Genomic DNA, 138573 nt, shown 5'->3' with positions numbered 1-138573 from the left:
GTGGAGGAACTGCTGGGAAGCCTGACACTTTGGGGTTTGTTTTATTTTTAATTTTATTTATTTTATGTTTATTGATGTTTTGTCATAAGTGTTGGGTCCCCTGAAACTGGAGTTAGCAGACAGTTGTGAGCTGTCATGTGGGTGCTGGGGATTGAACCCAGGTCCTCTGGAAGAGCAGTCGGTGCTCTTAACCACCGAGCCACCTCTCCGGCCCAAGGCTGGCACTTTGAAAGTATCATATTCTGAGTGGTGATTTTGCAGAGTGCCTTCCTTGCCCCTGCATCTCCTTCATGACTTTATTGGACAAGATGACAGTGGCGTTAAAGTTGGCCATTGTGCTGCCTCCTTGAGTGTGGAGGACTCGGGCTTCAACTGTAATATCCTAGGACTGTGGGAGGCGTTTAGGGTCCTGGAGAATAAAGAGAATGGGAGAAAATATAGACGAGGGGAGAGAGTGCAGCTTGGGTGTCTGTCGGGTTTCTTTGCTACGTGATAAATTATCCTAGCGCAAAACAGCCTAGAACAACATAGCGGTTTCTTACTCAGATTCTTGTCTTAGAAATGGCTTAGCTCCAAAGTTCTGGTCCAGGCACTCCCCGAGGGCTGCACTCTCTGACTGCCCACCTGCAGCTGAAGGGTCTGTTTCCGAGGACTGTCCCCGTCCCATCCCGTCCCCCCAGTGAAAGACAAGCAAGACAGAAAAAACTCGGCGTTGTTCAGAATCCAACTGTGTGAGAGAGGATAGCTCACAGATCCCACAGATCAGCTGGTGTAGAGGACACAGAGAGAGTCACAGTGGGGAGGACACAGAGTCACAGTGGAGAGGACACAGAGAGAGTCACAGTGGGGAGGACACACAGTCACAGTGGGGAGGACACAGAGTAACAGTGGGGAGGACACAGAGTCTCAGTGGAGAGGACACAGTCACAGTGGAGAGGACACAGAGAGTCACAGTGGGGAGGACACAGTCACAGTGGAGAGGACACACAGTCACAGTGGGGAGGACACACAGTCACAGTGGGGAGGACACAGAGTCACAGTGGAGAGGACACACAGAGTCACAGTGGGGAGAACACACAGTCACAGTGGGGAGGACACAGAGTCACAGTGGGGAGGACACAGAGTCACAGTGGAGAGGACACAGAGAGTCACAGTGGGGAGGACACAGAGTCACAGTGGGGAGGACACAGAGTCAGAGTCACAGTGGGGAGGACACAGAGTCACAGTGGGGAGGACACAGAGTCACAGTGGGGAGGACACAGAGTCACAGTGGGGAGGACACAGAGTCACAGTGGGGAGGACACAGAGTCACAGTGGGGAGGACACAGTCACAGTGGGGAGGACACACAGTCACAGTGGGGAGGACACAGAGTCACAGTGGGGAGGACACAGAGTCTCAGTGGAGAGGACACAGTCACAGTGGGGAGGACACAGAGAGTCACAGTGGGGAGGACACAGAGTCACAGTGGGGAGGACACAGAGTCACAGTGGAGAGGACACAGAGTCACAGTGGAGAGGACACAGTCACAGTGGGGAGGACACAGAGTCACAGTGGGGAGGACACAGTCACAGTGGGGAGGACACAGTCACAGTGGGGAGGACACAGAGTCACAGTGGGGAGGACACAGAGTCACAGTGGGGAGGACACAGAGTCACAGTGGGGAGGACACAGAGTCACAGTGGAGAGGACACAGAGTCACAGTGGAGAGGACACAGAGTCACAGTGGAGAGGACACAGTCACAGTGGGGAGGACACAGAGTCACAGTGGGGAGGACACAGTCACAGTGGGGAGGACACAGTCACAGTGGGGAGGACACAGAGTCACAGTGGGGAGGACACAGTCACAGTGGGGAGGACACAGAGTCACAGTGGGGAGGACACAGAGTCACAGTGGAGAGGACACAGTCACAGTGGGGAGGACACAGAGTCACAGTGGGGAGGACACAGAGTCACAGTGGGGAGGACACAGAGTCACAGTGGAGAGGACACAGAGTCACAGTGGGGAGGACACAGAGTCACAGTGGGGAGGACACAGAGTCACAGTGGGGAGGACACAGAGTCACAGTGGGGAGGACACAGAGTCACAGTGGAGAGGACACAGAGTCACAGTGGGGAGGACACAGTCACAGTGGAGAGGACACAGAGTCACAGTGGGGAGGACACAGAGTCACAGTGGAGAGGACACAGAGTCACAGTGGAGAGGACACAGAGTCACAGTGGGGAGGACACAGAGTCACAGTGGGGAGGACACAGAATCACAGTGGGGAGGACACAGAGTCACAGTGGGGAGGACACAGAGTCACAGTGGGGAGGACACAGAGTCACAGTGGGGAGGACACAGAGTCACAGTGGGGAGGACACAGAGTCACAGTGGGGAGGACACAGAGTCACAGTGGGGAGGACACAGAGTCACAGTGGGGAGGTCACAGAGTCACAGTGGGGAGGACACAGTCACAGTGGAGAGGACACAGAGTCACAGTGGGGAGGACACAGAGTCACAGTGGGGAGGACACAGTCACAGTGGAGAGGACACAGAGTCACAGTGGGGAGGACACAGTCACAGTGGGGAGGACATACAGTCACAGTGGAGTCACTGCACTTTTGTTTCTTTAGGTTGTTGTTGTTGTTTTTGTTTTTTTGGGACAGGGTTTCTCTGTAGCTTGGAGCCTGTCTTAGAACCAGCTCCTGTAGAACAGTCTATCCTCGAACTCACAGAGATCCGCTTGCCTTTGCCTCCAAGGTGCTAGGATTAAAGGTGTGCACTTCCACTACTCGCTGGAATCACTGTTTTTGAGACAGGGTCTCATGTAGTCCAGGCTAGCCCTAAATGCTGGGATCACAGGTGTACACCACCATGCCCAGCTCTCTGGGAACTGTCCTCAAAGTAGTTACCCTAGTGACCTTCTCTGATGACATTCTGGTGACCTGCTAAAGGCCAGGCTTTGAGAGCCTCCTGGAGATCTGGTTTGTGAATAACGCAAATGTGTTGAGCTACACAGGAAACTGTAGCAGGGACTGGGGCAGCACTTGCTCTTGCAGAGAACTCAAGTTCAGTTCCCAGCACCCATGTCGGGCCGCTCACAATCATCTATAACTCCAGCTCCAGGGGATCTGACTCTCTTTGCCTCCATGTACATAATTTTAAAAATTAAAAATAATTTGAGTTAGACCCAATAATGTCTATTCCCTCAACACTGGCGATCACAGTGGGAGCATGGATCTGTTTGGAGATATAGATGACATTTCTTCAGAGAGCGATGAAGACCAGCGGACACCTGTTCCAAGACAGCCTGTGGTGAGTATAGTCGCCAGCCACACTGATCACAGGATTGCAAGCTAAGAACAGGTATTCAGCAAAGGTTCGTCAGAGGTTCATCTCTCATGTTGAGGGGGCGTTCGTAGAGTACTAACCATGTGGTAACAGTCTTAGCTGACCTGAGTGTCTGACTGATGACCCGTCCAGCAGGCCAGGTTATTCGTGGGCCTCGAGTTCGGGATCACCTGGGTAGGAAGGGAGGGAAAGAGAAAGGGAACCAAGCGCGAATAAAGCTTGACAGAGTCAGTCTAATATGAGTCAAGGTTCCGTTTATTGCAGGCAGGGGTTTATTCTTTTTTTTTTTTTAAAGATTTATTTATTTATTATATGTGCAACATTCTGCCTCCATATATGCCCGCACGCCAGAGGAGGGCGCCAGATCTCATTACAGATGGTTGTGAACCACCATGTGGTTGCTGGGAATTGAACTCAGGACCTCTGGAAGAAGAGTCAGTGCTCTTAACCACTGAGCCATCTCTCCAGCCCCCAGGGGTTTATTCTTATAGAATGGATTTGGCAGGGAGGGGTAGGGTTAGAGGGGAATAGAAACCACTGTGCCCTAGGCCAAGGGGGAATTAATTATTTTCGTAAAATGTCTTGACCACAAGGCACCTCAAAAGACAACAGCTATATTTGTAATATCTCCTTGGGACATCCTGTGGTCAGTCTGTCCCAAGAACTATTGCTGATTGTGCAGCAAGCTGTTTTGCAGCAGGCTATTTTTGCAGAGGTGATGAGAAAGATTGGTCAGTACTTTAGGTCGGGGGGCTTCTTGGTCCCCAACAGACTGAGACTCTTGACATGACAGGTTTTGATTTAAAAGGTCTTTCTTATGCACATGTGTGCTGTATGGGCAATGTTGATATTCTTTTCTGATTTTAGTAGGTACTTAGTAATGAAGGGTTAAATTATTTGTACTTCTTTAATGTCATACAAAATAGAAAATGAGCTATGCCAACAAAATACACCTTCCTAGTAATGCAGGATAATATATCTTATTCTCCATGGAATGTTGTTTTCTTTGTGGGTGCGGTTGGGGTGAGGTTTGGGGGAGGGACTTGGAACAAGGCTTGGCTGACTATTCCTAAGGGGGTTCTGACTTAACTTCCTTTCAAATCTGTGTCTGCCACACGCAGCTGGAACACTTAGCCTGTCTCTTCCCGCTTTCCCCTTCTGTTCCCTCCTCAGGGCGGATGTGGACTGCCTCAGAACCAGCATGTGGACCTGCGTATTCCTGAAACCAGAGTAAAAGTTGAAATTCCCAGCATCAACACTGACTTAGGGAATGAATTGTATTTTGTTAAACTCCCCAGATTTCTCAGAATAGAACCCAAGTAAGAGAACTGAATAAAATGTTCAAGAGATTGAAAAACAATATAAAATGTAAATGAACTGTTATGAGTTGACCAATCCTAAAATGAAAGGTGTGTCACGTGATCGGAACGAGAGCCTGGTAAGTCACTGTAGAGAATTAGAACGCTGGCCGGCTTCCTGCCTTTGCCACTCTGCTGTAAATGGACAGATGGCATATGACAATGTCACTCGTGGAAAGCTGGAAACACAGGTGACAGCAAGAGAGACGCCAGAGAAGCCCTGGTGGCCAGTGTCAATGGCACTGAATCTAGGCCGGATGGTGATTTTGACGACAAAGTAGTGTTGGCTCTCCTTACTCACTAAGGTACAAACTCTAAGGGGTAAATTTTAATCCCTGAACTAAAGATTTTAATTTGTTGTTAATTTTTATTTATTTTTTTTAAAAAAAAATATAAAGATGTCATGCCCAGATTTGATTAATTAAGCTAAGGGACTTTTTTGATTAAACTGGTCTTGAGCTCTCCCTGCCTCTGCTTCCTGGGTGCTGGGATTAAAGGGTGTCCCACAATGCCTGGCTCAAGGGACGCTTCTGAAGCCTTTCACTGTGTTCACAGCCCTTCAAATAGTCCCGTGGCCCTGGTTTTTAAATATGGATGGGCCGGTTATTATTACCTATGCTTTATATACTATGTGTTTCCTCCAAGAGGATTTTGAATTACGAGCCCTGTTTGGATTTTATTTCAGGAAGTTTGTTTTAAAAAGCAAATGAAGGGAGTAGCCATTGGCATGCTTCCTGAGGGTTCCAGGAGGCTGTGGTCAGCTGTGATGCGTGTGTAGAGACATGGGTTATAGTGCCCATCAACCATTAATTGTGACTAATATGGCAATTTTTTAGACCTTTTGATCCTCAGCATTATGAAGATGAATGTGAAGATGAGAAAGTGCTTTATGGGGACGATAAAACTAAGTTAAAATTGAAGGTATTCTGCCATATTCTATTCCTTTTCTCTCTTTGTGCCCCTGTCACCTTCGTCTTCTAGTAGCTGTGGCCACAGGCATGCACTATCACGCCAGGCTAGCTTCTTCTTACAGTTTTTCTTTTAGATTTATTTAATTCATGGGAGTGCTTTACTGCATGTATGTGTGTGCACCATGTGTGTGCCTGGTACCTGCTGAGGTTGGAATTCATGTGTGTGAGTGTTTTGACTGCATGTATGTGTGTGCACCATGTGTGTGCTTGGCACCTGCAGAAATTGGAAGACGGCATCCAACCCTCTGGAACTGGAACTTATGAATGGTTGTGGATCACCCTGTGGATGCTGGGAATCTGTATCCTGTGATAGAGCAACAAGTGTTCTTAACCATGAGTCACCTCCCAGGCCCCTAAACTTCTCCCTTAGACGGTAAACGCAGGGGTGCTCTTGATGTTGCCTGCTCACCCAACAAACAGCTCTCGGACATGGAAAAACGGCCTTACCAGACATTTAGGGCAGTCGGCACACATCCTTTCTCTCTCCTCTAGAATTTTTCTAAGGTTTTCAGGTTTTTTTTTAATTTTTCATTTCTTTGAGACAGGGTTTCTCTGTATGGCCCCAGCTGTCCTGGAACTCACTCTATAGACCAGGCTGGCCTTGAACTCAGAGATCGCCTGCCTCTGCCTCCCGAGTGCTGGGAGTAAAGGCGTGCGCCATCCTGTCTCCGCTCCTCCCAGCCCCTTCCCTTTCCCCAGTTCTTCTACTACTCCATTTCCCTTCAAAAACAAACAACAACAACAAAACAAGCGGGCCTCCCAGGGATATCAACCAAACACAGCATAACAAGTTACAATAGGACAAGGCACAAACCCTCCTATCAAGGCTGGATGCAGCGGTCCCAAAAACAGGCAATACCGTCGGAGACTCCTCCACTCCCACTGTTAGGAGTCCCACAAGAACACCAAGCTACACAACCGTAACATATATGCAGAGGACCTAGCTCAGACGGGTTCAGGGTCCGTAACTGTCGCTTCAGTCTCTGTGAGTCACTGTGAGCCCTGCTTAGTTCATTCTGTGGGCTATGTTCCCTAAGAGACACTTTAAAAGCTCCCCGCCCCCCACCCCACCACCGGGCCTTCAAGGTTTGTGTGTGTGTGTGGGGGCGGGGAGGCTGGGAATAGAACTGGGGGATCTCACATGTGCTAGCCAAGTGCTTTATTTACCACGGTCACACTCAGCTGAGGTGTCAATTTCAGCTGTTTACCCTGGGTGGTCTAATCTCCTCTTTCCTGGGGACCTCTTACTTAGCTGTGGCTACAGGCTGCATCCGGTTTAGCCTCTCCTCCCACTGCCCTGACCTGGACCCCAGGAAAAGTAAACAGAAAGCCTGGTTAGCTTACCCAGCAAGTCCAGATGCCAGTGGTGAATGGGTGGTAGTGCCGCTGAGTCAGCCATTTTCTCCCCAGCCGTCCATTCTTAGCACACAGTCATGAATAATTCGAGGAACAAAAACCAAGTAGCTAGCTGAGTTGGTTGCCAATACCTTGTCTTTTGAACCAGGTGGAAAATACTATACGCTGGAGGATACGCCGGGATGAAGAAGGCTATAAGATTAAAGAAAGCAATGCCCGGATCGTCAAGTGGTCAGATGGAAGGTGAGTATTGGAACACCCGAGGGAGGCCTGGATAAGTTGGAAATGTCTGTGTAGGGCTTTATTGAGAAAATCTGGGCTGCTGGCATTACCTCAGAAACCTGAGAGAGAGAAGCAGCGATTAGGCCTTACAGCTGGGCTAGTCGGCGAGCGTAGAGCTGGCTCCAATGAATCTGCTCCCTCTGCTGTCTTGCCTCTCCTCTGAAACCTCAGGGTAATCTGAAATAACCTTTGCTGGCGGTGCTGGGGATCAAACCCCGTGCTCCATGTGCACATGGCACGTGCTCCACCGACTGGACTAGGACCGTACCCCCTCAGTTGAAATCATTCGAGAATCATTTCAGTTTTCTGACTAAAAGATATAGATTGAATTACAATTCTATTTCAGTCTGAAAAGTGTATTTTACCACTCTTTGCTCTGAGGTGCGTATTCGTTACTTTTCTATTGCTCTGATAAAACACCATGACCAAGGCAATATACAGAAAGAAGAAACAAGTGTATTTAGACTTACAGTTCCAAAGGGACCAGGGGCAACAGGCAGTAGGCATGGTGATACGAACAGCGGAGAGCATTCATCTGTCAAGCCAAGCAGGAAGCAGAGAGAGAGAGAGAGGAGAGCTAACTGGGTTGGGGGCTTGGAAACCTCAGGACCCACCCCCCAGTGACACACTTCCTCTAGCAAGGCCACACCTCTTAAACCCACCCAAGCAGCAACAACAGGGGATCAAGTTTTCAAACGTCTGAACGTTTTGGGAGGCATTCTTACTCAAGCCGCCACAAAGAGAGCTGATTTCATTTTTGTTTGTTAAGACAGTGTCTCAGCTGCATGGTGGCGCACGCCTTTAATTCCAGTACTTGGGAGGCAGAGGCAGATGGATCTCTATGAGTTCGAGGCCAGCCTGGTCTACAAAGTGAATTCCAGGACAGTCAGATTATATAGTACAACCCTAAAAAAATTAACAAACGACCTAAAAGACAGGGTCTCCCCTGGTATGGTAGAGCACACTTGATTCTAGCACTGGGGAGGCAGAGGAAGGCCGAGCTATGTAAATTTATGGCCAGCCTGGCTTCCATAGCAAGTTCCAGGCCAATCAAGGCTACACAGTGAGACCTTGTTTCAAACAAACAGAAGACAGGGTTTCATGGCCCATCCTGGCCGAGAACCTATGACCTTGAGCTCCCGATCCTCTTACTACACCTCTCCAGGGCCAGGGTTACAGGCAAACACTTCCATACCCAGCTTGGAAGGAGGCTATTGAGAACGTTTTTAAAAACAGATTTATTTATTTATTATGTATACAGTGTTCTACTTGCATGTGTGCCTGCACACCAAAAGAGGGCGCTAGATCTGATAGATGGTTGTGAGCCACCATGTGGGTGCTGGGAATTGAACTCAGGACTTCTGGAAGGGCAGCCAGTGCTCTTAACCACTGAGCCATCTCTCCAGCCCTCAGAGTATCTTTTTTTCTTTTTTTCCTCCCTGTGAATTCTATATGAGGACAGGATCCTGAACTGATCACTAAGCATCTTAATACAAATGTTTCCCCTCTCCAGCATGTCCCTGCATTTAGGCAGTGAAGTGTTCGATGTCTACAAAGTCCCACTACAGAACAACCACAACCAGCTGTTTATACGGGAAGACACTGGTCTCCGGGGACAAGCCATCTTTAAATCCAAGCTAACCTTTAGGTAACGTTCTCTTTTCACCAGTTGCTACTTGCTATTGAAGACCAAAGCAGAGCAGTGACGCTGAAAGCCTGACCCTTTGGACTGGTGTCACTCCATAGAGCAGCTCACAAACCACCTTGTTTGGTTCCAAGACGAGTGTTTAAAGTTAACTACAGGTTTCTCGGAGAACCAACTCATGCTAAGAAAGCTTATAAGGGACTGGTCCATGGCTTCTCAATGGCCAGGGTTCATGGAAAAGACTCGCCATTGTAGCTTGCCAGTTGGCGTGTCCTTAACCCTCGAGTGGAACTAACCCCCCAAAGCTAAAGTGCCATCAGAATGTGGTGCTGGTGTGTGTGACGAAAGCGGTGGTAGCTTGAGAGGTACCGTACCATAATTACCATGGTAGTGGACACATGGTTCCTTTGAAGCTGCTGAACTATTTTAAAATCAGATTGTAGTCATGGCTGCACAACTTTGAAAATTAAAAAAACAATTATAAACTTAAAATAAGGTCCTGTTGGGTGTATATTATTAGTAAATGTGTTGTGTAACAACCATAAGGTTTTACCAGTTTGAGGGTCTTACCAGTTTGCAGTTTCCTTAGCTATAAGATGTGTGTCACAGGGATGTCGTGTTAAATAGTACATAAACCTGGCACAGTTAGTGCTCAACCTTCCCACTTACGAATGTTTTCTAGAAGTATCCTGTTGAAGGAGCTGCGGGCTGTGTTCCGCCACCCAGCTCCTGGCCGCCTGGCTAGCTTATACCCCGAAATAACAACACACAAATTGTATTCTTTTAAACACTGCTTGGCTCATTATATCTAGCCTCTTCTCGGCTAACTCTCGCACCTGGACTAGCCCATTTATAATAATGTGTGTAGCACCCCAAGGTGCGCTTACCGGGAAGATTCTAGCCTATGTCCATCCTGGGTTGGAGCTTCATCGCGTCTGCCCGGGAGAGGGGAGCTATTGAGTCTGAGCTCACTTCCTCTTCCTCCCAGCATTCTGTTCTGTTTACTCCACCCACCTATGTTTTAACCTATGAGGCCAAGCAGTTTCTTTATTAATTAACCAATGACCTTCCTCCATCAGTATCCTGGACGGTGCGCAGCTCTTAGGTTTTGCTTTCTGCCCTTGCTCTGAGCTCTACACTGGGGTAGTATTTGACTGCTTGGCACAAATCTTTCCTTAGGTCCTTTCTTCGATCTTCAGGACCCACATACGAGCTGTCCCATGCTCAGGAAGGCACTTACTGTTTGTGACGGTATTGCTATGTAGCCCAGGCTGGCTTTGAACTCACTATCCATCTTCACCCCAATCTTGCAATCCTCCTGCCTTTGTCTGGGTGATGGAATTACAGGTTGCTTCCATGCTGAGACTCTTGTCTCATCCTGAGCCATTGTGGTTCACTCTGTTTCTGAGACAAGATCACACACTTGGCCACCTACTTTTTAAAACCGTCCTCCTACTTTTATTGGTTGGAGGTGACATCTTTCAGTTCTCAAAATGTTTCTGAAAGTGCATGTTCCACCCTTGTGGATCTGAGATTTCATGACCCTCGTCTGTGATTGTAGTTGGGCCTGTTCTTTGTGGAAAGCACTTGATGTGGCCTCCTGCCTCTTTCTCCTCGTACTCTGGGGCAGTCCACTTCACTCTCCCTTAGTGGGTGAACAAAGGGAAACCGTGGTCCTCTCGCCTCCTTGCTCTGCTCAAGGGTGAGGTCGTCATGGCTCATGGGCGGTTTGGGTGTTCTTGGTAAAAGTGAGACAGATATTTCCTGTTCATTACCCGACAGACCTCACTGTGAAGACGGTGCTGCATATAAAAAGCTGACCCTTTCGTTTAAGAACCCAAGTTCAAAGACACAGATTAGAATCCTACCAATGTCTGGTTGTGACCCTGAGTGGCCACGCACAGAGATTCAGGTATGTCTGGTGAGCTTTATGTTGGGATCTTTTGTACATCAAGAGCTCTTTCTCTGAACTTAATCAACACGTTCTTTGGGTACAGCTTAGTAGCACAATCTTTGCCTTGCCTGTGCAAGGCCTTGGGTGTGATTCGTGGGTACGTACCACAGGGAGGAAAAAGATGACAGGAAGGCCCAGAGAGCTTTTCTGACTTGATTGACCCTGGCTCAGCTCTTTTAACTCCGAAGCGTGGCATGCCTGGCAGAGTCTCCTCAGCCTGTTGTCCGAAGCCGGGTATATTAGTTGCACTGAAGGCCACGGTAGGAATGCCTGAGAAGCCTGGGAGCTTGGTGGAGCCTCAGAGGTCAGGCTTAGTGATGAGCATGGCCCGTTTCCACCGTCGTAGAGGGTCATTTGAGAAGGGGTTTCTCAGGCTGGCCACTTCTGAGCTGTGAGTGGCAGCAGTGAGGGATGTCCACAGCTCTCGGGGGCATGCTTGTGCCAGTTCTGATCAGGACGGTGCTAGGGGCCGTTCCTGCATTCTCATTCATGTGTTGCCTTTACCCCACTGAACCATCTACTCTGTGGGGTTACAGCAGTGCGGGGCAGCAGACTGCTTTAAAAGTGGGTTTGAATGGACACAAAGTAGCTCCATTTTCCCTCTCCCTCCTCCCCATTTCTTTTCTGTTGGATATGGGCTGGTCTTGGGCTCCTGGTTTAAGATGTTTTCCTGCCTCAGTTTCCACTGCAGGTGCATGATACCACATCTTGCCAAAAGTAGTTTGTTTTTTTTTTTAAGTTGAAACTTTGCATTTATATGTAGAAAAAAGAACGCCGAAGGCTGTCTAGCCGACGGAACTTGCGTTCAAAGGGGAAGGATGAGCTGTATTCTAGTCCCACCATCCAGCAGCCTGACGGTGAGGACAAGGAAGAGGAGGGAGAAGAGGACACGACGTCCAGACTAGAGACCACTGAAAACCATTACCAGGAAGCAGTTCACAGTAAGTCAGTGTCAGAGCTCATTTCAGTAGGTGGGGCTTAGTTGTGCTCTGGTGGGATCTTCATCTTGCTCAAATTATTCACTCAAGACTATAGAACACACTTCCCCTTCCGTTTTGCTTTGGTTAGGGCCACTTGCCCATAGAAAAGGTTAAGTGAAACCAAGACATCTCCAGACAGCACAACACCTGTTCTACACATGGGAATGTATATATTAGCACAGTTAAGAACTCACTATTTGGGGGCTAGAGGGATGGCTCAGCAATTTGTTGTAATTTAAAACAAAGCAGCGTGTGAGAGAAAGATGCCATGAAACAGAACTCACATGGAGGGCTTTTTATTGGGGGAAAGTGAATGGGAAAAGGGGGAAGGAATGAGGGGAGACTAGTCTCTGGGGACAGGAACAGCAGAAGAGAAGAGTAGAGAGCAGAAGAGAAGAGAAGAAGAGAAGAAAAGAGAAGAAGAGAAGAGAAGAGGAGAGAGTAGTCACTCAAGGAGCTGGTGGGGGTGGTGAGTGGGCCTAAGCCCGAAGGGTCCAAGAAAGGCACAGGCCACCCAGTGAGTCATCACACAGAAGGTGGGGGCCGAGGGCTCTGAGCCTGACAGAGCTGTGATTGGCTAGAACCAGGATTTAACAAAGCCAAAGGCAAAAACCACACTAGAAAAAGTCCTCACTGAGAAAGAGCCAGAGGTGGGGAAAAGGGAGGGGCTCACCAGTTGTGCTGGTTTTGGATGGAGGGACCCAGCATGATCCAGAGAAGCGGGAGGCTGTCGTTTGTGATCCTGGTTGAAGAGCCTGGCCAACAAGCCGAGTCTGAGGCAGGCAGGCCCATGGGGACTGCAGGAGGCAGTGTATTGCAGACACACCAGCAGGATCCTTGCACCCTGGGTGAGAGGACAGGAGCTGACAAGACAGTGCAGCCCTTCACCCAAAGCAGGAAGTACCTAATTGTAGGGAACAAATACTGAAGGTGGCATCACATTCCTTGCACAGATGGTACCAGGTCTGTCAAAAAGCTCCACAGCCATTTTAATGGTTGTGTTCATCTATAGTGTGCTGGAAAAGGGCAGAGAAGGCAGGCAAAGGTTACACAGGGGATATCATGGTGGTTATAACTTAAGATGGCCGCAGCCAGGGAAAGAAGGGTCCCTCCAAAGATAATTCCCTTTCCTAAAATAATCCCTTTCATTCAGAGGAACAAGCCCTGTCTTCCTTGGATGGCGACGATGAAGGATCTGAAGACGACAAGGTCAGAAGAGTTCTTAAAGCCAAGACACTCACGAGTGACAGGGGTAAGCTACATTTATTTAGCTCCAGGGTGACCTTGTATCCAGAGCCAGCTCACAAAACAGGAACACAGTTGCACAATCCACTGATGCCCCGTGATACAGTGCACTAATAAGAGCAGAGACTCTGCTGTCTGGCAGGGTGGGTCTTGGGAGGCTACACACACACAATCCCAGACAGGCCAGGACGAGGCATTTCAGCTACACAGCAAGTATCAGGCAGGACCAGGCAGGACTCAGGGCCCCGAGGCATCTAGGCTCCTCTAGGGCAAATGCTCTGTGTGGATAACCAGTGCCTGCCATTTGGATAGAGCAGCAATGGAGGTGTCTCCAGTCTGTACTATTTCCCACCGAGTCTTGGCTTCCCTTTTCTCTTGTAGGATCACAGACACAGGAAATCATAGTTACGTGAGGGCCCTGTGCTGTTGCTGCTGGGACATACTAAGTCAGTGTCTTCCTAGCACTTACCTTGTTCTGGGTTCCACAGGCAGGGATAAGCATTGCAGCTGCAATAATTTTTAAATAGTGGCTACTTGTTAATTCATGTCTATGTGTGTATACAGATGTAAAAATTTCTAAAGAAAACCACAAAAACATACCTAAACATTCTTCAAATTCAGTTTTTAAATTCTTTTGAGTGTACCTCACTTGCAGTGCCTCTAGAGGCCAGAAGATGGCGATGGAACCCCTCCACCCTTCAGCTAGAGTTACAGATGCTTTTGAGCTGTCATGTGGGTGCTGGGAACTGAACCTGAGTTCTCTGCAAGATCCGACTCTCCAGGCTCTAAAATCAAACGTTAAAATACTTAATTTTACAGACGTACTGAAACAAAATAATGTGTTTCAAGTAGTGTGATAGAAATACCATATTGAATGAAAAATGTACCTCCTACCCTGACAGGCACCTAGGGAAATCCAAGTCCCAGTAGCTGAGAGCCCAGAGATGGTGCTGTGTAAACACAGGTCTCTGGGGCAAATTTCTCCTGTCAGTTCAGAACTAGTTTGGACAAGGCTCCCAGAAATGCCCTATATGAGTTTTATAACCCATTTTTTATATCTCTTCAGGAGATGAACCCTCCAGAAAGAGACCAAGGGGAGAAGAGGAAGACTGAAGCATGAAGTGAAATGTGTGCTGGTGTCTATCAAAATTTCCTTAGTTTTCTGTTTGTGCTGGGATTGAATTCAGGGTTTCCTGTCTGCTGAACATGAGTCTACTGCTTAGGTCCTCCCTAAACCCCTCAAATATATTAAAGCAAGGATGATTATTTTGACTCACATAAACCAATGACATGGGCCATGCAGAAACCATTTTCCTTCCATGTATGCGTGTGTATGTATATGTGTACACACACACATATATACACACACATATACATACATACATATACATTTTTTTTTTTAAAAATTTAAGATCTCACCATGTAGCCCTGACTGTCCTGGAACTTGCTATGCAGACTAGACTGGCATGGACCACGGAACACACAAAGATCTGCCTGTCTCTGCCTCCTGAGGGCTGAGATTAAATGTATGTGCCACTATGCCTGGACCCCTTTATACTTTTATAGCTGTGTTGTGGCTGTATAGTAAAAACATTTCAGTTAGCATTAGCTCCAGAAAGAACATTTAGACTCATTGAGAATACTCAGAAGTCCTTAGCTTCAGTTCCAGGTTCAGGGAGCCTGCGGGTCATGACTTCTTTGGGGTTGAACAACTCTTTCACAGGGGTCACATAGCAGGTAACCTGCTTATCAGATATTTACATTATGATTCAGAACAACAGCAAAATTATAGTCATGAAGTAGCAATGAAAACAATTTTATGGTTGGGAATCACATGAGGAACTGTGTTAAAGGGTCACAGCATTAGGAAGGTTGAGAACCACTGTTTTAAATGGTGCTGACTAGGAGCCTCTGATATGTCCACAAACTTCTAGGCCAACTCCACACACCATGCAGGAAAGCTTAACATCTGAAGGGCAACACTGTTTGGCAATTTTGTATGGCATGTGTTTGACCACACAGACGGTTTGCTGGCCCAGCTCAGCATCTGTAGCTGGGATGCTTCAGAGAACACACATGGGCACTGTTCAGACCCAGCCTGTAGCACCTTCATCCTCTCCTACTTAGGAGAGCTCCCTGACTCACCATCCTCGGAAGGCCAAAGAGCACGGCCACTTTTACTCATAAAACGGTGATTTTGGTCAACCTCATGCCTAATTATAGCACTTGAGAGAGACTGAGGCAGGAGGACTGCTGTAAGTCTGAGGCCAGCCTTGTCTCCAACAAACAAAAAAATCACTTCATATGGTTCTGTTAAATATCAACACTCATTCTTGTCTGTCCATAAACTAAGCTGACACACACAGCAGACAGATTTTACAGTTAGGCAAAGGACACTGGGTACCAGTCACCCTCCCACCCCATCCCCGCCGTCAGTGGAACGTATTATGGCAGACACAGCTGAGACTGATGCAAAGATGGTCAACTGCTGACCATTTTGTATGGTTCTACAGGGAAACACGTGGCAGTGCAGGCTACAGAATGGTTGGCTCCCACAGGCTTCATCCCTCAAACCCCTAGCATCAAGGCTCAGGCCTCGTGAGAGCTTGTAGACAGCTAGCCCCTTCCTGCTGGTCCTCACATGGTAGTGAGTCTTCTATCTCTTCTTAAACAGCCACTAGTTCAGGATGAGAGTCCCACTTTGGGGACCTTATATACCCTTATTGTCTTCCAAAGGCCCATCTCCTAAGTCCCACCACTACTGCATGGTAGGACTTCAGTACAGGAATTTGAGGAGGATAAAAATAGAGTCTGTAACAGGCAGGAAAGAGTAGCTTGGGAATTAATAAGCTTTATATCTTAAAAGGGTTTATTAATCAGATTATCATACAAAGCAGCGGGCCTCAGTAGCATCTTTGTACGTAAAGTCCGAATACAGGATGAACTTTAATAAAGTTATTTGTTTTAGTATACTGTATGTTTTGTATAAACTGGGTGGATAATACTTGTGAAATGTCGGAAAATTCATTGCTTTTCTACTTACAAAGCATTTAGTGTTTTGGTGTGTTAGTGTTAGAAAAACCTTACTTAATGCCCCATTTCAAAGAACAGAGAAACATTTACTGCCATAAAGGCCTATTCAGGCTTCAAACAAAAACAAACCAAATGTGGTGTATCTACAAGACTGGAACAGAAATAAAGTGGGGATGTGGATTCACAAGGGCTTTGTGTGTGTGCGTGCATACTTTCTCTCCCTCTGCCTTCCAAAGGCCCATCTTCAGCATGAGGACTGGGGAGGATACAAAGATTGATACAAAGATTGAGTCCCTAACAGACAGGAATCAGTAAGCTTGCTTTTTTTTTTTTTTTAGGCTTTAGGTTAGCAGGACTCTACTACCTCAGGCTATGTGCTAGGATTCTACCCCAGCCTGGGAAACACTTTGTAGACAGCAATTTCTAGGCACAGAAATCTAAAATCTTGGGACTACTAATTAAATGTATTGCTCAGCTGCGCAAAGCCATGCATGTTTGTAGTCCCAGCTACTCAGGAGGCTGAGGCTGAGTTCATTGAGCTCCCGGTCTGGAGGCCAGCCCAGGCAGTGAGAACCTGACCTAAAAACTAAACAAAAACCAAGAGAAACCTTCACCGTCATATTCTTTTTAAGCAGAGATGAAATAAACTGTTAAGAATTGCTACACACACCAATTGAGAAACACCTAGAGGGAACTTGCTGCTTCTTGTTCTGCCACAGACATCACAGACATTCAGTTAGGAGGCCATTTGCAAACCAGATCTCAATCTGCTGGCACTCAGGCCTTGGCTTTTTAGCTTCAGAACTTGAAATTTCCACACTGCATCAAGAATAGTATTTACTAGCCACGAAAGAAGGAAAACAATGATTCTTGCTGAGGGGAAGGAGAAACCTGTCTCCTGATGCTTCAGTCTGTCTCCAAGGCAGTGCCTGGAACATTGCACCCTCAAGAGCACAAGACTGCAGTGTCCTCATGTGGCAACTGGTGAAAGGCTAAATGTACACCCCAATATCAGGCCCTTTAAAAAGGCACATTGCTGGATAACCGGGGAGGAAGGGCAGTGTCTATAGTGCCAAGCCAAACTCAGACATTCAAAGATACACAATAACGAAGGGTCCTGTTCTCGGTGACCTCAGTTTTCTGTCACCTTTAATCACTGGAGAAGACAGTCTTGAGGGCTACAGTTTTCCCCAAATCCAATCTGGAGAAACCAGGCTCTTGGCAGGTGGAGCAGCTCTGCCTTCCACCAGGATACTTCTGTTGTGTGCTGAGGACAGAAGACAGACTCTGGGCCGCAATGGACTCAACTTGACTTTGGTGGCAGGGGAGCTGTGTTCTCTGAGATGGAGATGGCTGTTTGATGATGTGGTGCTTTGAGTAGCAATGACCCCGTAAGTTCGTATATTTGAATGCTTGGCCACTAGGGAGTGGACCTTGTTAAAGGAAGTGTCATTGGGATGTGCTCTGAGGTTTCAGAAGCTCAAGGCTCAGTCTCTCTCTTCCTGCTGTCTGGCAACAGAATAGATATAGAACACTCAGCTCCTTCTCCAGCACCATGCCTGCTGGCATGCACCATGCTCCGCTCCATGATAATGAACTAAACCTCTGAACTAAGCCAGCCCCAATTAAAAGTTGTCCCTTATAAGAGTTTCTATGAAGCTGGGCGGTGCTGGCGCTCGCCTTTATTCTGAGCATTCGGGTGGCACAGACAGGCAGATCTCTGTGAGTTCGAGGCCACCCTGTTCTACAAGAGCTAGTTCCAGGACAGGCTCCCAAGCTACACAGAGAAACTCTGTCTCAAAAATCCAAAAAGAAAACAAAACCATTGTGATCTAGAAGCCCTAACTAAGACAGATGAATAGTGCAGGAAGTAAACTCAAGCACAGATCTCATTTGTGGAACACCAGCGAAGATACAGTGCGTATGGTGAGCAGATCCAGGTGAACAAATGCATGCCAGTCTGCCTCAGCAGCCATCAGTGCGGTATCAGATCTGCAGATGGAGAAGCAAACAGCAGGCACTAGAGAGTGCAGGCTGGAGGCTGAAGAGCAGGAAGTGACCGGCTCTGACTTTGGCATTGGCATTTGGGGCTGGAGATCTTCAGGACAACTCAGGCATTCTCTAAGTGCACAGAGTGGCTCAGCCTGCACAACCAGCTGCTTTGATACTACATGGCCTCAACTGTATTTTCTTAGTAACTGAAATTGAGATAGCTGAATTATTAGGAGTTGTATAAGAACTCTGCACTGGGAGTTCCTTTCATTTTGTTTATTCAGTTGAAAGCATATATAGTATAGCTACTGCAATGAAAACAAGGAGAAAGGAAGAAAACTCTTAGATACGGTGTCCTTGGTGCCCTTGTGAAAATTGTAATTGGGCTTTCTGGATTACAGGTTGTAAACATACAAACCCAGCTTTAAAAACCATGGGGCCCGCTTGTCTTTATGTGTACCACATGTGTGCAGGGGCCCACAGAGCCCAAAAGAGGGTATAATCTCTGGAACTGGAGTGACAGGAGATTGTGAGCTGCCTGATGTGGGTGCTGGGAACTGAACCTGGGACCTCTGAAAGAGCAGCCAATGCTCTTAATGACTGAGCCATCTCTCCAGCCCCTATGTTTAATCTTTATAAGGAAAGAATAATGGAATTAGATTACAGTGCAGAAAAATCAACAGGACACGAAGCCTTACTTTCTCAGTTTGGTAGCAGCTCTATGTGTGAAGAGGGAGGATGAGTTAGAAATGTAGTGATCTGTGAGAAGTGATGGAGAAGACAGGCCAGCAGACAGATGCTCAAGTCCCAGAGCTCACACCTGTGCCCGGTAGCATCAGCAGCAGTTGTCTCTCGAATGCTCACAGCTTCACTTCTCTTGGGTGCCATGTCTTCAGTTGATGCTGTTCAGGGCGGAGCAGGGCTGGAGGACACAGCCAGACACGGCTTCAGGGCGGCAGTGGCTGTGATTCAGCTGCTGGGTAACAGTGGGAAGAATGGCTCCTGACTGTACAGAAAAACTGAGACAACCCTGGGGACCACAGGTTTATGCTTAATAATGTCTTTTAGTGGCAATAAGGGTTAAACATAAGGTATATACAACTAATACTTTATTAAGGCAGTTTCTTTTATAATTTTATTATATCACCTTTAAAGAATAACACATGAAGGGATCATCAGTTGGAAACAATTCTTAAGGTTCTATTTACATCACCTCTTCAGGAGTGTGCCCCTTGTATAAGTGTGTGGCTAATGTGACCAGGGATAATGTGTAACTTAATGACCACGACATTCCACCAACATCTGCTTCTATGTTCAATACAAAATGTTTATTTGGTCTTTGAAATGACAGGCACCTTTAGAAAATGTATTTTACTTATTCTTTAAACTCCAGTAGGTTTCAGCTATAATAAGTGTATAGCACCAAAATCTACGTTCCAGGTATTAATATTAGCCAGTAACATTGAATTTAATGTATACATTTTGATGTAGACATAATGAAAATTCTAACAATACAAAAATGAATACACAGTTTTATGAAATGGGCAATTTAAAGCTTTTTAAAAGAACAATTTAAAAACATGAATGTTATTCTTAGATAACCATCTAACTTGACATAAAACTCAAGGGCTTAGAAAATCTCTGGCTTAAAATTAAAACTGTTGCAAAGTCCTAATTTATTACTATGTCATAAAAATCTCAGAGGAATTTAAAAATACTGAGTTACTAAAAAGTCAAGAGGTGCCAGACTTTTAAAGATCAAGGTAAACACTGTTTTCCATTAGAAATTTTTTTTCTTTCAAGATAGGGTTTCTTTGTGTAACAGCTCTGGCTGTCCTGGAACTCACAGAGATCCACCTACGTTTTCCTCCCGAGTGCTGGGATTAAAAGCGTGTGTCACCATGCCTGGCCTCCATTATCTTTTTTTTTTTTTTTTTTTTTTTTAATTTTCGAGACAGGGTTTCTCCGTAGCTTTTGGTTCCTGTCCTGGAACTAGCTCTTGTAGACCAGGCTGGTCTCGAACTCACAGAGATCCGCTTGCCTCTGCCTCCCGAGTGCTGGGATTAAAGGCGTGCGCCACCACCGCCCGGCTTTCCATTATAATTCTTAAGACATATCTATTTAATCAAATGAGTTCAGACTTAAGTTACTTATAAAGAAGTATTTTCTTCAGTTATATAACGTACTATAGAACAGAACTGGAATGGTATAAGCAAAGTCAACGGATTCATACTGGACCTTTTCCTCTGTTGCCCGTGGCCGTGAACGCCTCTGCTACTCCCTCTGTAGGAGCTGCTCTGGGACAGGGCATCAGTGTGCAGCCTTGCCCAACCCCAGTCTGCAGAGTGCTCTCAAGTCCTCACTCTATGCCTGGGTGATAAACATAATCTATGCTATAGGAATTTTTTTTAACCATATGGATTTTTAAAGGTACAAGATGAAAGGCAGCATCTGCTAAAGTTGGATTTCTGAAGAATGGCAGTTCTTGCGATTGGCTGGAACACTGTGCAAGTGGGGTAACTCTATGCATGCAATGCTGCAGTGCACCTATGCAATCACGTATGGAACGTTTTACCACACAGTACAGGTTTTTCTTTTCTTGACCTGGGTTCTCATATCTGTAGTCCAAGCTAACCTGGAATTTCCTATGTAGTCCAGGCTGGCTTTGAACATCTGGAACTATTCCTTTCTCAGCTTCCCGAGTGCTAGGATTATAGGAGCTCATGTCTTTGTCTTACTTTCTAACTGACAGTGCTCACCAGCTTTAATGGCCATGTTGCGAGTTTCTTGGGCTTGAACTCCCTCCTATATCTAACAGCACCTTTCTTTTTTCTTTTACTCTAAGTAACTGAGTATTGCCCAAGAGCCTTTTATGGGGAAGAAAATAACCTCTCTACTTTGATGCTCTTTAACCATTAGCTTTTCCAAAAATTTAATGCCCACAAGATGAAATACTGTAGTAATCTTAGATATAACTATACTTCTAAACAAGGCAGGCAGTGGGGCAGTATTACAGAGTATTAACAAACAGACAGACAAACAAACAAAAACCCCAGTGTAGCTGAGGCTCAGTGGACAAGACCAGAAGCCTGCAACACAGTGGCCCATTCTGTCTCCCAGAGGAAGACCGGTCTGTCTCCTGGAGGCCTGCGCTGGCTTATGGAGATAAATCAGATGCTGAGCCATCTTTTAAAATTCTGAAAATTTATTTCCCTAATAAGGAAAAAGCAAACTCTTGCCAAATTCATGGATTTTTTAAAAAGGAAACTGCCATGTGCCTTACCCTTTATGTGTAAGGAGCAACACTGAGTCAGCAATGTCCCTTTTTGATTGAAAAAGATTGGTCCTCAAGGTGTTCAAAATTATTCTTATTTACATGACTTCTAAATTTTTATCTAAAAATTATAAGCCATTCAATTAAGCTAAATTAAAATGATTTCAGTAGAAAGGCTACAAATATAATTCTACCCATCACTGATTTTACAAATCAAATATAATACCTTAAGCTAGGAAAATAATGCATATAGTTAAAAAAAAAAAAAGATTTCCAGTCTTTTCCCTTCTCCCCAGGAAGTTTTTACATCTTGCTGTCCCAACAGGAGCCTCTGGTGAGCTGCAGGCTTCCAAGGTTACCCTCAGCATTCTTACTGGTGGTCTCCTTCAATTCTCCTCTTGCGCACTGTGGGGAAAAAAAGCCTGTTATAAATCCCTGTGCATTTACAAAATGCTAACTTGCTTGCAACAAGTTTCTCCATAGCAGTTAATGTCTCATAAAGATGAATTGAGTACTTCTGATTCATATGACCATTAACAAAGAAGGCTCGGCCATCTGCCACTGTCATTTGCTTGATGAAAATCATCTAAACAAGAGCTACATGTCTTAGGATGTAGGTGCTTACATAACAGCAGGGTAGGACCTAAAACACAGTATTCAGTACAGTAGTCAGTGAGTGTTCAGCACTCAAGTTTCAAGTCATTTGATTCTAGAAAAAAAAAAAAGGATGTCTACGTTTGGAGAAATAATCTGTTAATACAGTAACATTTACAATGACATTGGCAAGCCGTGGTTAAGAAGTTATATTAGGGGCCTGGAGAAATGGCTAAATGCTTTTCCAGAGGCCTAGGTTCGATTCCCAACACCCACATGGCAGTTCACAACTGTCTGTAACTCCAGCTCCAGAGGATCTGACATCTACTTCTAGCCTCCACTAGGTACTGGGCACACACATGGTATAAAGACATACATGCAGGCAAAACACCAATACACAAAATAAAATCTAGAAATACTTTCATCATGTTTAAAAGTACTAACTGACAACTTTTTCCAAATTTCCCTTCTCTTTATAAATTTCCCTTCTGGGCACTATAGATGCTGACTTCAGAAAGTGGCTAGCTAACCAGTTCAGATGATGGAGCAAACAAGATCCATATGCCTGACAATGCTCAGTCTTCATGGACCGCTGATGTGAAATCATTCTGAGCTCACTGGTACAAGTAAGGGCTTCAGCTATCTTGTTCTTTTGACTATCAGTCACCCAGGGCATTTACTAAGAGCCACCATGTCAGTATTCGACACTATGGCTGACCACTATTCCAAAGGACAGAGTAGCAGGTTGCAGCGTTGGCAAGGGGACATCAGCACAGCTCTGCCACTCCTGTGGAGTGTGTGCTGTGGCGCCCAGCCTCTTTGAGTGTCAGCTTTCCTCTGTAACAGGAGAATAATGGTATTTCACATGACAGCCATGTGATAAGTGCTGCACAGAGCAGTGCTGAGAACATGGCAAGTGCTTAGTGCTCCTCTCCGTCTGACACTGCAAGAATACACGCTGAGACATGGTCAGCCATGCTTCTAGTGAGGAAAAGCCAACCTGCTACCATGAGGCTATGTACTCCTGCGCTACTGGTTTTGCTATTTTACACGCAGACTCTGATTATTGATTCCCACTTCCCCTCTGAAAGCCAGTCACAAGGCACTAACTCTTTTCAGTCTGAATCAGCTGCCAGAGGAGCTAGTCAAGAGGGAATAATGACTGTTCCCATGCTATTCTGACTACTGGCTGCTGGGACCAGACATTTACTGGTGTGTATAAGGACTGTCCAGTCATTGGTTGAGTAGAGTCAGAAAATCAAAGCAAAGGCTACAGCCTCCACGAGCTATACTTACCTACTCACTTTTTCCTGACTGATCTAACCTATAGTAATGAGGAACAAGCTTCAAGTATCTACTGAAAAATAAAGGGAAGAAAAAGCCAAGGAGACCATAAATAAATACAAATATATGCCAAAAAAGGAAACAACAAGCAATTCTTAGAGTAGAGTTTGGCTGGTTTTGGCAAACCATTTCAGATGTTAAAATGCATGCTAAAAAAATGTTAAAGGTGTTACAGACAGGATCTACAGGACAGAGCACAGCAAACAAAACGCCATAGAAAGCTGCTTATGCAGTTAGCTAGTGTAGAGATACCAGCTCAGTGCGGACGTGACTGCTATATGTGTACCATAGAACCTCTTCTTTTAGAGCTGGGACACTTCTTTCTTAGCTGGAGAGATGACGAGTAGGCAGAAGTATTTCAGTGGACAGCCGAGAGTAAGAAGACAACGAGAAGGTATTATAAAAACGAGGACAGAGATCGGATATAGCCCCGTCTGCAAGCTGAATGTGAGCTATCTGCCCAGTAGACTGTGTCAGGTCAGGTCGCCAGGATCCCTGTGTCGGGTAGAGAGCACAATGCACTGAGAGAAAATGAAGCAAGGAGCAGATCTGAGGATCTGCTGTGTGCACGACAAGGCAGAGGGCAAAGGACAGAGTGCTGGTTTGTCACCTGGTGTCCTTGTTATCTACCTGGTCCAATTTTTGTTAATAAGTCTTAACTAACCTCCCTCTCAGTCTCTAAAACAATGTTTTTTTTTTTAAAGTGTTGTATTAATCATATAGCTATACGAGCTCCCAAATGCCTCCAACATAAGCCGCCCCTTCCAGGAATGTCCTTATTGTCACTTTACATGTGTGACCCGTGTCTGTAACTCTAGTTTGCATCAGAACGGGACAGCATGAGGGGAGTCTAGGAAATTCCTAGCAGAAGTGTGAGCTTCTCAATTCTGCTTTGTGACAGACTGCATCTTCTTCCAAATGGCCTCTTTATCCCCACAGTACACTGCTGTGGCCAGCCACTCAGCTGTCAGCTGGAGTCCACATAAGGCAGCCAGGACACTCGTATCTGCCCACTCATCCACATGCTGACATTCTTCTTCTCTGTAGGTCTGGGCACAGCATCTGTCACAGCTGGCGTGGCAAGAACATAACTGCAGGGACCTAACGAAAAGGGACTTCCCTACGATTATGTTTATGGGCTGCAATCACACAATCCCTGTGGGTGTCATCTATCCATGACAGAGATTACTGGGGTAATATATGTTGGTGGCATTTTGGGATTTAAGGTAGTTTCAGGAGAGGAAAATGGAAGATTTGTCTGGTTTAGTTTAAGACGATACACTTACCAGAAAACTATAACTGAATAAAGATAAATTTACAGCCTTATTCCCCCCTCTTCTTTTTGGTTTTGTTAGAGACCAAACATAGGACCTTGAACATGCTAGGCAAGTCCTCTATCCCTGAGCTGTATCCCAGTCCCTAAATACTTTTTTACAAATACCAGCTATGGGTTAGACATGATTTCTGAACAAAACTCCTGCCAGCAACATGTCCCTATGGTAAAAAACTTGTAATGTTTGAAAACAGACTATTTTGTTTTGAAATGTTTATTTACTATGTTTGTGTATGATGTGTGAATGCATGTGTACATATGTGCTATTGTGTGTGTGTGTGTGGTCAGAAAACAACTGTGTGACACGGGTCTCCTTTTCCATTGTCACAAAGGTTCTAGGGATCAAACCCAGGTTGTCAAGCTTCAGAGGCAACCACTTTACCCAGTAAGCCACCTTGTCTGCCTACCACGCTGGCTCATGCCTATAATCCAAAACACTCCACAGGTGGAGGCAGCAGTAGGATCACCAGGAGTCTGAGGCCAGCCTGAGCTATAATGGCAAGACCATGCTCAGAAAAAAAAAAAAAAATCTGAAGATAGACACTTTAAATGAACTACAACTTGTTGTTGTTTATTTATTTATTTATTTTTACTCTTTGGCTCTTTTTGGGGACCCATCACCCAGCTCCCAAATAAACCATGGACATGGAGTCTTATTCTTTCTTATGAATGCCTGGCCTCACGCTGGCTTGTTTCTAGCCAGCTTTTCTTAACTTAAATCATCCCATCTACCTTTGCCTCTGGGCTTTTCCTTTTCTTCTGTACATCTTTCACTCTTACTCTGTGGCTGGCTGGCCCCTGGTGTCCTTGTTCTCTCTCGCTCCCTTTTCTCTTCCAGAGTTCTCCTATTTATACTCTCTGCCTGCCAGCCCCGCCTATCCTTTCTCCTGCCTCCTTATTGGTCATTCAGTTCTTTATTAGGATTGTCAGGTGTTTTAGACAGGCAAAGAATCACAGCTTTACAAAGTTAAACAAATGCAGCATAACAGAAGTCACACATCTTACCACAATATTCCCCAACAATTTTCAAAGTGTGACAAATGTTAAGTAGAAAATGCATATGGCACATGTATTCACATGTAAAATACATACGGCACATGTGTTCACGATATGCATTAATGCCAGACTCAGAAACCGAAATGTCTCCTGATAGCCAAACTAGGATTTCAGTGAGCATGAGCTGCCTACAGCAGGACTAGACACTTTGTGAAGGTCCCAGCGCCAAGTTTACCCTGTCCTAAATCTGACTCTTTAGGGGAGGGAAGCCAATAATCCAGGTTTTGAAAATTATCTAGCTATTAACAAAGTCAGTCCAGACTTAAAAACACTTCTCTAAGCAGCAAAGTCAAAACACTTGGAGGAGAATAAATGATGGGAACCAACACTAGGACAATTGACTGAAATCTGCATCTAGAACCAAAAGTACACAAAACACTATTTTCTCTTTTGAAAAGCAAGTGGCTAAAATATCCTGTGGGCAACTGTCACAAAGGGAATTAAACAGCACTGCTCATGTAGCTAGAGTAAAGGAAATCTGGATGAAGTTTAAAAGTAGTTGCTCAGAAATGTCCCGCTGTTGAGAGGACTTATTTTTACTTCTTGCCTATACAATGAATCTTGTAAAACAGTTTAGCGTAAATAGCATAACTGAAAAGGAAGTCACTTTCTGGCAATACAGAGAAACAAAATTACAAGCACAGTATTTATTAACTCATCCAGGACTAGAGAGTTCATTTCCATCCGAGACCACGAGACTCAGCAGGAAAAGGAGCAGAGGAGAACGGATCACTGAGGCAGGCGAGTGCAGGAGGTCACTGCACGCATCAGAGAGGCTAGGGAGTCAAACTGTACTTATCCTGTATCTCATAATATAAAACTGAATTTCTGATTCTGCTTGATAAATAGGCAAAATACTTTCTGGTGGTGCCAAACTCTTTGTTTCAAAGCAGAAGGAGCAACTGTCAACAGGAACAAAACACCTGTCATGGTAAGTTTCACTTAAAGCTATTATTACATGCTTGTCACAGAAGCGGTAACAAACATGAAGACCACTACAACCTGCACAGCTCCGACTCACCGTGTAAAGCACTGGGCAGCATTGGACAATAAGGACAGGTTATTTTTCTATGTTAATTTAGCTCTAAAAATAGCTTGGCTCAGTACTGCATACATCTTACCTAAGTCGTTGTTTTTCGTTATAGCATTGGCTGCCCTGGTTCGGGGTCCCTGCTGTGTAAACTGATACCCAAATTTAAGGATATTCGTATTTTCTTCAAGCATCTTAGCCATTTCTAATTCTACAGCTGTGCCCAACTGCTGTCTCTGGAAGGATCAAAAACAAAGAATAGCATTAATAAACCAAATAAAACATTTTTTACGTAAATAAAATTTAAGACTTAGTCCCATGCTGATTCTGATGATCTCTTAAGTTTTCATGCAATTTCTACAACATATATAAAAAAGACATCTTTAAAAATTCAACAGACACCAAAAGCTCTATAGAAATAAAAAAAGTGCGGATACTGTGCCACCTCACACCCACAAGGACGGGTATGATGAAGAAGACAGAAAGGCCGAGGAAATCGCTCAGCTGGTCCTTCTCTAGCATCCATGAAGCTCTGGTTCAATCCCCAGCACAGCATAAACTACTAGCAGCTGAATGCAGGCCTTTGAGGTCATCTTCTATCAGAGAGGTTTGAGGTTAGCCTGGGCTACGTGAGACTATCTCAACCTTGGCTCCAACAAGATCAAACTAACAAACCACCCATCAAGAAGATGAACAAACAGCAGGCATGGTAGTGTGCACCTATATCCCAGGTCCTGGGCAGGCTGAGGAGGAAGAAATGCTTGATCTTAGATCAAGAACAGTCTGGGCGACACGGGGAGACCCTTCTGTTTAAGTGGTTTTCAATAATGTAGCAAAGCGGGCTCTTGGTAATGGCTTGACATTATCTTATTAGCCAGTGGTTCTACTGTAGGTATAGGCCCAGAGAAATAAACATGTATGTTCATAAAACACTTAGATATGAATATTCATATTCATGTCTAAGGAGCATTATTTTTCTTAAATTTTTAAAAATATCACGCACATGAGTTGTGTCTTTTTCTGGATGTATGTATGTATGTGCACCATGTGCATGCCTGGTGCCATGAAGACCAGAACTGGCATCAGATTCTCTGGAACTGGAGTTTGAGATGACTGTGAGCCACCACTTGGATGCTGGGAATTGGATCCAGGTCCTCTCCAAGAGCAACAAGGGCTCTTAACTGTTGAGCCATCTCTCTAGCACTGTAGCATTATTTTAATAGCTCAAAAGTATAAACTCTAAAATGTGACAGAATATTATTTAGCCATGTACAGACTGGAGTTTTGACATGTACTGTGTCTAGGATGGACCCTCCAGGACTTTATGCTAGGTTACTGAGATATATATATATATATATATATATATATATATATATATATTTTATATATATATATAAAATATATATATATATTTTAAATATTTATTTATTATGTATACAATATTCTGTGTATATGCCTACAGGCCAGCAGAGGACACCAGATCTCATTACAGATGGTTGTGAGCCACCATGTGGTTGCTGGGAATTGAACTCAGGACCTCTGGAATAGCAGGCAATGCTCTTAACCACTGAGCCATCTCTCCAGCCCACTGAGTTATATTTTTATTAAAAATTTGAGACCATGGATTAATTTAATTTTCAGATGTAACCAAATCTCTTTTCTATCTTACAGTCTACAAAATTTATTTATTGTGAAGGACTCAGGAAATCATTTGCCAAGTATCTTTTCAAATAACGAGTTTTGTGTGTATGTGGCATTTGTGTGTATGGGCATGTGTTTGCCTGTGCATGTGTGTGGTGGCAGCCAGCAGTGGGCACTGTTTTTCTCTCTCATTCTCTACCTTATTTTTTGAGACAGGGTTTCTCACTGAGCTGGAAGCTCGCTGTTTTGGCTAGGCTGGCTGGTCAGTAAGCCTGTAGGATCTGCCTGGTTTTGCTTCTGTAAAGATGGGGTTGAAGATGTACACTGTCACACCCCGCTTCTTTGTGGGTGCTGGGGATCCAATCTCAGGTCCACAAGATGATGCAGCAGGCACCTCCCCATTGAGTCATCTCCTCAGTCCTTCTAGCTAATTTTCAAATAAAAAATTAACAGTTGCTCTGGGTGGAAATAATTCTAATATGTATATTTTCCCCGCTTACAAAGTTTGTCTGGGGGACTGGTGAGTGGTTTAGCAGCTAAGAAGACTTGCTGCTCTTCTGGAAGACCCAGGTCGGGGCCCAGCATCCACATCAGGTGGCTCACAACCATTTGTTACTCCAGCTCCAGGGAATCCAATACCTCTGGTCTCCACATGCAAACGTATGCATGTATGTGACCATAAAATATAAAAACACAAACAAAAGTATGTCTAGGAATAGGTGGCCCCACACCCATGAAGGTATTAGCATTGTATTTGTCTGATGAAGATGGCGCCTTCATAGCAACCTGGGTACTGGGACGTTTCTCTTATTGGACCTGACACTGGCTGTTTTGACTATCAAGCTCCTGTGGCCTGCTTTTCGCTGATCCTCACAGCTGGAGGTGTTCCACACAGATGTGGCCAGTTATTTTTTTTTACAACATGTGCTCAATGGGGAGGACTGAGCTCAGTTCCTCTTGAAATCATATCAAGTGCTCTTACCCACTAAGGCATCTCTTCTTTCATGTAAACAACTCTATTCATATTCTCTGTATTTGGTACCGTAACACACTATAGACACAGTGCATCTGTGACTCAAAGAACAGGGGAAGAGTGGACTAAGTCACATGTAAAAGACTTTCCAGTTCAAATCAGCCACCTAATTAATTCCTTAAATTGACTTAAAGAGACTTGCTGTGTATTCGCCTGTTAAACATTAATATTCTGGATTCCCAAATGTCGCATCACCCCCTTTCTGCCACCATCTTTCCGAGAGAGTTACAGCCCTTCTTGCAAGTCCTCCTGGCAGTGGGGGCTGCAGTTTCCTCCGAATTGCTACTGTAGAACACCAACCTGATTGTCGATCTTGAGCTCTGTCAGGGTCTCATTGTCTCTCAAAGCATCAATCAGTGCTAAAACCCCAGTGCCTGTGATGAAGTTGGACTCCATATTTAAACTCTTCAAAGTTTTGTTCACTTTCAGCATGTCTGCAAATGCCTAGAGATTAAGAGGAAATATTTGGGATTAAAATCTGATAGCATCTATTTTTCACTGCACATGCCATAAGGAAATTCATAAATTAAGTTTCTCGTTATATTTTTTAGCTTGTTACACTACCGTTCAGTCTCACATGTACTGACTTATCCCATGTACATTACCATATATAATTTTTTAAAAAGATTATTTATTTTAGCCAGGAGGTGGTGGCGCATGCCTTTAATTCCAGCTCTCGGGAAGCAGAGGCAGGCAAAGGTCTGTGAATTCGAGCCAGCCTGGTCTACAAGAGCTAGTTCCAGGAGAGGCTCAGTACAGAAAAACAAACAAAAATATTATTTATTTTATGTATGAGTGCTCTATCTTCATGTATGTTTCATGCCAAAAGAACAGGGAATCAGATCCCATTAGAGATGGTTGCGAACCACCATGTGGTTGCTGGGAATTGAACTCGGGACCTGTGGAAGAAAAGTCAGTGCTCTTAACCTCTGAGTCATCTCTCCGGCCCCACCATATACAATCTTTAGATTATTTGGTCACATGTAATTCCCTGGTGCTGACATTCCTAACTCCTATTTCAGGTTCATTCATTCTCTACTCCCCATCTCCTCTCACATGTCCTCTCAGTTTCTGTATGAACTAATTCATTAATATCTCTTATGGTTTGAGAATGGGTAAGAAAGAGGTGGCTCACGAAGACGGCAACTGCAATACTCCAGAAAAGAGAAGACCACTTGGATCAGGGCGGGAGTAACGAAATGTGAGAAATGATTGAATTCTGAGATTATTTTCCTTTCCCTCTTTTTATGACAGGCTCTCACGCATCCCAAGATGGCCACAAACTCTCTATGGAGTTGAGGATGGCCTTGAACTTTTTCTGTTTTTATGTTTTTTTTTCAGGACAGGGTTTCTCTGTGTAACTGCGTTGACTGTTCTAAAACTCTCTGTAGACCAGGCTGGCCTCAAGCTCACTGAGATCCGCCTGCCTCTGCCTCCTGAATGCTGGGATTAAAGGTGTGTGCCATCACTGCCTGGCAGCCTTGAATGTCTGATCTTTCTGGCTCTACTTCCTGAATGCTGGGATTATAGGTATGTTCTACAACATTCAGTCTGTGCAGTGTTGGTGATAAACCCAGGACTTTGTGCATGCTGAGTAAGCACTGTGCCAATCTCTAGCCCTCCTGGTCCTCCTTTGAGACAAGATAGGTTTCAAAATGTTGCATTGTCTGGCCTGGAACTCACAGAGATTGGCTTGCTTCTACCCCCAGACTGCTGGAATTAAATGTGTGCACCATGGCATCAAGATCTAGCCCATTAAACAAATAGGATTATGTCTACATGTGCGTTTACAATGTGTGTGGATGCATATGCACTATGATGTGATGCAAAGGTCAGGAGACAGCTTTGTGGGGTCAGTTTTCTCTTTCTGCCTTTACATGGTTCTGAGGATTGAACTAGAGCTGTCAGGCCTGTGTAGCATGTGACTTTACCTGCTGATCTATCTCACCAGCCCTATGTTCCCATGTTTCTCTCTCTCTCTCTCTCTCTCTCTCTCTCTCAATAACTCATCAGGTGGCCCAGAATGACCTGGAGCTTGCTATGTAAACCAGGGTGGACTGAAACTTATGGCGATCCTCCTGTCTCTTCCTTTTGAATATTAGGATTACCTGTGTGAGCCAGCACAACTATCCTAGACTCTAAAAATATTTTGAAGACAGGACTACTGAACATACGCTTTAAGGCTGAAAGAAAGGGAGGCTAAGAGTGACTGCTTGTCATCTGTTTCCTGTCTACTAGAGAAATGACTGACACTGCCATTTAGTGATAAAGACTGAGAAAAGCAGGAGTTCAGTCCAAGTCTCTATAGGAGAAATCCATTAGGTATCCAGGTACAGCTACTAAGTAGGTAGCACGGTGTCAGTGCAGAGTTAAGGACAAAGGTACAAAGGGGACAATGGCACTGGAGTCACCAGCAAGTGTAAACGACCTACATCACTGAAATGATGAGCTTGCCAAGGCAGTAAAGGCGAGAAGAAGTCCCTGGATCACTCCAATGTTCAGAGGAAGAATGTGTGTGGAAACTGGGAACTACTGAAGTTGGAGGAGAACCAAAAGGAGTGTTTGCTGCAAAGCCAAGTGAAGGAAAGGTTCTTAGGACAATGGATGTGACTTTCTCAAGGAATGCAAGACTGGTTCAACTCACAAATTCAGAATTGGTTTTAAAAGGACAAACACCACATACTCATCTCCAGAGGAAGCATTTGATTAAACCCCAAAGCACAGACCCCTAAGTGGGACCCTGTACAGATGTTAAGGCTATAGCAGACCTCTGTATGCTGACACAAAGAGATCTCTAACATATATATTTAACTGAAAAATAAAAATCAAGTTAATTCTTTCTCTTTTTTTGTGGTCCTGGAAATTGAAGACAGGGACTTACATGCAACAGGCCAGTACTTTACCATTTAGTCATATTTCCAGGCTCCCTTTATGCTTAAAGAAATGAGGAGGCCACGGCAGTAAGATCATGATTTAATGCCAGCTTAGGTTATCCAGTGAGTTGCTATTTTGGGAATCTACCTCTTTCCAGTCCCAAGAGAGGAAAAAAAATATATAAATGATAAAAATTTAAAAATACAAAAGGGTATATAATGTAATGCCGAATAGTGAGGTAAAATGCCACACACAAACACACACATCACAGTTTGGGCCAATGAGATAGCTCAGTGGGAGGGCACTGGCTATGAAGGCTGACAACTTGAATTCCATCCCCGGGACCCACAAGGAGAGAACAGATTCCTGCAAATTGTCCTCTGCCCTCCACACACATACTGTGATACATGTATACACAAACATGCACATACCTAAATAACTAGATAAATAAATGCAAGAAGAAGTCACAGTTTAAAAGGGTGCAGTGGTACAGGCCTATAATCCCAGCACTTGGAAAGTAGAGGTAGGAGAACTGGGGAGTTCAAGATCATCTCCCACTACACATGAAATTCACGGCCAGCCTGGGCTATGGGAGATCCTGTCTCACAAAACAGATTGATTTAACCTTACTATAATGCAGGTTTGCAGACATCAGTTGGGAATTATTGACTTCACCAATCTCAGCATACTTACAACAGCCACGGGGTCATTGCTCCTGGTGGCCGCAAGACTGAAATGTTTCACATGTGTGTTGGTTTCCAAAGTCTTTGCAAAATCTTTTAGAGTTGGAATTGGGATATTCTTGAAAGACAAAAATGTGAAATGCCATCAACATTTCAGTTATCAGGAAGTTTAATCCACCAATCAAACACACTTACACTTACTGTTTGCTCTAAAACATACTCAAAAAGTATGCAAACAAATAGCCTAGTCCACAGAGCAAGTTCTAGAATAGCCAGGACTACATAGAGAGACCCTATCTCAAAGCAAGCAAGCGAGCAAACAAACAAACAGCAATAATAATTTGAAAAAACAAAAAATAGATCCTAGAAAGCCAATTTCTAGGCACTGGTTATGAGAAACAAAAACCTGTATTTTTCAAAGCCCTCACATGTAAATGTGTGCAGCCACTTTCACATAACCAACCTGGAAGCAACCCATGTCAATAACTGACCATGTCATATCCTATGAGAAAATAACCCAAACCTACACAACATGGGTGAGTCTCACACGCATTGTCAAAAGGAAGACTCAAATGCTGCAAGGTGGATTCCATCTACAAGGCTGGAGAAGGCAAAATGAATAGCTCTAAGTGACAAGAGTGGACAGAGGATAGCAAAGAGGCCTGACAAACTTCCAACATTACAGGTAGGCTTTATATCAGTTAGTCAGTTGGGCGTTGTTTTTTTTTTTGTTTGTTTGTTTGTTTGTTTTAGAACCTGACAGTGGTATTTTTTAGTTTTACATCCTGGGACTACACATTAAAAGAATTTTACTTAACTATATTAAAAAATACCTTAGTAAATCCAATTAAAATAAAAACCAAAGGCTAAAGTTCAAAAGAGGGTAGCACTTTAAAATTAGAGTAACTTATGGATAATGTGTAGGGTCATATTCTTATATGATAAACTCTTTAAAAAGTAAATAACAAAATATTTTCTATAATACTTGAATGTATAAGCTTTGAAGGAATCTATGTTCATATACTGTTAGTACACTTCACCTTAAAGCAGAAGTTACATCAGAATTGACCCAAAACAAACATCATGTGTTGATTCTGATACATATGTACATTGCATGCTTAACATACTTACTTTAATATTATTCAAATTAACTTCAACAAGACGGGCATCATTTTCCTTAATTCTCTTTAAACTCTCTTCAACATTGGTTGGATTTGGTGGCTCATCAAACACTGGAAGAATCTTTTCCCCTTTTACCACATCTATAGGAACAAACGGAAGAGCAAGGATTGACTGAGATGACTGGACCTGAGAGGAGACACATTTACTTGGTCATCTATCCCCACCCCCCAGGCCATACATTCAACACATCCAATCTGAAAGTCCCTTCTGCACAATTGCTAAAAGATCCCTTATATGTTGGGAGATACTTATGTCACCAAATAAAATGTTATTGAATAGATGACAAGGGAAGAGTAGGATTGCTCCCAGTTGAATTTAATAAGGCAGTGTCCTTTCATCTAGCGGGCCATGGGAGGTGAGCAGAGTACTTCATCAATGAATGAAAACTTGAGTGAGCTTTCAGTTTTATAAAACATAGACTAGGTATGAGTCCAGCATCTAATAATGGCATTGGGTGTTATGGAATATTAGTTTAAGATGTGTTACATTTGTTTATGCTGTGGAACATGTTTAGTGATGCAATGATGTGTTGCATTCTTTTTATGTTGCATTTGTTTGACTCTGTAAAGCTGTGTTACTTTGTATAAAATACCTGCCTGGTCTAATGAAGAGCTGGATGGCCAATAGCTAGGCAGGAGAGGGATAGGCAGGGCTGCCAGGCAGAGAGATAAATAGGAGAAATCTAAGCTTGAAAGAAGAGCGAGGAGCGAGAAAAGGAGAAGGGAAGAGGACACCAGGAGCAGCCGCCCCACCACACAGCCAGCCACAGAATAAGAAGGAAAGAAAGATATATAGCATTAAAAACGGCCAAAATTAAAAAAAAAAAAATTTGGGCGGTGGTGGAGCTCGTCTTTAATCCCAGCACTTGGGAGGCAGAGGTGGACAGATCTCAGCGAGTTCGAGGCCAGACTGGTCTACAAAAGTGAGTTCCAGGATAGCCAGGACTGTTACAGAGAAACTATATCTCGAAAAACCAAAAGAAAAAGAAAAGAGAAAAACAGCAAGGTAAAAAGCCCAGAGGCGGAGGCTGGAGAGATGGCTCAGAGGTTAAGAGCATTGCCTCTTCTTCAAAAGGTCCTGAGTTCAATTCCCAGCAACCACATCGTGGCCCACAACCATCTATAATTGGGTCTGGTGCCCTCTTCTGGCCTGCAGGAATACACACAGACAGAATAATAAATAAATAAATAAATATTTTTAAAAAAGCCCAGAGGCAAAACATAGTTAAAGAGAAATGGGATAATTTAAGTTAGAAAAAAGCTGGCTTGAAACAAGTCAAGTTAAGCCCGGGCATTCATAAGTAAGAATAAGTCTCCCTGTATTTATTTGGGATCTGAGTGGCAGGTCCCCAAAGTGTAAAAAAAAAAAGAAAGAGAAAAAACCCTATATTTGGGTTATATTTTTAAAAAGTAACAAAGTAGTTTTGACTTTTAAAACAGTATCTGTTCAATGGGATGCCACAGTTATATGAAAGGTTCCTGGGAAACTATAAGTGAATAGACCAGGCCAATTCCCGAACCAGCTCATCTCTTCATTTTCCCTCCCTCTCATGCTGAGACACAGTTCTGTCATGTAACCAAGGCTGTCTAGAACTTGGAATTCTCTTGCTTCAGACTCTCTAGTGCTGAGATCAAGGGTGTGTAGCACCATAGCACACATAGTTCAATGATCAGTCTTAACAGTTTCCAAAAATGAGGGACTAATTTGGTTTAAGCATTTGCCAACTCCCCACAATATTCACCAAGTCAAAATCCATACATATAGGCACACACACACACATTAAAGGCACACACATAGGCACACACACACACATATATAGGCACACAGACACACACACACACAGACACACACACACACAGGATCTTTGGTATAATAAATATCGAAGTTAATACATGGAAGAAGCAAAACATACATGACAAAGGATTGGAACTCTCAAGGCATGTTAACTACTCACTTGAAAAATGTTCTTGGTCGACACCATTACTGCTTCCCACCACATCACAGAACTGAGTGTTTGTAATCAGATTGTGCATCCCAAGGATAGCTGCAGAGAGAACAGAGTTAGTTTCTACTTCTACCTGCTCTAAACTTTTTCATTTTTTAAAAAAAAAAATACTTTTTTGAGCTATATTTTTCTCTGCTCCCCTCCCGTTTTCTCCCCTCCCCTTTTACCCTTTCCCATGGTCCCCTCCCCATATTCCTAATTTACTCAACATTTTCGTTTTTACAGAAGCAGTCCTCCTGCCTCAAGCCTTCCAAGTAGCTGTGACTATAGATGTGTGCCCAGTACCCAGTTTGCAAACAAAAATATTTTTTAGTATTTTGAACATTCTCCAGACATTTTTCTATTAAACTGAAAATGGACTTTACATAGCAAACAAGAGGGTGGGGTTGGTGCAGTCAGAAATCACTGACAATGCTCCATTCACTTTCATCAATCCCCTTGTTACCTCCCAGCCTCAGGCTGACCTTAAAAGGAAAGCTATGCTTAGCTCCCCCTGGTGGCTAAAAGAGAAAACAGAAAAGATCTCCTTGCTGGTCACTATCCAGATCTCTAGGAACAAAACACCATACAGCACCCAAGGTGGGCATGGTCTGCATTTGACTATACTAAAAGTATTGTTCTTTCATTGAAGGTAATGTAGCACCTTCTGATGAAGGTACCATTTACAAACCCACCAGTCCTTTGTCCCTCAAGAAAATACCACCTTCTCTTGCTGTGACATCACACCTCACTCTGCCCCTTTCTGGGGTCCTTCCTAGGAGCCTTCACTCCACTTTCAAACATATCGGTTCTTAGAGTTCTCTGGTAGGTGGGTCTTCCTATATGTCACTCTGACAAGTTGGGGACATGAATACAGCTTTTGATTTCTATTCCCTCTCCATGAAACAAACAGGAAAGAAGTCGACCATGAAGTCTGTTTCTAGTGTTCAGATAGGACAGGTTCACCAGCTGGTGACATGGCTTTTGTTGTTAGGAAGAATTTAAAATAGCAACATAGGAAAATTATCAAATAAATTTTATCAACATAAAATTCCACCATAGAGAGTACTTAAAAGAATCCTACCGTCAAGTTTACTGTGTAAAGTACAAAGTGTTTGTATAATACACACAGGTGCACCCTGCATGGCTCTCCCCACACTACCCTCACTTAAACTCTGCTCACCTGCAAGGTCACACAGTTCCGTGTCAGAGGCACTTGTCAAAGCTTCTTCTAACTCTGGATCAAGAGATATGTTATCTTCTGTGAAAGTCTGCACAGGTTTCTGTTTGGGGATAAAAATTTTCCCTGAAAAAAAAAACATAGACACACACACGTTTTGTTATTCATGTCTACTGCTCTTACTCATTTCTACTAATTCACCACCTTTGCCCGTCAAGCATTAGGTAACGCATGTGCGACTGAAATGGACAGTCAGGTCAAAACTAACATCAACAATATACACACCAGAAAGGAAGAATTACTGAGAAATCGCCCCATCTCTGAAAATAAAACAGCTCCTTTTTTTTGTTGTTGTTTTATTCTGAGACAGAATTTCACCATGTGGCTGAGACTGGCCTAGAACTTTCTATGTGGCCTAGACTGGCCTGGACCTCATAATCCCCTCACCTCCGACTCCTGAGTGCACAATGGCTCAGTTCTTTCAAGGAGCAATTCTGACCAATATTTAAATGAAGCTAGTTGAGAATTTTTTATTTATTTATTTACTAAAGATTTCTGCCTCCTCCCCGCCACCACCTCCCATTTCCATCCCCCGGTAAAGTCCCCCTCCCTCATCAGCCTGAAGAGCAATCAGGGTTCCCTGACCTGTGTGAAGTCCAAGGACCACCCACCTCCATCCAGGTCTAGTAAGGTAAGCATCCAAACTGCCTAGGCTCCCCCAAAGCCAGTACGTGCACTTGGGAAACTATGGAAGGAGGACCAGAAGCCAGCATGGGCATAGGCTCCAGGCTAGTCTGGCATGGGAAAACAAAACAAAATCCAAACCAATCAACCACCTGCGTGCATATACACATGTGCATAACACACATGCGCACAACACACACATGCGTGCAACACATGCATGCATGCACTGAAACCCTAGAAAATCTATAAAACTTAAAAATAAAAACAGGATCCAATTTCTTATTGTTAAAAGACAAACTGTTACAGTCACTTAAGGAATAGCAGAGACAACTATGATTCCAGAAATTCGAGTTCTAATTTTAAGGAAATTTCTCTGTTCCAAAACTTGACAACTGCTTTTCTGAAGCAAGCACACTAGCAAGCTGTGAAGTAGAAGCAAGAGGATCACGAGTTCAAAGTTACCCTAAGCTATTTAAGATCCTGTCTCAAAAAAAAAAATATCAAAGTTATTTCATGTCTCTGCTAAAAGCTCCCCATCTCTTTACCTCATATATGCTGCTGTATACATTTCTGTAAGAGTCTTTGGTTATTTTGAGCATAATTAAAGATTTATTTGTATTATTATTGACTTCTTTTGCTTTGTTTGAGACAGGGCCTCTCTTTGTAACCCTGGTTACCCTGGAACTCACTATACAGACCAGGCAGGCCTTCAACTTAGAGATCTACCTGCCATCTACCTCATGAGTGCTGACTGTTTTGAAAACACATCAGGAGTTTCCTGTCAAGGTCTGAGTTGGACCCTGAGATTTTGGAGGAGCTGCCTACTTTTCTGAGAACTGTGAGAGACTTCCCCCTCCCCCAATATAGCCCTGACTACAAGCTCTCACTTCTGGCTTTTTGTACCTTAGAGCCAATTTGATCTGCACTTACCTTGTCTACCTTCTTTTTTTTTTTTGGATACACGAGTCATTTATTAAACATTTTAATCTATTAATCAAAAAGTCCGCAGTCATTAAGGGAAAGACATAGTATTTATAGGTAGAACAACTTTGAATTGTTGGGGACCAAGAAGCCCCCCGACCTAAAGCACTGACCAATCTTCCTCATCCCCTCTGCAAGAACAGCCTGCTGCAAAACAGCTTGCTGCTCAATCAGGTGTAAAATAGTTCTTGGGATGGTTTGACTGCAGAATGTTCCAAGAAAAGATCACAAATACAGACTGTCTCTTCGGACCGTCTTGTGGTCAAGACGTTTTACGAAAATAACTACTTCCCCCTTGGCCTAGGGCACTATAGTTTTCATTCCCCTCCAACCTTACCCCTCCCTGCCAGAACTGCCCTATAAGAATAAATCACTGCTTGCAATAAACGGAACCTAGACGCATCTCAGACTGACTCTGTCATTCTTTATACGCGCTTGGTTCTCTTTCTCTCTCCCCCTATTCCTACCCAGGTGATCCTGAACTCGAGCCCCACGAATTACGTGGCCTGCAGGACGGGTCATTGAATCACAGAAAAATCATTCCTGGAATACAATATAAGGCTGACAGTTGCTGGAAAAATAGTATCCCAAGATGTTGCATTTATTAGTTAATAATATAAAAGCAGTCTAAAGCTATGAATAACTCCCTATTCACACATTTTCAATGTTATCTCCTAGGTCATCTGTTTGCACATGACTAATTGACTTAGGCCAGTATCATAAACATTCTTCCTAGTTTGGGGAAAGTCAGAGAAACTGGCATTATATTTATAACTGGCATCAATAACACTGTAGCTTACAAACATGTAAATATTAAAATCTGAATTAATCTAAACTAAATGCTCTATCTCTGTTTTTCATTATCTCTCTCTGTGTGTATCTATTCCAGAATATCGCAAGTTTTTCTCTTTTTCTCTCCCTTACTTGCTCTCCCTCCCAACCCCTCCTTCCTTTGTATGTATGTGTGTGCACACATGCATGTATGTGTTTCTGTTCGGATGTGTGTAAGTGTTTACATGTGTGTACATGCATACAGGGTATATATATATATGTGTGTGTGTGTGTGTGTGTGTGTGTGTGTGTGTATAACCTTGTCTACCTTCTGCTCAGTGAGGGGGAGAGTGACCTAGAGAGAACTGTAGCTCTGCTGCCCTCCCTCAGTCTCACCTAGTTTGCAGGCAAGCCTTGGGGAGTTTCCTGTCCACTTCTATTCTTGGAAGTATTATCTCCATACTAAACAGACTCAGTCTGTCTTTATTGCTGCACTGCACCCTAGGTGGCCCTGGAGTGTGGGGTGGTGGGTAGTGGTAGTTACAAGCAAGTTACTGAAGTGTGGCCTGGGGAGATAACCTCATTTCTAGCCCCTTCGGGGCTGGCAGTGACACAACATGCTCTCATTGTGGTGTTCTGATTGACCTTAGCCAAAAAATAAAGGAGCTGGTTGGCCATGTACTGACACATCCCAGGCAGCGATCAAATATAAACTTTTAAACAACCAGTCTTACTGTATAGCCCTGGCTGGCACTGAACTCACAGAGATCCTCCTGTGTCTGCCTCTGTCTCACAAGTGCAGAAACTAAATGTGTGTGCTACCACATCCAGCTCTAAATTCTCAGTCTAAAAGGAACAAAGTTGCTTTGCTAAGGTCTTTAGTTAAAATGACAGAAAAACTAAGACAGTGAGAAGAACAGTTTTTATTTATAACTTCCTACATCTGAATTCAAAGTCAGAGATGTTCTGATTCAGAACCTATCACTGGGTGAATCCAGATGGCTTTGTATGAGTGAGGATATGTTAACTATATGCGCACCACAGAGCACCTGGCTGAAATACAGTGCTTTAAGTCTTAGCTACAGTAGTGACGATGTGCTAATGACATACATAGAGCATCTAGTTGAGACATAGAGCTTGAAGTCTTAGCTATAGCAATTATACAAGAGGAAGACATAAAAGGGATAAAAATAGACATCAAACTATCATTTACAGACTATATAATTCTGTCTGTACTTAAAAGATCATATGCAATGTAATCTCTCTCTCTCTCTCTCTCTCTCTCTCTCTCTCTCTCTCTCTCTCTCTCTCTGTGTGTGTGTGTCTGTGTCTCAGTTTTCCATCACAGAGTTTCTCTGTGTAGCCCTGGTCGTCCTAGTTGCTCTGTAGACCTTGAACTCAAAGATCTGCCTGCTTCTACCTGGGATTAAAGGTGTGCACCACCACCACCCGATATACTAGAACACGTTTAGCTCTAATAAAAACAATATAGTTGCAGGATACAATATAGTTGCTGGGATTAAAGGTGTGCACCACTACCACCTGGTTAAATAAAATTTAAAACTGTAACTGATAGTGTAAAAGACTAAGCAAAAAGCTCCACTGCTTCAGAATGGCCATTTTATATCGACAGAAGATAGAGATAGAGAGAGGGGTGGTCTGATCAAGGGGCTGAGTGGCTTCTTTAACCATATGATGTTTTCAATTTGCAAGCTAATCAGAATAGAGGCTTTGTTTGTTTGCTTGTTTTGTAAATATACATGTACTTGGGAGGCAGAGGCCAGCCTGGTCTATAGAGTGAGTTCCAGGACAGTCAGGGCTGTTACATAGAGAAACCTGTCTTGAAAAACTAGAAAAGGAAAAAAAAAAGAATATACATGTAAATACAGCTCAAAATGTGCATCCCAGTCACGGAGGGAGAGTGTGAAAAAAGGGGCAGCAGCACTTGGCTTTGAGGTGTGGCCTGGTTTCTGAGTTGTGGTGGTTTGAATGAGAAAGGCCCCCATAGGCTCACTATTTGAACAACTGGTCGGCAGCTGGTAGGACTGTTTAATAAGGATTAGAAGCTGTGGCCTTGTTATAGGAGTTGTTTCGCTAGGAGTGATGTTTGAGGTTTCAAAAGTTTGTGCTATATCCAGTTAGCTCTCAGCTACTGCTTTAAGGCATGCCTGCTGCCATCCTCCCTGCCAAGATGATCACAGACTCACCCTCTGAAACTGTTTTTCCAAGTAAATGTTTTCTTCTAATCAGTTGCCTTGGTCGTGGGGGTCTTATCACAGAAACTGAAAAATAACTAAGGTGCTTGTCAACCTCCCAGGGAATGCTGACATTGCTGACTCAGGCCAGACTTAAAGCAGACAGAATGAAAATAATATGAATTCAGTAGTGTTGGGAGCAGACAGATCTGAGTTCAAGACCAGTATGGTCTAAAAAAGTGATTTTCAGGAAAGCCAGTAGAGAAACCCTGTCTCAAAAAAACCAAACCAAACCAAACCAAACAAGAACTCATTAGCTTCGGTTGGTTTCAAAGGGCTAGGGCAAGGATCTAGATGTTTCCATTTTCCTTTTTTGGTCATTCCCTTCACTAAGTCCTGTCTTTGGGCTTCACAGTCTCTTTTGCAGCATCAAGAATCACGTCTGCATAAAATAATGTGAGGTGAGCTAAGGTAAGATGGAGGGGAGGAAGGCATTTCCTCAAGTAACAACTTTTATAGCACACTTCCATGGCCCCGCTGAGCAGCACTTGGTCCCATGCTTCAGCTGTGAAGGTGGAGTAAGCATCTGCAGGTGGTCCAAACAGCAGCAGCATCTATCTTGTGCTGAGCTAATGAAGTACATGTCCATGTTCTAATTCCTCCACATCCCCTGGGCAAGGTCCCAGGCACACAGTGTGTACCTCCCTCTCTTGAGCTTTTCAAGGACAGTCTATGTTCTAGTTGTCTCTGTATTCTTGCCTAGAACACAGTAGTCAATCCAGCTTGCTAAATAGCTACTTAGCAAGCAACTTTTTAGTCCAAATAGTCTCATTTTATAAAGCATAATTTAAACATGCTTGTTCAAAGGTAAGATAACTAGGAACAATTTTATTTTACAAACATGAGTGTTTTGCGTGTACATGTCTATGCACCACATGAATGCCTGGTGCCCACAGAGCCAGAAGAGGGCATCAGATCCACTGGAACTGGAGTTATAGATGGTTGTAAGCAGTCATGTGGGTCCTCTAGAAGAGAGAGGCCAGTACTCTTAATCAGAGTCATCTCTCCAGCCCTGAAATAAAATTTCCCAAATTCTTAAGCCAGTCCTTCTTCCAATAAGTTGGGAGCTTAAAATTTGAATTATTTCTGGTAGGAGTATGCATAACTGACCTCAGCACCAAACTTTGGGATTCTAGTGGTTAGGTAATTTTTTTTTTTACTATTTATTTTTGTTTTATGTGCATGAATGTTTCTTCACACATTTATATGTGCATGTTTGGTACCCAGAGAGGCCAAAAGAAGGTGCTGAACCTCCTGGAACAGGATTTGTAGCTGTGAGTCCCTGTGTGTGTTGTGGGAACTAAACCTGTGTCCTGTGTAAAAACAGCAAGTGATCTTAACCCCTGACCCAGCTCTAGCCTTTTAGGTAATTTTCCATTATTTGTTCATAATTAAAGGCAAATCCAAATAATTGTGTCCTAAAATTCTCACAGTGATTACTATTACAATGACAATGGTGTATACAGGGAGGCAGGGAGTATGGCTCAGTGGTACAGCATGTGCTTAACATGCACAGGCTCCACGCTTGACCTCCAGCACAAAAAAGGGTAGGGAGCACATATGGTTTAGCAGGAATGACTTCTACTGCCATTACATTTTTCTGGGCTCAAATGTGCCCGAATTCCCTGCTGTTTATAGCTGGCTCCAAACAGTGAATGCACACTAGACTTCACAACAAGTTCTGAGAAATTCTAGTATCTGAGTTCTTTGGTTTATTAGTTTATTAGTTGGTCTGACATGCTGCTGGGAGCATCTACATTCCAACATACAGCAGGCAAGGCTGAGAACCACTGGATTATGGCATCCACTGACTGAACAAAACCACATGAGTTATTTGTCACAAGAAAATTAAAAAGTATGTGAGGCTTAATCCCAGCACTGGGTGGGTGGGAGGGGCTGCAGAGGCAGGCGGATCTCTGTGAGTTCAAGGCCAGCCTGGTCTAAAACAGTTAGTTCCAGGACAAGCTCCAAAGCTACAGAGAAACCTTGTCTCAGAAAATCAAAACAAACAAAGAAACAAAAAGTATGTGAGATAATACATATATCAAATATCTTGATTTTGCCATTCTATATTGTGTCCATATATACAAAGTTTTGTTGCATATTATAAATATCTATAATTTCTATTTTTGCCAATTAGAAAAGAAAAGCTGGTGTGGCCTTATGTAGGAGATAGAGGCAAAAGTTCAAGATCATCCTCAGGTCTAATATATACTAAGTTTGAGGGCAGCCTGGACTTAAAAAAATATTTTTAAGACCTTGCCTTAAAAATTAAAAATAGAAAAGAAAATGAGAAAGAAAACTACCCAGACTATCAAATAGTTGTCCCTGTCTTAGAGGAACCTAAGGAATCTAAAGCACTGGAAACATCTCAGATGTTTGTTTTTGTAATCCTCACCCATGTTTCTTAAGAGGTATTATTCATATCTGATTTTCCCTACCCAAAAGTTTTTGTTAATGCTTAAAAGCACAAAGAAAGTCTTAATAGAAAAAACAAGGCAAAGCAAAATTTCTGAAGACCTATGAAAATTCTAACAGATTTTTTTATCTTTATTCTTCGGAACCAAACTCGTTTTATTAATTTTGATAAATACAGAGATATGGTTACACACTTTTAAAGGCACTAAAGATAACAACAGTCTTCAGGGGATAATGATTTGTGATGAATTCACATTTCCTTCCAATGTCTTATTTCTAAATAAGTTCAGCTGTTGCAGTCTTACTAGGATATTAAAAAGTGGAGCACAGACCAAAAGTTATTTTTAAATAACTCCTGACATGGATTGGTAACTGTCCTGGCATTCTCTTCATGACAGCAACTCCATATGTAGAGATGTGCTAATAATAAAAATAATTACTTCATCCTGTTCTTTTTTAATGAGACAGAAAGGGTGTGGATCCGGAGGGGAGGACAGAAAGGGTGTGGATCTGGAGGGAGGACAGAAAGGGTGTGGATCCGGAGGGAGGACAGAAAGGATGTGGATCCGGAGGGAGGACAGAAAGGATGTGGATCCGGAGGGAGGACAGAAAGGGTGTGGATCCAGAGGGAGGACAGAAAGGGTGTGGATCCGGAGGGAGGACAGAAAGGGTGTGGATCTGAAGGGAGGACAGAAAGGGTGTGGATCTGGAGGGGAGGACAGAAAGGGTGTGGATCCGGAGGGAGGACAGAAAGGGTGTGGATCCGGAGGGAGGACAGAAAGGGTGTGGATCCGGAGGGAGGACAGAAAGGGTGTGGATCCGGAGGGAGGACAGAAAGGGTGTGGATCCGGAGGGAGGACAGAAAGGGTGTGGATCCGGAGGGAGGACAGAAAGGGTGTGGATCTGGAGGGAGGACAGAAAGGGTGTGGATCTGAAGGGAGGACAGAAAGGGTGTGGATCTGGAGGGAGGACAGAAAGGGTGTGGATCTGGAGGGGAGGACAGAAAGGGTGTGGATCCGGAGGGGAGGAGAGATGGGAAGGCACTGGGAGTAGAAAGAGGGAACCTATAATTAGGATATATGAGAGAAGAATCCATTTTCAATGAAAGGGGTGGGGAGGAAAGAGCGGCTGAGGACTTGGCTCAGCAGTGCTGATTTGCCTGACATAGGAAGTCAGGGTTGGACTGCTGGTACCAGAAGAAAAAAAAGGCAAAAAATAGAAAAGACAACTCCTACTCAACAACAAAAAAGTAATAACTTTATATTTTCTTCATGAGTACTTTAACACTAATAAAAATTAAGAAATTAACTTTATGAGAAAGTATAAATTGGGATCTATATTTACTCTATAATATAAAATCTGTGGGCTTTTCTAAATTTACTTTTTGACTTCAGTCCTTTTCAAAATCCTAAATGGTCACTTTACACGAAGTAACAGGCTGATCTGACTCATACGGAAAAATATATAAGCCAGAATTAGCCATAAAGAAATCTAAACAAGTCAGAACAGCCATGTCACCTTGAGAGGCAACAACATCAGAGAACTTACACGTGACCATTTGAAGATTTAATATGAGCCTACTATAATTAAGTTAGTATTGTGTAGAAGAAAAGATATTTAGATCAATGAAATAGATCTTTAAGTAAACTCTTATACTTGGGCAATTGATTTATCTACAAGGACACAAAGACAATTAATTCAATCGAGAAAGATCAGTAGATAACTAGACAATCACGTGCAAAAACCCATGAAGTTGGATACCCCTCCTCCATCACAAGTATTAATTCAAAACAAACCAGAAAGCTGGGTATAATGGCTCATACTTGAAGACTAAGATAGGAGGATTCCAAGGAGTTTGGGGTCAGCCTAGGACACAGCACATATCTTAAAAAGCAAAAAACCAAAAGCAACAACAACAATCATTTGTACACAATATTCATTGCATCATATCTACAACTAAAATTCAGAAACAACCCAATCCCAGAGAACAAAATATAATAGAATATGATTCTACTATTAAAAGGAATGGAGGATTGGGAATGTAGGTCTGTTGTAGAGTGTACATGCTAAGTGAAAGAAGGCATTCATCAGGTCATATTGTATAATCTACTGATGGGTGGTGTCCAGAACAAACAAATTTACAAGTCAGAAAGTAAGTTAGTGGTTGGTTGCCTCTGGCTGTGGAGTAGAATGGGAATGTGGTAGAGTGACTGATTACACGGATACAAGGTTTCTTTGGGGCATGATGAAAACTAAAGATTGTTCTAGACTAAAGATTGTGGGGGATTGTTGAACAGTTCTATGAATATGATCAACATTACTGAATTACCTACTTAAATGGGAAGATTTTTATGGCACAGGAATTTTCTTTAACATAATCTTATTAATATAACATGAGTTTTGGATACTATTTTATTTTTAATTACGTGTGTGTGAGAGAGAGAGTGTGTGTGTATTTGTAGCGATGTACATCTGAATGCAAGTGCTCTCTACATGACTAACTTTAATTTTCTTGTTAAACAAAATCCAGACTGGAATTTTAAAACTGAAATTAATTTTTTACACTATAGCAAAATATAAACAATGACTACACCAGGAAAGATAATCTCTGGAACAAGTATGAAATGATACAGTCCTACCTCCAAATGAAACAAAACAAATAAAATGGGAGTTTAAGTCTTTGATACTTCAGACACCAAAACCTATACATAGAGCTGCTATAAAGGCATCTAACTACATCTTTCTGACTTACTCAAGAGTCAAAAGGTCTCCCAAAGAAGTCATATACTCAACAAGATGGGGGAAGTCTCTTTTAGAATAATGGAGAATACAACAAGATTTCTGGAAAACGGAGGCAACTGCCAAGTGAGTTGAAATGTATTTAATAAGACATTCATTTAAGACACTTGTAGGAAACAAAAAAAAAGTTGAGTATATGGTATTCTTGGGAAGAAACCCAAGAATATTACATTCTCAGAGTTGGAATAAAAAAAGAGAACAATGAAGCATAGAGGCTCTACTCCAAGGACTAACAGGGAGAATAAGAGTGTTCCCCAAGGGATGGGAGGGGCCCATCCTTGATGAGTCAAGAGTTCAAACAATCCAATGGAAAATATCCATCTGCAACAAGGAGACTACAATCACGGCATGGAAATAATGGACATAGGAAAAACAGTCCAGATAAGAGTAAAGCATGGCATGAGCAAAACGGAGAAGGATTCACACAACAAAGAAACGTGAAAGACAGGAATATTAAAGACTGGGCACAAACTCACAGGACAGCTCCATGCCTTACTTAATTCTGAGACAGACTATTGATGACATGTAGAAGTGTGATGGGAAATACTTAGTCACTTAGCCAAAGTCAGCACTGTGCATGTTCATCTCTTTTAGAAAGAGCTAGACAAATAAATACTCTCCTTCATCCTTGTCTATGTCCAACTACCCATTTTGCAATTTTATCTTTGTGTGTGTGTTGAGAGACAGTCTCATGTAGCCCAGGCTGGCCTCATACCCCATTCTCTTGCTTCTACTTCCTCAGTGTCAGGATTACAAATTACAGCACCACACCCAGTTTATGCAGTGTTGGGGATTGAACCCAGGGTTTCTTACATGACAGGCAAGCTTCTAAAAACTAAGCTATATCCTCATCAATATTCTGCAAATGTTTAAAGAGGCAAAAGCTTTTTTCATACTTTAATGTAATATCTATAAGCAAAAGAAATATACACTTACAATTTTAATTTTTAAACATTTAGAATCATAAAGAAGTTATTTGTATTAATCTGTTAAGATTACTTAATATCATCCTACTATTCCTAAAGAAGCTTGTTAGAGTTAGATGCAGATATATAAATGTATGCTGTAGGTCTACCTACAAAAAAATGCACTGAAAGGGTTGGGGATGTAGCTCAGTAGTGGAATATTCTCGTTTATCGTGCACACACTCTTGGGCTTAATCCAGAGGTTCTCAACATGTAGGCTGTGACCCTTTGGGGTCAAATAACCTTTTCACAGGGGTTGCCTAAAACCATCAGAGGCTGGGCGGTGGTGGCACATGCTTTTAATCCCGGCACTTGTGAGGCAGAGGCAGGTGGATCTCTGTGAGTTTGAGACCAGCCTGGTCTACAAGAGCTAATGCTAGGTCAGCTAAGGCTGTTACACAGAAAAATTCTGTCTGAGGGGGAGCTGGGAACAGAAAAAAAAAAGACCATCAGAAAACATATTTACATTATGATTCAAAACAGTAGTAAAATCACAGTTATGAAGTTGCAACAAAAATAATTTTATGGCTGGGATCACCATAACATGTATTAAAGGGTCACAGCATTAGGAAAGTTGAGAACCACTGGCTTAATCTCTGGCACTGCAAAAAAAAGAACGCACTTAAACAACTCCCAATGAGATATGGTGGCTCACACCTGTAATCCCAGCACTCTGGGAGGCTGAAGCAGGAGGATTACACATGGGATAGGTCAGCCTCAGCTAGTTCCAGGCCAGTCTAGACTAGCAAGACACTACCTTAAAAAACAAAATACAAAAAACAAAGAACAAAGCCGGGCAGTGGTGGCACACACCAGAACTCAGGAGGCAGAGGCAGGTGGATCTCTGTGAGTTCGAGGCCAGCCTGGTCTACAAGAGCTAGTTCCAGAACAGGAACCAAAAGCTATGGAGAAACCCTGTCTTGAAAATTAAAAAAAAATATATTTTTAATTATGTATTTGGGGGGCGTGATATGTACAAGTGAGTGCAGTTCCCCTCAGAGGCCAGAAGAGGGCGGTGAAGTCTTTGGAGCTAGAGCTACAGGAAGTTGTCAGTTGTACAACATGGGTACTGAGAACTGAATACAGGTCCTCTGGAACAGCAGGAAGAAGTCTTAACCACTGAACCATCTCTCCAGCCTTTAGTAACTTCTATGATATAGCCTTCATACAAGCTAAGTCATCTTGCAGAACTTCCTATCTAGTTGGACTTTAAAGTGAAAGTCTACTACCTGTCCTTAGTCCCCATTTCCTATTTCTTCATGTATGCCCCACTTCTAAGTTATTTATGCTAGCCACTACTTCTTGAGATGTAACTTTAGCTGGTAAACTTTTCACGCTGAAAAGTAAAGTTTAATCTAAGCCACATCTTCATGTATTGGTTGTTCTTGCTAACTGATTAAGGAAGATGAATATAAGGGCATGAATGAATTATATACTACAATATGAAAGAGTTAAAACTAGAAAAATTTCCTCAAAGTTACCATAGGAAACATTAACAAACAAAATTATGATGTATTAAGGAAGACAGCTAAGGAAGGGTATCTTTTAAAAAGCATGAATTATTTTATGGAATTTTACTCTAAAGACTTTGACAAGTTAGGGAAGAATATTTTTTTGTCATAGCTTACACTGCAATAAATTAGAGGTTTTAAATTTGCTTCAACAACTTGTAGTGTGAAGTAATGTTATACAAAGTCTCTGTGTAATAAAACCTCACTAATGAATAATTAAGACAAAAATCTCACTGGATAAGCTGATAAAAATGTGTCTAAACCACCCAGCAATTTTTAAGGCTGACAGTATATATCTTTAAAGGCTGCTGATTATGTACATCTAAAAACAATTTTCTCCGTGGGTATCCATTATAAAAAGAACCCAAAGCTGCTGAATGACAACATATGATCAGACTCACCTTTCTTCTCTCCAGTGTAGGGCACATAGTCTTCCCGGTCTTTATGCTCCAATGCTTCCTTCTCTAGATAAGAAAGGAGACGTTCTCTATCGAAGGGCCCTGTGGCAGACTTTGATGTCTGGTTCTTTTGCCGAAACCCTGCAGGCAGAAGGGCATTCTGCCAAAGAGAATACGTCAGCCATTACGATCAGCAAACCACCAAGAACGCCAACACCACATGCCCCTATAGATTTCCATGTAAGAAAGATCAAGAAACTAGCATGACATAGGCATGGAACCCTCCTTGCAGGACTTTGGGATAGTTATGTGAGATGCATCACAAAAAGTTTTGTTTATTTAAAATGGATCTATTGATTTTGGGTGTGGGGGAGTCTATGTGCTATGGCACGTATATAGAGATCAGAGGACAACTTTTGGGAGTTGGTCCCCTCTTTCCACTGGAATCAACATAGGTTGTCAGACTCACTGGTAACTACCTATACTGCTGCCCCATCTGACTGGCCCACAAGCAATTTTTTTTTTTTTTTTTGAGACAGGGTTTCTCTGTAGTCCTGGCTGTTCTGGAACTCGCTCTATAGGCCACACTGACCTTGAACTCACAAGATCTGCCTGCCTCTTCCTCTCAAAATGCATGTGCCACTACTGCCTGGCAAGTCTTAATTTTTTTTAAGTAGGTAGAATTTACTTATATTACTATTAAAAATAGGCAAGTACATATTTTCTTCAGATAGTATCCCACTTAGAGGAAACATCCATTAGCATGTTGTTTTTTTGAAACAAGCTCTTGATATATCACCATGATTGGCTTGGAATTCACAGTGTGTTTCATGCTGGCCACAAACCTGCCATGATCTTTCTTGCTGCATCCTTCCAAGTACTGGGATTATAGAAAGGGGCCATTTTGCCTAACTTCACCCTTTAATTTTTAAGTATCCATGAATTATTATTTTTACAGGGATGGTTTTTAAATTTATGTTGACATTTATACTTGAGTTAATATTTTTATTTTTCTCCGAGGACTATTAAGGAAAAGCTTTCCTGGCTTGGCCTCGTAGCACATGCCTGTGTTCTAGCTCTTGGGGAGCTGAAGCAGGACAATAGAAGGGTCAATGTCCAAACAACAGCAAAGATAATTTTCTTAATTCTTAATAAATGACCAGTAAATATGTATGATGTGGGAGTGTCATATATCAATCTGTTGATTTCATTGGTTAAGTAATAAACAAACTGCTTGGGCTCATAGCTTAGAACATAGGTGGGAGGAGTAAACAGAACAGAACACTGGGAGGAAGAGGAAGTGAGCTCAGACTCCACAGCTCTCCTCTTGGAAGCAGACGCCTGAGAGAGACGCCATGCCCCGCTCCCGGGCAGACACACGCCATGAAGCTCCGACTCAGGATGGACTAGGCTAGAATCTTCCCAGTAAGACCGGTTCTCACAGATTATTAGAGATGGGTTGATCGGGATATCAGAATTAGCCAGTAAGGGCTAGAGCTTAAAGGGCCAAGCAGTGTTTAAATGAATACAGTTTGTGTGTTGTTATTTCTGGGCATAAGCTAGCCGAGCAGGCGGCCGGGGTGCTGGGAACGCAGCCCCGCCGCCCTTATTACTACATATGTACATAAACTAAACTAATTCTATCACAAAAGAACTGCAAAGTACTATGTGTTATTCCTTCTAATGACTTCCATTTGATCACAGAGCTCTTATCCAGATAAAAAACATACACAGTCCAACATCAAGGCTGTTTAGTTGATTAAAATCTAGCATATTTCATTGTGTATGTGTCCATATGTAGACAGGAACATTAGTGTATGCTAGTTACAATTACTGTCATTGCTATGCGTGCCTAATGGCACCCTGAATCCTCTTCTGCCCACATAGCACAGCCTTGAACACATGCGTTGACTAGAAGTAGAAAGGGGAGGAATGGTTGAAGTTGAATTTGTATTAAGGCCAGGAATAATAGAGAGACAAGAAAGACAAAGTGAGCATCATCCTGCTTGTCAAAGGTCAGCCTCAACCAGGTATGGGGGTGCATGTCTGTACTCTCAGAACTTGGTGGGAGAGACAGGAGGATCAGAAGGCCAAGTCAGGCCATTCTGGGTTATAAGAGATCCTGTCTTAAAAAAGACAAGACGGGCTGCCTTGCTTCATACTCCTGAGTATACCTTGCTCTACAATTGAGGCAGCCAGAGAAGGCAACATCTATTATTAACGGTGATACTCAACCTCACAGTTAGTATACATTTTCAAAAGGTGATTTTCCTATGGAGAATAATAGGAAATGATTACTTCATAACTAAAAATAACATGTTTACACTTGGACCATTTCCTGAACTCCACAACAGTTTTCATAAAATCTGTAATATAGTGATACTCATTACTTAGGAAGCTGATCTACAAGGGTGAACCTCAAAGATCTGTTCCTAACCCTGAATATTGTGTGTATTTACAATGAAAAAACTGTCTGTGGAACTATAAAGAACAAACATGAGATTTCTACCTTTGGATGTTGAAATCTGAGAATGACAAAGAACCCTCTCAGCCTGCAAGTCTATGCAGTTTTAGTTCCTAAAGATGGCAGTCATCACCTCCCCATCTCCAGTGCCATGACTTGGGTGCAAGCTCACTCTAATGTAACTGGCCTCAGGGCATCAGGTGCCCGGTCACATCCTTCCTTCACATCCCTAAACCTGTCAGCCCAGGTTCAGCTCACACCCCCACTCTTGATACACTGGATTATTTCCTTCCTTGTTCTTGTCATACATTTCCTTCACCCATGACCTCAAATATGTGAAGTATGGAGATCACTTCCCCTGAAGGTTCTGCCCATCCTTTCCAGTCACCATTCCTAAGACTTCAGTATATGCCACCAAGAAACATTTTTCCTCATGTCTCATTCATAAATTACTGTCTGTGGTACCCATCATTCTTTTAACATAGTTTTATTATCTGATTCAAGTCTTGTTTTCCCCATTCCTACTAGCCTGCATCCTGGGGGCAAAAATTACATTGGGTTTGTTCACTCTTGCATTTCCTGAGAGTAGGGTACTAACCAGGAACTGCAGGTTGTCCCCCAAACTGAATAAAGGTTTCAGAGCTGGGGAATGAAGCTTAGTAAAGAGCACACACCCTAGTGTAGGGAGCGGAGGAAGTCCTAAGTGAGGGAAGTCTTGAGTGAATGTGGGTTGTTGACATAGCCATGGTCATGTCAAGGACCCCATAGTCTTAGACCCAGGGAGAAAATAGTGAGCCCTTCTTCTTGGGAGTGGGGCTCAGAAGGAAATGGCGAAACCTTCCCTTCTGGGTCATGTGTAGATGTAGACAGGATGTGCAAAAATGTCCACCATAGTTTTTTCTCCCTAGATATTCACAGCCTGAAGACTGCTTCCCAATGGAGATTGCTCCTGAGGCAAGGGGCTGTTAAACACAGGACAGGCCCACACAAAAGTCATTGGCCCAGCTGAAAACGTCAGGCTAGACAGTCTCTTACATGCTTTCTAGTTCTTAAACCATTTGATTTAAATTGGCCTCACTGACTTACATGCTTTCGAGTTCTTAAACCATTTGATTTAAATTGGTCTCATTGACTAACTGCCAAATATATTGCTGACAGCTCTGTTCTCCTGAGTAATCCCTCAGACTTAGGTATGAGGAGTTTTCCTTGTAATAGTAATTATTCAAAGGACTTGCCCTATGGTATGGACACACCACTTAGCAACAAGAACAATTTTATAAAGCACATTTTAGGATGCTTTAGGCCCTAATATCCAGTACCTCTCCTCTCCCTAAAAGCTCACATACCTCAATTATTAAAGGGCATACAAAACCACGGCCTTTTAAGAAATAAGGTAGGTAAAGTGTGGCAAATAACCACTACCTTGTGGTTCTTCCTGCTACCCGCAGGATGTCCTTCTTGAATGACACTTCAAAGGTAAAGGATTCCACATTAGCTTTGTGTAGCATATAAGACAAGTAACAACCACTTGGCAAATACAGACAAGTGTACATCTACAATGTCTCTGACTTAATAACGGTTCAACTCTAAGATGGTATAGAAGTGCACCCACAAAATCATTTCAATTTTCATTTTCAGTATAGCATACAACTTACATGATATATTCAATACTTTATTAAAAATTAGGCTTTACATTAGATGATTTTGTCCAAATATAGGCTTATTTAAGTGTTCTGAGCACATTTAAGAGAGGCTAGACAAAGTTATCCAAAGCTGGCTAGGGATATTAAATGCACTTTAATGTATAATATTTGCAACCTAGGATGTGTTTATCAGGCAGATAAGAACATTGTTAAGAGGCTGGGCGATGGTGGCGCACGCCTTTAATCCCAGCACTCGGGAGGCAGAGGCAGGTGGATCTCTGTGAGTTAGAGACCAGCCTGGTCTACAGAGCTAGTTCCAGGACAGGCTCCAAAGCCACAGAGAAACCCTGTCTCAAAAAACCAAAAAAAAAAAAAAAAAAAAAAAAGAACATTGTTAAGAAACATCTGTGTTCAGATCTACATTTTCCAATGCTAAAAAATTTATACCACTTGGTCAACATTTCTCAAGAACCATTGTAATCAGGTTTAAACCATTAAGAAAATTTTAGAGGCACAGTATACTACCACCAGCTTTGTACAGAAACTCTGAAGAGAAACAGATTATTATAGACTAAAGAGCTAGTTAGCTATTACTACTTTCAATTGCACAGAGGCAAGATTGTAATAAAGAAAAAAAATTGTGTAAATGTTTAATGATAGTTTAGAATGTCTGTGTCATAAGACATGGAGGGAGATGTGGGGACCTGAAGAAGAAAAATGCCAGTTCATTTGGATAGAAGGTGAGTGAAGGGTACAGGGCGAGCCACGAGAAAGCAAACTGGCAGTCTGAAAAGCTATTGCATTTCTCTTCTCCGGCTAGCACCAACCTCGGGGTCGAGATCATCCAGGACAGTTTCAAGCTGTTTCAGCTCTGTTTCTGACAGATTGCCAAGGAGCTCATCTTCATCCAGGTCCTTATACTCCCCTAAGTCCTTCCGGAACGGTAGTGCCATGGCTCGCACCGTAGGAAGTCACGTGATTGGTCTACTTCTTATAGCTGTGGAGGGAAGAAACAACCATTTAAACGTAAGTTTAATCTAGTTGCGTCTATTGTTGGGGAAAGGGAAATGCCATGTCCATCGTCATACGTTCTTCATCCCTTCAGATAATTCATCACTACTCTTCCCTTCAGATAATTCACCACTACTCTTCCCTTCAGATAATTCATCACTACTCTTCCCTTCAGATAATTCATGCCTTCACTAGTTTGTCTCTGTAGAGAAATAATCAATGGAAATGGGAAGTATGAAAATCATTAAATAATTACTTAATAGAATTACAATTTCTGATAACCGATTTTCAGTGGCAATAGGAAATAATTTTTGCCAGAAATAATTTCTATCAGTGATGTCAAATTATCCTAATGGATAACATTTGTTTTACTACAAACTGTTTAGGAGAGCAGTGGGACACAATATCAACATAAGAAAATAGCAACATGTACCTAATGGGAAGGAGTAGTCTCTTGTTTCTGGGAAATTTTTTATTTTAAATGTGTTTTCAAAAAGATTATTTTAGGAGCTGGAAAGGATGGCTCAGCAGTTAAGAATACTTCCTGTAGAGGGTTTGTGCTCAGTTCCCAGCATCCACATGAGGTGGCTCAAAACTGCCTGTGCTCCAGAGGACCTGGTACTCTCTTCTGGCCTCCAAGGGACATGGCACACATGTGATACACATACATAATACAGATACTCACAGGCACACAGAAAATAAAAACAAAGGAATCTTCTTAAAACATATTTTAAAAGGAAAATATTATTTTGTTATTATTAGACTGTTTCTTTAAGACTTTCTTCTTTCTTTCTTCCCTTCCTTCTTTCCTTCCTTCCTTTCTTTTTTATTTTTTTAAGATAAAGTCTCACAATACAGCCCAGGCTAACCAGGAACTCACTACATAGAACAAGCTAGCCTTGAAATCAAGGTGAACCTTCTGCATTGGCCTCCTGAGTACTTCTTTAATCCCAGCACTCGGGAGGCAGAGGCAGGCGAATTTCTGAGTTTGAGGTCAGCCTGGTCTACAAGAGCTAGTTCCAGGACAAAGATACAGAGAAACCCTTTCTCGAAAAAATAAACAAACCAACAAATTCTTTCTTTTTAAATTGATCTTTATTGAACTCTAAATTTTTCTCTGCTCCCCTGCTTGCCTCTCCCCTCCCCTTCAACCCTTTCCCATGGTCTTCATGCTCCCAATTTACTCAAGAGATCTTGTCTTTTTCTACTTCCCATGTAGATTAGATACATGTACTCCTCTCTTAGGGCCCTCATTGTTGTCTAGGTTCTCTAGGATTGTGATTTGTAGGCTGGTTTTCTTTGCTTTATGTTTAAAAGCCACTTATGGGGGCTGGAGAGATGGCTCAGCGGTTAAGAGCACTGGCTGCTCTTCCAGAGGTCCTGAGTTCAATTCCCAGTAACCACATGGTGGCTCACAGTCATCTATAATGAGATCTGGTGCCCTCTTCTGGCCTGCAGGCACACATGGAAGGAATGTTGTATACATAATAAATAAATACATTTAAAAACCACTTATGAGTGAGTACATGTGATAACTGTCTTTCTGGGTCTGGGTTACCTCACTCAAGATGATGTTTTATAGATCCATCCATTTACCTGCAAGTTTCAAGATGTCATTATTTTTTTTTTCTGCTATGTAGTACTCCACTGTATAAATATACCATATTTTCCTTATCCATTCTTCAGTTGAGGGGCATTTAGGTTCTTTCCAGATTCTGGCTATGACAAACAACGCTGCTATGAATATAGTTGAGTACATGTCCTTGTGTGCACAATTGAGTAGCCTTTGAATATATACCCAAAACTGGTATATAACCTCCTGAAACTGAAAAGCGTCTGAAAAGCAAAGGACACAGTCAACAAGATAAAACGACAGCCTACAGAATGGGAAAAGATCTTCACCAACCCCACATCAGACAGAGGTCTGATCTCCAAAATATACAAAGAACTCAAGAAAATAGTCACCAAAAGAAAAAATAATCCAATAAAAAAAAATGGAGTACAGACCTAAACGGAGAACTCTCAACAGAGGAATCTAAAATGGCTGAAAGACACTTAAGAAAATGCTCAACATCCTTAGTCATCAGAGAAAAGCATATCAAAACAACTCTGAGATCCCATCTTATACCTGTAAGAATGGCCAATATCAAGAACACAGATGACAGTTTATACTGGAGAGGATGTGGGGTAAAGGGAACACTCCTCCCTTGCTGGTGGGAGTGCAAACTACTTTGGAAATCAGTATGGCGATTTCACAGAAAATTAGGAAACAACCTTTCTCAAGACCCAGCAATACCTCTTTTGGGCATATACCGAAAGGATGCTCAATCGTGCCACAAGGACATGTGATCAACTATGTTCATAGAAGCATTATTTGTTGTAGCCAAAACCTGGACAATCTAAATACCCCTTGACCGAAGAATGGATAAAGAAAATGTGGTACATTTACACAACGGAGTACTACACAGTGGAAAAAAATAATGACATCTTGATATTTGCAGGCAAATGGATGGATCTATAAAACAGACCCAGAAAGACAAATATAATATGTAGTCACTCATAAGTGGCTTTTAGACATTAGACAAAGAAAACCAGCCAACAACTCATAATCCCAGAGAACCTAGACAACAAAGAGGACCCTAAGGGAGACATACATGGATCTAATCTACATGAGAAGTAGAAAAAGACAAGATCTCCTGAGTAAATTGGGAGTGCGAGCATCATGGGAGAAGGTAATTCTGACAAAAAAAATAAAATAAAATGAACACCCACAAACACACTGAGCACTGAGACATTCCCAGTACCTCAGTCACCTTAGATGTATCTCTCCTCCAAAGGAGATAGTTAGTATACTGAATTATCAATGATTTTTTTTGCTCCCTAGAGTTTACATGTATAAATCCTTAGCAGTTTTTGGTTTTCCCTTATATTACACCTTATATAAATAAATCCTCTTAGGATTGACTTTCTTTTTTTCATTTACCACTGTTTGGGGTTGATGCTTAGAGTTATATTTATTTCAATCTCATGTCAACATACTATTCCTTCCTCTGAACATCTAAGCTCCTAGCAGCTTCTCCCTCTATTTCTTTGTTATGATAAATAATCTACTTATTTCCTGGTACAGATGTACAATTCCTCTTTGGCTCAAATCTAGGAATGAAATTGCTGGGGAAAGGGAATGCTTGCTTATTGTGGTGGTTTGAAAAAAAAAAGGCCACCCAAAGGAGTGGCAGTACTAGGAGGTGTGTCCTTATTGGAGTAGGTATGATCTTGTTGGAGAAAGTGTGTCACTGTGGAGGTCTCATACATGCTCAAGCCATGTTCAGTGTGACAGACCATTTCCCAATGCCTGCAGGTAATGTAGAATTCTCAGTTCCTTCTCCAGCACCATGTCTGCCTGTACACCACCATGTCCCACCATGATGATAATGGATCGAACCTCTGAACTGTAAGCCCCCCAATTAAATGTTTTCTTTTATAAGAGTTGCCATGGTCATCGTGTCTCTTCACAATAGAAACCCTAACTAAGACACTTATACTTACTCCACTTTATTAGGTAATATTAAACTATGTTCAAAGTGACTATGCCAATTTACATTTCTAAAAGATTCCATACATGACAATTCATGTTGTTCCTCTTCTTTGTTTATGTTTAGTATGATCAGAACTTTAATTTTTGGCATTCTGGAATATGTGAAATGGTATTTCACTATGGCTTTAATGTACATTTTGTTAAATTATGACAAGGTTATGCATTGTTTTACATGTTCATTTACCAATGGCATTTCTAATTCTTTGGATAACCTATTGCTCATTTTTACAAAGCACATCACCTTTCCTGTGTGTGGTATCTGAACTTGTTAGTATGGATGCAAACCTATTTGCAGGTATGCATGCACATGCATGTCAAGGCCAAAGGTTGATGTGGGGTATGTTTCCATCTTTTTATTTATGGGACAGTCTCAAAACAAAACAAAACCTGGACCCTACTGAAGTTCAATAATTCACCTACACTGGCTGGCCAATGAGCTTCAGGGATACATCTGTCTTTCCATTGCCAAGCAGTGGGTGTAGGAGGATATTTACAGGCACTCGCCACAATCCCACCTTTTTCTGTGTTCTAGGAATCTGAACTCAGATCTTCATGCTGCGATGGGGCAGGCACTTTACCTTCTCAGCCACCTCCCTAGTCTAGTGGCCTAATTTTTTTTTTAAAAGAAGTCTTTAATTTAGCTAGATATTAATCTTTGTTATCAAGTTAAATTTAATGACTTTCGTTTTCTATATTCTGATCAATTTTCCATCCCCCATCTCATTCCAGTTCTTCTCCATCCATCCAACTCCACACCAGCTTCCTCTCTTTAGAAAACAAATGAGCAAATAAAAAAGCAAACAAACTAGAAAGATGATAATGAAGGGGAAAAAGCAGTAGGGCAATGGTGGCGCACGCCTTTAATCAAAGCACTCAGGAAGCAGAGGCAGGCAAGGCCTTGGTCTACAGAACTAGTTCCAGGACAGCCAGGGCTACACAGAAACACCCCCATCTTGTGGGGGTGGTGGTGGGAACAAATCAAAACCAAAAACCAAACCAAACAAAACCAAAAAAAAAAAAAAAACAAAAAAGAGGAAAAAACACAAGAAACACTCTCACACACAAAACCCATAAAAACACAAAATCAGGAACTAACGCATACAAGCAAAAGACCAGCAATATTGAAACAAAACAAACAAAAATATCCAAACAAAGCAACATGAGATAAAACAAAAAAAGAAAAAAACAATAAAAATCCAAAAAAACGCCACTGAGTTCATTTTGTTTTGGTCTTCCACTCCTTGGCCCAGAGTCTACCCTCAAGTGTGGTTTGTGTACCCAGTGAAACTCCATTGTAGAAAACTGGTTTTTCCTTTGCAAGTGGTTGTCAATTTGGAGACAGCTTCTTATTAGTTAGGAACGAGAGCTTCTGTCCACTTCTCCCTCTTAGCTCTGGCATCCAGGCTGTGGAACCTGCGCATGCTGCCACAGTCTCTGTGAGTTCATACATGAGTCAGTCCTGTTGTGTCTAGAAGACACTGTTTCCTTGGTGTCATCCACCCCCTCTGGCTCTTAAAACTTTTCCGCCTCCTCTTCTACATAGCTCCCTCAGCCCCGAGGGGAAGGATTTAATGAAGATATTTAGGGCTGAGTGTTCCAAAGCCTCTCACCCTCTGCACGTGGACCAGCTGTGGATCTCTGTATTAGTTCCCATCTACTGCAAGAAGAACCTTTTCTGATGATGGCTGAGCAAGACACTGACCAAGATGTGCTGGCTAGTTTTATGTCAACTTGGCAAAGGCTAGATAGAGTCATCTGAAAGGAGGGATCCTCAATTGAGAAAAATACCTCCCTAAGATGCAGTTGTAGAACATTTTCTTTATTGGTGATTAATGGAGGAAGGCCCAGTCCACTGTGGATGGTGCCAACCCTGGGACTAGGTTCTATAAAAAGCAGGCTGAGCAAGTCATCATGAGCAAGCCAGTAAGTGGCCCTCCTTTACAGCCTCCATAAACTCCTGCCTCCATTTTCTTGTCCTGATGTGGGATGTCCTTCTGTATATGTGTTGCTTTACTGGTTGATGAATAAAGTTGCTTTGGCCTAAAGGGCAGAATAAAGTCAGGCAGGAAATCCAAACAGAGATATATAGAGAGAGTCAGGGAGACACCATGTAGCTGCCAAAGGAGAAGGACATGCTTAGGAAGCTTACAGGAAGGCCACGGTCTCATGGCAATACACAGATTGATAGAAATGGGTTAATTTAAGATGTTAAGAGCTAGCTAGAAATACGCTAGAATCATTGGCCAAACAGTGTTATAGTTTCTGTATGATTATTCAGGTCTGACCAGTTGGAAAACAAATGAGTAGTCTCTGCTTACAAATGGCACCCAACATTGCAAATGAAACTTTGCGTGATTACCCAGGTAGCCGTTTGTCTCTGTCATTTCTTGCACCTTCTGGAAGTTGCTTGATTGTACTTCCTATTTATTCAAGTAATATTATTTTCCTTCTCAGGTCTTTCATGGGGTTAAAGACTAGATAGTCACAGATACTTACCTCTTATGACTTAGCCAAGCCATTTCTAATATAAGATTTAGACTCCTTAGGATAGGATTACTATTGAAACATTTAGCATATGTTTCTTGCTTGATGTTCATGTTGGTTGCCATTCTAATTTTTATACTTGATATTTGTTCTTATTGCATATAGTTTTATATTAGGCTTAGAACTCTCTTAGACAAAGGGGGAAGGTGCTGTGGGTACTCTTTCAGCCAATAGCCTAAGATACTGGCCCACTTTCAGCATGGTCTCATGTATTATAAATGCAGATGTAAAAGCGTGCAGGGTGGAGGGTGGCTGCTGGATTCAATTCCAGTTCCCTGAGGATGCAGAGGACTGTGGATCACTATTCTTTCTGTGAATTTACCCCCTAATAAATAAACCTTTGTTACACTCCATTCTGGGCTAGTATGGAACTCTTCTGTACCTCAACATTGTCCTGCTTAAGTTCCTATACTGACTTTCCTTCAGCAATGAACATTGATGTAGAAGTATAAGTCAAATAAAATCCTATCCCCTCCAAGTTGCTTTTGGTCATGGTGTTTCATCACAGCAATAGTAACCCTAACTAAGATATAGAGGTATAATAGAATGTCAGTCAGAGGTCATTTTATTGCTGTGTTCCTTCAGCAAAACAATAGTATTTGGTTTTTCCTTAGTCCCATGGCCTATCTATCTCAGATTCTTAGCCACCAAAGCTGTGTCAGTTTGAGTTCCATCTATCCCATGGAGTGCCCTTAGATCCAATCAGATAGTAGATGGTCACCAGTGTACCAATCAGGAAGGCTATTCCTATAGATCACAGGGTCTGTAGCTGTGTTAACACTTACTACTTTTTAATGTATCACAGGGGAGCATGTGTCTATGGCTTTTACTTCAGCTTATTTATTTTTCCTTTTCAAAACAATGGAGAAGCCATTTCCTTGAGATTCAGATGGTAGAACTTTTGCCAAGAAAGAACTTCCAGTTAATAGAGTCAATTTTTCTAGAAATTTCAGTTCTATTACAGCAAAGTGTTAACAACTTGTGTTCATGCTACTTAACCTTGCTCAAAACTCACAGGGGAACTGTGTCTCTTATCCTGTGTTCCCACTCTTAGATTATGCACCGTGATAGCCCATTTTCCCCAACTCTCCTTTACTGAGGAGCACTGTATGCTGTGCTGTGCTGTATGGAGTACTGTACGCTGTCTCAGGACAGCGGGGTCAGAACTGCTCTGAAGCTGCTTTCCTTTGCTGCTGTTCTGAAGATGACAATGCTATCTCTTGCTTGTCCTGAGGACACTTTATTGGAAAAGAGAACAAATTCCAAATGATGATGAGGAAAAGCCAATATGCTGGACACGTGCAGCAACATGCTTAAAGGACATTATATTAGTGCAATAAGCAAAACACAGAAAGTCAAATACTGTTTGCACAGGCTAGAAAGGTTATACTCAGGAGGATGTAACGGGTACTAAGACACAACTAAATAAGAATAAGTTCTCGTGCTCTACAACACTAACTTGAATTTGGCCTTTTGCCTGTTTTTATAAATGTAAACTGGAACAGTTACATTATCCATGGATTTATCATCTATCCCTGCTCATGTGCCGCAGTGGGAGAGTGGATTATAATGGCTTACAGAGGCTAAAACATTTACTATTGGCCCTTCACAGAAAAAAAAAAAAGTTGCCAACTCTTTGAGAGAAGTGCAAATACCTCAGTACAAAATACAGTTTACAAACTGTTATAGCTAATTTTCCAGTATTAACTCCAGCTGTTCCCTATCACAATACCCATGGCTCTAAACAGGACACAAACTCGAGATCCCCTACATCCTTGTTTATGTTCCCCTTCTCCATATGACATACATCCTTTAACCATGTCTGTTCCCTCAACTGAAGCCCTATACATCCTTCAAGGCCTCACTGAACATAACAACACCCCTAGAAATTTTCTGAGGCTCCATTCTCATACAACCACAATCTAATTTATTTGTACCTGTATACCCACACACTTGCTTCTGTAAATAAACTGTTCAGTTACTGTGTCCCTGGGACCAGATCCCATCAATAAAGAGTTCTCTTGTGTGTGGGGTTGTTTTCTTTGTTTACAATAGGCAATCATCACATAGCCCAAGTTTGCCTTGTACTCAAATGATCCTCCTGTTTCAGCCTCTAATGTTGTCATCAATAGCACTTCAGGATTAGTAAAAATCATCAATGAACACTAAGATACATTTTTTTCTCTTTAAAGAGAGTTTATACATTATGTAAATCTGGATTGAGATGATGGCTCAGTGAGTAAAGACAATTGCCACTGAGCCTGATGACCTGAGTTTGATCCCCAGGACCCACTGGAGAAAGGTGATAATTGATTTCAGCAAGCTGTTCTTTGACCTCTACCATAGCACACACATCTCTTCCACAAACAAACAAACAAACAACAATTTAAATTATCTAAGTGTGAAAACATTACTGTCCCTAACCAGTCTCTACTATTTTCTCTGAGTTTCTATTTTTATAGAGGAAGGTCTTAACACAGATTATGCTACAAACCAACTGTTGAGTTACACGATTCAGATATACAAGCATTAATCCCCATTTCATCATCATTTCTACAGCGTAAGTGTAGAATTTCCAGATTCTTCTATTTGTTCTCTCTGCACACATATGATCATGCTATTCTCTGGTTAAACCTCTATGCAGATTTGTATTTCTCCAACAGGTTTGGACAAACTACAGACAGTGACCTTCCTTCTTTCCTATGCTTACCTACCTCCTTGATAATTTTATACACTGACCACTTCTGAATTTTACCTCTAATCTGGACCTCTCTTCTGAACTCCATACCTAAAAAATAACTACCTATGTAAAATCTCTAACTGAGTGGCTAATAGCAATTCTAAATAGAAATATATAAGAACCTGCTAGCTGGTGGTGGCACATGCTTTTAATCCCAGCACTAAGAAGGCAGAGGCGGGTGGAGATCTGTGAGTTTGAGGCCAGTCTGATCTACAGAGCGAGTTCCAGGACAGCCAGAGCTGTTACACAGAGAAACCCTGCCTCAAAAAACAAACAAACAAATAAACCCAAACCAACCAACCAAACAAACAAAAAACAACAAAATAAATAAACAAACATACAAGAACCCATACATCTAATCCCTACTATATACAGTCTTGCTATTGATAAATAGCAGCTTCATTCTCTTAGTTGTTTTGGCAAAAAATCTTGATATTAACTTTGAATTTTCTTACATTCCACATCTGAACCCATCAGTTATCTTACACTATGTGCAAGATGGTCTCAGTTACTATCTCATGTCTGCACTATGGCAGTAGCTTCCTAAGGAGCCAGGTCCTACTCTAATGCCTTAGTCTGTCTTCTATAAAATATCAGCTATTTTCTTTTTTAAATGGAAGGGTTTTCCTCTTTTGTTTGTGCGTGTGTGCATACATTCTCTCTCTCTCTCTCTCTCTCTCTCTCTCTCTGTGTGTGTGTGTGTGTGTGTGTGTGTGTGTGTGTGTGTGTATGGGGGCACATGTATGGAGCTCAGAGGACAATCTCAGGTATTAGTCATTGTTTGAGTCATGGTCTCTCTTTTGATGCCCTGGATGAAACCAGCTGGTTCATGAGCTTCGGGTCTTCCATCTTAGTGAAATAGAGCTGAGATTACAAATATGTGCTACCACGCCTGATTTTACATGAGTTCTGAAGATTCTAACTCAGACTTAATCCACTAAGACATCTTCTCAGTCCCACTGAAGACTTTTTAACTGTAAACTAATGAATTATAATGGTTTATATTTGTGGGGCATAAAGCCTTTACTGAGATAACCGCGGAATCACACACAGTGAAAATAAATAATATAGAGGGATTTCTTTCACCTGTGCATTTTGCTTGGTAACATTTTGCAAAACCACAGAATCACAAGGAAGACATTGGCCTTGACATATTCAATTAATCTTACTCTGTTTCCCCAGTTTTACAAGCAGCCCTATGTATGTGTTTGTCATAGTCTAGTTTTTCACCAGCACAAACCCATGCATTTCCCAGCACTGTCAAGATGCAGTTTCCACACACAGGACTCCTCACGCTGCCCTTTTACAGTCACACCCACCAACCTCTCCTACACCCAGCACTGGTGATCTAATCAGTTTCTAAAATTTTGGTTGTGGTGGCTCTTGCTTGTAATCCCAGCATTTCAGAAGCAGAAATTGGATGATTTCTACACACTTAGGGCCAGCTTAGTCTACATAGTTCTAGAGCATCCAGGGTTACATAGATTGTTTCAAAACAATAAAAATAATAAAAAGAGAAGTTGGATCATAAATATCTTTGAAACTAGCTTTTATCATCAAATATAAATCCCCAGGAATTCATCCAAGTTACTTCATTAGTACTTTGTTCTCCACTATAGTTCATAGTAATGTATATGTACCATTAATATTCAGCTGTTGATAGTCATCTGGAATGACTTCTTTCTTTCTTTCTTTCTTTCTTTCTTTCTTTCGTGTGTGAGTTCTGGAAATCAAACATGAGGCCTTGTGCATGCTATCCAAGTACCCTATCACAAAACCATACCTCTAACACCCAACCCCACATCTTGACTATATAAATAAAGTGACTTTGAAGATTCATGTACATGTTTTTGTATGAACATAATTAACAGCATTAATTTATACTGCTTATGATATCTAACCTTATTAAATTTCATAAAAATAAAAGCCAAATGATCTTACAGTGGTTTACAGGACTCAAAAGATTACCCCAAGCCTTCACTCACCACCAACAATTCACCTCTTAACTCAAAAAGCTCCAGCAATTCTGATCTTATCGCCCTTCCTCCAGCAAACCAGGTGCACTTCTTCCCCAGTGCCTTTGTACCTAACTGCTCCTTTACCTTTAATACTCTATACTCAGGCAGCTAAATGACTTGTTCTCTTAGGTCTTTGTTTAAATGTCAGCTGATTGTTGAAAATTGTTCTTGATTACTTCTTACAAAACAGCAGCCCTCACAGGTCCCTTACTGTTTTTTTCCTCCTGTATTTCAGGCATTGCATAACATAATCACATATTTACACTGTGTACTATATATAATATATTTACATTGTATAGTATATTTGCTGCTTCACTGGCTATTCTATCACTGAACTCTAACTATGGTCAGGCAAAGACTTTGTTATCCTTAACACCTAGAATAAAGCAAGACACACACTAAGAACTAAAATGCAGCAAATACAATTTAATACTCCCAAAGTCACTTAATACACAGTTATCAAGATTATTGAAATATTAACCTTTTAACTTTACATGACAGTAATTTTTGGGTGTATCTCCTTCATTATTTTATTTTTGACACTATGTATCCCAAGCTGGCTTAGTTTTGAACTCACAGAGATCTGCCTGCCTCTGCCTCACAAGAGCTGAGATTAAATAAAAATGAACATACCCAATTTGGAGGGACTTATGTTTGTTTGAGCAGGTATTACTATGTATCCCCTGGCTGGCCTGGAACTCCCCACATCATTTTAAAATAGGAAGGCATTTAAAAAGTAAAATAGGAAGGTATTTAAAAAGTAAAAAGGGAGCTCGCAAGATGGGTGAGCTGGTAAAGGCATATGCCCCCAAACCTGACCATTGAGTTTGATTCCCTGAACGCACATGGTAGAAGAAAACCAGCTGAAAGTTGTCTTCTGACCTCACAAACATGTGTGTACCTTCCCCAACATATATACAAACTAAAACAAACAAAATCTTAGAAAAAAATTAAAAACATAGCCCAGTACGTTTTCCCACTGTTCCCGCCCAGTTGAGTTGTTAAAATTGAAGTCTGTAGATCGCAGAAGCATAAGGAAAGTCTGAAGTTACTAGTTAGCCCAGCAAACTTGTTTAGGCCAGAACAAAGAAGAGATTTAATTAGACGCGGGTTACAGAGGTCAACCTTATAGCAGAAAGCTGCCAGATTATTCCAGTGACTATTATAAGAAAGCACTTTAACAGGTTACTCACACCACTTCAAAAGCAGCTTCAATTTGAACCTGAGAGACTCTGGGGCTCCCATGTGAGTAACATACTTCCTATCCTGGCTCACTGCTGCAAACCAGCTCCCACCTTCCAGTGACCCCTCCCATCTTCTTGGTGGAGTCACGACAACATATGAGAAACAAGGTGATACAGGAAACCAACCTGAGAACCAAAGATGAAGCCAAAACAGGCACACCCTTAGCATGCTCAGTATCAGCGCCCAATGTTCATATTTTTCTTACCCCTGGTTAACTTTATAAGCCTCTACCAGTTACCCTATGAATAAAACAAAACGGTGCTCAGCCATCAATAAAATGGTGAACCTATTCCAAATGCATAGTGGAGTAATCTACGGGTTCATCAATCTAAGGGTTTATTTGTGTGTATTCCCATTTCTCTCAAAGGAAGTACAGCTATGACTAACTCATTCTTTTGGAAGAATGTTCTTAATCTACCAAGTTAATAGGCATTGAACTACTTACAAAAAATTCTAAAACTAGGCTAGATCTATAAGAAATCACACTGAGAGTAAGCTGACTTTCATATAGTGAACAGAAGTAGTATGTTAGCTCAGCTCTATCCCTTCTGAGTTTCTTGGACTTAAAAACTTTTTTTTCTTTATTTTGGGATGGAGCCTGACTTGTTAAATCCTCTCATTTTTCAACTTCACTTATTTATTAAAGGCCTACCCCGTTTCGTGTGTTATGGGAGGAGAACTGGTCTAGCAGGACACGGACAGGAAAGGGCTGTGGGAATGAGAGGAAAGGTCTTGGAGAAATTACACAGAACAGTCTTCTCTCTCCCCACGTCAGAAATGTTTCTCAAACTAGACTTTAAAAGGTCACAAGGCTCCGAGATAAGGCACAAACAAGACTCAGACTTCCATACTCAACTGTTCCTTAAGGGTGAGTTAAGCACTGCCAGAATAGTCTTCTTTCTCTCTCTCTCTCTCTCTCTCTCTCTCTCTCTCTCTCTCTCTCTCTTTCACACACTGTTGCCATCTCTGAATTCACAAAAGTGGTGACCAGCCAAGTTTGAGCAGCAAAGCAAATTTGATTCTGCTTCTCCTCCCCCACAGGTAAGCAAAACCCCATCTCCTAGCAACACTTCGTCAACAATTATGCCACAGTAAAGATTAAGAAGTGTGTCACTGCTCATATGAAAACCTGTTCACAAAGCAGTTTTCCCTTAGGAAAACTGTACCAAGAAAAACTGTCTTCAACAAAAGGTGCTTGAGTGAGTGTACAACTGTGATCAGCAATACTTGGAGGCTGGTTAACAGTTAGTAAGGCATCTGAATATTCAGAAGGAAAGATGTCCCATAAATTTTAGACAGTTTAATCAGATAAGGTTTTCGGTAAATCATGGCAGAAAATACTTTCAGAGATTGCTAAAACCAAAATAAATCCACAAGATATGGCTATAAAAATATTCTTTGGGTATTTTTAAATGATGATTTCCCAAATAAAGCTGGGTGTGGTGGTGCATACCAGTAATCTTAGCATTTGAAGGTCAGCTTGGACTGTATAGGCACTGTCTCAAGCCAAAACAAAAACCATAAAGTTTCCCAGTCAGTGATTGTAAAACAAACACACATTGTCTTTTGAGGGAGCAAAGAAAAAAGGCTTCATTATGTGGCTCTGGCTGACCTGCAATTAGGTACGTAGAAGAGGCTAGCCCTCAGCTTACAGTGATTCTCCTGTCTCTGCCTCCCAAATTCTCAGATTACAGGCATGTACCACAACAACTGGTGGGCAATCTTGTTGGTCTGTTGTTTGTTTTGTTTTAATTTTTGCTTTTTGAGACAAGGTCTCACATGGCCTGATCCTCCTGCCTCCACCTCCTAAATTCTGAGATTATAGGTATGCATACTATTACCTGTATTAATTGTAAGAAAATAGATGAACATGGCCAGAATGTTAAGCCACCCTGACACAGACACAGAGAGAGAGAGAGAGAGAGAGAGAAGAAGAAGAAGAAGAAGAAGAAGAAGAAGAAGAGAATAGAATAACACTCTAAAAAGAAAAGAAAAAAAGAAAGGGCCTACCAACTTTTGCTCTTGAACGAGGCTCAGCCAATCATCTATGGCCATAACCGGCTCTGTGGCTCTGAACAAGTCAATCATCACCTCTCAGTTTTCCTGCACCAGACAACAGTCAAGAGGTCTGGCAATCTATCCTCCCATGTTCATGGCAAACACTGTGAAGACCTTTTTACTACTGAGCCCAGGTTCTAAGATTGGTTCATGTTCCCAGATTTCAGGGGATCACATCTTTCTAGATTTAAAGCATGATCTTAAACACCATTTAACTAAACCTTAAAAAAAGAAAAACATAATACTGACTTGCCCTTATCAGAGCCAAGATGAATAATATACGAGCAGAAAGGAAAACCATGAAAGCTGACTCATGCTAGGTAGACACAAAAATTTCAGAAAAGTGACTCTTAAGCTCAGCTTCCTAAACCCTGGGATTACAGCTGTGAGGAGTGAGCCACCACACTCAGCCACGACCTCTTACTAAGATAATTCAAGTTGCAGGCAGTACATTTGTTACTGCCCAGCCTGCTACTCCTTGCAGCGTACTTGATAAACCTGTTTGTAACATGCTCAATAAACCTGTTTTCTTCCTATTCGGTCTAAAGAGGAATTCATTTACCGTCTATTGTGGCCACCTAACCCTTTTTCTCCTATGGGGAAAAAAGATTGGGAGTGGTGGTTGCACACACCTGCAATCCCAATACTGGGAAGGCAGAGCAGGAGAACTGTCACCAGTCTAAGAATAGCCACGGCTATATATCCAGTTTCAAAGAGCCAGAACTATAGAGTGAGACTCTGTCTCAAGAAAGGATGCAGTGGCGAGAAAGGAAATTGGGATTTAAGAAAAGAACCTCTGGGAAACAGGTATCATCAAATCTCAAATTTAATTTCAGGTCATATTCTAGGAAAGATTTATTATTTATTAACATCTGTCCCTTAAATTTGACGTATTTTCTTTGGTACAAGAAAATTTCCAGCCAGGCGGTGGTGGCGCACGCCTTTAATCCCAGCTCTCGGGAGGTAGAGGCAGGCGGATCTCTGTGAGTTCGAGACCAGCCTGGTCTACAAGAGCTAGTTCCAGGACAGGCTCCAAAACCATAGAGAAACCCTGTCTCGAAAAACCAAAAGAAAAAAAGAAAATTTCCCCCTAGTCTTTTGAGACAGATTCTCCGTAGCTCCTGCTGGCCAGAAATTCCAACATAACTAGGATGGCCTTGAACTCCTGACCCTTCTGCCTTCACCTCCCCAGCGCTGGGTGGGATTACAGGCATGAGCCATCACATTCACACAGAGAGAAACCATAAAGGGTCACTAGAAGCCCTTCTGGTCCTTCCAACTCTAAATACTGAGCTTTTAAAAATAAATGAATTTAGAATAACTCTGGAAAGTTCTACAAAAACAGGAGAGAAACTGGAGAGCTAGTGTAACAAGGATAGTACCCAGTGTTCACTCCACACCCAGGGGTACCTTCTCAACTTTGTATCATGTTCTCTCATTCATTTGTAAGGCTATCTTTTGCATTTTAATTCTGCACATGAAGAAACAAATATTGTCTCTGATTTCTGAGCTGTACACATCACACTCAGATAATAATAAAAAGTGCTGATGGAAAGAACAGAACAAGAACCCTGACCTAACCAACAGGCCTGGAAAGAGACTCGGAGGTTAGGCATAGCCTGCATGTTTAGCATTAGTGAGGCAGTAGGTTCACTCCTCAGAATTACAAAACGAAGAAATGAGAACACACACACACAATAATTCTAGAGCAGAAAATACTTCATAACCTATAAAAGCAATAGCAAAATCTTATACAAATGTGCGTGACCACGTAATCTCCCAAGCTTCCTAGTCATGAGAGTATTAAACTGGGACTCAGGCCAGTTTGGGGATTTTTTTCCCTAAGGAAATACCAAAGAAACAACTTCTAAAGTTCCACATCTCTAGAAATTAATTGAAAAACAAGCAACAACAACACACTAGCATCCTTATCTCCAGCCCTTGCCCCTTCCTCGGCAAGGGTCCAGGATCTGCGCAGTGGGAGGCAGCCTCACAAAGCTCCTTCCCAGGCTGCAAGAAGGCTGGCTCTGCTCCAGTTCTCTGCTTCCTGCAGCCCCGCCACGGAAGCACTCTTTTTCCCGCCACACCCCTGCTCTTAAGAACGTTCTTGTGTCAGGTGATTTTGGTGACATCCCACCTCCTTGAACCAAGGATCACTAGCCTGGCTTCCTCAAGCATCTTCCAAGTTCACAGACACCGTTTCCCAGAGAGGTGGCGCATCTCTGCAACAAGCCCCCAACCATCACCAGGTTTCTCCATTCCATCCTAACGCCTCACAATTTAAGTCCAGTTCAAATCCGGTCTTCCTGAGGCCTTTTCTGCCTCTCCCAACCACCTGGTCTCTTGTCTCCTTGAAAATCAACAATCCTGAGCACTATTTGGCATCATTCAAGTGCCTTGGGCCTCAGCTGGTAGGAATACCTCAGACATAGGGCATACTTTTGACTTTTAGGGAACACCAATGATTATTACTTTAATTTTAGAGTCTGGGTACACAGGAAGCTTTGTTATCGCAAATTAGTTTTCAGGTTAAGAAGTGGAAGCAGTCTTTATTAGGTGTGAATGTACACATGACACAGAACACTTGTGGAGCTCAGAGGACAACTTTTAGCAGTCAGTTCTCTTCTTCCACCATGAAGATGTCAGGAACTGAACTCAGATTGCCAGGTTTGGTGTAAGTGCTTTTACACTCTGGGCCATCTTCCCAGGCACAGAGGCAGTTATTATACATGTTATAAACTGCATAAGACTAGAATTTATATACTATACCTTGATGCCTTATGGCATTAAAGACAAGAATTCAGTGCCTAAGCTGGAGTAAGTGGGTTCAATAAGATGTGGTATTTACAGGTGTATACTGGAAGTTTCAAGACAAAAATACAAAATCTCTAGCTCAAAGGGAAAATTTCTTGTGACACTAAAATAGAAGAGCTCATTCTAAGTGATTAAAAAACTTACTATACACCGGGCAGTGGTGGCGCACGCCTTTAATCCTAGGACTAGGGAGTTAGAGGCAAGTGGATCTCTGAGTTCAAGGCCAACCTGGTCTACAAAGGAAGTTCCAGGGCAGCCAGAACTGTCATACAGAAAAACCTTGTCATGAAAAACAAAACAAAACAAACCCACAAAACTTAAAACTTAATATAAACTGGGAGTGGTGGTATATTTGTTTAATCCCAACATTTAGAGGAAAAGAGAGGTGACTCTCAGAGTTCAAGACCGCCTGGTCTATCGAACAAGTCTCAGGACAGCCAGGGCTACCCAGGGAAACCCTTTCTCAAAAGCAAAATAAAACAAAAACCTCACTATAATATAGTCTTGAAAATTATAGTCAGGGGAGAGGGTAGAGAAAAGTTGATCAACAGGCATTAAGTTACAGTTACATAAGATGGAGGAGTCTTGATGTGCTGTGGCAAAATGGTGTAACCACAGATTAAAAATGCGTAATACATTTTCAAATGGCAAAAGAAGAGATTTTGACAGTGTTCGCCATTAGAAAATGATAAATGTCTGAGGAGATGAATTTAACCTTATTTGGACATTAAGTAATACATGTAAGTATATACACCTACCACAATATCATGATATGTATACCTTTTATGTTTTTATACATTGGTTCAGATAACTTAAAAAACAATCACATATAACAAAGTAGAACCGTGTGAAATGACTAAAATAATGAGAAGCATAGAGTTAGTGGAGGCAGTTTCTGGGAAGAAGTGGGAGGGAGTGGAGGTGGAAAGAAAAACAAATCGATATTGAGGTCTGGTGAGAGCTGAAGAAAGCAGAACTGACGAAAGAAGGGAAGCCTCAGAAACTGTGGCTTTAGGCCAAGAAGTATGGTACGAGGTCTGCTTTGGCAAGGTTCTTTAGGAGGAGGTTAAAGGACATTTTCCCTAACTCAAGAGGCCCGCACAGAAATAAAAGGCCAATGGGAAGGGAAACAAGGTTCGAGAGCTTAGGGCCCAGACAGAAGCTCAAGATACACCTAAAACTACCACAGCTGTAACTATTATTTTTAAGTGGGAGAGTGAAACTGGGTGTATTTTAATTATATCATGGGGAAACACTTCCGAATTGTATGTTAATATACACATACATATACATGATGTGTGTACACCATCTCACCAACCGAAGGTTCATTTCTTTATTTGAGCCTCTCAGATTGATATGGGACCATGTGCCAGACTTCAAAACAATGAAGAAAAAGGGGACTACATCTCATTTGCATACATTTTATATGCAAATTTCTTTAACACTGACACAAGAATAGTAGTACATAATATAAAATGCAATACAAAGCAATATCTTATCTAATAATACTGCATAATACTAATGTCCTATGAAATTTGCTAAAAATAATCCGAGGCTCAGAAAAAAAAAAAAGAGCCTGCCTAAGAGCATATACTTCTCAGTGAATGTAAGATTTGAACAAGGCCTTAGACTCCCTATTTTTCTATAATCTCTAACTACATCTACAAAACATTCGATTTCAATCATGGTTTTCATGTCACTAATACTTCACATTAACAGAAGCTAGCTAAATCAATGTGACTGAGAACAAGCCACAGTTGGGTATAAAAGAGAAGGAAAAACAAAGTAAAATGAAAAGGGCAAAGGAATTGAATATATTTACAAAAACCTTAAAACCCCAGAAGGTAAATGCATACTACAGTAAAAATATTATGCAAAACAGAACATTAAAATACTATGCCAAGGGGCTGGAGTGATGGTTCAGTGGTTAAGAGCACATGCTACTCTTGTAGATGACCTGAGCTTGATTCTCAGCACCCATGTTGGACAATTCCCAACCTCCTATCAGTCCTAGGGGATCCAACAACCTCCAGACTCCAAGGGCACTGTATTCAAATGCACACATAAACACATGTTGAAAAATAAAGACAAAATCTCAACAACAACAACAACAAACCAAAACCAAACAAAAAATCAAACCTGTTGCGTGGTGGTGGTAGCAGTGGTGGTGCACACCTTTAATCCCAACACTTGGGAGGCCGAGGCAGGCGGATCTCTGAGTTTGAGGTCAGCCTGGTCTACTGAGTGAGTTCCAGGACACCCAGGGCTACACAGAGAAACTCTATCGTGAAAAACCAAAAATAGATAAGATATATAGATAAAAATCCATATTCCAATTAATAAGATCAGAAGAAGCATATAATAGGTATTTACTGAAGAAAAAAAGAGACGTAACACAATTTTAAAAAAGGATTTCACATATGTGGTACCTTGTGCTACTCAGAAGGATGACTTAATCCTAGGACTTCTAGGCCAGCCTAAGTAACACATTGAGCCCGTCTTAGGAGGAAAATATCAAATGTAAGCTTTATGACTTTTAGAAGGTACTGAACTACATACAGGGTTGGTATGTTAACTAATTAAATGAATTAATACACATAAATCACTTTAAACAGTACCTAATATAGACCCAAATACTTAATAAAAAAGCTAGCTAAAAATAAAAAACCAAAAACAAACAAAAAAGCTAGCTAATAAAGTCACTATTATCTTTAAGGTTTATTTTTAAGTAACTAGTTCATGTTAGTAATTGAGATGTTACTATATTCTAAACCATCTAACACTTGCAATTACTAGCAGAATTGGACGACAAAGATAAATGTTAAAAATAGAAGAAATGAAATTGGCGTGGTAGTGCACACCTTTCCCAGCACTCGGGAGGCAGAGGCAGGGAGCTCTGTGAGTTTGAGGTCAGCCTGGTCTATAAAGTAAGTTCCAAGGCAGGTTACACAGAGAAACCCTAAAGGCCAGCCTTGTTTACAGAGTTAGTTCCAGGACACAGGACAGTCAAGACTCAGAGAAACCTCATCTGGAAAAATAAACAACAACAAACGAGAGAGAGAGAGAGAGAGAGAGAGAGAGAGAGAAAGAGAAAGGGAGAGGGGTTGGGTTATATAAACAAAATCCTAAGCTGCACATATTATCTACACACACAGGAACATTGTAGAGGAACATCACTACTTTGTTCATATTTTTATCAACACAGCTTACCATAGCATAATCATTTGTGTAAGTCTTTTTCTTTGCCACAGACTCAATATAATTTCCACTATTAAAAGAAAGTAATATCCTAGAGTGGAGAGGAGGCACAGAAAAGAGCCAAAGAGAACCCAAGAAAGCCACAGATTCAGAAAGCTGGCACAGGGGTGGGCATCTCTCTAAGATCTGATCCCAGCTGTAGTTCATTTCTGGGAGCTCAGCAGCCTTATAATAATAATCCACTACAACCCCACCCCCAACTCCACAGCAGGCAAGCCTAAGTGGGTTTGTATTCCCTGAGATCTAAGAGACCGATGAATACCATCTAATTGAGAAAATGAAACAAGGCATAGAGCTACTTTTAAAAACCAAGGCAATACATAGTCAGCAGCCTAAATCCATGCGCCTGACAATTAGTGCTGCAGAAGTTCCAAGATAACTGTGGGTGGTCAGGAGAGGCAGATTCAGCTAGAAGAGGTGTGGCGGGGGAAGCAGAGTAAGCAAAGCTCAAAGTCTAGGCTAAGAGGCAGCAAGAACTGGGGCCAGGAGAAGGATAGGGAGACTAGAGTGAAGAGAAAAAGGATTGATAAAAAAAAAAAATCGGTACATGTGGCCTGAAAGGTGGTTCGGGGTAAAGGTATTTGCTGCCTGATGACCTGAATTTGATCCCGGGGACTCACATGGTAGAAGAAGAAAACAGACTCCTGAAAATTAAGTCATCCTTTGACTTGCACGAGTATGCTGAGGGACACACAAACAAATAAATGTTAAACCAGGCAGTGGTGGCGCATATCTTTAATCCCAGCACTCAGGAGACAGAGGCAGGCGGATCTCTGTGAGTTCGAGGCCAGCCTGGACTACAAGAGCTAGTTCCAGGACTGGCTCCAAAGCAACACAGGGAAACCCTGTCTTGAACCCCCCCCCCCCCAAAAAAAAAGCCAAATAAATGTTAAAAAAAATTTAAGGCCATTCAGGGCTACGTAGGGAGACACTGTTTCAAATAGGACAGAAAAAAGTTGTTGAGAGACGGCTCAGTAGTTAAGAGTGCATACTGCTCTTGCAGAGGACTTGAGCTCAGTTCCCAGTTTCCATGACGAGCACCCCTAGTCACCTATAACTCCAACATCAAGGGATATCCTGCTGGGTGTGGTGGTCTATGTCTGTAATCCTAGCACTGGGAGGGAGGTAGAGGCAGGAAGACTTTCAGGTCATTCTTTCAACATAGTGAGTTTGAGTCCAGCCTGGGGTAAATGAAACCCTGTAGAGAAACCAGACTACCTTTACCACCTTAAGGGTAGTTCCAAATTCCTTGGTCCGGATGTAAGAAACACTAATCATAAAAAAGAGCAGCACTTCAAGATATAGGTTAATGACAGAACCACCAAGACGGCTTAGCAGGTAAAGGTATTTGCCGTCAAGCTTGATGACCCAAGTTAAATTCCCAGGACCCACATCATGCTGGAGAGAACTGACTCTCACAGGCTGTCCTATGACACGTAGATCATGGCTCATGGGTGCCTATTCACACACTAAATAAATAAATGTAAAAATTCTATTTCAAGATATGGGCTAACAATTTCGTTCTAAAAGTAATTCTAGAATACTGTAATGCATGCACTTCCAACTATTTACCACTTTGGATTATTCAGACCTCTATTCCTTCATTACCATTAAGTATCAAACCAACAGAGGTCTGTAGAGGTGACTCAGCTGTAAAGTACACACCATGCGAGCATGAAGACCTGTGTTTGATCCCCAGCACACATATATAAGTCAGGTAGTGTGCATTTGGAATCTCACAGTCGGGGAAGAGAAGACGAAGATCCCTGGGGCTCAGTGGTCAACGAGTCAGCCTTACTGACTTGAGCTCAGGAAGCTTCAAGTTCAGTGAAAAACCCTACCTCAACAATAAACAAACAAACAAATAAAAAATAAAAGTAAGGTAGAACCTGGTGCGGTTGTGCATAACCTTAATCCCAGCACTTGAGGGGCAGAAGCAGGAGGATCAATGTGACTCTGAGGTCAGCCTGGTCTATATAGTAAGTTCCAAGACAGGCTGTGCTATATAGAGAGACCCTGTCCCGCAAAAAGGGGCTTCCACACAGATGCACAGTCATATATATGTATATATATACTCCCACACCCCCACTCCCTAATGGATTCAGACAGATATAAGAATGTATACTCAGATTTAATTGTTTTTTAATAATCAGCAAACATAATTTGACCCTACAATTTTAATATCTAATAGGCTAATGGACCATCACAATTAAATAACATTTCTGCTTCCTATATTGTTTTCCTTTCAGTATGAATTTACACTTAGGATTTTAAAGGATTTGACATAAAACCATGAAGAGCAAATGTAATTCAAATGTCAACAAGGCAGGTCAATGAGGAAGAGTGACACACTGCTTTAGCCACAGTTAGAGCCTACACAATAATGCCCTCCTGGACTCTTTTAATCAGGAAACCCCGGCTAGGTGTGGTAGCTGACATTGGTAACTCCAGCACTAGGGAGGCTGAGTGGAGAAGGCTGCTGTGAGTGAGCAAATAACCCATGCATTGAGATCCAGGTCAGACTGCGCTACAGAGTGAAACCCATAACAAACAAACAAAGCATTGAGATCCAGGTCAGACTGCGCTACAGAGTGAAACCCATCACAAACAAAACAAAGCAAAATTTCCTTGGAGGTGGCACATGCTAGCACTGTGGAAGAAAGGCAGGAATTTCATGACTGCAAGCCTAAACAACAACAGCAGAGTACACACTGACATAGAACACATTTCTACATCTTTCATCTTTTCCCTCCCTCTGTTGATTTCTAACCCAGTTACACATTTATACCTGTAGACACGGCCCGGCAGATAACAGTGCTTAGATCTAGCTGATTTTCCTGTGTGCAGCTCATCTCAAGTTCCAAATAAATGGACAAAATTCCACGTACTCTACGTAGATATGTCACACACACTCCAACATGACAGGAAGGGACAGCCTGGGAGCACAGATGACTAGCATGTGGAAACAGACTGACTTTATTTGTTCCCCACCCGTACAACTGGAAAATACTTGACAAACAACTACCACATGTTCTTATTCCCTACAAAAAGCACCCAAATAGGAATCATATCTTACACTCATCAGGAGCCCAAGACAGTGTCTAGGACAGAGTAAAATACATCCTTGCTGAGTCAGTCAATTGCTGAAAATGTGAATGCAAACAACTGAGAACGGGAGAAAAGAGGAAGAAAGCTAAGAGCACACAAGAAAGGAAGAAGAAGAAGCCAGCATGTGGCACCTACCTGTAATTCCAGCTCTCAAGATGTGGAGGCAGAAAGATCACCAGATCAAGGCTAGCTTTGGCTACATTGTAAATTGGAGGCTTGCCGAGGCTGTGCGAGACTCTGTCAGAAAGAAAATTCCTTTTAATTGAAAATTAGACTCTTTCTCTCTCTCTCAATTATTAGAGATCACAATTATTAGACACTTTCTTAAAAGAATCATCAGAAGCACTTTAAAATATCTTTGGAATTATCTTACCATCTTAATTTTCAAAGTGTGATTTCTACCTCTTTAAGATATGCAAATTCCAGATTTCACTTCAAATTGAACAGGTATAACAATTTACACATGCTAAGTGTGAAGAGTACTGGCCCTAAATGATGGAGACCCTTAGGTCCTTTCTGTTGTACTGACCTGTTCTTTAAATAAGTCAGTAGATGGGAGTTGAAAACTGTCTTTTGGATTTTGTGGTGCTGGGACCAAACCTAGGTCATTACACTTGCTAGGCAAACATTCAATTACTAAGCTACATCATCAGTCTGAAAAAAACTGTGATTACACTGAACACCAAGAATTGTGATGGGATCTGACCTCTAAGTATTTAATGTCAGGCAAAATATAGCTTAATGGTCGACCACTAAGATGAACGAAAACTCAGCTATAGAGCAGTAATAGCCTCAAGAACTCACTTTTGTTCATTCTTGTCTAGCACAGCGGTTGGAATGATATACATTTAGCCAAGGTTTCCCGGATGGATTAATTTTTTTAAATAATTATTAAAGGAGGGGTTAGAGATATGGTTCAGCAGATATGATGCAGGAAGACATGACATTAACTTCCAGGCTTCCTCTGTAGGTTCACACATGTGTGAATACAGATGAACATGCTTTGACCCAACTGCATACCACACACACACACACACACACACACACACACACACACACCATAGAAGGCTAGGATAAACGTGGGGTTACCTGGCCACCATCAATCTCATTCTAAAAAAAAAAAAAAAAACAAACTGGAAATGTTGGGAGATGCAAGGCAAGGAAGTTCTAAGATCTGGAATATAATAGGATGCACACTGTGGAGTCAGAGATGGGATTCTAACTGTAACTGTGTGCTCTTTCTAAGAATTCTACTTATGTGTGCAAGCTTGTCTGTATGTGCACCATGTGTACAGTGCTTGTGGAGACCAGAAGAGGATACCAGATGTAACTGGAGTTACAGATGGCTGTAGGCTGTGATGTGGGGGTGCTGGAAACTAAACCCAGGCCTTTGGAAGATCATTTGTCTTCTTAACCTTTGAGCCGTCTCTCCAGGCCCTAACTGTGGGTTCTTAAAGACATTTAGAGTTAGCTAGACTTGATGGCCCCATCTGTAATTCCAGTACTGAGAAACTGAGACAGGAAAAGAAGGGGCTAAAGAGCAGCCTGAGCTACATAGTGAGAATGGCTCAAAACACCAAAAAGGGATGTGTATGTGTTTACATATAAAAAGTGTGACAGCTTGGGAGCATGGGGACCTTGGGAGGGAGCAGGGAGGGGGGCAGAGAAAAATGTATAGCTCAGTAAATATGAATAAAAAAGGGAGGGGAGTGTGACAGCACTAAGAAGAGGCAACTAATAAAAAGATCTATTTTTCTAAAATACCAGTGGGTCGATTGATTAATCAATTTAATCTGCCAAGAAACTATTCTGAAGGATTCTCAGAAAAAGAATGAGCTGCACAAAAAATGTCAGAAACCAAAGAAGACTGCACATAGCTAACCGATCTCCGCAGGCTCATTTCCTGTTTAAGTATGACCTCCTGGGATAAGTTTTACTGCCGCGTTCATTACCAAATAGATGACTGTGGGTTTTAAGAGAGGCAGAGGGCGAGTTGGAAATTCGATTCTTAGCTAAACATGAATGAATACATGGGGGAAAGGGAGCTAGAAACAGAATGGGGGAGAAGGATTCGGAAAAAGGTAAAGGAGATTCTTAAATAAACACGAATGAGAAGATGAGAAAACAGAAAAGGGAGGGGAAAGAGATGAGAAGAAAAGGAAAGTAAAAACTGGGGCTGTTTCCCATTTCTGTTTGTAATCAGAATGCAGGCCTGCAGAGGAAACTCATCAACTTCTGTAAGCACAAAAATAACGACCCAGTCACGTCCTCAAAACCCGCATCAGCTTCACAGCCGGTCCCAGCTGTGCTGCACAGGAGCCAGAAATTGATTCTAAGGCAGAGCAGAGCTGACAGATCAAAATGGTCAATGTAAGACGGCCAGATTTCAATCACGAAAAGGGTGTGTCCCAAGTTCTGTGGGATCCCTCTCAACCAACAGCCAGGGCAGCAAGAAGACAGCTGGGGTAGAAGGGCTGCGGGGTGAGGCACTTCCCAGACGACTTCCCCAGCCCACGCCGGGTCCAGAGCATCAGCCAGTCCGAAACCCAGATGGCCAGTGCCGAACCCCAGGTAGACCATTCCGAATTCGAGGTGACAGCCCCCCCAGCTCCAGCCGGGCGGTCCCGAACTCGAGCTGAGGAGCCCCGAACCCCAGCCGGCCGGTCTCGAACTCGAAGTGACGGGCCCCGAACACCAACCGGCCGGTCCCGAACATTAGGTGACAGGCCCCGAACTCTAGCCAGCCTGTCCAGAACACTAGGTGGCCGGCCCCGAACCCCAGCCGGTCGGTCCCGAACTCGAGGTGAGGAGCCCCGAACCCCAGCCGGCCGGTCCCGAACACTAGGTAACAGGCCCCGAACTCTAGCCAACCTGTCCCGAACACTAGGTGACAGGCCCCGAACTCTAGCCAGCCTGTCCCGAACACTAGGTGGCCGGCCCCGAACCCCAGCCGGTCGGTCCCGAACTCGAGCTGAGGAGCCCCGAACCCCAGCCGGCCGGTCCCGAACTCGAGCTGAGGAGCCCCGAACCCCAGCCGGCCGGTCCCGAACACTAGGTGACAGGCCCCGAACTCTAGCCAGCCTGTCCCGAACACTAGGTGACGGGCCCCCGAACCACAGCCGACCGGCCGCTGTGACTCACCGAAGCTCAGAGCCTGCGTGCCTGGCCGCGGGCGACACCCGGCACACCTTGCTGTCCCGGAACGGCCCGGCACCCTCGGCTCCCTAGCGAGGCCCGCGGGGAAGGCGCCGCACCCCTGCGGCGGGAAGCACAGCCGCTCCCTCTTTGATCGCCCAGGCCGAAGCGACCCGCTGCCGCCGCCCGCCGACGGACTTCCTGGAAAGCACCGTGCTGAACTCACCTGCTGGCGTCCGGCCGCCGACTCCCGGCAGAGCCCGCAAGGTTTAAATTGTTCTTCTCGGCGGCCACGCTCCGCTGCGCCTCAGCTTCAGGGAGTTCCAGAACTCTCCCGCCGGCTGCCCCCAAAACCCGACCGCGCTGTCTGTGTTGCTGGTTCCCCCTTCCCCGCCCATGCGCATGCGTGTTCTTGGGGGCAGGCTGCATGCTGGGAGTTGTAGTTCGAGGGAGAAGGGCGCGGCTCCACATGGACCTGGCCTTTACAATGGGAAGGGTTTTATAACAGTATATAGAAACCAGGAGTAGGCTGAGAAAAATATTCTCTGCTCCTGTATTCCAGAGAATTGCGACCCTCTGGAATCTAGAAAGACTATCTAGAGGCTTTTTTGGTAATAGGTTTTCTTCTTGCATGGCGGTCCTTTTGTAAAAAGACATACGGAGCCAAAGAGTCTTTATACCCTTGGTTACTAATGCGAGGACATGATATCAGCTCTTTAAACTTGACAAGGAAGACAGATAAAAGCTAAGGGACTGGGGATGTAGCTCAGTTGGTAGAGTGCTTACTCAACCACACACAAAGCCCTACATTTGGTCCCGAGCACGCATAAGCTGGGTGTGATGGTACATGCCTGCACTTGATGCAGAAGGAAGAGAATCAGAAGTTTAACATAATCTTTAGCCAGCTACATACTGAGTTCAAGGCTAGTCTGGGCTACATGAGTATGTATGTGTATGTATGTATGTATGTATGTACATGTATGTATTTTTGGCTAACTCAGGGCAGAAAAGGTCATAAGGCACCCTAGTGTATGGTGCCCCTAACACAAAGAAAGGAGTAAAAATGAAAAGCAGAGCTAGATTCCATTAATGGCCACATTCAGGAAAGGAACAGATAAAGGGTTGATAAGCCCATATGAGCTTTAGGCTTAAGCAGAAGAGGAAGTGGGGCCACCACCACCCGGCTATCAGGTGCTCTCTTCTGGCATGCAGGAATACATGTAGATAGAACACTGTATACATAGTAAATAAATCTTGAAAAAAAAAAGAACTGAATGGCCAATAGCTAGGCAGGAATGGATAGGCAGGACTTCCCGGCAGAGAGAGGAACTGGGGAGAAGAATCTTAGAGGTTGGGAATTTGCCAGTGAGACACAGGGTGGGAGTGGGGGTGGGGGTGGGAGGGTGTCAGACATACAGTATGAGGAAGTAATGAGGCACATGACAGAACATATATTAATATAAATAGGCTAATTAAAGTTATAAGAGCAAGTTGGTAACAAGTCTAAGCTAAGGCTAAGCTTTTATGACCAATAAGAAGTCTCCCATGTTATTATTTGGGAGCTGGTTATCCAAAGAAAGACTGGCTACAGGGGAGTAATTGTAAAAGCTGACAATGCGATGTCTCATTCACTTTATTTTTTATGCCTTTATTCTTGTAGGGAAATGAGACATCATAGGTTTCTGAGTAGGCATTCCTTGAATGATGAACATGCCTACATGCAGAGGTAACTAGGCAACCCCAAAACAGGAAGGCAGCCACAAAATGAAAGCAGAGATGCTAGTCTTTATCCTACGTTTAGTTACCTTACGGGCCCAAGTGAGGAGTCAGTGCTTTTAAACAAACGCTGTTTCTAACTGCCTGTTAGGTAGCAATTGCCTCATTGTCCTGGCCAATCTTTGCTCCATCTCATCCTCCCATCCCAACTTCATGTTCTACATCAGTCAGTGAGACTGGGCTGATGTGAGAGCAAATGACAGAAGTAGCTGGTCAAAGGAGGGAAATAAAGTAGACAGTTTAGGGAGGGGAAGATGAAGAAAGTGGAAACACCTCAGAGCACTTTTTGATGTCCTGTGTAAATGGCTGTCTCTTGTGCCGGGCTCTGAGGAGAAGCTCTCTAGTGAGTTTAACAGCATAGACAGGAATAATGTTCTGTCTTGATAACCTTCTAAAAATGCAGCCTGGAACCAGGCAGTGGATACTCACCTTTAATCTCAACACTTGGGAAACAGAGGCAGATGGATCTTTACAAGTTTGAGACCAGCCTGATCTACAGAGTGAGTTCCAGGATAGCTAAGGCTTACAAGGAGGAACTCTGTCTCGAAACACCCCCCCCCAAAAAAAAACGCAGCCCGGAAGAGGACTGGAGTGCGTGCTTGAGGTACATTCCATCTACACCCAGAACAGGGACTCACCCAATGGTTAACCTTCTCTTGGCACCTACTTCCTCCTCTCAGGGTGGGGAGTACCCTTGGCTAAGTAAACAGCCTGGAATTTTGTGCAACTGGCACCCACTGAACATCACTGATGATTTGGAAAACCTCTCTGTCTCTCCTGCCCTTTCCCCTTCTTCCCTCCCTCCCCCCTCTTCTTCCCTCTCTCCCTTTCTTTTTTTCCTTTGTTTGTTCATTTTTGAGACAAGGCCTTGCTATGTAATCTGGCTGCCCTGAAACTTACTATTTGATCAGGCTGGCCTCAGACTTAAAACAATCTTATCTACCAGAAACACAGGCCTGCACCACCGTACCTGGCTAAGGGAAATCTGTAAATTAAAATATCCAGAAGCTGGTTTCTGAAAGACATTTCTTACAGTGCTCAGGTTCAATTAATATTTATTGAATATCTAATACATAACAAGAATTGTGCCATTATTTGTAACATCTTGTTGAACTTTGAAATAACTCTACAAAGAGGAAATTAATATCCTCACGTTTTAAACATGAAAATAAAAATGAAGATTTCAGAAAGTTAATTTGCATAACGTCAAATGGTTTCTCTCGTCAAGACTACTTTCTTGGCAAGACGCCAGCATGCAAATAATGACACGGGAGACTTATTATGAAGTATAAAAGTTTGGCCTAGATTAGGCATCTTCCTAGCTATGCCCAGATCCGTGAAGTACCCCAAGAACCAACAAGGATATCGAGTCCTGTATGTCCGGTATGTCCTGTATGTCCTGTATGTAAAAGCAAAGAGCCTTTATTCTACACAAGTTTGCAAACTCTGACACTCCCTGTGTCCAACACATTGGAATGATTGGAGAGCCCCGAGCTCAGTTAGAGTTGGGTTTTTATAGTAGTAATGGTGGGGATGAGGGATTTCTAAGGATTTGGACCCCTGATTGGCTGACATTTGTCTAGGGGTGTCCTGGTGAATGTGCCCTAGCAGGTGACCCTATCTACAACAGTTGGAATGTTAGGAATTTCCTTTGGATGGTCTGTTCCTGAGTGGTGCCTGGGTAATCTCAGTTTGTGGTTCTTCCTGCAACCAGGTATCGCCTCAGGGTAAACTACTGAGACTCAGGTCTCCATTAAGTTGATCATGGCTGGGTCCTACATTCCTAACTAGTTCTTATAGCTTAAATTAGCCCATATTTTTAATCTACTTTCTTCCACAAGGTTCGTTACCTCATTCCCATACTGCCCATCCTGTGTCCTCCATGTCTGCCTGGTGACTCTGCCTTTCTTCTTCCCAGAGTTCTCTGTGTGTGTGTAAGTCCCTCCTATACTTTCCTACCTAGCTATTAGCCGGTCAGCTTCTTATTACACCAACCACAGCAATACATCTTCATACAGTGTACAAATATCCCACAACAACAGACTGTATGTAAATCCAGAAATGAAGCACATACTCACTCAATTACTAGCCTGCCTTCTAACTGCTGATCAGACTGACATGTCTCCTAGATCTCATCATGTTCTTTAGAATATGATAAACTGTGGCCTGGCTCAAAGAATATGAAGAAACTTCTCCAAGACATTCCATAAGAGACAGTATTTTGAATAAGTAAATAATTTAGATTCTTTGACAGTTTGTTTGTGTAATATTAAAAAAAACCCCACAACTCCAAAACAAAACCTGATTTAATTGATGTATATGTATGTGTGCATGCATGAGTTTATGTTCACCATGTGTGTACAGGTGCCTCAGTAAGGCCATGTGAAGATGCTGGATCCCTAGAACTGGAGATACAGGCACTTGGGAGCAGCCAGATGTAGGTGCTGGGAACTGGACCCATGTTCTGCAAGAGTAATACATACTCTTAACTGTTGAAACCATCCCTCTAGCCCATTTTGTGTGTCTTTTTTTTCTTTTTCTTTTTTTTTTTTTTTTTTGAGAAGGTCTCATGTAGCTCAGGCTGGCCTCAAATTCATTATGTAGCTGAGTCTGGCCTCAAACTCTTTATCCTTCTGCTTGCACTTCCCAGATCCTGGAATTACTGGCACACACCACACATCTGGCTGACTTGACAAAAGTTCCGAATTCTCTCCACATTAGCATCCTGGTTTATTCTGGCCTGAGAAAAGAAGCTGTTCTCTCCTGCCACTATTTTAGGGATTTAACTCAAGTCATCAGCCTTGGGGCTCTCTGGCCAGGCAGCCTAGCCTACTCAGTGAGCCCCAGGGCAGGCACCAAAGGGGCTGGAGGGCTGGAGAAGTGGTTAAGAACACTTGCTGCTCTTCCAGAGGACTCAGTACCCTCATCTGGCCTCCACAGGCACTTGCACACATGTGATGTACATTGTCCCTTTGCTTCCACATATGTACACACACACACACACACACACACACACACACACACACACACACGAAGAAGGGCAGAGTATAGCTCTTACTAGTTTTCAGGGCTTGGTCAAAGTGAAAGTGATTGATAAGATAATACGCCAATGCTACTCAGTGCCTTGTGAGTCCTCATTAGTGTTATCTTTATGCCTCCAGCCAGAGCAACCCACAAGGCCTGTGTCACACTGAGTCATCATAAGCAAACTAATACCAGCGGCAATTTGCTCCTTATCAAAAGATTCCTTTAGGAATTTTGAGCTTCCCTCAATTGTTTAATCAGTTTTTAAGAACATAGTTTGCAAGATAGTTGTGAAAACTTAGAACTATAGACCAAAAATTAAAAGGAAAGGAGGGGGCATTCTTTATGGAATTATTCCTTTACAAAGTCCAAATATAAAATAACTCCAAGTCAATGATTCAATCAAGAGCTAACCCCAGAGAACCTAGACAACAAAGGGGCCCCTAAGAGAGACATACATGGATCTAAATAGGAAGGAGAAAAAGACGAGATCTTCTGAGTAAATTGGGAGTGTGGGGGCCACGGGAGAGTGTAGAAGGGGAAAGGGGAAGAAGGGAGGGGAGCAGAAAAATGTATAGCACAATTAAAAAAAGAGATAACTGTCAAATCTGAAAGCTAGTGTCTAGAAACATCAATTAAACACAGGTCCAGAATAGGGGAATGAGCAGGAACCCATCAGGTGAGAGCAACTTTTGAGACAGCTCCATCTTGCTTGTATGCAACTCTTGGAGCTATGGGGGAGGGCCTCTCTGCTTAGAGAATGAATAGTACAACCAAAATGAGTATGTTTTTAAGAAATAAAAAGCCATATGTATTGGAACACTTGGTAGGTAAATGCAGGAAAACCAGGAGTTCAAGGCTAGCCTTGGCTACATAGTGAGTATGAGGAAACCTGGGCCACATTAAAACCTTGTCTCAAAAAAGCAAAAGAAATAGAACAAGTGAGTGAAACAAGAAAAGAAAGAAAAACAAGACTGTTTTGGTCCTTTTTAACTTTTAAGAACAGATTTATTTATGTGTAACGTGTGTGTGACCGAATGAACTTATGTGCCACATGCATACAGGAACATGCCGAGGCCAGAAGAAGGTGTTGGATCCCCTAGAATTGGAGTTAAAGGCTGTTGTGACCTGTCATATGTTGTGTGCTAGGAACCAAACCTGGGTCATCTGCAGTAAGCAGTCTTAATCACTGAGCCATATCTCTATGCTGTGGAATAATCCTTTTGTATACTGTAAAGATTTGTTGCTGTGGTTGGTTTAGTAAAGAACTGACTGGCTGGTAGCCAGGCAAGAAGTATAGGCTGGACAGCCAAACTGAGAATGCTGGGAGGAAGAAAGATGGAGTCAGAGTTGCCAGCCAGATGCAGAGTGAGTCAGATACACAAAATGGGATAGAGGTAAAAGCCATGTGGCAGAATTGACAGTAGATTGATAGAAACGGATTAAGTTGTAAGAGCTAGTTAGTAATAAGCCTGAGCTATCAGTTAAGCATTTGTAATTAAGCCTCTGTATGGTTACTTGGGACTAGTGGCCAAGAAAGAAACTTCTGTCTACCATGTGCACGCCTGTTTTCTACAGAAGTCAGTAAGAAGGCATGAGATTTCCTGGAACTAGTGTTACAGATGATTATTGTGAGCTACCATATAAGTGCTAGGAACGGAACCCTGATTCTTTGGAAGAAGAGCCAGTGCTCTTAACCATTGACTTATCTCTGCAGCTCCCTCTCTCTCCTTTTAAAAGACAAGGCCTCACTATGTAGTGCTGGCTGACCTGGAACTTGTTATATAGATCAGTGTAGCCTTGAACTTAAAACCATTCTTTTGCCTCTGCCTCCCTAGAGCTGGGACTACGTGTGTTTCCTACCACTGAGTGCTTTATTATATAAAATAGATATTATATAAAATAAAAACTTACATAAAATACACATATTTACATATAAATATATGTACTATAAATATATTTATACATACAAATTATTTATATGTATGTATGTATGTATGTATGTATCTATCTATCTATCTATCTATCTATCTATCATCTATGTATACTAGTGGTCATGAAATTTAAACTAGACAATGGTAACCTCAGTATGATACTTGTTATCTCTACTACCCACATGCCACAGATTGAAAAGGACAGGGTTTTGTAGCTCAGACTGACCTCAACTCACTGTGTAGCTAAGAATGACCTTGAACTCCTGATCCTTCTGTCTCTACCTCCTAAAAGCCAGGCTTACAGGTACGCACCACTACATGGGGTTTTATGGCTTCTAGGGATGGAACTCAAGGCTCCGTCTGCTCTACCAACCAAACTACACCCCATCCCCTGAAAAGGAGAATTCTTTAAGCAAAACAATAGAGCAATGTATTTCCTCATGGAGGTGTGCGGCAGCAAATATAAACTAGATGTAGGCCCTCTCTGCTTCTCAGACTGTCATCAGCCTAAATGATGAAATTTGGGGGTCACCAAGCTGAGCCAGAACTCAGCAGGGAAGCAGGGAGTGTGGGGTTTTTTTGCTACTTGAGGTCAAATCTTTACTCAGAAATTTGGTTATTTTTAGTGCTTGCTGGCAGAACGTACGCACAGCTACCTGCTATTGCCTGTATTCCTGCTGCCCATTATGCTAACACACTTCAGCTGTGTAGCCACATGTGAGCCTTTTGGTTTCAACATGTTTCCATTTCTCCTCTGGCTACTGTGCCTGTGTACTTTATCTTCCTTGTATTAAGGCACCATTGTTCTTTCTGCAAATGTTCTTAAGTAAGAATGTAAAGTAAGTGTCAGGCATTTATTTCGACTCTTAAGAGCAGTCAGGAGTCAGGCTTTGACATTTAAAGTTAAGTTTATTGACCCCCCCTTTTATTTTTTACATTTCTATTTACAACTATCGTTCCAGACACAAATGAATACATGACATCCTTGAAAGCACAAAGATCTTGATTAATTGAAAGTTTATATGTAGCTCAACATTATCTCTTAGTGGCTAATTCCAAAAGGCCCCAAATTACACCTTTTTGGGGGGGCCAATGGGGTTCCTTGTAATGATAAAAGTAGTTTAAAATTTGTACATTTTTCTTTATTTCACACTTTTCACAAGATGTTTAACTTCACATTTAAAAAGCAAGTTAGTCTTTAGTTTTCTAGTGAATTAACCAATCATCTAGCATTTGATCAAAAAGCATCAAATGAAAAATAAAGCCATGTGGCTTTTCAGAATTTGCTTAGCTAAACAAGTGTTACCAATAGTATACAAGTTTACAAGCGTATTATGTCCCTTAGTCTCTTCAACACGATATAGGCAACAATACACGTAAGGTCACACTTGACAGGCATAGAACTGGTAAGTCATGACTGGTGGCATGCAAGTATTTTACATTTTTGTGTGCAATGAAAAATGCTGCTTGTTTTATAGAAAAAACATGAAACAAGATTAAGATAAAGGCTTACTTAAAATATAAATATGCATTTTCATGTACATAGTTTTGTTCTTAAGAAGAAAGCAGAGAGCCGGGCGGTGGTGGCGCACGCCTTTAATCCCAGCACTCGGGAGGCAGAGGCAGGCGGATCTCTGTGAGTTCGAGACCAGCCTGGTTTACAAGAGCTAGTTCCAGGACAGGCTCCAAAACCACAGAGAAACCCTGTCTCGAAAAACCAAAAAATCAAAAAAAAAAAAAAAAAGAAGAAAGCAGAGATACAAATTACTTTTATTCCATTTACCTATTTATTTTAAAGACAAAGCCTCATGTGTCCCAGGCTGGTCTTGAACTTGCTATGGTGCTGAGAATGACCTTGAACTTCTGATCCTCCTGCCTCCACCTTCTAAGTGCTGGGATTACAGGTGTTCACTACCATGTCTGGCTTAGAATAATTTAAATAAAGATTGTCATGGCTAACATTTGGTTCTAAAGTAAAATTACTCAGGAAGTGTACTTTCCATCCTTCTCCTCTTCCCATTTGGCCCATTTCTGTCTACTCGCATCTAGACTGTGTCCACAGAAGTTTCAAATCCTGGGCCAGTTTCTTTCAATACACAGTGCACTTTTGATTGTCTCTTGGTATGCAATCAATATGTGCTTGGAAATGCAAATACACAGGTATTAAATAAAAGCCTATTAAAAACATACTGGTCAGTTTCTTTCTTTACATTTTCTTCCCCTCCTTTCTCTCGGATTCTGAGGAGAAAAATATTATATATAAAGATATTCTTTCTGTTTTTGAGGGAAGCATCCCAAAACTTTTAAAGTTTATTTTATTTTATTATTATTATTTTTATTTTGTAGTGCTAAGAATTGAACCCATGTATCAGGAAATGCTCTCCCACCCAGCTAACTTCCCAGCCCTGAAGTAGCCTTTCTGACAAGGCTGCTCTTCCAGAACGACGCTGAAGTTCTCAAACACTGATGAACAGGAGCAAGCAAGTGTCTGTGGAACATTCCTGGAGAGAGCAGGAGCTGCAGTGGATAGATTACCCACTCATTTCGGAATCACAGGGTGGGTTTTTCGAGACAGGGTTTCTCTGTGTTACAGTCCTAGCTGCACTGGAACTAGCTCTTGTAGATCAGATTGGCCTCAGACTCACAGAGATCCACCTGCTTCTACCTCTCAAGTGCTGGGATTAAAGGTAGGCGCCACCACCGCCTGGCTCAGAAACACAGGGTTGTAATGTTTGGAATCTGAAAGAGACACACCGCTTTACAGATGAAATGAAGATAAGATAGGTGGAAAAATCTTACTCAAGGTCACATTACAGCTGGCATCCAAATCAGTATGATTAGATATATTATGTATGTATATACACCACATGGTTGTAAACAGAATATAATTCTTGCAGGGCTGGAGGACAATGACAGACAAGCGACATTTATAAAACACCTACTATGTACAAGCCACCTTAGTAGATGGTACCAAAGATAAAAGGACTGTGGGACACCATCCCTACGAGGCCATGCTTCAAGGTTTTTCTTGGCAGAAATAACTGGCCAGGGCTGAGCTGCTGGTGATACGTAGTTGCTGCCCCGGAGAGCTTTCTCCTCCCCTTCCGAATCAGAGCCGGCACCAGGATGCCAGACATGACAATTCCTGGAGCCCAAGGAGATGCTCTCCAAGGTGGCCAGCAATACCTTGAGTCTTGGCCTCTGTCACTTCTAGTGATGACAGAAAAGACAGCAGTGCTCTTGCCTAAATTCTTAGTCACCGTTTGAGCTCCCCTTTGGGAGCCGGTATTTCCAAGGATTGTGTCCACTTCCTCAGGGTCTTTTTCTTTTTTGAGACAGGATCTCATGTGACCCTGGATGGTCTCAAATTCTATGTAGCCAAAGATGAATCTGAGCTTTTGATCTTCCTGCCTCTGACTTTTGAGTGCTGGGATTATAGATTCATGGCACCCTGCCCAGCTTATGCGGTGCTGGGGATCAGATCGGGACTTGGTGCACACAAGGCAAGCACATTACCTTCCTGAGTTACTCCCCAGCCCTTTTCAAAGTACTTTCAAGTGACCCAGCAAAATGATCTATCGTTTTGTATCACTGAAATATAACACCCACTGCTACCACCAATCACGTTTCTCACCTCTGTGTTTAAAGTAAAACAATCCTAGTCCTTTACATCATTCCCGTGCCCCAATTTGCCCTACTCTAAAAGATGAACCACTGGTCAGAATAAAACAGACTCAGAGGCAGTGGAAAACACTAGTGAATTGATAAAAGCGATCTACTTTTGTACAGTGCTTTCTGGTTTCTATGGTGTTTCCATCCAATGATCTGATTATATTTTCTCACTACAATTCTGTGAGGTAGTTAGTGAAGATATTAATTCCCATTTAATAGCTGGGGAGCTTCAGCCTTGGGAGACCAAGTGGTTTCCCCAAAGTCACCCAGCTAAGAAAGTGTAGAGTCAAGTGTTCAGGTCACTTGACTCCATTTCCGGTGCGTATCCCCCATATAATGTATAATAGGCAGGCAATTAAATGAATTGCCCATGATCGTACACCTGCTAAGTGTGGGTAACGGGATTGGGATGTAGCCTCTAAATCTGTTAGTATGGTACCCATTCACCATACCAACTAGCTGAGCCAACGTGCTCCAAATGACTGCCACAAGACACAGCCAACCAAGCCTGGTTAGTAGGTCGCTCTTTTCCACCCATGACTCCAAGCCTTCTCCTTCACCCTCTCCAAGGCAACAATGTGTTTGAAATAAGCTTAACCTCTGACTCATGTGCTATTCTAGATTAGTGCCCAGGATATAGACTTAAAATTTGTAACCTGTCCTTCACCTATCTACTGATTGTTTGGTCATTGCTGTTAAGCTAATGGGAGAGAGATTAAGAGGAGTGAGCAGAACTGAGTTCTGCCATTAAGTTAATTTACGTATTACATTCTCAGCCCTTTTACTTTGTAAGGATCTTGAGCCAGAGTATAAGATACAGTCGGATCTAGAATTGGGGACCATGAACATCGAGGTTCCGGGTACTTTTCTCTGGTCAGTTAGTTCCAAACGGCTGCTCTGTGGTTTACGCAGTGGGATCATCCTGCTATTTAAGAGAGTTTTCATCCCCTTCCTTTATGTGAGAATGGAGCAAGCAGCGGGGGCATGGGAACTGTGAAGTCAGCAAACTCAGTCTCTTCTTTTTGGAAAGGCACTCGATCTATCATCCCAACCCTAAAGCACACGTAAACTTCTCTCAGACCAGAATTCTTAGGCTTCCTGTCTCCTGCACAGCATTTCGGAGAGGGCAGAGTCAGTCTCAGCCATGAAAAAGGAGGTATGCTCAAACACTCTGATGGGCTCTATCTATCTGGCTGAGCATACCGACGCTGTAACACCAGATCTAAGCTTGTACACCAGAAATGTCTTGTGGCAGTTATTCTGAAGGCAGTGGCTTCCATAATGCTAGTGCCCGCCAGGGGTCACATCTCTGTGTGGAAGAGAAGCAGTTGTTCATGGTCTGGCATGCCAGTCTTCCTTTAGAAAAACTGGCTCCAGGGTACAGGCACTGTGATAGCTTCTGAGGTTGAACATGGAGATGGGTTTCTTCTACTGGAAGATGAGCTATGTGCTGAAAGATAGGTGAGCCACACCTGCCCCTCCAGGCATGGGATTCTCTAATCTGGGCCCACCACCACCCTAAGAGGGGCAAGGGAAGCGTGGTCCCATCAATCCATGGTCCACACGTGGCCAAATATCTCACTACAAAATATTTGGTGGTCATTAGGTACAAAATTATTTATATACAGTGTGTCCTACAGAGATGGAAGGAGGGGGCTAACTGATGTCCATGAGTATGAAATGATACACACTTTAGGCATATACGAAGATCTCAAGGGGTAGTAACCCAGTGAACATTCTAAGAATCATCCTCCACACAACTGTGAAATGTAGTGGGTGACAGAAGCTACAGACTCCAGAGGAATTCCCACAGAACCTGGGTCTGCAGCAGCTCTAAAAGGGGAAGGGAAGTGGAGCTGGGGAGACAGCCTCCCCTTCAATCCGTTGTCCAGATGTAGCCAAATACCTAGTTAGATATCTGACGATGCACACACACACAGAGACACACACATGCACACACACACACACACACACACACACACGGATGGAGGATAGATGGAGGAAGACTAACTTCCCTCAAAGACGAAAGCAAGGGATTTGATCATGCTGAAAAGGACGAAGGAGCTTCCGCTGCGCACATAACGCAGATGGAGAAACACACTTGTGCTACTAAACGAGTCACTATTTCTAGACTTGAGAAATGTATCTCCTAAGCCATCTATCTTCACATGCATGACAAGACAGCAGTGACAGGAACCTTCAAGTCTAGGCGAGCAAGTTTTCACTTACTATGGGCCTGCACAAGTGTAAAGGGAAGGGAGCAGGCTTAGGGAAACTTGAGCTTGCTCCAAACAGCCAGTCAGGCATTAGCAAATACTCAACACACTAGCTAGCAAAATATATACATATAAAAATAATTTACACATATTACATCTCATCATGATGAAATTAATGTCTGCTCTAGGAGGTGAAATCTCAGACTAATTATATGATTTGATACATACCCCCCAAATGTCTGTTTTATCCTCTAGTAGTTATCTCCAGTATGGAAATACTTATGGAAATGTTACTTTACAAGCCATTTAAAAATCCATAATGATAAAACAGTTGATTAGTAATAAATAATCTCATAAACTCATAAGCTAAAACAGTATGATTTAAAAAATAATGTTCTACTATCTTGCTTTAATAATATTAATAACTCCTTATAAAAAGGACTAGCCGTGATCCAAATCTAATTTTTCTTGTTTTTTGCCAGGCTCTGTTAACAACTGCAACCCATTCTCCAAAATGTGGAGCTTCAGATAACACTCTGCAGGGTCAGAGTTTCTTACGAGATGGAGGCAAAAGAGTGAATAAGGAGAGGAAAAGGATTACTTGTAAAAGTTTGCTAGGGACTCTGCTTTTAAAGAAGTCTGTGACAAAACATAGCAGCCTCCCTTGGACAACATAGTAAGAAAAATTCTGATTGAAATACATTGTGCACATTTCACCCAGGTAGAACTGATGACTGCTTACCAGTCAACAATCTAGAGAGAAGAAAGGAGACGGCTTCTTACACAAAGACTCTTCTCACCATGGCCAAGAAGTTAATGCTGAGAGTCGGGTAGTATTTATGACATGTAGGCACGACATGCATAAATAATCTCAAGAACACAATTTTGCCTTTACCATACCGACTGAACCGTAAGTACATGACACTTCATATGCTTTAGTTGGGGGAGGGTGGGCTGGGGATCTCGTGTAGCAGTTAGCCAACACTGATCTTCCTGCCTCTGCTCCGAGGGCTAGGAATAGTGGTGTGTGCTGCCACACCTGGCTTCCCTCAATTCTCAGTAGTGCTATGGTGAGCAATAACTCACAGACTTCTTGAAAACTGAGCAACCAGCAAGCTTATATAAACCTATATAAATGGGTGAGTAGGAAAGAAAAATCAGACTGAGAACTATCAAATGGAATGTACTAATATGTTTCAAGATTGACAGGAACATAAAGGATCGGGGATGACTTAAAAAAAATATCAGCAAACCCTCCTTACTATGTCCTGAAAAATGTAAAAACGAGTAAAAAAAAATGAGATGTTTAAAAGGCTTTTTGCTTTCAGCTCTGGGTATTTATAGAACAAGTAAGTGTCCAGTTTCTCCCTCCAAGTGTCCAGTTTCTCCCTCCAAGTGTCCAGTTTCTCCCTTTAAGTGTCCAGTTTTTAAAAGGCTTCTTAAAATAGATTCCAAGAGCTTTTCAAGCTATTTACCCATTAACTTGCCTTACTGCTACCAAGTAACCCAGGAACACCCGGTAACTAAAACGATACAGGAATGGGCCCAAGATCTGCCAGGGACAGCAGCTTCTTTTGCTCTGTCAACAGCATAAGAGATAACACCTTTGTAAGACTCAGAGTCATAAAGAGAAGGGAAACAAGAGAGGGGCTGTGTATGGGAGGTAGAGGACAGGGAAAGGAGATACTAGGACAGTTTATCTTCATGGAATCACAGAGGGTGTGCCCAGAGAAGTTTAACTGAAGAGGCAGGACTCACCCTGAATGTGGGCAGCGCCATCCCATAGACTGGGGTCTCAAACTGGGAGAAAGGAGAAAGTGGGCTGAGTCCCAGCATGCATCTCTCTCTGCTTCCTGTCTGTGAATACGATGTGACCAGCTGCCTCCTGCTGTCATTCTTCTCTGTCATGGTGGATGGTACCCTAAAACTGTGACCACATTGAACCCTTTCTTCCTTACGTTCCTTTTGCCAGCTACTTGGTCACAGCAGGGAGCAGAGGAGCGAGCATAGGTACCTCACAGAGGCGCCACAAGCTGTTATCTATGACAGGAGAGAGAAATGATTAATTTGGGCTAAAGATTTCTGTCATTGTTACCTTAATTTTGCACTGCACTGCCCAACTATCACACTAAAAAATTAATGCAATCATTTCACTTCTTCTTGCACAGGCTTTGTCTTTGAGGGGACAAAGATCTGAGTAGCCGACAATTCATTTTTACCTAATGTTTGCAAATGTCTGGATCAACGATGTCATGTGATAAAAGTAGCACCTGATTTTATCAAAAGGCAGAGAAGCGATTGCATGTAGAACAAAATCTATATAACTAACCACAACACAATGCCCACAATTTATCCTGTGAGCTTGTCATACTGAAGATGAAGCAAAAATTACTTTTAAATTTTGTCAAATTCATTCAATCTTATGTATTGGAAACTTTGATTGAGGTGCCATGATCTAGTAAACTTATTTTTAACCACATGTATATATGTATACATATATGTATGTATGTATGTATGTATATATATATATATATATATATATATATATATATATATATATATATATGGGTTATGTATGTATGTTTGGGAATGCCCTCAGAGGCTGGAGGCATCAAACTCCCCTGAAGATGGATGGCCACTGTTAGGTACTTGACATAGGTGCTGGGAACTGTACTCTGGTCCCCTGGGAAAGTAGCAAGCACTCTTAACTGCTGAGCCGTCACTCTAGCCCTTAAGATGCCATTATTATTGTTTTATTTAGGAATGTGCTATTTTGAAATTTTCTTTTAGTAAAATTTAAAATTTTCTATTATACCTGGAAAGCCTTTCAATGGCTTTGTAAGTAACTGTCTATTAAATATAATTTGGGTTGGAGATACAGCTCAGGGGTAGAGTGCTTGCCTAACATACACAAGGCCCTGGGTACAATTCCTAGTGCCACCCACCTACACAAATGTTTAATTCATGTTTAATCATGGTAAAGTGTGTGAATTATCAGCATACTCATGGGATAATAAACAGTTAATTTGATAATACAAGGTTAAAGTGCTGCCTAAGGAGGATCCCACTGACAATCAATCATCCGGGCATGTGCACGCAGCGACAGTTTTCTGGAATTAACGGAGAGTTTGTGAAAGATTGGCAATACTAACTTCTGATGTGGTCAGCAGCACACGTCCCATGTACTCAGCCTAACTCAAAGTGATGCGTGTAAACAGAGATAGGCCTCTACTGCAATCAGCTACAAACACACGCTAAGCCCCTTTCCACGATTAAAAACACGTTCATGTAAGAAAGCAAGACAATATGAAAGTGGTTAAAATCATCTCCAGCGCTGTTACTGTCTGAGATCCGTGTCATCCTGTTTGTGCACGCTTCCAGGTGTGTCCAGGAGAAAGTCAAACCACTACACACGTTTTCGCATAAATAAGTAGTCTAAGAAAGAGTAACCTCTAGGATTATGACTTAGACGGTTAACGGAAACGAACAGCCTTAGATAGAGTGGTCCCATGAAGAAGAGGATGAGTTTTTGTCCGTGTTTCAGATGGCTGCGTGGTGGAGGTTTACCTCCGGTCTCCTTCGACTCTCTTCTTGCGAACTAGGTAAGAGAGAAAGAAAAAATTAAAAAAGACAAATAGAAGAAAAGGATATTGTTTGAAATCATTCTAGAGCAGTGGTTCTCAACCTTCCTAAGGCTGCAACCCTATAATACAGTTTCCTGTGTTGTGGAACACAATAAAATTATGTCACTGTTACTTCAGAACTGTGATTTTGCTACTCTTATGAATATGCAAATATGTAAGGATCTGATAGGCAGGATCTCTGACCCCCAGGTTGAGAACCACTGATGGAGAAGATATTTACCCCGCAAAACTCTATGCCACACACCCAAGGGGATGAACCATCTTAAACTTCAACATTCAATGAATTATGGAAATAAATGGGAATGGCAAAGCAATCTAGTATAAGGAAGAATTTAAATTTAAATCAAGTTATGTCTGTCTGGTAGCTGGGAATGTCTCTGTCTGTCTATGGAGCAGTCAGTCCAGGAGAGATCAAGGAGCAGTGAGCTGCTAAGTATTTTCATGGGGATTTACACACAGGGCATCTCCTTGTCTTCTGTGCAGCTCTGTCACTGACTGGCCCTTGCAAAGTCCTCAGGTGAACACAGCCTCACCCATGACCTCTGACTATGACTGGGAGACCAGGCTTCTGTAAAGAGAAGCTCAGATTCCCTAAATCTCTTCTTGATTAAAAGCTCCTAAGTTTCCGATGCAGTGGAGTGCACCTGAAGTCATAGTATTCTGAGGCTGAGGCGGGAGAATCAAGAATTGGAGGCCAGCCTGGGCTACATAGGAGTTCCAGGACAGTCTGGGCTATACAGCATTGTTCTGTCTTCAAACAAACAAACAAGCAATTCCTAAATATTGGTCTTCAAAAAATGTATGGTTTAGACAATTGGAAAAATCAGAGATTGAGGTTCCTTTAAACCAGTACTTAGGACCAAAGATATTTTGTTAAGATGGCCTCATTTGGTGGCTGGAGAGACAACTAGGTGGTTAAGGGTATTTGTTCTTTTGGATAACCTGGATTTGATGTGGGAGTGATTTCTTATTAATAAAGAAACTGCCTAGACCCATTTGATAGGCCAACCCTTAGGTAGGCGGAGTAAACAGAACGGAATGCTGGGAGAAAGAAGCTGAGTCAGTGAGTCGCCATGATTCTCCCACTCCAGATAGACGCAGGTTAAGATCATTCCTGGTAAGCCAGCTCGTGGGCTATACAGATTAATAGAAATGGGTTAGATCAATATGTAAAAGCTAGCCAATAAGAAACTGAAACTAATGGGTCAGGCAGTGTTTAAAAGAATACAGTTTCCGTGTAATTATTTCGGGTAAAGCTAGCCGGGTGGCAGGACACAGCCCGCTGCTCCGTATTTCAACATGGATTCAATTCCTAGCACCCACATAGCTGCTCATAACTGGCCATAACCCCAACTCCAGGAGAATGGAGCTCCTTGTGACCTCCAAGGATACCAGACACATACATGTTACACAGACATACATGCAAACTAAACATTCATGCGCATAAAATAATACATCTTTAAAAACTGCCTGATTCTATCCTTCTCTTCCCTCCTCTGATATGGTCTTATCATGTAGCTCAAGTTTGTCTTTAATCAGGATTTTCCTGCATTAGCCTCCCAAATGTTGGAATTACAGGTACACACCATCAAACCTGACACATTCCTGGTTCGCACAACCCTTTTCTTCTCTTCTTTTCTGCACTTCCTGAGCTGCAGACCCTTTTGGTTCATAGCAAGGGGCTTCTGGAAGCTTCCTGGATTTAGCCAACTGGTACACTGTCTGAGATCCCCTCTAACTCTCTATGTTCAGTAGCCCAAGCTGTAGGAAAGCTGCCACCTACAATGGCTGTTCCTGGGCACGGGATCTGTTGTCAGTACTTCCAGAGCCTCGCTTTGCTTACTTTTCTTTTGTTTTCTGGACTGTTCAGATACAAACCTAACATGCTTTCTTTCTGAGTATTGAAAAAACCATGTCTTCAGAAGTCAGACATAAGGAACCTGGGACTGCCATGCCCTGTGTCAGAACAGAAAGAGTACTGATGTGTACTGAAAAGCTCTGTGACAGTTTAACCCGTGTAATGTGGCTCTGTGAGAGTACTTCACATGCAAAATACAGAGGCATTCATGCCCCCACACTTAGGCCTGAGTATTGAAAAAACCATGCCAACGTGTGTACATTGGTTAATAAAGTTGATTTGGCCAATGGCCAGGCAGAATAGAACCAGGCAGGGTAGCCACTGGAGAAGCAAGATGCCAGCAAACTGGTAATGCCACAGTCATGTGGCAATACACAGATTAATAGAAATGGGTAAATTTAAATGTAAGAGCTATCTAGTAAGAAGCCTGAGCCATTGGTCAAAGTTTTATAATTAATGTATGCCTATGAATGGTTATTTGGGAACTGGCGGGCCAGGAAAGAAACCTCCAGTTACAGAGTACCATCAGCTTGGAAGGAGGAGAAGAGTGTAGAGGAGGCTAGGGAAGGAAGGGGAAGGGAGAGGAGGGGAAGGGGGAGGACAGGAGGGGAGGGAAAGGGAGGAGATGAGAGACAAAGAAACCAGGTAAGAGCTAAGCTAGAGAAACAGCTCTTCTAAAAGAATGTTGTGTTGAAGTTTAAACACACCACAGACCAGAGGATGACCACAACCGCCGATCCCAGGGACATGGCATCTGAGATGCTACCAGAGTTCTTCCTACTGATCACACCTGCCTTACCAAGGTCATTATTTTTTGTGATGGCAGCTGCCACTCTTGTCCGTGGCCCTTGCTTGGTAAACTGGTACCCGAACTTGAGGATCCTTGAGTTCTCCTCCAGCATCTGGGCTATCTCCATCTCCACAGCGGTTCCCAACTGCTGCCTCTGGATGTGGATGCACAGAAATAAACATGGGATAAATAGGAATGGAAAGGAAACAGTTACAGGGGAAGACTACATGGCCACCTCCACAAAAAGGTTCAAAGGGAGAAAGCCACCAGAGACATCCCTTCCATGTAGTTTCCATGTTGAAACAAAATGCAGACAGCCCAATCAGCTGATACTCGAAAATGAAAAAGAAAACTAACCAACCAACCAAACAAACAAAAGTAACAAAAACAAGAAATCAGGCTGGGGAGATGGCTCAGTGGGAAACGTGCTTCCGTGCAAGCATGGGGACCTGAATTTTGGATCCCCAGACCTATGTTATAAAGTCAGACATGATGGCATGAACCTGTAACTCCATAGCTGGGTGTGCAGAGATAGGTAAATTCCAGAGGTCACTGGTCAACCAGTCCAGCCAATCAGCGAGCTCCAGGTTCAGTGGGAGACCCTATTCCAAAAACTAAATCTATGGTGGGATGTGACAAGAAAAAGACACCTGACATCAATCTCTAGCCTTCACGTGTACGCACATGTATTTACACACTCACATGAACATACACATAAGCAAAAACAATAAAACAAAACCCAAACCAAAACAACAGCAACAAAAATCCCAACAGCAAACAAGAAATTCATTCTGAAGATGAACTGGGTGTAGGACTATATTGCAGTACTCAGGAGATTGAGGCATGAAGCTCAAGTCTAGCCTGTGCTAACCATCGGGACTGTCTCCAAAACAAATACGTGACACAAAACAAACAAAATAAAGAGAGGACAATTCCTGAATGAGTCTAAGCAAAACTAAGATTTGGGCTTCCACGTCGCTCAGTGCTAATGGAATTAAAGCAGGGATGTTTCTTAAGTAGTGGTAAAGTCTGACAGCCATCAACTCAAAAACTGAATATACTATCCTGGAATCCATATCCAAAATCAATTAAAGATCTAGGATGGAGAGATGGCTCAGCCATTGGGAGCACCTGCTGTTCTTCCAGAAGACCTGTATTTGATCCCCAGCACCAACATCGGGCAGCTCTTGATCTCCTGTAACCCTAGAGTCAGATGTCTTTGACCTCTGACCTCTGGCATACACACCATTCAAAATAATAATAAAATAAGTTAAAGATCATTGATCGATGGCCTCTAAACAAGAACAAGTTTCAGTTTCTGGGCAGGGCTCCCCCACTTCCTTCCTGAGCACAGTCTCTGTAAGAGGCAATGTCAAGGCTGGGGCAGCACTGGGCTTTGGCTCAGACCATAGGGTAAGAGAATAAACAAGACAGCTGGCATGCCCCTGCTGCCTGGCTAGTTTAGGGCAAGGGTAGCTGGCTCTCTGTGGGTCTGCTGGACTGCTGAGAAGTTGAGACTGTCCTCTGGATGGAGGAAGGTCATTGGCTAATAAAGGCACTGCCCTGGCCCATTTTATTGGTTAGAGGATAGGTGGGAGGAGTAGGCAGAACAGGACGCTGGGAGGAAGAGGAAGTGAGCTCAGTCTCGACAGCTTTCCTCTCAGGAGCAGAAGCCTGAGAGAGACGCCGTGCCCCCGGCATGAAGCTCCGACCCAGGATGGACTAGGCTAGAATCTTCCCGGTAAGACCGGTTCTCACAGATTATTAGAGATGGGTTGATCGGGATATCAGAATTAGCCAGTAAGGGCTAGGGCAGAAGGGCCAAGCAGTGCTTAAAAGAATACAGTGTCTGTGTAATTATTTTGGGGCATAAGCTAGCCAAGCAGGCGGCCGGGGTGCTGGGAACGCAGCCCCGCCGCCCCTATTACTTCACACGCACACACACAGAGACAGAGAGACAGAGACAGAGAGACAGAGAGAATATATGCTCCTTCCATGGGCCAGAAGCTGTTAAGATTTGTAGGACAGCCGGAAGTCCCCATCAAGTCCACACAGAGCTTTGAGCTTCAGCCCACTCCCTATGGGTCTCCCGCCGTGCCCCCCGCCCCCCGCCCACTGTCTAAGATATAAGCTAGCTTTGCCCCCCTCCCTCTTCTGTACCTGGTTGTCAATCTTGATCTCTGTCAAGGTGTCATTCTCCCGCAGGGCTTCTACCAGGGCCAGGATCCCAGTTCCCGTGATGAAATTGGATTCTACGTTTAGACTTTTTAAGGTCTTGTTGACTTTCAGCATATCTGCAAAAGCCTGAGTGTCCAGAAACAGTTGTTAGGGTTTCTAATGATTGGCTTTATGAACATCTCTCTCTTGAATAAAAATAATTAGTTTCATAGAACTTAAAGAAAACCTTTGTTAAGTCATATTTTCATCTCCAAGAAAAATTAAAATTTAGAGCTGCAACTAAAAATTAAAATAACTCCAGGTGGTGGCAGTGTACACCTTTAATCCCAGCACTTTGAAGGCAAAGACAGGCAGATCTCTGTGAGTTCGAGACCAGTCTGGTCTACAGAGTGAATTCCAGGACAGCCATGGCTACACAGGGAAACCCTGCCTCAGTGGTTACGAGAGCTGGCTGCTCCTCTGGAGGACCTGGATTTGATTTCCAGCACCCACATGGTGTGTGTGAGTCTATCTTTTCTCTCATTTTTAATTGTTTATTTTTATATGTATGTGTGTTTGTCTACATGTAAGTCTGTGTACCATGTGTGTGCTTGAGTCAGTGGAGACCAAAAGAGGGTGTTGCATCACTTGAAACTGGAGTTACAGACAGCTGAGAGCACCATGTGGGTGCTGGGAACAAAACCTCTGGAAGAGCAGCCAGTTCTCGTGTGTGTGTGTGTGTGTGTGTGTGTGTGTGTGTGTGTGGAGACAGACTCTCAGGTAGTCTGGGCTGGCCTTGATCTTGCTGTATAATTGAGGTTAGACATAAAGTGCTGATATTCCTGTGTCCATCTCTCAAGAGCTGAGACTACATACTCACTAAAGGAACACATTTATTTATTTATTTGTTTGTTTATTATCTATCTATCTATCTATCTATCTATCTATCTATCTATCTTACAGTGTTCAGCCTCCATGTATGCCTGCACACCAGAAGAAGGCACCAGATCTCATTATAGATATTGTGAGCCACCATGTGGATGCTGGGAATTGAACGCAGGTACTTTGGAAGAGCAGCCAGTGCTCTTAAGCTCTGAGTCATCTTTCCAGCCTCTAAATGAATACATTTTAATACTTGTTTAAAGTGTTTCAGTACAAAGAAAAAATTTAAAATATACATATAATTTATGTATATGGAGAGATGGTTCAGAGGACTTGCTACTCAATCATGAAAACATGTCCAGATCCCAGCATTGAGAGGCTCACAAACACCTCTAAGTCCAGCTCTAAGGCATCTAAAGCCCTCTTCTGCCCTCCATGGGTACCCACACTCATGTGTGTTTACGCTTACCTAGACACATACATGCAGATGCGCAGAGACACACGCATATATAGATAACATCTAAACGAATTGAAATATAAATATACATTGAAGTAATTTTGGCGGCACCCAGATGAACTGAGTCAGGACCTCTAAGGCTGTGGGCTGGCTTTCTGCTCCTCCAGTGAGTAAAAAGCTGATTGGCAGCCACTTAATTAAAGTCATAAAAACAACAAGTAGAAGGATGAGAAACAAATTGCTAAGAGTGATTGCTTCTGGGGAGTAGACTAAGGGAGTTCTAAACTCTTTTAATTATCTTAATGGCAGCTAGGATGGGAAGAACGGTGACGGAATGCCACATGAAGTGGAGTTTCTCAACCTTGGCATGGCTAAGATCCGGGCTGGAGAATTCTTTGCTATGGGTGTCCTGTGAGCTGCAGGCTGGTTAACAGCCTCTCCGGCTTCTGAGACCTAAGACCAGCAGTACTGTCCTCAACACAACAACCCCAACCATCTCCTGCCACCGCTGCCAGTGTGCCCTGGGAGAAAGGCAGCTCCTGAGCTGAGAATCACCAGGACAGGACAAAATCCTGTGCACTGACAGTTGTTTGAACTGGAAGCCCAGGGATATGAGCTAATGGAATGGCATGGTATATACTCATGCAATGTAAGGTACACTTATTCAATTCTCTCTCCCTCTCTCTCTCTGTATGTGTGTGTGTTTGTGTGTGTTTTGATTTTGATTTATCTAGATAGGGTTTCCCTGTGTAACTCTGGCTGTCCTAGAACTTATTCTGTAGACCTAGGTGGCCTTGAACTCAGAGATCTGCCTGCCGCTCCTTCCCAAATGATTGGATTAGAGGCTCGCACCACCACACCCAGCCTACTACTTGGTCTTAAAATTAAACGTCTGCATTTTAATCAGAGCATGAGAGGGGAGTTTGGAAAGTCTTTCCCTACAGGACACACCAAGCTTTGGCATTAACTTTCAGTTCCAGAATAATAAAATGCCAGAGCAATTAGTTCTTTACAAAAACTTGCAGAACCTCCTGGCAGGCAGCCGAGATCATGCTGTTTTATCCTTTATCTTAAACTTGAGAAAATACTTTTTCTCCAACTGAACCAAATGAAGCACGCACAGCCAAACATAACTTGGGGTTATTATACCCAAGTTCAATTCAGTTCAGCAAATATCTGAGCATCTATTTCATGCGATGGGATAACAATGTCAGGAAAACATAGACATGATTTCTTAAATGTTATATAAATAGAGTAGAAGTACATGTCTCAAAAAAAGATTTGCTTTCTGTACTTTATGGGATTATACAAAAACATACTTTCCTGGGGCTGGAAAGATGGCTCAGCAGTTCGGAGGACATGCTGCTCTTGGTGAGGACCCAAGTTCAGTTCCCAGTACCCACAGCAGGCTGCTTACAGCCACCACTAACTCTTGCTCAAGAGTCCAGATACCCTCCTCTGGACTTCTCGATCTCTCTCTCTCACACACACACAATTTAATTAAAAATTAAAATAAGTCTTTTAGTCTTTTAAATCTAACGGAAACCAGAATACATAGCTTCTCTGCTGAGCAAATGTAGCCACAAGAAGTACAGCTACTAACCCTTTGAAGAATTGCTAGCTTGAACGGATGTGCTATAAATGTTTGAAATCTACACTGTGGATTTCAAAGATGAAATCTGAATAAAAGAATATGGGAACCGTCAGTATAGTTCTAAATTATATCTATATACCTACACATCTCTCTATATATATGTTTATATTTTTTAACATTTATTTTTATTTTATGCATATGAGTGTTTGGCCCGGAAGCATGTCTGTGCACCATATGCATGAGGTACCCGAGGATGCCAGATCCCCTAGAGTCACAAGGGCTTGTGAGCTGTCTGAAGTGGGTACTTTGAATCGATGCAGGTCCTCTGGAAAAGCCGCAAGCACGTGTAACTGCTGAGCCATCATCACGTGGGGACAACTTCGTTTTTCTAGTTTGACTTAAGAGCTGATGTCGTAGACTCTCAGGCTGAGCCCCAGAACCCCTATCAATAACAAATTGTCGCCCATGAGTCCCAACAGGACTGTGTGTGTAAATGTAGCAGAGAGGAGCCAGGAAGACCTGGTGGTGACTCTCGGCTCTGTCATCCCTTGCTATACCTGGGATAATCTACCCTCTCTTTTGTTACAGTGGGAACTAACAACAGCACATATTTGAGCTCTACAGTGATGACTGGGTGAGGCAATGCATGCAAAGCTGAGCGATCAGGAAAGCAGACAAGAGGAACAACAGTGAAGGGATGGCAACACCGGCATTTATTTGGGCAAAAGCTTCCCTGTTTGGATGAATGCACAAAATGCATAAAAGGGCATAGAATGCATAAAAGGGCTAGGAGTTTGGTTATGTTCCTTCCCATATTTTAATTAACCGAATGTCAAACAAAATGGGTCAGTATTTTGGATGTTTATAGTATGCTTGGAAAATTAATGCAATAAAGATTAAGATAAAAGACACTCCAACATTTTTTTTTCATCTGTGCCAAGCTCAAGTGGGCTGTGGGGGCCATAACATCCAATGACTGCTACAGAAAGCTACTGTAGAAGCAAAAGTTGCAGAATGGTTTTTCTCAACACAGAAAAACTCTAAACATTTATTTAGCCAAATGCCAAGATGCTTGTCTCGTTTCTTTTTTGGAATGTGCGGCGCTGACAAGAATCCAGTTAATTCAATATGCCTGCAGTGCACAGCCCCTGAGCCTGGGCCTCAGAACTGGAAGTTCGTTAGACTTAGTCGACCAGATTTAAGACTTTCTTTTTTTATGTATGTAAATTTAATCATTCCTGGTGTCTTTCAATTGATAAAATAAGTTCAAAAGAATCTCTGAGAGCCAGAGATGGCGATTTCATGCCTAAATCTCAGCATAGGCAAGCTGAGGCAGGGGGATTCCTGGGAATTCAAGGCCAGTCCAAGATACATAGTGAGTTGAAACCCAGGCCACATAGCAGACCCTCTCTCAGGACAACTAAACACAAAGTTGGCTAATTTTAAACAATAAGACAAAAAAAAAAAACCCTAAAAATAGAGTCTCCAGCAAATGACTTCATATTGTGTTTCAAGTCTTACTTACAAGGGCCACGGGGTCATTGCTGCGGGTTGCAGCCAGGCTGAACTTCTTCACATGGGTGTTGGTCTCCAGAGCCTTGGCAAATTCCTTCAGGGTTGGGATTGGAATGTTCTACAGCGCAGAAGACAGGGCTAGTTACAGACCACTCACGGCCACTCACCCTCTGCTGGAAAATAGTTTTTCCATTTTTGATTGGACCCAGAGTCTCACATGTGCTAAGCATGTGCTCTGGGCTCCACTGTCAGCAAGACCCCTGTAACTTTAACTATCACCTTTATTTAGATGGCTGATTTCATATCCTCTCTCAAAGTTCGCCCAAGTGTGCTAAGCAATTCTGGGTGAATAGCGCCTCCTAGTGTTCAGTGCAGGAATGTAACTCAAAAGAGTTTTCATCTAGGATAGGTTAACAACTGAGGTCTCTCACATACATATCCTTAGATATGCTTTTCTCCTTGGCCCGAAAACTCCTGCTGCCTTTCCCTCCAATTGTCTACTCATCTCTGAAGACTCGGCTGAATTACTTCCTCTTTTGTTTATGAGTTCTCCTAGGCAACTCCAAACTTTTCCTGTCCTACAATTCCGTAACATTTTGGGGCTTACCACATCATGCTGCCAACATCTGGTTAGCGTTTTTCTCCTACCGTAACTTTTGTCAGTAAAGACAGAACGGATCCTAACTGGGTCTCCTGGAACCTAGGCTGGCTTCAGTCTGGCCTCAGTTTCACTATGTGGTCAAAGCTCCCTTGAACTCATGGCAATTCCCCTGCTTCTTTTTTTTTTTTTCTCAAGAATCAGTTTAAAGTTCTCCAGGAAGAAAACAGATCTTTGTTTAACATGACTTGGTTAACTGAGCAAAATCTAGAAAAGGTACAGGCTGATGTTAAGGAGAAATTCATTCCCCTGCTTCTACTCTGACAAGGTGGCATCTCTACAAAGTGAGGCCTCTTGCCTACAACATGGACATGCTATGTTGGAAGTGGATCCTTTGGATAAACGCTGTGAGCAACCACATTTGTTTGTAATCCATTTCCTTTCCTTTTTTTAGATTTATTAATCGTACTTTATGAGTGTTTCGCACGCATATTTGGATGTGTGCCTGCACACAGATCACAGAGCAAGGACTGAACTCTGCGGAAGTATGCAGCAGACAGCAAGGGGGCAGCCACAGACATGCACCTGGCTGCATTATGGACAAGCTGAGTGACTATGGTAACTTAATCTCTCCAAGTCTCACTGAAGATTACTGAGATGAGGGATAGCCAAGGATATAACACAGTGTACACTCCATAAAGACAGTATTACTGGGGCTGGAGAGATGGGTCAGTTGGGAAGAAGAGCACTTGCTGTTCTTGCAGAGGACCTGAGTTCAGTTCCCAGCATCCATGTTGGGTGGCTCACAACTGCCTGTAATCCCAGCTCCAGGGGATCCATTTGCTCCCTTCTGGCCTTCACAGGTGACTTCACTATGTGCACATACCCACATACAGACATCTATACACAGTTAAAAATAACTCCTTAGAAGCAGTATTAGATGATAGGGATCAGGCCAATAAAAACGAACAAAACAAGCCAGGTTGGTGGTACATGTCTGGAATATCATCTTTAGGGAGGTGGAGGCAGGAGGATGGAGAATTTGAGATCAGCCTGGGTTACACAGTAAGTTTAAACAGTTTAAGGCTAGTCTTGGCATGACAGTGAAACCTTGTCTCAAACTAGCCAACCAGCCAACCAATCAACAGAAGAGAATGAATATAACAGGCCTTAGGCAATCCGTATTTGTTCAGGCTCCTCCCCGCTCCCCATCTCTCCTTCCCTTCAATAGCAGCTGAACTCAAACATGGTCCACGAACGAAGCTGTGTGACTAGGTTTCTAACCAGACTGCGAGAAAACGCTAAGCAAACAAGACAAGAGCCTTGTAATCTCTGCTCCTCCATAACATGGGGGGTTCTCGGAATGGGCTTTCGCGCCCCTCCCAGGTGGAGGGCAAAGGCGGGAGTTTACTCCAGATGACTCATCACAACTGGCAACTGGGATTTGTTTATATGCCCCTATAGAAAAAAAAAACGATGTTTTTGCCACATGTGGCTTGTCCTTGTGATTGTACATTTTACTCAGGTGACTCTTAACCCTCAAAGTATAAATTGTCTTAGGCTCTGAATAAAGTTGGCTATTGCATGAGACTTTAGTGCGGCTCATGTTTAGGCCCCACCCTCCCAGAGGTTCACACTGCCATCTAGAGTGGCAACAGCAAGACTTGTCATCGAAAAGAATAAGATGGAAATGACAATCTGTCTGTGAATTCAGACACCAGGTCATGGAAAACACTGTTATATGTTTCTTGCTATTTAAAAAAAAAATGTTTTAGTCGTGTGTGTGTGTGTGTGTGTGTGTGTGTACATTTAAGTATATGGACCCACAGAGGCCAGCAGTGTTAGATCCCCTGCATCTGGAGTTATGGTGGTTGTAAGGCACTTGATGTATATACAGGGAGCTGAAGGTAGGTACTCTGCAAGAGATGCAATTGATTCTAGCCACTGAGTCTTTAGCGCAGTCTGGCCTCTTGCTCTCTTTCACTCTGGGGTCAACTTTCTTTGGGGAAAATCAGATGTGGTTGTGTGAGGACACTCAAGTAGCCCTAAGGAGAGGCCCGCATGGTGGGAAAGTGAGGTCCCTTGCCCATAGCCACATGGGTGTGCCATCTTACAAATGAATCCTTTGATAACTTTAGCCTGGACTGGCAGCTTCACTGTGGTCTCATGTGAATGCCTGTGCCAACGACCCTTCTAAATGATTCTTGTATGCCTGACATTTGAAACTATGGAAAGGGGCTGGGGTTACCTAAGTGGCTGTAGCACACATATGAAGCCTTGGGTTTGACACCTAGCACTGAAAATAAAAAGCTGAATTTGTTGCTCAGCAGCAGACACGATGTGCTTATTTGGTCCAGGTACTAGGATTCTCTTGAGCAGGTTCTAGAAATCATTCTTCTTGTAGACCCATGCCTTTTGACTGGGTTACTCTGTGTGAAGTCAGTGACTTGGAAGGACTGAAAGGCAGTGTAAGAGCAGGCAGTCGACCATCTCCAGCCAGCCCTGTGATGCCAGGAGAAGCCAAGAGGTTACAGCAGTGATGTACCTTGATGTTGTTGAGGTTGACCTCTTGCAGGTTGGGGTCGTTGGCCTTCATCTGCTGCAGACTTGCTTCCACATTTGTGGGGTTCGGTGGCTCCTCAAATACTGGTTTGGCTTTTTCACCTTTGACAACATCTACAACACAAGTTTTAATTTATAAAAGATAGTGGAAAAGGCCCTCTATCAAACTAGCAATGACTTTTCTAGAAAGCGCCATTCTTTCACATAGAGTCTAAGATTCCAATATCAATGATATATCGAAGGCTGATTCTTACTGAGCAGGCACAGTGGTACTTCTCTGGGCAAGTCTGCAAGGAAGATGCTTTTCAGCCCCCTGAGGGGACTCAGTGGCTGACACTACAGAAGGCCCTGGAGCAAACTCCAACCCTCAAGGCATCCGCTGCAGTTACTGATGCACCACACAGACCTCCCCACACCATCTTCACCAGACCACAGGCTCTGAGATGCAAAAATGGGCACCACGAGGAGTCTCTTCATTCCCCAAACCCCTTTTCAAAATTCTGTGTGATGCTGAGACTCGAACCCAGGACCAGCTCAAAGCAAATGTTCTACTACTGAACTACACCTCTATCCCCAGCTCCCAAATGTTAATTCCCCTCTGGCTTCCTTATCACTGCTCTCCTCCAATCTCCATTTTGCAGCTTTAGCTTTGGGAAAGGCCTGGAAAGACCAAGGAATGGAAAAGAAGGATGAGAAACACTTGAAAAGCAACTGTTGTGGGCTGGAGATGGCTCAGCAGTTCAGAGCACTTGCTGCTCTTGCCGAAGGCTAGAGTTCAGTTCCCATCACCTGCACGGTGGTTCACAGACTTCAGCAAGTCCAGTTCCAGGGATCTGAAACCCTCTTCTGACTTCCCTGGGCAACGGATATACGTGTGCACGTGTATGTATGTGTGTGTGTGTGTGTGTGTAAACAAAATTCATATATTCACCTATATTCATAAAAATAAGTGACAAATAAATAAATTACTCGAGCCAAATATAGCCAGGACATGCCTGTAATACTAGAATTTGGGAAACTGAGGCAGGAGGATCAGGAGTTTGAGGCCAGCCTGAACAGTGAATTTCAGGCCTGTTTCAAAACAAACAAAAACCAAACAACGACACACACCAATTTATCAGAAAATATTTAGAATGCATATAACATACAAAGGATTAATATTCTAATGTACAGAGAGCTCCCCCATCTTACCCTAAGACAAGGCTTCTCTGTGTGTAGCCCTGACTATCCTGGCACTCAATCTGTAGTCCAGGCTGGCCTCAAACTCAGAGATCTGCCTGCCCCTACCTACTGAGTACTGGGATTAAAGGCCAGGGTATCCTTCATGCTTTCTGGGGAAAGTAGGTATTTGGAGTCCAACGGCCAGCATCCATTACCAAGACCAAAATACATTGGAATAAAAAAGGGAACGTAGTCAAGTTTCCCTCACTGATTAAAATATCCTTTGGAACATGGAACTCTATTTGCATTCCTAGTCGACTCTTCAAACTTACTGGGATCTCTTCCCCCCTTCCTGGACAACCTGCCTGCCACGAAATGTGTGCTCTGTGGCCCTAGCCACACTGCCAGGCTGAGCGCCCACCATCAGCTTCTCCACTGGGTTTGACTGCTCAGAGCCCAATGATTCCTTCTAGAAGCAATGGGTCTCCCTCCTATAGGCACTAGACAGAGGCCCTGAAGCTTCCCAAGTTCCCAGATTCCTCATCAACTTACTCCTTACAGGCCCCTTGTGGCCTTTGCCATTGGTTGTTTCTTCATCAAACTTGGGATTGTTGAGCAAATTGTGGACTCCAAGGACAGCTGAAAACACAGGCAACAAAAACAAGCACTAAGTTTTGGAATACACACCAGGATGGCTACACATTAACTTCCACCTTGAAGAGCAATTCTTGATAAAGCACAAAGTCTCCCAGGTTCCCTCTCCTGGTACAGTGTGTGGTGTGTGTACCGCATTCAATAAAGTTACTGCTAAAATCTCCCAAGACCATCAGCATCTCTACATGTCCCTGTGTGTTTAAAGGTGCAGGATCCTCTGGGATCTGAGAACCCACTCTGCAGCCACATCTTCCAACCACGGAAACATCACTAGGCCCCTATTCTGGCTAGTCTTAACTGTCAATCTGAGACAACCTAGAGTCATCTGGAAAGAGTCTTAATAAGGAATTATTGCAGTTACACTGGCTGCTGGTCAAGTCTCCGGGGGTTGTCCTGACCATCAGTGATGTAGAAAGATCTAGGCCACTGCGAGCACTACCACTTCACAGGCTGGGCCCTGAACTGTGTAAGAGAGAAGAAAGCCAGCTGCACAGAAGCAGCGGAGTCTATGTGTTTAGTTCTCTCTGCTCCTGACTGTGGCTGTCGTGTGACTCGGGGCTCACCTTTCCCTCAGTGATGGACTGTACCCTGGAAATGTAAGTCAAATAAATCCTTTCTCCCCTCACTGAACTGCTTTTGATCTGGGCGTTTTGTCGTATCAAAATAAAATTAGAACATTCCCTTAGTTAAGAAGACTCAATATTTTGCCAGGTTTTGTTTTTGTTTCTGTTGTTGTTGTTGTTATTTTGTTTCCAGGCTCTTGCCTTATTGCCCTGGATAACCTGGAACTCACGTGTAGGCTAGGCTGTCCTCAAACCCAATGTGATCCTCCTGTGTTCCCAAATGCTGGGATTATGGGTAGGTACCACCATACCCACCTCCATTGCTGGGATTATGGGTAGGTACCACCATGCCAACCTCCATTGCTGGGATTATGGGTAGGTACCACCATACCCACCTCCATTGCTGGGATTATGGGTAGGTACCACCATACCCACCTCCATTGCTGGGATTATGGGTAGGTACCATCATACCCACCTCCATTTAGTGTTCTTATCTGTAAATTAAAACAAGGTGAGATTCAACTAAGGATTTTGTTTTGTTTGAAGTCTCACTATGTAACCCAATCTAGCCTGGAACTCTCACATAGACCAGGCTGGCCTTGCCCTGGCAGTAGTCCTCCTGCTTCTGCCTCCTGAGTGTTGAGTGTTGAGATCAACACTGTACCAACAAGCCTGACTACGTTTAAGGATTTTAAAGATCTAACGTGTGCAGATTTATGCTGCCCCCTCCCCTGACCCCAGAGGCAGAAGCAGAAAGATTGTGGTCCTCTTTCAGTAGAAAGGCAGTTGTTCTTTCTCTGCCTCGGGAAAGAAGAGGAGGGTTATCAGGAACAAAGAAGGTCCTCAGTCCCGGGTGCTATACTGGAACTGACACCAGGAGGGAGGCCGGCATTCAGGGAGCCACACTATGGGCAGGGTAGTGCTGGGCAGGTTGAAACCGATTTCCCTTCTAGTGAAATCACAAGCACAAGCCTGAGATCCTGACTGGACTTTCGAAGGGAGTCAGTTAACATGGTAGAAAGAAGGGCCAGTGGTTAAGCCAGCAAGAGTGGGGTTAGAGGCAGGAGTGTGATAACACACATCACACTTGAGACGCGAAAGGATTCCAGGAGGTCAGTGAGGGGCCATATAGAGAGTTCAAGATTCGAGGCCAGCCTGGAAAGCCTACACTACACAGTGAGACCCTGTTCTGAAAAAACAAGGGCTGGGGCTATAGCTCAGTAGTAGAGCACCTGTCTTGCATGCCCAAGGCCTTGGGTGGGTTCAATCCTCTGCACTGCAAACAGAATAGAACAACAACGATCATGGAATTTGTGTGTGTGTGTGTGTGTGTGTGTGTGTGTGTGTGTGTGTGTGTATGTGGAGGGGGGGAGGCTGGAGCACACAGAGTTTGAACCCTGACTGCCACACCCTAACTGTGTGATGGGGAAGTCACTGAATGCCCACGGAGTCTGCCTCCTCATTAACCCCAAATTAACTGATTGTTAAGTTGATTAATGGCTAGGTGAGCAAAGCACACTCCTGGCTTTCTGTGAGCATGTCTCCTGAGTAGATTCACTGAGGGGAGAAGCCTTGCTCTGAATGTGCCCGGCTCCACCGCGTGAGGGGAAGAAAGGAGAAAAAGAAGAGCCATTGCCCCGCCTTCCACACCGGCACAAGCAATGCTTCCACCCTGCTTATCTCTCCCGCAGGGCCTTCCTTCCACTCACAGGCTGTTTTCACTCTTCTAGAAATATCCACCAGAGAGAAGAGGCTGCATGTTTTCCATCTCCAGAGAAGGCTTGCCACTGAGTTCTTAGGGAGTGTCTGATGGGGAGGGGGAGCTGAGTCAGGAGAAACAAAGCCGTTTCTATTTGCGTTATCTCCCTGGATTTATGATGTGGATTCCAGGCTCAGGCATCTTCAGAACGATGGCTTTTTCTTTCTCCTTTCTCAGGTGTTTCCTGAGATTCAAGTCCCACCCTGCATTCCTTCTTTGGGCAATTCCAGTAAAGCCTGTGAGACAACCCTTGGGAAAAGCAGTAGCTATGGAAGGATCTCTCCACAGTTACCACAGGCCCAAGATGCCCAGTCACTACAAAATGCCTTCCTCAGCAGGTGACTCACACGCTCCAGAGACCTCCGACAGATGTATGGACATGTCAACCTGATGTCACCTACTGATATCATCAGAGATGGATGGAAATGTGTGGAGACGGCAGCCACACTAGAATAAGACAGAGCAGGAAAGAGATCTCTACATACGTCTTCTAGGGGAGTAGGAGTCAGCATTCTGGGGTTAGGGAGCATTTCTACATACGTCTTCTAGGGGAGTAAGAGTCAGCATTCTGGGGTTAGGGAGCATTTCTACATACGTCTTCTAGGGGAGTAAGAGTCAGCATTCTGGGGTTAGGGAGCATTTCTACATACGTCTTCTAGGGGAATAAGAGTCAGCATTCTGGGGTTAGGGAGCATCTCTACATACGTCTTCTAGGGGAGTAAGAGTCAGCATTCTGGGGTTAGGGAGCATTTCTACATACGTCTTCTAGGGGAGTAAGAGTCAGCATTCTGGGGTTAGGGAGCATTTCTACATACGTCTTCTAGGGGAATAAGAGTCAGCATTCTGGGGTTAGGGAGCATTTCTACATACGTCTTCTAGGGGAGTAAGAGTCAGCATTCTGGGGTTAGGGAGCATTTCTACATACGTCTTCTAGGGGAGTAAGAGTCAGCATTCTGGGGTTAGGAAGCAGCTAAACTGATAAGCAACTTCACTTGAAAGCACAAGGACTTGGCTTAAAAGCCCAGAACTTCTGTAAGAAACAGGAGCATATCAGGTGTGGGGGCGTGCACCTGTGATCCCCATGCTGGGGACGTAGAGTCAGGCAGGGCTTTGGGCTCAACAAGTTAAGGCCCTTGCCACCCTACAATGCAGCTGGATGGCCTGAGTTTGAACCCACATAAGGGAGAAAGAGGGAAGCAGCTCCGTGAAGCCGTCCTCTGAACGACAACGCACATACTGAGATTAGCTGTGACTCTTCATCCTCCTGCCTCCACTTCCTGAGCGTTGGGATTAAGAACACACACCACACCTAGCTCTCATTTTCTCTTAAAGTCATAGTCTCGCTCTGTAGCCCATGCTGCTCTAGAAAGGAACTATGTTGCTCACCCATCCACACCACACAGGAGTTTTGTTTCGTTTTGAGAAAGGACTTAATCTGAAGGAGAGACTTGCTTTTCATTTCTTTTGTATTATTTGAGCTTGTTATGTCTACATGGTAGTCTGAATGCTAACGGTCACCACGGACTCCTATGTTTGCATACTCGGTCCTGAGTTGGTGGAACTGTTCAGGAAGGATTAGGAGGTGTGGCCTTGTCAGAAAAGGTGTGTACTGGGGTAGGCTTTGAGGTTTCAAAAGACACATTCCCAGTGTGCAGACTCTCTGCTTCCTGCTTTTGGGTCCAGATGTGAGTATTCAGTTGCTCCTGCTGAACATGTCTTTGCTTCACCTCTATAGACTCCAACCTTCTGAAACCAAAAGCTCAAGGAAATACTTTCCTTTAGAAGTTGCCTTGGTCATGATGTTTCCACGGCAACAGGAAAGTAACTGAGGCGATCCGCATGTAAAATCAGTTAAAATAACAACCCTGTTATCATCGTCTTGTTTCGGTTTGTTAAGGAAACTAGAAGGCTAGATGACCAACCTCCACAAATCAGCTTATAATGGCAATGGTGAGGGAGACCAAGAACGCCACAGAAATGTGACCAAAAGGCTACAAAAGGTGGTGGCACACACCTTTAATCCTGGCACTCAGGAGGCAGAGGCAGAGGCAGGCGGATCCCTGAGTTTGAGGCCAATTTGGTCTATAGAGCAAGTTCTAGGACAGTCAGGGCTACACAGAGCAACACTATTTCAAAAAAACAAAAAACACTGAACAAAAAGAAACGTGACCATAAAATGTGTGAATCCCACAAGTTCATTTTAATGTGGAAGTTTCTGGGAAAGCATATGGGGGATATTATTTCATTAATTTTTAATATTCTATGTAGGTCAGGCTGGGCTCAAACTCAAAATAATCCTCCTGTCTCAGCCTTTAGAGCGCTAGTGCTACCATTTCAGGCATCGGTCGCCATACCTTGCTTGCAATTTTATTTCTTTTAAGCTCTCAATATTATTCCATATCTGTTCTCTTTCTATTTTCACAGGAGTTTTGTAGGATGGGCACCATCTGAACAACAGAATGGGTTAAAACATGGCTCGCTCAGCCACAGGATCCAGTCTCAATAAAATTGGCTGCTGCTACCCTGGCAGCACCCTACTCACTGGCTACCAGAAGCTCTGAGGTTTGCACCAGGGGAGTGAGTGCAAGCCTGAAGATCACCAGCCGGCCAGAGAACTAACCTGCAAGATCGTAGAGTTCAGTGTCAGAGGCGCTGGCCAAGGCTTCTTCCAGCTCTGGGTCCAGAGTCACTTTTTCTTCTTTCGGAGCTTCTACAGGCTTTTCTTTGGGGACAAACACTCTCCCTTTAAATCAGAATGAAAACAAAGATGACCGTGCTACACTGCCTTATGGGTAAGGCGCCAGACTGAACAGAAGACGCACCGCTGTCATGAAAGACACGAATCACTGAGCTGTTTTATCCTTTGAGGTCCCTGGTCCTGCTTCTTACCTCACTGGGCTCCCCTGGGCTACACTCGTTTCAGCAATCAAGCTTCTTTCTAATGGCGATAGTACCGTCAACTTGACAGGGTCTAGGGAAGGCAAGGCTCCGGGCATGTTTACGAGGGAGTTTCTAGACTGGGCTAATAGGGGAGACCCACCCTGGATGTGGGTGGCTCCAGTCCATAGGCTGCGATCCTGGAAAAGGAGAATTCACACTGAGCGCTAGCATCGTCTCTCGGACTCCGGCCCGTGGATGTGAAGCGAGCCTGCCTCCGTCTTGGGCTTCTGCTGTCCTGCCCTCCCTGCCACAGTGGGCTGCACTCTGGAGCTGTGAGTCTAAACAGACCCATCATTCCTTACGTGCTTTTGTCAGAGCAGGACAGTCACTGCTCCACTAGCCATCTCCCAAGCTACAGGGTGCGGCCGTGTTGTATCTTTTAAACTCAGAATGCTCTAGCCTTCTTTCGTCACAAGCCTCCTCCAGATGAACCTGGATCCGGGGGTAATTTGCCAAAGCCACTCCTCTCCTCAGAGAAGAAATGACAAAAGCATTCCCCTTAGTATTCTGTCATTATCTAACATACGATGGGATTTTACTGAAGGTTTTTTTTTTTTTTTAGTTTAAGCTTGTCACCATCTGGTAAGTCCAACAGCAACTGTGTTACCATAGAAACATCTCATACTCCATAGTAACCCACTGATCAGCTCTACGTTCTTAATTGCCTTCTCAGTATCATCAGATGTGTACAGCACAGAGGGGCGACAGGGATGGCTCGTGCTCAGTGCTCTGTTTTCCTTGCCACCGAGTACAGGCTTAAAGACCGCTGCCCTTCACCGGAGCTCAGAGGAAGGAGTACCGCCACCAGGTCACCCGGCTCTACTGCGTGTTCTCAAACTGATACAGAGACCACACAACAGCCAAAGTACACAGCAAAGTGATGAACATGGTCACAGAGCTGCGGAAGCAACGCCCAGGGGCCATGGTCAGCAAGAGGGGTGAATACAGAGAGGGCTCTGGGGAATCTGAGACCCTAGCATTTAAGCTGAGAGCTTCATGGTTTTTTAAAACATAATGGGGATATGGGTCAGAGAAAAGAGCAGATGAGAAAATTACCTTGAGTGGGACAAATCTGGGAACATGAGCAATGACACAGGCTGAGACTCAGCAAGGAAAGGAGAACTGTAGCCAAGAGCTAGTGGAGGCTAGACCCATGCTGAGGTTGCAGCAGGAAGTTGGGACATTGTGTAGGAAGCATGCCTGAAATTCCAGCATTGGAGGGAGATGAAGTCCGGAACAGAAGGAATTAACAGGCTATTTAGGCAGGAGAGGTGGGGAGGGAAGGGACAAGGGGGAACAGGAAAGGGAAAGTAAGGGAATGGAGGGAAGGGGAGGGAAAGAGAGGAGGAGAGAAGAGGGAAGAGGGGGAGAGGTTCTAGCATGGGCTTGCTCCTCACAGCCATCCCAGTTACATCTCGCTGTTTCTTTTACTAGATGACAAGCATTTGAGGGCAGAACAAAGTCTTATATACCTGTGGGTCCAGGGTCTGCCATAGAGTTCTGTACTGGGGATAGCAAATGCAAGATGAATGGATGACAGACGGGCTTGTCATCACAGCATGAAGTTAGGGAGTCAGGCTAGAAGCTCTCTAGACAGAGCAGAAAGGCCTTGCCGAGATGCCCGCAGCTGAGACCCAAAAGGCTGAGGGAAACACACCATTGCCTGTGCATCTATTTCGGGTAGGGTGCCGCTTTACATTTTCAAAGCTTTGTCTTGAGACTTTGAAAAATTTTTTTTTTGTGACAAAATTAGTTTCAGAACCATTACATCCCATGTATTCATTTAATTCATCACATATCCGGCCATGCTTTCTTTTTTCCTTTTAAACTAATAAACTTTAATTTCGAGAAGTGCTTTAGGTTCATATCCAAATTAATCAGAAAATTCTCATATATCACTCCCCCACACTGACCTCCCCACTAACATCCCACACTATAGTGGGCGCATGTGTGACAACCAATGAACCCATAAAGCCCCACCGTCATCACCCGTGAGCTGTGATCTACCTTAGGGTTCACTCTGGGTGCTGCATCTACCAGCCACAGTCCTCTGCAATCCCATGTGTAGTCCGTAGGCTTATTTCCTCTTCCCAGGTCAGCTCCTTTGGTTGATGCCCTATAATATGTTAAGGGCACCTTGTCCCAAGAGGTGCAGTCTGCGGCCCTTACCTTTCTTTTCTCCTGTGAAGGGCACAAAGTCCTCCCTGTCCTTCTGCTCCAGCGCCTCCTTCTCCAAGTACATGAGGAGGTGCTCTCGGTCAAATGGGCCAGTGGCTGCTTTCTGGGTCTGGTCTTTCTGTCGGAATCCAGCCGGTAGCATCGCACTCTGACAAGACAGATACGAGATGAAGGGAAGACACGTGCTGGACCGAGTTTGCTATTTCTTTACTCTTTTGGACTTGCTGTACGTGGAAAAGTGGTGGTGGTGGGGCGCACGTATACTGGCTGAGGGCTGGGGTCTCTAGGATGGTTCTAGGGATGTGTTATTCTGACCTCCTTTGCAAAGGGAGGAAACCCAACCAGCTCAAGGGACATAGTGACAGGGGCAGCAGCCTCTGGACCTTCTGACCTTCTGCAGCTGTCTTCTAGAATGTGGAGGGAGAAGGTCTTTTTGTGTCCATCACGATTAGGTTTGGTCAGGTATGCACACAAGAGCTCCTAAGTCAGGAGTCTGGATAACTACACTCACTCACTTCTAAACTGTTTCCTCCAGACATAGCTGAGAGGTAAGGAAATACTATGGTGTATGTCGATATTTGCCCGAGTAAGATTCATTTACTTGTCTTTCTGAGACACAGTCTCATGTAGCCCTGGTTGGCCTCAAACTCACTATGTAACTGAGGCTGGCCTTGACTCCTGATCCCCCTGCCTCTGCCTCCTGAGTGCTGGGATGAAGAACATGTATCAACATGCTCAGCTTTTGTTCTAAGTTTTTTGTTTTTCTTTTTTCTTTTTTTGCCCGATAAAGTCTCACCACATAGCATTGGCTGTCCTGGAACTCACTATGTAGACCAGGCTAGCTTTGAATGCCGAGAGATACGTGTGCCTCTACCTCCCAAGTATTGGGATTAAAGGAGCATGTCACTATACCTGGCTTTACTTTCGATTTTTAAGTCAAGATCTCACTTTGTAGCCCATGCTGACTATGTTGCTCAGGCTTGACCCAAATTCACAATCTTCCTCAGCCTCCCAAGTGCTGGGATGATAGACATGTGGCATTATGAACACCTGCTATGATTAAGCCCCAAGTTCCTTCCTTATATGTATAAAAATATTATACTTAAACAAAAAAATTAAATGTTCAAAGTACCTGGTACAGCAGGATGTCAGATAAATAGCTTTATTTACTTACATATTTACAGTTAAGTCACTATTTTGGATGCCTCCAATTTTAAGTTTAAGATAATGTCATCAGGGCTGAAGAAAATACTTGCTAAAGAAACACTATAACAAGATATTGAGCTTTTTAAGAACTGATAAAAATATTAAAAACCTCCCCAAATTCACTTGATGTTATGAGGATAATCATCTACACACTGTCAAAGAATTTCAAGTTATTTGTGTATTTGAACAAAATAATACCAGTTGTGGTAGCACATGCAATCCCAGTACTTTGGAGGTGGAGGGAGAATAATCAGAAATTCAAGGTTATTCCTGCATACATAATGATTATGAGGCCTGCCCCTGCTATTGGAGACCCTGCCTCAAAAAAAGCAAGAAGAGAAAAATATGATATAAAGTCAGGCATGGTATTGCAGGCTTATAGTCAACACATAGGAGGGCAGCTTAGGCTACATACCATGTTCCAGGCCAGCCTTAGCTACACAGTGAGACTCCATCTTACACACACACACACACACACTAAATAAATAAATACATTAATAAATAAATAAATAAATAAATAAATATTAATTCTGGGCTGGTTGTAGCATTACATATATTTAATCCCAGCACTTTAGAGGCAGAGGAGGGTAAATCTCTATGAGTTTGAGACTAGCCTGGGCTACATAGTGAGTTTCAGGCCAGACAAGACCACATAGTGAGATCTGCCTTTAAAAACAAAAGTCTGGGCTGGGTGATGATAGTGCTCGCCTTTAATCCCAGTACTAGGCAGATCTCTGTGCGTTCGAGGCTAACCTGGTCGACAAGAGCTAGTTCCAGGACAGGCCTCAAAGCTACAGAGAAACCCTGTTTCAAAAAACCAAAACAAATAAACAAAACAAAACAAAACAAAAAAACCAAAACCAAAAACAAGTTTGACTAGTATGGTGGCTCATGCCTGTAATTCTAACACTTGTGAAGTTGGGAGATAAAGACAGCGGGGATTCAGGTCATCCTCAGCTAAGCAGTGAGTTTGCAGCCCACCTAGGCTACAAGACCCAGTGTCAACAAACAAAAGAGTCTGGGGCTGTAGTTTAGGTGGTGGAGAGTTTGCTTCACTTTCATAAATCTCTGGGTTAAAGCCCTAACAGGCTGAAATGTCTGTAATCCCAGCACATGGGAGGTGGAGGCAGGAAGATCAGAGGTGTAAGGTCATCCTCAGCTATATAATATACAATATTCCAGGACAGCCTGGACTACATGAGACCCTATCTCACAAAACTAAAACAATGATTAAAAAATAAAAGCAAAGGAAACTACACTACAGAGGTGTTTTCAACAGCACCTGGGACATTTACCAGTGTGGGATCTGTGTGGGTCACCCTTGTACATGTGCCTTCCAATTATGATAAGGATTTAATACCAGTTCCCCCAAGGACTCTTGGGCCCAGCAAAGGATCTGACACTTGGAAAATACTCAGTTTAGTCCTACACTAAATCAGACTGTTCTTTCCCAATGGGAAACACTTTTCAACCTCTATGAACTAATTTTTGAGAAACACACCTGTCATTTCTCACTGTAGTGACCCTGGCCCTGAACCTGTAAAAGAGCATCAGCAGCAATGGGGAAGAACCCAGAATTCTACAGGGGGGCTGCAGGCACTTCGGAGATGGCTGAAGGAGCGCCTGCCCCCTTTTTCCCATGCTCTCTTAAGCGCCCCACTCCAGTTCCATGCCACCAACCTCGGGATCTAGGTCATCCAGAACATTTTCCAACTGTTTCAGCTCCTCCTCTGAGAGCTTGCCAAGAAGCTCATCCTCATCGATGTTCTTGTATTTCTCCAGCTCCTTCTGAAAGGGGAGCGCCATGGCTTCGCAGGTCCACCTTTCTCGTGCACTTGGAAGTGAGCCAGCTTCCCGGGACTTCACACTACCACTGTTAAAAGAGCAACACGGTCATCTCCTTGCTGTAAACTGCAAGATAAGTAATGGATTGTGCTACACTGGTCATGGATTCTACTGCAAAGACAATTCATCTGGAAGGCAGCATTGCCTTCAAATCCAGAGCAGGGCACAGCCCGCGGTATTTTAACACACAGCATTATTTCAACTATGTTTTTCCCTTTAGGGTAGCCCCGTAAGGAAGCCTGCAAGATACCACCATTGGGGGGCTGGGAGGTGGCTCAGAGGCTAACAGCTCTGACTGCTCTTTCAGAGGTCCTGAGTTTAATTCCCAGTAACCATATGGTGGCTTACAACCATCAGTAATGAGATCTGGTGCCCTCTTCTGGCCTACGGGCATACATGCAGGCAGAACACTATACATAATAAATAAATACATCTTTTAAAAAAAAAGATACCACCATTCGATGGATTTTACAGACTGTGACTGAGCTGGAGGTGACAGCAATGGGATGTGTGCTGGCTTCTGGCTCCCAGAGCAGTGAGTGCTTTTCCATTCTACTACGAGGCCTCTCCCCGCTTTCCATTGAAAACCAGGGAAGAACAATGACTAATTGTATGGTGGTTGTAAGCAGCACACTTGTGCCCTTTCAGGGTAGAGAGTGCTGTGAAGGACACAGAATGGGATCCATTCAGGGAAGAGTTCAGAGGACCGGTGTGAGGACACATTGTCCCGTGCAGTGAAACCAAGAGACGTTCTCAAGCCCTGGCCACAGTTGAGAGTAGTTCGTTTCTCTCTCTCTCTCTCTCTCTCTCTCTCTCTCTCTCTCTCTCTCTCCTCTTTTTCCTTCTTCATTAACTTTTTTTTTTTTTTGGTTTTTTCGAGACAGGGTTTCTCTGTAGCTTTGGAGCCTGTCCTGGAACTAGCTCTTGTAGACCAGGCTGGTCTCGAACTCACAGAGACCCGCCTGCCTCTGCCTCCCGAGTGCTGGGATTAAAGGCGTGCGCCACCAAATGATATCTTTGAGAGTACTTTAATAGTATTTTTTTTATTATTATTTGAAAGTCCCCCCTTTTAAATGATGTCTTTTGATGGCATCTGTCCACTACTACAGTCCTCCAGTGCTTTCTAGTGCCCGGTACCCTAATTTCCTCCCAGCTTCATGCCCTCTTTTTATCTTGGTTGTTATAGTTTCTGTAGTCATTCTCCCTAATTTTTCTTTCTTCATACCACCCCAAACATTCTCTCTTAGCCCCCGCAGCCCTCTGAAATGCCTCATTCTTAAACTATCACATCAAAAGCATGTTTTACTCAGTTCCTTGCAGAAAATTCTTCGGACCTTCTCTAGTGAGACAACGCTGCATTCCATCCAGTCTGCCCCTCCAAGACAGTGAGTGTAGCTATGTACCTGCTATTACTGAGGGCAGGGCTAGAGAAGTGCCCCAGGAAGATCATAGCTCAGCGAGACAGCCACACAGTCAGAATGTGGTAAGTGTTACGGTAATGTCTGAAGTAGGTCAAAAAATACTGGGGGGGGGGAGGTTTGAGAGTCACCCAAAAAAGAGATCGTCATTGACCCTTGAAGGAAGAGGCCTAAGGAGGACATGGATGCGCAAGGGCCATCTAGGATAGAGAAAGCATAAGCAGAGACATGGGAGAGGAAAGTTCATGCAGAGTTGGGGTGGTTAGGAGGAGGACTGTGTGTGGAGTGGGAAGTTGGGACATCCGTGAAGGGCTTCTTTACAGGCTACGCTAAGGGACCTGGATCTTACCAGCCCCTGAATTAAGGACCTAGCATAGGGAAAGCATTCTGAACTGTCTGAGCAGGCACAGATTACTCCAACGTACTAAGGCGACGGAAGACGAAGGCAAGTGGCCATGGCAGGGACAGACGGTCAGAACATCGTGATTTCTGACTTTGAAGATGCAGGAAAGGCCATGAGAAGAGGAATCTGGGGTCTCCAAAAGCTGGAAAAGATTAGGACTTTTCCCCTGCAGCCTTTAGAGAGCAGCAAAGTCTGGCTGACACCAATGAGATCATTTGGGTCTCTAACTTCTGTGGCGGCAACACAGTCATTTCTAAGCAACTGAATATGCTCTTTGTCACAGCAACAATACAGACACTAATACTTACTCTCCCCAAACACTCTCATCTCCAGGATAACTGTTCTAGAATAGTCCATTCATCCTTCCAGTTCTGCTCTCCACTCTGCTCTGGGCCCTAGGAATTCTGTCTCCTTAGGCTGCACCTGGGCTCCTGTCCTTTCTGGCTTCTGTTTGGCCAACAGGAGGCAACCAGAGGCAAAGCAGAGGACACAGAGGCATGGGAAGAGGGCGGGTGTAGAGAGGGTGTTTCAGAAGCCCATGCCACCCCACAGGCCATTGGGGTGGTAAAGGGTCTCTGTTATGACTCTTGCCAGATTTCTCCCTTGCTGTTTCTCCAAAGCTTCCTACATCCTTGCAAAGGGCCTCTTTATTGAATCGGTCTCAAGTAATTCGGTCTGAGACCACCCTCTGTTTCTTGTCGGGAAGCTGGCAGATGTGGCACCATTGCTTGGAATGCTCCTTTCTCTTTGTGCTCTGTTCCTGAGGCCTGGCGAAGATCCCAAGCTCTGCAGGACCTCAGGCCTTCAGCGTGAGGGCGGCCTTTGGCCACTCAGCCCGGCTCTTGTGTTTCTCCCCTCAATCTTTGGTTTCTTTTCACAGTTCCTCTTCCTCTGCCTTAAATACTGCTGTTCTTCAAAGTCTTATCTTAGAAATGATTTTCTCATCCCTCACCAAGGGTGCTTACTTACTTTGAAATTTTCGTATTTCTATTTTTTCTTTATTAAATTTGAAAATTTAATTGTTATCTATATTCTGTTAACTCTAAAAATCTGTATCAGTATCCTAACTTTTGTCCCTGAGGACCAGATCTGAGTTATCTAACCAAAATCCTCCCTTGGCTAGAATCTTAAAACCTTCCTTCAGACCCTTAAATGTCAGAAGAGCTCTTATCTGCTACTCCTCCTCTAGGATTTCAAGAAGTTGTTTAGAAACCAGGGTGTCATGCTTGATGGTTTTCCTTTGCCTCCTTTCTACCCACTAATCACCAAATCCTATCCTTACTGGACGACGAGGAGAAGCCCAGCCCTTGTCCTTCTGATCATTCTACATATAGTGGTCAAAGTGATTTTTTTCACTAACTTTTTAGTCCTTTAAAATCCCCCAGTGGCTTCTCATTGCCCCAAGGACAAAGTTCAAATTCACACTCTGGCCTCTGTAGTTCCATCCTCCTCTTCCCCACTGCCTTCCTCATGTCCTCCTGGACCACTTCCAATTCCTGGATCACTTATGTTCCCTTTGCTCAAAGCACTCAGAAGGTAACCGGTGATGAAGGTTAAATGGGTAACTCAAAGCCCACCCTTGCTGACTCTGCCAGACTCGTCCCGAGTCTCAATGTGACCTTCACCTCTTCCAACAGATCAGACCCTGAATCAAAATCTGGGTCCCGTGCTCCCCCTATGTGCTCCTTCGACTGCAGCTTGGCTCAGGCACAATGACTTGCTAATCTCAGTGAGGGCGGGGACTATCTAACTTTTATTTATCAATAAAATCTTGGCTCCCAGCACAGATCCTGACCCACAGTAGACATGCAATAAATACTGATGTCAAATGGAGGAAATGAGCTCAGAGTAGCGAGGTGGCCATGGGTCCAGAGATCTTTCCACTGCAGTTATTTTCCCACCACCCCCACCCCTCCTGGAGCCTGCTGAGATCACCTAAGCCCACAGAAATCGCTCTTCTCCTTCAGTTTGCTTTGTCTACATTGAGACTGGAAGATGAGTCTGGTAGAGTCAGTGAGGCGTGGGCTCTGACTTAGCCATTTAACATTCATCACCCGTTGTCTTTCATGCAGGTTACTATACATACATGTACGTTACTATACAGTTCTCTCTCCAGGTACCACCCCGCCCCCGGAAAACAGGGACTGCATTCTTATTCTTGTTGCTCTTGGGTTCTCCAGCTCAGGCTTGTAATATCATTCAACAAATGTCCACTGAAAGCCTACCTTTCCCAATAACCGCTGAGACACAGCAGTGGACAAAACAGATGGTCCTTTGGGCCCTATAATTCACAAGGGAAAGAGGATTCAATAATAACTTAACCACCAATAGTGCAAGTGCATGCCAGCAAATTTTACATTCTATAGCAAGGTGCCAGGGGGTCTCAGAGCCAGAGGGAAAAGGAAAGTTGTATCTGTTTAGAATGTGACACTGACCTGAAGGTACAAGGAGAACCTAGTTGTTACTGTTATTATGGTGGCGTTTTTAATTTTGTTTATCTGTTCGAGGCAGGGTCTCACTCTGTAGCCTAGGCTAGCCTGGAACTTGCTGTTTAGCCTAGGGCTGGCCTCAAACTTGTTCCAATCCTTCTTCAGCCTCCTAAGTGTTGTGACTATAGGCATATATAACCAAGACCAGCTATTTATTATTCTTATTCTTATTTTATTATTTTTGAGACAGAGGCAGGAGGATTGACACAGGTTTGAGGCCAGCCTGGTCTACATAGTAAGAGTTCCACCTCAAGACAAAACCAAACCCCTAAAACAAATCCAGGTGTGCTGTAGGGAAGAACACAGCCTTCTCATAGCTTCTGAAGTCAATTCCTGATTTTCCAGGGCTTGGCTGGCCTTCTGTATCCCACCCAGGCCCTGCTGGGTTCGCATTTGTTTCCCTCCCCGGGAGTGATGAGGCAGTGGAAAGTTTACAAAGTCCTGCCACAGACTCGCCTCCAGCAGGGTGTCTGTCCCACGGCAAACAGTCAACATGCAACAGGATACCAATGCACACACCGGAAGGGAAGGGAGCGTGTGCCTCTGAAGCTTCCAGGAGCTCAGGTGGGCAAACACAGTCTGTTGGCAAATGGAAAATAGGCGTGGCCACGAGCCGAAGGAAGTGTCTCTTCCTGTTACCCAGAAACACAAGCATTGGGAAGGAAAGTTCAGAGCGTGGTTTTCTGTGCTTCTTTTCCCACTATCTTGTTAAAATAACTATGCTGCAAAAGAGGAGAATCAGCCTTTTACTGTCACTACCCAGAGACAAACCAAACCCCAGACTGATGCTACTCTCTGATTCCTGAGTCAGTAAATAATATTAATCTTCTTCTGTTTAGTATACCTTCATTATTTCACCACAGTTGAGATTTACACAAGAGTCAAACCACATTTTCTTATCCACTGAGCCATCTCTCCAACCTTCAAACCATAATTTCTAAAACTAATAAACAGAACAACATCAGTTCATCAAAGCCCCTCAAAGCACACACTGGCCCATCTCTATTTTTTTTTTTCTGGGTTGGGATGAGATAGGCTCTCACCATAAAGCCTTGGCCAGCTTTTGGAACTCACTCCGTAGACCAAGCCATCCTCAAACTCATAGAAATCCTCCTGCCTCTGCCTCCAGCGTGCTGGGATTAAAGGCAAGGGCCACCAGACCTAGTCTTTAATTCATCTCTAGATGCTGGGCAAATATAAAGATGTGGAAATTATAGCCCGAGTTTTGAAGCCTAGCTATCTGAAGATAGACCAGCAAAATCTTTTTCTTTGTTTTAAACTGTCAAGAAGCCAGGCATGGAGGTGCAGGCCTGAAACCCCAGCATTCAGAAGTGGATGCCAGGAGATCAGGAGTTAGAGGCTAGACTCATATATACAGTGAGTTGAAGAACAACCTGGGCTACGTGAGACTTTGTCTTTTTCTGAGAAATAACCATCAAAGAATGAACGACACAGAACACAAAAGAGGGAAACTTTCTGGTAAAAAATTACAGCAATGCAGAGACTGAGCAGGCTGAAAGGGAAGCGAGGACCTGATCTGACCAGATTCACAAAGTGTTTCCAGCTGAGGCTATTCAAATCTTATAGCACAGAAACTGTCAGATGTTTTCAGCCTGAAAGTAGTTCCCTTTTATAACAATAAACCACAGAAGAAGGTTCTTTCCTCGCTCGGAAAGCACAGAAGGCCTTGTAGAGGCTGAGAGGTTAAAGCAATGGACTTGAAAGCACAGAAGACTAAAAGCAAGCCTTGGAGGTAACCAGGCCAGGGCCTCATGACCTGACCTCTGCAAAACAGGCAAAGAACAGTGGCAGCCACACATTGCGTCACCGCAGGGCAGAATGCAGAGCAAGGCATCACCAGGCAATTTTGTATTGTGCTAACATTACATGTCATACACAGTCGGAAGAATCAGGTGATGTAATTCATAGAACAACCCCTGCCATGCATGTGCTCCGCCACTGACAAGATAGCATCACATGACTATATTTATCTCGTGAGATGTGGGTGATACTTGGGGCATTACTGTATTGTGAGGTATGGTGCCTAGCGTATACAAGCTCTCGCAGTCAATTCTCGCTTGTTTTTGGCCTGAGAATAGTCCTCTTCTGTCTGCCTGTCTGTCTGTCTTTGTCTCTCTGTCTCTCACTCGGTTTTTCGAGACGGGGTCTCTCTATGAAACAGTTCTGGTTGTCCTGAGAACTAACTCTTGTAGACCAGGCTGGCCTCAAATTCACAGAGATCCGCCAGAGAGCAGTTCTCTTTCGGAAGTATTTGTTCCCTTGTTTTCCTCATTAAGATTAAATACAAGAAGCATCATACAAGGGTCTTGAATTAGCACTGTCCAGTGTGGCAAGCCTCCAAGCTCATGTTGACTTCCACCTGAGCAACAGCCAAGACTTCCCAGCTGGGGCAGAAGCTCTTTCATAGGGAAGTTTTATGGCCTTCCTATGCTACCTCCTGCCTCCTGATTTCGTCGTGGATCCTATGTCCCTCTGTTGCATGCCCCTCTTGGTTAGGCTCTATCTTCTGGGAACCTATCTTCTGAGGAGTTCTCATTTCTTTTGATATTGTGTCCCTCCCCGTTTCCCTTCTGAGACAAGGTTTTGCCATGTAGCCCTGGAAGGCCTGGAGCTCACTGTGGACCAGGTTAGCCTTTTCTTTGTTAGTCCTGGTGACTACAGAGAGGTGAACCACTGTGACTCGCTCAGTCCCTATTTCTAGACCTCTTTCTACCTCTTTGCCTTGTATTTCGGCCTTTCGGGTTTTTAACTGCCTGCTGCTGGCGTTACTGTTGTTGTTATTACTTTAAATATTAATTTATTTTTATTTGGTGTGTGGGTTATTTCTGCCTGCATGTATATTTGTGGGCCATGTGTGCACAGAGTGTCTGAGGACACCAGAAGGTGCTGGATCCTCTGCAAATGGAAGTTATAGTTGTTAGCAGCTATGCAGGTGATGGAGGAAGGTCATTGGCTAATAAAGAAACTACCTTGGCCCATTTGATAGGCCAGCCTTTAGGTGGGTAGAATAAACAGAACAGAATGCTGGGAGGAAGAGGAAGTGAGCTCGTACGCCTTAGCTCTGCTCTCTGTGGCAGACGTGATGAAACTCTGACCCAGGATGGATGTAGGCTAGAATCTTCACGGTAAGCGCACCTTGGGGTGCTATACACATTAATAGAAATGTGTAATCAAGATGTACGAATTAGCCAGTAAGAAGCTAGAGCTAATGGGCCAGGCAGTGTTTATATGAATACGGTTTGTGTGTTGTTATTTCGGGGCATAAGCTAGCCAGGCGGCTGGGAGCAGGGCGGCAGGAATGCAACCCGCAGCTCCTTCAACATGCAGGTACTGGAAATCTAACCTAGGTCCTCTACAAGAGCAAAAAGTGCTCTTGACTGCTGAGCCATTTCTCCAGCCCTATCATCATCATCATCATCATCATCATCATCATCATCATCACCACCATCATCACCATTACCACTATCTGTTGTAATAGGAGCGGCGGGGCTCCGTCCCCAGCACCCCGGCCGCCTGCTAGCTTATGCCCAAAATAACAACACACAAACTGTATTCATTTAAACACTGCTTGGCCCATTTCTATCTAGCCTCTTCTAGGCTAATTCTCACACCTGGACTAGCCCATTTCTAATTATGTGTGTAGCCCACGAGGTGGCTTACAAGGGAGATTCTAGCCTACTTCCATCCTGGGTTGGAGCTTCACTGTGTGTGCCTGGGAGAGGGTAGCATGGCATCTGCTCCAGAGAGCAGAGCTGTCGAGTCTGAGCTCACTTCCTCTTCCTCCCAGCATTCTGTTCTGTTTACTCCACCCACCTATGTTTTAACCTATGAGGGCCAAGCAGTTTCTTTATTGCTTAACCAATGAAATCAACAGATTGATATATGACACTCCCACATCAACTATCATCATCATTGGGGGAGGGGAGGGGAGAGTGTCTTATGCAGCTCTTGCTGGCCTTAAATGTCTGATACTCTTGCCTCATCTCCCAAGCACTGAGATTATAGGTGTGTGCACCAGTCCCGAATTCGTGCCACTTTAGTACGTCCCTCATCCTGCCATTGGGAATTGAAAGACTTCTATCTTCCTGACACCATGGGTTTCCTGTTTTCGCCCTTTGATTCATCTGCTTTCCTGGTTTCTGCCTGCTCTTGTGGTCTTTGATCTACCTGTCTCTTTTTCTTTGGCACTGATCAGCTAAGTTTTGATTTATACCTTGTTATGACCTGTGGGTGGTATGGGCAACCTGATTCAGGATTCCTTACAAACCGACTCAGAATGATAGGTAAGCCATAAAGCAGGTGGTGTGCAATGGCATTGCAATTTAGAATGGCTGTCTATAAACAAGGGTGCTGTCTGCTCCCATCCACATTGCCTACATGATAGCCATGCTCATGAGACTCCAGAGTCCCCCAAGAACTCTGATGAGGGGCCTCTTGGTTCTTCCTCAGTTCTGTGCCCCAATTGTGTGGCACTGTCATGTCCAGGTTTAGTAGAGCTTGTCCAGGAACTCCTGCCACTCACAGTCCTAGAATCAACCTTTTGCCAACCTAGTTGCCACTAAGGGAATCAGGGAAACTGGTAATATACATGAAAGAAATAATTAATAGGAAAGTCTTCCAGTCTTCTTCCTTCCTCCCTCCCTCCCTCCCTCCCTCCCTCCCTTCCTCCCTCCCTTCCTTCCTTCCTTTCCTCCCCCACCTGCCTCACTGTCTCTTTCTCAGTAAAGAAAGGGGCAGAGTTAAAACAGGCTCTCACTATGTAGAGGCTGGCCTGGAACTTGCTATTTAGCCCAGGCAGACCTTGACACTGTGATCCTCCTGCATCAGCTTCCTGAGTGCTGAGATTACACACATGTACCACCATACCTGACAGATAGGCTAGCCTTGATACTCAAACAGGAAGGCTGAAAATATAAGAACAAAAATAATAACCAATCACAGCTCTCAGGATGGATGTACTGAAATACATCAAAGAATTCAAACTGGCTTTGGAGGGAGTAGAGACAATTGCAGCCCCATTGAAGAGCCAGTGCCTCTCCTTTACACAAAGTCTTCAAAGCTATATATAACTCAGTGCTGTTTTAGAGACAGGGTTTTTCTGTGTAACCCTGGCCGTCCTGGAACTCTGGTCTCGAACTCAGACAGTCACCTGCCTCTGCCTCCTGAATGCTGGGATTAAAGGCATGTTCCACGCACTGTAATTGACTTTGTGGTGTACTAAAAATAAAAATTATTGATGATAAAAAATTAATTAGAAGAGTTTCTAGGAAGAACAGAAGAAATTAAGGTTAGGAAAATAGACTGGAGTTAAATGATCCATGAGAACTAGAAACTGAAATATGAATTCTAACCTGCCTGGTAATAAGAAACACAATTGACAATACTCATGATTTACACACTTACTAATAAGGGTGTTCTGGCCACCCACTCAATAATACATTGAAGGTAGATTTCCCAAAGTTGGCTCCAGTCAATGCTAGTTAGTTTTTGAAAATGTCCATATATGTGTGTATATATGGTATATATAGTATATGAAGTACATACATTATATAAATATTTTGCACATAGCTTGGAAAACATTGTATACCATATTCTACAGATCCAAGAACTGTGACTCATGAAAAGCTCTGACCACAAAGAGTAAACCAGCTTTCCTAGATCTGATTAGGTTTCTTTTTCTGGTAACATTAATTCTAAACATTTAGAAACATGACAGCTCAGAGAATTACAAAACACACACACACACACACACACACACACACACACACACATCACTACAGACACATATCCAAGTAAATGTGCATGCTTTAAATGACTATTTTCACATACACGAGATCTAGCTATAAAAAAATTAATCTGAAACAAAAGCAGTCTATATCAGAGATTAAATGCAGTATCTATTTATTTATTTAAATTTAGACAGGGTCTCAACCCTGTAGTCTTTACTAGTCTAGAACTCACAGTGTGAACGAGGCTATCCTAGAACTGGTTCTTGTAGACCAGACTTACTGACCTAAAATTCACTGAGATCCATCTGCCTCTGCCACTGAGTGCTGGGATTAAAGGCGTGCGCTAGCCTGGAACTTCTGATGAGTGTCCTATTTCTGCCTCCTTAGTGCTAGGACTAGGAGCATGAGCCATCATACCTGGTGGTTTAAGAGTTGATTCTGAAGTTGGTTGGTGGTGACACATGCCCTTAATCCCAGCACTTGGGAGGCAGAGGCAGGTGAATCTCTGTGAGGTTGAGGCCAGCCTGGTCTACAAAAGCTAGTTCCAGAACAGGCACCAAAGCTACACAGAGAAACCCTGTCTCAAAAAACAAAAACAAAAAGAGAGTTGATTCTGTGTTATGTAGTCTGTAGTAGGACGTCTTCTGCACATGCGTTCTCTGACCCAGGTATAGCCTATAAATCCATAGAGCCTTTAACACAAGGTTTCATGTAATTGACACACAAAGGGACGAAGGGGGGAATTCCATTATTTATGTTCTGTCAGAAGCTACATCAGTTACTTCCTCAGCATTTTCTCAACCCAAAGCAGAAAGACCCATCATTCGATACTGCTGTGTTCTCAAACTTCCTGACACACTGTCACAAACTTCAGACGCGGAAGGGAAAATGAACTACCATTCAATCCTAGCCAGAATCTTCTTTCTCAAATTGCCTTACATACTGTCACGGATCTCCGATGTGGAGAGGAAAAAGACAGCTGACCTTGGTAGAGTGTGCCAGTCACCCAGCTACTCAGGAAGCTGAGGCAGAAGGAGCGTGAGTTAAAGGCTGAGTTAAAGAAAAAAAAAGCATGAGGTAAGGAAGAGTGAGGCTGGGTGTGGTGGCGCACGCCTTTAATCCCAGCACTGGGAGGCAGAAGCAGGCGGATCTCTGAGTTTGAGGCCAGCCTGGTCTACAGAGTGAGTTCCAGGTCAGCCAGGGCTACACAGACAAACCCCGTCTCAAACAAACAAAAAACATCACCACCACCACAAATGGAAAACAAACACAAACAAGGCTCAGTGGTAGAGTGCTTGCCTAGCATGTGGGCCGCATCTTTAATCCCCAATATGGCCAGGGTGGAGAGGTCCTTCATGGTAGTTCCTAGTTAGGGTAAGAATTTACTGAGGGTTGGATATTATTAGCACAGTTGGCCCCACTAATAACGGTGAGTTCCACATCTGCTACTTTAATCAATTGCATGTCAAATTATCTAAAAAAAATATTGGGGTTGAATATAGGGGCCAGTGGTAGACTGCTTTCTGAGGAAGACTCTGAGCTTATGACTAAAGCATAGAGTATGACTGTGTATACCTTCTTCTGGTCATGCCATAAAAACAGCAGGGAAAGATATACAGTTACACTGTGTTAGGTATACGCAATTTAAAGAGGCTTTAAATACCTGGGGAACATACATTTGGTTGCATGAGGATGCTATGATATTTTATAAAAAGGACTTCAAATCTTCTGATGGGGGGGGGGATGGTTTTCAATGACAAATTTCCCGTGGGTACCAAGGATATGATGGCACTTTATGTTACAGCGAGGGAATTCTTCTCTTAAACATAAGTGGTCAATAGTAGTTAAGAAGATCCAAAAGAAGTGACTCTTCCCTGACTCCATCAGCATCTCTGGGAAGATCTGTGTCTTGGTCGGGAATGTGAAGTTAAGAGCTTTCTCTCCGACTCACCACAGCGGCCAACAACCATGCGGTCCTCTGCAGCCCTTTCTGTGTGTCTGCTTATGTTTTTAAATTCCCCTCCAATTTCTTATTTAAAAAGTTCAATCCTACTAAAGAATGAAGCAAAATCCAGCTGTACCCCACTCTTCTTGCCTCCCTAGCTCTCACCACTGTCTTGTGGCGAGGCTCCTGAATGTGCTCTACCGCCATAAAAGGCTCTTCTCTCATCCTGCCGTGTGTGCTGCAGATAGATGTAACAGTGCTCCACCTCCAAACTCCCAAACTTTCATAGCATTCATCAGAAGGTGCTTTCGATGCTGCTAGGGGAGAAGAGTCATCAATGGATACCCAAACAGTGAACCCTGAATACCGACCAGCCAGGCAAGATGTGCTTACTGGCCCAACGGTGACAGGAAGGTGATGGGGACAACCAACAGTTTCTGACTGAATTGGAGGCCTGCTCCACAGGAGAGGGAATGCACGCCTGGTCAAAAGACCATGGCTTGGGAGGCTAGAGGCCCTATGTGGGGGGAACCCACTATTGATGCTTTGCTAAATGGACACGCCGTCACGCTGTCTTCTAAAATATGTCTATGCCCATATATTAGTGCTGCTCTCAACTCTGGCCAGAGAAGATTCTGCAGCAGTGGGCAGCAGTTGATGCAGAGACTCTTTTTTTTTTTAATATTTATTTATTTATTTATTTATTTATTTATTTATTTATTATGTATACAATATTCTGTTTGCGTGTATGTCTCCAGGCCAGAAGAGGGCACCAGACCTCATTACAGATGGTTGTGAGCCACCATGTCGTTGCTGGGAATTGAACTCAGGACCTTTGGAAGAGCAGACGATGCTTTTAACCACTGAGCCATCTCTCCAGCCCCCGATGCAGAGACTCTTAAACGACCAAAGTATTGAGAAGAAGTGACTATCGAGTGCTCATCCATAAATGGGACATCTTTATCAACCACCTCAAAGCGCAGAGAGCATCATTCAGGAGGGAGTGGAAAGAATGTGAGAGCCAGCGGATGGGGAGGAGGACAGGGAAATACTATCTTCTAGACACGACATAGATGTTGTGCTCATGAGCTCACAGCAGCTGTAATCACCAATGCAGGACCTTCAGAATGAGCCAACAAGACCATTCAACTTTAGATTTAGTAAGCGACCACCATAATTGCCATTACCACAACCACTGACAAAGGCATGAGGGTGGGAAGGGGATGTATTGGGGGTTAAGGACGGATGGGTAGGATCAAGTATATTGTGCCAAATAATAAGTAAAGGTATTTTTAAAAAGATTTAAATAAAAAAATACCAGAACAATCTCCTATATACTACAAAACTATTACTGCACTTAAGAACAGTAATTCCACGGCGTCTAATATACAGTCCGTATTCAGGTATCTTGAACATCTACAAAATATCTGTACTTATTTCTTTATTTTGGATGCAACATTGAGACATGGTCTCACTATATGTTGCCCAAGCTGGCCTGAAACTCACTATGTAGGTCAAGCTGGTCTCAAAGTCACAGACATCTGCCTGCTGGCATTAAGGAAGGCACCACCATGTCCTGACCCCCAAATGACCTTTGACAGCGACCGTTTCCTCATCTAGGAGTCAAAGTCCACACACACCAATCCACAGTGACTGGTATTGCCATCTGTGATAGCTGTACCCTTGCATCATTCACCCATGAATGCTCCATGGGTGAAACTGTGCAGGAGACTCACCGGGGTACCGCCTGGACCTTTGCGGGGATGATGGAAACTTTCTAATTCCAGCATTGTAAAGACACCATTCTCCCTGAGTAAGACACTCTGAAAGAATATGAAACCCCTGCTCTGACCCTTCTTTTCCGCAAAGGTTTTGTACCAGTTGATAGTTGGGGGTCAGTGTTTGCACAGTGCCTCTCTCAGCCTTCCTATTGTGCATTCATTTTTCACACAATAACCCATCAGTACCACTCTCTCTTTCCTCACCCTATATTCTTTCTGGAGTCTCCACCCCCACCTTCTTGCAGAGCACATTTGACGTCTCAGGCCCAGCCCTAGGGAGCCACCGACCTCTATCAGCTGATCCCACTGCCTTCAGCAAACAAAACCAACACACTGTGGCTTCCCAATTTATCTTAACATAAACCCCGAAACCTTTGCGATATTTATTGAGCTAGACTGACAAGAATAGAGTAAATCGGGTAACAACAAACAAAAACCAAAACCACCTGGATTAACTAAAGTCCTGAAAACCTTCTGGCTTCCTTGATGAAAACTGTTTGTTCTGTCTCCATCACGCTTTCTGTAAATACTCTTGTCATTTCAGTCCCTTGATACAAATGCCTAAGAAGAAAAGCGGTGCAGAAACCATTTCACCAAATACTCCATTTTACACGGAGAACGCAGCGCAGAGGCGAAGATCCTGGCTCAGGATCCCTCAGTTCCTCAGTGGTGGAGCTGCTACAGAAACCATGCTTTTATAATACCTCCCCTGATGTTCTTTTTTTTCTCTCCTTTCCCAAGCGCATGATGAATCAGATATTTAAAAGGAGCCGAAGGAGCGGTGGCGTTCTCGGCTTCTTCACTGTAATTTGCATTTTAGCCGCATCACTCCTCCCTCCCACCTTCTGACATTTTAAAGTAAAAATTCCCAAAACCTATTATTATTATCATTATCATTATTATTTGAAACCGACCTTCATTTTTTGCAGGTCAACAGGTTAAGGCAAGGAAGTCCCGGGAAGGCACGAACCAGCATGATTTTGACCAGAAAGAATAAGAAAAAGATTCTCTGGGACCTGTAAAGGGCGGCTTTTTGATGGCTGAAGAGTCCTGTGACAGCTCCGGGAACCTCAAGAAAGAAGCTAACCCGAGTCCTCCCTTCCCAGGCTCCTGTGCAAATGAGGCCGCGAGATGCTCCAGACTCCAGGAGCTTATCACACGTTCACCGGAGAGGAGAAAATGGGAAACAAAGCCCAACGTGGAAAACCCCAGCTCCGCAGCCCCGGGCGACCAGAGACCGCGCCCTCTCTGCATCTGCGTGTGGAGTGCGGTGTTGAGGGGGCTGCGGGGCATGGTGCAGCCGGTACCCAGACGCGTCCCGGGCCACCCCGCGCCATCCCCGCCTCCCCACGCACCCGCCACCCGGGTGCAAGCTGCTGCGGGCTGCGCTTGGCTGCGTGCCACGCCATGGAGCATCCTCCTGCGGACAGGCAGGGTGCGGCGGCCCCTGAGCTCCATTCGGGCGCTGCAGACAGGCTGCCCCTCTCGCCCCAGTTTCTCACCCTTTCTTGCGCCCATCCCGAAGCGGAAGGTGCTGACCAGCAGCCTTAGAGCCCCAGCTCGAGGGTCGGATCTGCAGGGGCGGCGCCGTGGCCCCGGGCTAGAACTGCGATCAACAGGCGGCTCGGGGGCCGGGCGCGGCGCGGGGTGCGCGGCTGCACCGGGGCAGCCTGGGAAGCGTAGTTTCTGCGGTGCGCGGTGGCCACGCGGAGGCAGGACCCCTGCCCGGGCCGCAACTGGGTCTCTCGACAACGCACTGGCCTCGCAGGGTCCTGCCCTAGAGTCTGGAGCAATATGTGCTAGCGCTCAACGGAGCAGGTGGAACCTGGGCTTGGGGAAGCTGGGTAGACTCTGTGGAGATGCTCAGGATCACTGACGCGGTGGGTGGCAGAGGCTTGGCAAGACTGTGGACAAGTGAGCATCTTTCTGTGCAGCCTTCGGGCCAGACTCAGGAACAGAGCAGGCCTGACCTAGGATTTACTGGCTGGGCGTGGGTGTGGAAAGGACTAAATGGGTTAATTGCTTAGGGAA

At 43.4% G+C, this 138573-nt stretch overlaps 3 protein-coding genes across 6 annotated transcripts; 1 reads left to right on the top strand and 2 right to left on the bottom strand.

The window, feature by feature from the left end:
* Positions 1-3215: 3215 nt before the first annotated feature.
* Positions 3216-14236, top strand: LOC121465961 (RNA polymerase-associated protein LEO1-like). Its single transcript, XM_041679373.1, has 10 exons — positions 3216-3332; positions 3492-3506; positions 4527-4651; positions 5527-5611; positions 7166-7260; positions 8813-8947; positions 10727-10856; positions 11662-11839; positions 13032-13130; positions 14190-14236. The coding sequence occupies exons 1-10, from the start codon at positions 3216-3218 to the stop codon at positions 14234-14236; spliced, it is 1026 nt and encodes a 341-aa protein (XP_041535307.1).
* A 5882-nt stretch (positions 14237-20118) lies between these two features.
* Positions 20119-82174, bottom strand: Tmod3 (tropomodulin 3). 3 transcript variants are annotated; one of them, XM_041679749.1, is made up of 11 exons: positions 81998-82174; positions 78772-78873; positions 55073-55242; positions 50142-50298; positions 37360-37482; positions 36147-36236; positions 34142-34272; positions 33021-33128; positions 29754-29897; positions 26871-27015; positions 20119-21827 (listed from the first exon to the last, which is right to left on the bottom strand). In XM_041679749.1, exons 3-11 carry the CDS (start codon positions 55196-55198, stop codon positions 21793-21795), a joined length of 1059 nt encoding a protein of 352 aa, XP_041535683.1. In that variant the 5' UTR covers positions 55199-55242; positions 78772-78873; positions 81998-82174; the 3' UTR covers positions 20119-21792. The 3 variants fall into 3 exon arrangements, with proteins under 3 accessions (XP_041535683.1, XP_041535682.1, XP_041535684.1); XM_041679748.1 differs by lacking the exon at positions 78772-78873; XM_041679750.1 differs by lacking the exons at positions 20119-21827; positions 78772-78873 and adding an exon at positions 23669-23855.
* A 14787-nt stretch (positions 82175-96961) lies between these two features.
* On the bottom strand, positions 96962-138183 carry Tmod2 (tropomodulin 2). 2 transcript variants are annotated; one of them, XM_041679608.1, is made up of 10 exons: positions 138045-138183; positions 122592-122784; positions 119697-119853; positions 117208-117330; positions 112164-112250; positions 110434-110564; positions 107301-107408; positions 102846-102989; positions 100695-100839; positions 96962-97991 (listed from the first exon to the last, which is right to left on the bottom strand). In XM_041679608.1, the coding sequence occupies exons 2-10, from the start codon at positions 122715-122717 to the stop codon at positions 97957-97959; spliced, it is 1056 nt and encodes a 351-aa protein (XP_041535542.1). In that variant the 5' UTR covers positions 122718-122784; positions 138045-138183; the 3' UTR covers positions 96962-97956. The 2 variants fall into 2 exon arrangements, with proteins under 2 accessions (XP_041535542.1, XP_041535543.1); XM_041679609.1 differs by lacking the exon at positions 138045-138183 and adding an exon at positions 137457-137735.
* Positions 138184-138573: the final 390 nt, after the last annotated feature.

The sequence above is a fragment of the Microtus oregoni genome, unplaced genomic scaffold (genome assembly GCF_018167655.1).
Source record: "Microtus oregoni isolate MIOR12 unplaced genomic scaffold, Mior012 000032F_ref0000030, whole genome shotgun sequence".
Classification (NCBI taxonomy): domain Eukaryota; kingdom Metazoa; phylum Chordata; class Mammalia; order Rodentia; family Cricetidae; genus Microtus; species Microtus oregoni.
Note: the sequence above shows the minus strand (reverse complement) of the source record. Positions and strands in the feature narration are given on the sequence as shown.

What these genes read in the sequence shown, in the direction of transcription:
- LOC121465961 (XM_041679373.1), top strand. Translation starts at nt 3,216, where the DNA reads ATGGATCTGTTTGGAGATATAGATGACATTTCTTCAGAGAGCGATGAA. An exon ending in AAACTAAGTTAAAATTGAAG is followed by an intron (nt 5,612 to 7,165) that starts GTATTCTGCCAT and finishes CTTTTGAACCAG; the next exon opens with GTGGAAAATACTATACGCTG. An exon ending in GTCAAGTGGTCAGATGGAAG is followed by an intron (nt 7,261 to 8,812) that starts GTGAGTATTGGA and finishes TCCCCTCTCCAG; the next exon opens with CATGTCCCTGCATTTAGGCA.
- Tmod3 (XM_041679749.1), bottom strand. Translation starts at nt 55,198, where the DNA reads ATGGCACTACCGTTCCGGAAGGACTTAGGGGAGTATAAGGACCTGGAT. An exon ending in GGAACTGTGTGACCTTGCAG is followed by an intron (nt 36,237 to 37,359) that starts GTGAGCAGAGTT and finishes TTCTCTCTGCAG; the next exon opens with CTATCCTTGGGATGCACAAT. An exon ending in AACGAAAAACAACGACTTAG is followed by an intron (nt 21,828 to 26,870) that starts GTAAGATGTATG and finishes TTTTCCCCACAG; the next exon opens with TGCGCAAGAGGAGAATTGAA.
- Tmod2 (XM_041679608.1), bottom strand. Translation starts at nt 122,717, where the DNA reads ATGGCGCTCCCCTTTCAGAAGGAGCTGGAGAAATACAAGAACATCGAT. An exon ending in TGGATGACCTAGATCCCGAG is followed by an intron (nt 119,854 to 122,591) that starts GTTGGTGGCATG and finishes CTGTCTTGTCAG; the next exon opens with AGTGCGATGCTACCGGCTGG. An exon ending in TGAACTCTACGATCTTGCAG is followed by an intron (nt 112,251 to 117,207) that starts GTTAGTTCTCTG and finishes CTGTGTTTTCAG; the next exon opens with CTGTCCTTGGAGTCCACAAT.